This window comes from Bos indicus x Bos taurus, chromosome 1, assembly GCF_003369695.1.
Source record: "Bos indicus x Bos taurus breed Angus x Brahman F1 hybrid chromosome 1, Bos_hybrid_MaternalHap_v2.0, whole genome shotgun sequence".
Lineage (NCBI taxonomy): Eukaryota > Metazoa > Chordata > Mammalia > Artiodactyla > Bovidae > Bos > Bos indicus x Bos taurus.
In genome coordinates, this window is record NC_040076.1 from 6,866,909 (window position 1) to 7,010,467 (window position 143,559).

At 39.8% G+C, this 143,559-nt stretch overlaps 4 protein-coding genes and 1 long non-coding RNA gene across 18 annotated transcripts in view; 3 read left to right on the forward strand and 2 right to left on the reverse strand.

Moving 5' to 3' along the window:
* Window positions 1-20,974: 20,974 nt before the first annotated feature.
* On the reverse strand, window positions 20,975-30,896 carry LOC113892862. The gene is made up of 2 exons (XR_003511159.1): window positions 30,692-30,896; window positions 20,975-21,700 (listed from the first exon to the last, which is right to left on the reverse strand). It is a non-coding gene; the product is annotated as an uncharacterized LOC113892862 (long non-coding RNA).
* Window positions 30,882-44,674, forward strand: CCT8 (chaperonin containing TCP1 subunit 8). 3 transcript variants are annotated; one of them, XM_027541819.1, is made up of 16 exons: window positions 30,919-31,059; window positions 33,428-33,518; window positions 34,199-34,278; window positions 35,831-35,980; window positions 36,450-36,630; window positions 36,744-36,805; window positions 37,694-37,831; window positions 38,544-38,722; window positions 39,437-39,503; window positions 39,575-39,662; window positions 39,754-39,869; window positions 40,443-40,514; window positions 40,595-40,759; window positions 41,055-41,174; window positions 44,031-44,135; window positions 44,446-44,674. In XM_027541819.1, exons 1-15 carry the CDS (start codon window positions 31,000-31,002, stop codon window positions 44,121-44,123), a joined length of 1,662 nt encoding a protein of 553 aa, XP_027397620.1. In that variant the 5' UTR covers window positions 30,919-30,999; the 3' UTR covers window positions 44,124-44,135; window positions 44,446-44,674. The 3 variants fall into 3 exon arrangements, with proteins under 3 accessions (XP_027397706.1, XP_027397796.1, XP_027397620.1); XM_027541905.1 differs by lacking the exon at window positions 44,031-44,135 and having other exon boundaries at window positions 30,882-31,059; XM_027541995.1 differs by lacking the exons at window positions 40,443-40,514; window positions 40,595-40,759; window positions 41,055-41,174; window positions 44,031-44,135; window positions 44,446-44,674 and adding an exon at window positions 39,972-40,410 and having other exon boundaries at window positions 30,882-31,059; window positions 39,754-39,939.
* A 1,456-nt stretch (window positions 44,675-46,130) lies between these two features.
* USP16 (ubiquitin specific peptidase 16) lies at window positions 46,131-72,056 on the reverse strand. 9 transcript variants are annotated; one of them, XM_027541420.1, is made up of 20 exons: window positions 71,930-72,019; window positions 70,947-71,136; window positions 68,763-68,864; window positions 68,267-68,366; window positions 66,537-66,715; window positions 63,517-63,620; window positions 62,216-62,319; window positions 60,847-61,034; window positions 60,180-60,275; window positions 59,488-59,618; window positions 59,121-59,208; window positions 57,689-57,767; window positions 56,140-56,231; window positions 55,748-55,804; window positions 54,625-54,801; window positions 51,510-52,173; window positions 50,367-50,461; window positions 47,254-47,340; window positions 46,658-46,814; window positions 46,131-46,547 (listed from the first exon to the last, which is right to left on the reverse strand). In XM_027541420.1, the coding sequence occupies exons 6-20, from the start codon at window positions 63,573-63,575 to the stop codon at window positions 46,423-46,425; spliced, it is 2,199 nt and encodes a 732-aa protein (XP_027397221.1). In that variant the 5' UTR covers window positions 63,576-63,620; window positions 66,537-66,715; window positions 68,267-68,366; window positions 68,763-68,864; window positions 70,947-71,136; window positions 71,930-72,019; the 3' UTR covers window positions 46,131-46,422. The 9 variants fall into 9 exon arrangements, with proteins under 9 accessions (XP_027397221.1, XP_027396896.1, XP_027397398.1 ...); XM_027541095.1 differs by lacking the exon at window positions 68,267-68,366; XM_027541597.1 differs by lacking the exon at window positions 70,947-71,136 and having other exon boundaries at window positions 60,847-61,031; window positions 71,930-71,998.
* RWDD2B (RWD domain containing 2B) lies at window positions 71,977-88,585 on the forward strand. 2 transcript variants are annotated; one of them, XM_027542212.1, is made up of 6 exons: window positions 71,977-72,065; window positions 79,786-79,956; window positions 84,563-84,789; window positions 84,879-84,946; window positions 85,063-85,425; window positions 87,338-88,585. In XM_027542212.1, exons 3-6 carry the CDS (start codon window positions 84,583-84,585, stop codon window positions 87,570-87,572), a joined length of 873 nt encoding a protein of 290 aa, XP_027398013.1. In that variant the 5' UTR covers window positions 71,977-72,065; window positions 79,786-79,956; window positions 84,563-84,582; the 3' UTR covers window positions 87,573-88,585. The 2 variants fall into 2 exon arrangements, with proteins under 2 accessions (XP_027398013.1, XP_027397925.1); XM_027542124.1 differs by lacking the exon at window positions 71,977-72,065 and adding an exon at window positions 75,748-75,931.
* Window positions 88,586-100,570: 11,985 nt separating this feature from the next.
* The window catches only part of LTN1 (listerin E3 ubiquitin protein ligase 1), a 59,058-nt gene continuing 16,069 nt past the window's right edge, over window positions 100,571-143,559 (forward strand). Inside the window, exons 1-24 of one of the 3 annotated variants that reach the window (XM_027542424.1) lie at window positions 100,571-100,701; window positions 106,121-106,324; window positions 106,925-107,023; window positions 108,053-108,283; window positions 110,586-110,638; window positions 111,405-111,585; window positions 116,379-116,552; window positions 117,498-117,688; window positions 118,733-118,868; window positions 119,707-120,516; window positions 121,203-121,244; window positions 123,847-124,036; window positions 124,704-124,943; window positions 125,559-125,712; window positions 126,510-126,654; window positions 127,118-127,304; window positions 128,912-129,071; window positions 130,024-130,128; window positions 133,707-133,849; window positions 138,063-138,198; window positions 138,389-138,533; window positions 139,436-139,649; window positions 140,147-140,384; window positions 140,939-141,013. In XM_027542424.1, coding sequence (XP_027398225.1) covers window positions 100,660-100,701; window positions 106,121-106,324; window positions 106,925-107,023; window positions 108,053-108,283; window positions 110,586-110,638; window positions 111,405-111,585; window positions 116,379-116,552; window positions 117,498-117,688; window positions 118,733-118,868; window positions 119,707-120,516; window positions 121,203-121,244; window positions 123,847-124,036; window positions 124,704-124,943; window positions 125,559-125,712; window positions 126,510-126,654; window positions 127,118-127,304; window positions 128,912-129,071; window positions 130,024-130,128; window positions 133,707-133,849; window positions 138,063-138,198; window positions 138,389-138,533; window positions 139,436-139,649; window positions 140,147-140,384; window positions 140,939-141,013 — 4,295 coding nt within the window. In that variant the 5' untranslated portion in view covers window positions 100,571-100,659. Of the gene's footprint in view, window positions 100,702-106,120; window positions 106,325-106,924; window positions 107,024-108,052; window positions 108,284-110,585; window positions 110,639-110,685; window positions 110,806-111,404; window positions 111,586-115,854; window positions 116,178-116,378; window positions 116,553-117,497; window positions 117,689-118,732; window positions 118,869-119,706; window positions 120,517-121,202; window positions 121,245-123,846; window positions 124,037-124,703; window positions 124,944-125,558; window positions 125,713-126,509; window positions 126,655-127,117; window positions 127,305-128,911; window positions 129,072-130,023; window positions 130,129-133,706; window positions 133,850-138,062; window positions 138,199-138,388; window positions 138,534-139,435; window positions 139,650-140,146; window positions 140,385-140,938; window positions 141,014-143,559 lie in introns of those variants that run through there. The other 2 variants (XM_027542497.1, XM_027542582.1) reach the window with 2 other exon arrangements.

The following is a 143,559-nucleotide window of genomic DNA, read 5'->3' on the forward strand; positions in this document are numbered from 1 at the left end:
GCAACTCCATGGACTGCAGCACACCAGGCCTCCCTGTCCTTCACTATCTCCTGGAGTTTGCTCAAACTCCTGTGCACTGAGTCGGTGATGCCATCCAACCATCTCGTCCTCTGTCACCCACTTCTCCTCCTGCCTTCTATCTTTCCCAGCGTTAGGGTCTTTTCCAATGAGCTTGGCTCTTGGCATCCGGTGGCCAAAGTATTGGAACTTCATCTTCAGCATCGGTCCTTCCAATGAATATTCAGGGTTGATTTCTTTTAGGAATGGCTGGTTTGATCTCCTGACAGTCCAAGGGACTCTGAAGAGTCTTCTCCAGCACCACAGTGCATGTGTGCTAAGTAGCTTCAGTCATGTCGGACTCTGTCCATGGCATTCTCCAAGTAAGAATACTGGAGTGGGTTGCCATCCTCCAGGGGATCTTCCTGACCCAGGGTTTGAACCTGCATCTCCTGTGTCTCCTGTGTTGGCAGGTGGGTTCTTTGCCACTAGCGCCACCTGGGAAACCCAATCAGCAGTGGGATCCCACTGACTGGAGTGTGAGTTTGCTAAGTCGCTTCAGTCGTGTCCAACTCTTTGCGACCCTGTAGACTGTAGCCCGCCAGGCTCCAGAATACTGGAGTGGGTTGCCGTGCCCTCCGCCAGGGGATCTGAGATCTGGGTAGAAATCAAATGGCTACAGCTGAGCTGCTTCCCTTGGAAATGGTGCTTCTCACATGAGAAATCCTACCTGGGGCTCTCCAGGCCCCCATGTGTGTGGGACCCAGGGTCTAAGGAGAGCTGTTTATTCACAAAAATGATTGAATAACTGTTGAGTATATCTGATCAGGGGCAAACCTAGGCCCACGTGCCCCCAGAGGATGGCCCAGTGAGCTGCCAAGGCATGAAAGACTGCAGGAAGGGATTTCCTGCTGGTCCAGTGGTTAATAACCCACCTTGCAATGCAAGGGACGTGAGTTCCATCCCTAGTCAGGAAACTAAGATCCCACATACCTGCTCAGCAACTAAACCCATGTGCCACAGCTAGAGAATCTGGGGGCCGCAATGAAGAACCTGTGTGCTGCAGCTGAGACCTGTCCCACTCAAAGTAAATAAATATTGAAAAAAAAAAGACTGCAGGAAGGATACCATTTAGAAGACGGTAGAGACAGAAAGAGAACCTCCATCTCGGTTAATGAAGAGTACAAGCACTCGCTCTCTGGGGGTGATGCTTCCTGGACGGTTGTAATTAGAGATGGCCACACACGGATTCTGTCCTGTAGGCAGGTCAACAAATACGCAACCCTTTCCTGTGTGTGAGTGCAAATACTACCAGCCCAGGACAGTGTCAAGTTTCTAATCCAGACAAGCTCTCTCTTTGGGCAAAGGAGGTTCTCAAATTAGCCGTATGTGGGTAAGGCTGCCCGGCACAGCGTGGAGAACAGCAAAGCTCGCCTCCACGTGGAGGATTCACTTACGGTTCAATCAGCCCACCGCTGGAAATGCAATGACTGCTGTGCACTTCCCAGCTTACACGGGGTCGGGCAATGTGAATACATTTAAAGATGTGGAAGGGGTCTTTCTACTAGTTTAAGTGTAAACCACAACTCTGCTGGGAGGAGCCCTGGAGAATGTTTCTGAATGTTTCCTCTCAGAAGGAAATTTGAGGGGAAAAAAGGTTTTGTTTTGTTTTGTTTTAAAAGAAATTGAGATGTAATTGACATATGACATGTTAGTTTCAAGCATACAACATAATTTGCTATTTATATATGTTTTGAAATGGTTACCACAGGAAGTCTAGTTAACATCTATCACCATGCATAGTTACCATTGTTTGTGTGTGACGAGAACGTTTAAGATCCACTCTTTTAGGAACTTTCCAATTCAAATACACGACTCAGTATATGTTGTCCAGTTGCTATGCTGAACATCACATCCCAACATCGCATCCCAACATCGCATCCCAACATCGCATCCCAATATCGCATCCCCGGGGCGTATTTCTTTTGTCACTGGAAGTTTGTACCTTGGACTACCTTCACCCATTTCAGCCACCTTTCTCCTTCTGCCTCTGGCAACCACCAGTCTGTTCCCTGTATCTATGAACTCAGTTATTTTTTGGCTTGTTTTTCAGATTCCGCAGAAAAGTGAGATCAAACAGCATTTGTCTTTCTCAGACATTTCATTTAGCATAATGCACTCAGGGTCCATTCATGTTGTCAAAAATGGCAAAATTTCTTTTATTGTTGTTGTCACACTGCCAGGCATGTGGGATTTTACTTCGCTGACCAGGATCAAACCTGCACCCCTTGCAGTGGGAGCATGGAGTCTTAACCACTGGACCACCAGAGATGTCTCCAATCTTCCTTCATTTTGTGGCTGAATAATATTCCATTGTATGTATCAGTTTCTTTGTCCATTTACCTATCAGTGGGCACTTAGGTTATTTCCATGTCTTGACTATTGTAAATAATGCTGCAAAGAATGTGGGGGCATAGATATCTTTTTGAATTAGTGTTCTCTTTTCTTTCTAATAAATACTCAGAAGTGGAATTATCTGTTGTTTTTAAAGAATCATTCAACTTGATGCTGACACTCACCCTCTGAATAGCATGGCCTTGAAACATACAGAAACATTGGAAAAGACTCTGATGCTGGGAGGGATTGAGGGCAGGATGAGAAGGGGACGACAGAGGATGAGATGGCTGGATGGCATCACCGACTCGATGGCCGTAAGTTTGAGTGAACTCCGGGAGATGGTGATGGACAGGGAGGCCTGGCGTGCTGCGATTCATGGGGTTGCAACGAGGTGGACACGACTGAGCGACTAAACTGAACTGAAACATACAGAACCTGAGACTGGCTGGCAGGAAAATGTGCATCAAGAAGATTAAAAAAAAATGTATAAATGGCATTATGGCATGAGTTTGTGCTGATGGGAACTCTCAACATAAATTGGAGCCGCTGCATGGCCAGAGGGTTAGAAACCTGGGAAGGACGAGAACCTACGAATACAGAGGAATTTAGCAATGGGGCCTACGAGAAACGTGCAGAAATATCCTCTTTACCTTGATTTTATCTTGTGACCCCTCGATCTCAGGGTCACTTACTAGGAAAACAAGCAAGAGATGCCTTATGCAAGAGAAAAGAATCACGGAGCTGTTTTGAGTTAAAATCCAACCCAAGATATGACGTTCAAAACCACTGAAGCTCAGGAATCTCCATTGTTAAAGTTGTTGATGCAGACAACTTCCTGTGCATCCCAGTCTGCCATTCAGAGGATAAAAGGGAGGTGAGGTCTATTTCGTAGGAGAAAACAAAGAACCTTCTACTCTGACCAACTGCTATGTGGCAGTCTCTTCACAGAGATTCCCCCAGCAACAACAAAGATAATAAAAGTTTTAAGACTTATCTTTTGCTGCAGTCTACATACTCTGAACACAGTGATATGACAGAACATGCCGTCCAGTGCAGACACAGGGGTGGCATGGTTTCAGAGAGAAATTCCATGATTGACAGTGTGATAATTGTGGATCTATACTGAGATGTTGTTTTACTTTATTATGCTTCCCTACCATTTTTACTGGCTTTCTATGTGTGTGCTATTTTTACTCTCTCAAGCTCGTTTTGTATGCCTTCAAAAACTCTTGTATTTTAAACTATGACTCAATTTCCAAAAGGGCGTCTCTGGGTGGCTCAGTGATAGTCTATCTGCAATGCAGGAGACACAGAAGACACGGGTTCAATCCCTGAGTCGGGAAGATACCCTGGAGGAGGGCATGACAACCCACTCCAGTATTCTTGCTTGGAGAATCCCCTGGACAGAGGAGCCTGGCAGGGGAACCATAGGGTTGCAGAGTCAGACACAACTGAAGCGACGAAACACAACAAGCCCAAGAAAGTGGGGAGCCACTGCTTTAAAGTCTAAGATAATGTCAGAGAGGGAACACTTTCAGTATAAGCCACGTCAGAACTCACTCAGCTCTAATCTGATCAGGAGAGTGCTGTCCTCAACTAAGGATGCAAAGTCCAGATAAATAAACAGAGCAGATAAAGATACAGAGTCCCTCTTTTCCTCAAAAGCAAGAAGCCCAATAACAAATTTCCTTTAGGGTTTAACAATGTTTGGCAAGTCAGTCTCGTTGGAAGCGTGTGGACTTTGCTGTCTGATCATTCACTCATTTCTTCGACAGCTTTGCCACTTGCTAGGTAAACACAGTAGTTGTGGTGCTGGGGCTTAGTTACTCCAAAGCTTATGGGATCCTAGTTCCCTCGCCTGGGATTGAACCTGCATTCCCTGCATTGCAAGGTGGATTGTTAACCACTGGACCACCAGGGGAGTTCCTCCCTCATGTATTATTATGAAGATTAAAGAAAATAGTTCACTTAACAGCACAGAGTGGTGCAAATAGTAGGAATTCAATACATGTTTGATTTTCTTCTTTCTCATTCTTTTTTTTAAAGAAATTTAAATTTGATCTGTTTTTTAAAAATCACCCCAGCTGCCCCATGAAGACCATATATAAATGGAATGAATGGAAACGAGGTGAGTTCAGGAGGCTACTGCAACTGTACAAATGAGAGATAATAATGACTTGGACTCAGCAGAAAAGGAATGAAGAGGGTAGATCTGGGAGTGTGTTTTCAAGGTACAGTTGACAGAATTTACTCTGGGGCATGAGAAGAGAGAAAAATCCCTTTTAAAAATGTGTATTTAGTTTATTTCGTCCTGAAGAAAGGGAACCTGACCCTTCGATGGTGTCTCGATTAGCTTTGTCCAGTATAACTTTCAGCGATAATGGGAGTGTTCTGTATAGACGTTGTCCAATGTATTAGATAGTAGCTGCATGTGCCTATTAAGCACATGAAGTGTGAGCAGAGTGACTAGGAACTGAATTTTTAATTTTATTTAATATAACAATTTAAATTTGTGTATTAATAGTTACCATATTAGACAGTACAAATCTAGATAACAAACTCACCTAGATGTTTTTCCTCCATAATCCTTTCAAATTGTTGTTCAATTGATAAGTTATGTGTGACTCTGTGACTTCATAGACTGCAGTACGCCAGGCTTCCCTGTCCATCACCAGCTCCCAGAGTTTGCTCAAACTCATGTCCATTGAGTTGGTGATGCCATTCAATCATTTCATCCTCTGTTGTCCCCTTCTCCTCCTGCCCTCAATCTTTCCCAGAGTCAGGGTCTTTTGGCTGTAAAGTTGGCTCTTCCCATAAGGTAGCCAAAGAACTGGAGTTTCGGCTTCAGCACCAGTCCTTACAATGAAAATTCAGGGTTGATTTCCTTAGTTACACAGACATAATTTGAAGAAACTACAATTAGCTTTCACATACGTTTTTATGACTTTATCTAATCTTAACTGCTTGCCTAGTTTCTGATGACTGAGCTAAAAGCCTGAAGAAAAAAAAAATGATAAAGACTCTTCTGCTTCTACTAATCCCAATGTTATGGCATTAATTGGTAACTTGTTTTGACCAATTGTAAACATCATATAAATTATATCCTTGCATGTTTTAATTAAGTTGGAATATTGCTGTTCTGCCTAATTCATGTGAAATCAATTGTTGTGGTAACTTATATAGCATATGCTTGACCATAATGTCTATAAGAGAAATGATAAATTTCAAAAGGACTTAGAAAAAAAGACTATGACCTAAACACTGGTAATAAATCTGACTTTCTTCCAACCTAAGAACTGGAGGTGTCATCAAACCACAGGTATTTAGCAGACATCTCAAGGTCAACATAAGGGGAATTGCAGAGGTGATATTAAAATAAACTTTAATTTTGTTCTATCTCCTATGTTGTGTGTGATTGTAATATTTTCAATTTATTTGGAAATCTTTATATTTTCTTTTCTTCCTATCTTTTCTTTTCTCATTATCCTTACATGAGCTCCAAATAACAGCTGGTTACCACATAGTCTACATACGTCTCAACAATGTATTCAAAACTAAACCTTTCATCTAAGCTGTCTTTAGGGAAAAGATCAAGGTCTTATTGTGGCATGCATACTCCCTCCATATTCCGACCAGTTACTTGAAATAAATATCTTTTGGTTCTGTCTGTTCAACCTCCCTGTGCCCCCTTTTTTTCTGATAAGACCAACTCTTTTCTCATTTAGGTAATATCCCTTCCCCTACCTGTGAGTTTGGTGGGACAGCCAATCACCGTAACTCTCTGATCCCTCAGCTACAATCATAGGCTAGAATGGCATTAATACATGATGCAATCAGCATTCTCATCTGAGATTTTATACATATTCTAGAAGAAAGGAGACCTCATTTCCTTTGTAGTAGCTGCACTGGGATCTGTACATCCTGAGCTGTCTCTAATCATGCCCTTCCATTTCCCATCCATGTGAAGGATGTGCCTCTGAAATGGAGGAGAGTGAGACCAGAACACAGGGCTTCCCAGGTCACTCAGTGGTAAAGAATCCACCTGAGAAGAAGGAGATGAGGTTTGATCCCTGGGTGGGGAAGATCCCCTGGAAGAGGGCCCAGCAACCCATTCCAGAAGCAGACCTAATGATCTCATTTCACTCGCTTTGAGACCAGCTCCACTCACAGACTTCAGCCAGCCAACAATTTCCCTCGTATACTTCAGCTCTACAAGGTGGAAGCTTCCCTGGTGGCTCAGATGATAAAGAATCTGCCTGCAATGCAGGATATGTGGGTTCAGTCCCTGGGTTGGGAAGATCCCCTGGAGAAGGGAATGGCCACCCACTCTAGCATTCTTGCCTGGAGAATTCCATGGATAGAGGAATCTGTCCAGCTGCAGTCCATGGGGCTGCAGAGTTGGACATAACTGAGTGACTTTCACTTTTACTGAAAGGTGGGCTTCTACCCCCTGTAACCAAATGTGTCCTGAATATAGCACTTATCCAACCTCACAAGGAGCCACACTCTCCTTCTCTCTCCATGCTCCAGTCACACTCAAACGTTCTTTCTGGTTACTATTCTGTTTCACTGCTGGGCCTTTGGACTTTTCCTTCTGCCTGGAGCCCTGGCTTTCAAATCTCACCTTGAATATTACATTCTCACGGAGGTCCTCCCTGACTTTCAGATGAAGGGGATTCACCTGCTATGAGCTCCACCAGTAATTTGTGCTTCCTCTGTCATAACACTCACCCAACTTTACTATTATTTCCTCTCTGATGTTTGTTTTCACCACTGGACTCCAAGCTCTATGAGGTCAAGGACTATACCCTTTTTTCACTGATGTATTCCCCAGAACCTAGCATAATTTGGAACCGAGAGTAGGCATCTAATGCATAGTTGGTATGAACAAATAAGTGAATGGTGTTTTCTCTCATAGTTTCTCATTTGAAATCAACGACAAATCTTTAAGTGTTGTCAAACCATAGTATATATGCTGCTGCTGCTGCTAAGTCGCTTCAGTCGTGTCCGACTCTGTGCGACCCCATAGATGGCAGCCCACCAGGCTCCCCCGTCCCTGGGATTCTCCTGGTAAGAACACTGGAGTCGGTTGCCATTTCCTTCTCCAATGCATGAAAGTGAAAAGTCAAAGTGAAGGTTGAAGTTGCTTAGTCGTGTCTGACTCTTTAGTGACCCCTTGGACTGCAGCCCACCAGGCTCCTCCATTCATGGGATTTTCCAGGCAAGAGTACTGGAGTGGGGTGCCATTGCCTTCTCCATATGTATTGTATATATATATTAGATTCACCATTTCTTTGTTTGCCTAGTTTTATTGAAATACAATTGACATGCAATGTTGTATTAAAGTATACAACATGATGATTTGATGTATGTATGTGAAATGCTCACCACAGTTAGTTTAAACATCTATCACCTCACATGGTTACAAATTTGTTTTCTTACTTTAAGAATTTTTTAAGATACTTTTTAAAAAAATTACTTATTTTTAATTGGAAGATAATTGTTTGACAATATTGTGTTGGTTTCTGCCATGCAGCAACATGAATCACTCATAGGTATGCATGTGTCCCCTCCTTCTTGAACCTCCTTCCCACCCCGATCCACCCCTCTAGGTTGTCACAGAGCACTGGGTTTGAGCTCCCTGCATCACACCGCAAATTCCCACTGGCTGTCTATTTTACACACGGTAATGTCCATGTTTCAATGCTACTCTCCCAATTCACCCTACCCTCTCCTTCTGCCACTGTCTCCACAAGTCCCTTCACCATGTCTGCGTTTCCACTGCTGCCCTGTACGGAGGTTCATCAGTACCATCTTTCTATATTCCGTAAATGCATTAATATACAGTATTTGTTTTTCTCTTTCTGACTTTCTTCTCTCTGTGTAATAGGCTCCAGTTTCATCTACCTCATTAGAATGGACTCAAATGCATTCTTTTTTATGGCTGAGTAATATTCCCTTGTGTATATGTACCACAACTTCTTTATCCATTCATCTGTAGATGGACATCTAGGTTTCTTCCATGTCCTAGTCATTATACATACTGCTGCAATGAATATTGGGGTCCATGTGTCTTTTTTAATTATGAGTTCCTTGGGATATATGCCCAGTAGTGGGATTGCTGGGTCATATGGTGGTTTTAGTCCTAGTTTTTTAAAGAATATCCATACTGCTCTCCATATGGCTGTATCAATACATTAAAAATTTTTAAGATCTATTCTCTTAGAGACATTCAAATATATAATAGTGTCATTAACTATATTCATCATTCGCTATGTTACCTCCCAAGAACTGATTCTCTTAGAACTGAAGGTTTGTACCTTTTGACTGCTCCATCATTTCTTTGTAAAAATGCCCCCTGTCTAGAGATCCTCCTTCTTCAGAATCTGCATCCTTCTCTGAGAAGCCCAGGCCTGTGATTTTTGCCTGTGATGGGCTATGTACATTTTAACTGGGCGGAGTGTGGTGGGTGTTTTCATCCCCACCTCTTAACCCACAGAATCAAGCTGGTAGATGTGAGCTTCTCTAAGAACCCGCAGTTCAGAATGGCAATTACTAATCTGGAACTATGAGATTTCAACTCCTGATTCAGTTTACATCTCACCCTAAACAACTGCTTCCAACAACGTTTCTTTACTAAAAGTTATAAACTCCTCAGAGGCACCCTGGGTTGAGCACCACTGTGTCTTATAATTCATCTCATTTTTTCCATCTTAGAAACAGCTGACACCAGAGTGGTATCACTTTAACTGCTTTGTGGGTCTCTGTGTATTTATTCTAATTCTCTTAATGAATTGTTAGTTCCTTGAAACATTAGTCTTGCCACTTAAAATGTGATCCCTGGACCAGCAGAGTTGACATCATCTCAGAGTTTTGAAGAAATGAAGAATCTCCAGCTCCACCTCAGATCTAATGAATTAGAAACTGCATTTTAATAAGATCCCTGGGTAGGGCAAAGCCAACATACAGCCAAGGTTGAGAATCACTGCTCTGGAGTAATCACTGACACCTGATATTTTTCACCATCACATTTGTATTGACAGCACATAGGTTGAGGGGCGATTACAGGTATAGGAAAATTCTTACTACTACTCAATACTTACTGTCAAACAATCAGGTCTCAAGGAGGTCAATGAGGACAACGCATCAAACTGAGAGTGATAATCAAGGCTTTATTCACTTACACAATAGTGTATGTGTGTGTGTGCTCAGTCGTGTCTGCGTCTTTGCAGCCCTATGGACTCTATCCTCTGTCCCTGGAATTATCCAGGCAAGAATACTGGAGTGGGTCGTCATTCCCTTCTGCGGGGCATCTTCCCGACCCAGGAATCGAACTGGCGACTCCTGTGTTTCCTGCCTTTGCGGGAGGGTTCTTTACCACTGAGCCACCTGGGAAGCCCGTACAATAGTGCAAGGAAGAGGCAAAAAAGAAAGGCTCCAGTTCCCGCTCGTTCCGTTTTCCCTCACAAAAGAGCACACGTGAGCACTCGTGAGCAGACTTAGAGAACGAACTTATGGTTGCCAGAGGGTCAAGTATCGGGGCGAGCAGTGGGTGGGGTAAGGGGGTAGGAACGGTTAGGAAGTTTTGATCAACATGTACATGCTGCTGTATTTAAAATGGATAGCCAACAAGGCCCTACGGTGTAGCAGAGGGACTCTGCTCTATGTTATGTGGCAGCCTGGGTGGGAGGGGAGTTTAGGGGAAAATGGGTACATGTATACATATGGCTGAGTCACCTGCTGTGCACCTGAGGCTGTCACAAGGTTGTGAATCAGCTGTTATTGTTGTTTAGTCACTAAGTCACGTCTGACTCTTGCCACCCCATGGACTGTAGCCCGCCAGGCTCCTCTGTCCATGGGATTTCCCAGGCAAGAATACTGGAGTGGGTAGCCATTTCCTTCTCCAAGGGAAGGGGCTCTTCCCAATCCAGGGATCAAAACTGTGTCTCCTGCATTGACAGGCAGATTCTTTACCACTGAGCCACCAGGGAAGCCTGAATTGGCTATACTCCAATATAAAATAAAAAAAATTTTTTTTAAAAAGCAGCACAGGTCAGTCAGAGAAACCAATCCACAAGCAAAAGGAGCTGTAAACCAAAGGCTCCTCCCCCCTTTATGGACCCCATAGGCTGGGGAAACAGGGAAGGGAGAGGGTTAGAAATGGAGACATGAGTCAGGGGGAGAAGCATCTCAGCCGAGGCTCTCAGGAAAGAGGCATCAGCTTGGAAGCAACCAAGGAGCAAGACACAGCTTGGAAGGAGCTAAGTCTATGATCAGGCAGGGGTGGGGACCCCTGAGTCCTTACAGGCCACTCCCTCCGAAAAACCGCAATGTACCAAGTCTGGAGTGCACAGGGCTGCTTCCCTCCACGAGGCCCACCAGGCAAAGCTTTGTCATCGCTTCCAGTCACATAAAGACAGATCACATGAGGGATTTGGACCTGGAGCCGGACTCCTCCACTAGCTGGTACAAATTTTGTACCATGTTTTTTTAAAAATATTTATATATTTATTTGGCTGTATCGGGTCTTAGTTGTACTGTGTGGGATCTTTGTTGGGTCATGCAGGATCTTTCATGGCAACACATGGACGCTCCAGTTGTGGCCCAAGGACCCAGTATTGGGGCATGTGGGCTCGGTTGCCCCACCGCATGTGGGATCTTAATTCCTTGACCAGGGATCGAACCTGTGCCCCTAGGATTGCAAGGCAGATTCTTAACCACCAGGGAAGTCCCAGTTAGGTGCCATTTAACACCTAACAATTACATTTAACAAGTAAAAATACTAGCTTGCTCAGTAGGCTAAGCAAAGCAGGCTCTGAAATCAACTGATGCAGATGGATGGAATTGTCTCCGGCAGTGGTTCTCAGAGTGTGGTTCCTGGACCAGCAGCATCGTCATCACCTGGGACCATCTTAGAAATGCAAATTCTTGGGCCCCACCCTGGACCTTCTCAATCAGAAAATGTAGGGATGGAGTTAAAACACCAGAGCAATTGTGTTTTAACAAGCTTCCCTGGTGATACTGATGGATGCTAAAGTCTGAGAAGTAATGCCCTAAAGGAAGTTTTCTCAGACAGAAAAGTCTTGGATGGGAGTTACCCTGTGCATGGTAGGATGTTTGGATGAGTCTCAGGCCTCTGCCTACATTTCCACACCATCTCCCTCATGTGACACTCTAAGACATCTCCATGGACTTCCCTGGTGGTCCAGTGGCTAAGACTCCAAGCTCCCCGTGCAGAGGGCCGGGATTCAATTCCTGATCAGGGAACTAGATTCCATGTGCTGCAACTAAGAGTTCACATGCCGCAACTAAAGAGCCCTCCTGCCACAACTAAGACTCAATACAGACATATATAGAGATGAATGATTTTTTAATAAAATAAAAGAGCTCTAGACATTGCACAGCTTCTTTTGTGGCTCAGAGGGTAAAGAGTCTGCCTAAAATGCAGAAGACCCCGGTTCAATCCCTGGGTTGGGAAGATCCCCTGGGGAAGGAAATGGCAACCCATTCCAGTATTCTTGCCTGGAGAATTCCATGGATGGAGGAGCCTGGCAGACTATAGACCCCATGTCCATGGGTCGCAAAGAGTCAGACACAACTGTGCAAATTCACTTTCACTTTCAGACATTGCTAGACATCCTGAGATACAAACTTGCCCTCAGTTGAGAACCAGTGCTCTAGAGTGATAATTATGACTGAGACTGATCCAAGTCTATATCATGGCATAGAAACAATCACATCTATAACTATATATGCATTCATCTGTTCACAGATAAGTGATAATACATCATAAACTAAGGTTTGAATGAAAGTGAAAGAGGAGAGTGAAAAAGTTGGCTTAAAGCTCAACATTCAGAAAACTAAGATCATGGTATCCAGTCCCATCACTTCATGGCAAATAGATGGGGAAACAATGGAAACAGCGACAGACTTTATTTTTGGGGGGGCTCCAAAATCACTGCAGATGGTGACTGCAGCCATGAAATTAAAAAACCCTTGCTCCTTGGAAGAAAAGCTTTGACCAATCTGGCCAGCATATTAAAAAGCAGAGACATTATTTTGCCAATAAAGGTCCGTCTAGTCAAAGCTATGGGTTTTCCAGTAGTCATGTATGGATGTGAGAGTTGGACTATAAAGAAAGCTGAGTGCTGAAGAATTGATGGTTTTGAACTATAGTGCTGGAGAAGACTCTTGAGAGTTCCTTGGACTGCAAGGAGATCCAACCAGTATATTCTAAAGGAGATCAGTCCTGAATATTCATTGGAAGGACTGACATTGAAGCAGAAGCTCCAGTACTTTGGCCACCTGAAGCAAAGAACTGACTCACTGGAAAAGACCACAATGCTGGGAAAGATTGAAGGCGGGAGGAGAAGGGGACAACAGAGGACGAGATGGATGGATGGCATCACCGACTCAATGGACATGAGTTTGAGTAAGCTCCGGGCGTCGGTGATGGACAGGGAAGCCTGGCGTGCTGCAGTCCATGGGGTCACAAAGAGTTAGACATGACTAAGCAACTGAATTGAGCTGAAGATTTGCATAGTTTATGCTTTACAAAGCACATTCATATGTGTCATTTGCTCTTCACCTTAATCCTATGAGGAAGGTAACTATCGTCATTCTCATATACCTGGTATACCTGGTAAGGGAAATGAAATTCACAGAGATCACTCAGTGTGCTCAAGGTCACTGCTGCTAAGTGGCACAGCTGAAACTTAAACCCATATCCTCCCTTTTTATAGATAAAGAAAATTATCTTTTTAAGCAGGTGATGGAAGGGATGTGTCTAGCCTTGAACAGTATCATTGTTCTTGGAACAAATTCAAGATTAGCTAAAAAGTTATCATGGTAGGAATACTTCAACATTCTGTTTAATATGAAAAATGTGTCATACATCTAAGATTAGAAGAAGCCTATTTACAGATGTTGGCATGAGCTATTACTTGGAAATAAAAGCTATCTGGGCATTATCATGAGCCTTAGGCAAGATGTCGGGGAGATTTGTACTCAAATCAGAGAAGGAAAAAATAGCACGATTAACCAATTCAAGAACAGTCTTTGTCCTCTAGACCACAACCCCCTGACAGGAAAACGAAAGCAAATCAGAGGATGCTCAGAGCACCAGAGAGCTTTCGACCTGCCGTGACCCAGGTCCCCACAGTATGAAGTGCTGAATGGCTGGCATCAGGCTTCCAGGGGGCAGGGTGCAGAAAGCCTGCAACGCCCACAACTTCCAGAGAGAAGACGCAATCGTCCTGCAGAGGTGAGCTGGGGATTTCCACGGCACAGTAATAGACTTTGGCTTCTGAGGGAGCATCCCATCGCCAGCAGCCAGCTTGCTGACCTTTGGACGGTCCTCTGACATGGCCAAACTTGTCACAGAGCATAAAACTGAAGTGCTAAATAAAGACCAAGGCCAAATGAAAGTCACCATGAGAAAAATGACCTCAAACAAACCTTCTGATGTCAGTTCTGTTTCATCCTGACAAGAATTTGAAACCTCTTGCCTCCTTTTGAGAGAGGATGGATAGACTGGGGTCCAACTCTGGAGATATTTTAATCCGAGGAAAGAGCACTGGGCTTGGAGTCAGAAAGCCTGGGTTCCAGACCTGAATAGTCAAAGGAGAAATGACTCAGTCTCCCTCAGCCTCAGGTTTGGGTTCTTGAGTATGTGTATGTGTTTGTTCCCTATGAAACAGAAAACTGATTATAGGAACTCTAGGATTACTTCCATCTGTAGAATTCTACTCTTTACCAGCATCCTAACGTGTTAGTCACTCGGTCAAGTCTGGCTCTTTGCAACCCCATGGACTATAGCCCACCAGGCTCCTCTGTCCATGGAATTCTCCAGGCAAGAACACTGGAGCAGGTAGTTATTCCTTTCTCCAGGGGATCTTCCCGACCCAGGGATTGAACCCAGGTCTCCCACACTCCAGGCAGATTCTTTACCATCTGAGCCACATGGGAAGCCCTACCTACAACCTAAACTTGCAGTTAATATACTCACAACTTGGGAAATACCAAGCACAGAGTTAAAGAAGCTGGGAGCTGAAGTCCTGCAGACCCAGCGTGAAATCCCTTCTCTGCCATGTCCTGGCTGGTCACTTGGGATGACTCCCTAACCCTTCCTGTCCTTAGTCTCCTCATCTTTAAAATAGAAGTAATAATATTAATAATAGTAACTAACCCAAAGGGCTATTGTGACAATTAAATGAATCATCCAGATAAATAATTTGCACCAAGTCATTGGTATATGAGGGCCTCTCAGGTGACTCAGTGGTAAGGAATCCAATGCAGGAGAGGTGAGTTCAACCCCTGAGTCAGGAAGATCCCCGGGAGTAGAAAATGGCAACTCACTCCAGTATTCTTGCCTGGAAAATCCCATGGACAGAAGAGCCTGGTGGGCTACAGTCCATCAGGTCACAAAGAGTCGGACACAACTGAGTGACTGAGCATGCACAGCCTGGTTTATAGGTAATATACAATAGATGGTAGTTACGTATTTGAAAACAGACACTCAGAAAAATAAAACTGAAGGTTTTGAGTCAAATCTACACTTCCTATTGGAGCCACTTAAAAAATGACAGTCTAGGAAATATTATTTACTTTCTATTTAAAGATCTCAGAATGCGTAAATGACCATAACTCAAAGCAATGCAAGTCATTTGTCATGTTTCCTTCGTAGATGATTAGACATAAAGAGTCCCAGCAGACATAGCATCATTTTGTAATATACTATTTCCTACCAGTTTTGTCTGGGATGGGGAAATGATGAAAGAAACTGGAAAGGTATAGAGTTGGACTGTCCAATACTGTAACCATTGATCACATGTGACTATTGAGCAGTTGAAAGTGATAGGTCAAGTTGAATTGTGCCATAAGTGTAAAATACACACTGGGTTTAAAAGACTCAGTACCAAAAAATAATAAAAAAATGTCTTGTTAATATTTTCATACTGTGGTTTAGTCGCTAAGTCATGTCCGACTCTTGCGACCCCATGGACTGTAGCCTACCAGGCTCCTCCAACCATGGGATTTTCCAGGCAAGATTACTGGAGTGGGTTGCCATTTCCTTCTCCAGGGGATCTTCCCAACCCATGAACCAAACCTGGGTCTTCTGCATTCGAGGTGGATTCCTGCATTGCAGGAGGATTCTTTACTGACTGAACTACAAGGGAAGCCCCATTTTTATAATAGCTACACATTAAAATGATAAAAACTGGATTTTTGTTGTTGTCTAGTTGCTCAGTCATGTTTGAGTCTTTTGTGACCCCATGGTCATAAAGCTCGTTCTGTCCATGGGATTTCCCAGGCAAGAACACTGGAATAGTTTGCCATTTTCTTCTCCAGGGGATCAATCCAGGGATTGAACCCATCTCTTGCATTGGCAGGCAGATTCTTTACCTTTAAGCCACTAGGGAAGCCCTAAAACTCGATACATTGGAATAAATAAAATATATTTTAAAATTAATTTCACCTGTTTCATTTTACTTTTCTAATGTGACTATGGAAAACTTTTTAAATTATGCATGCAGATTGTATTATATCTCTTTTGGACAGTAATGGTATAGGAAGAAGGGAAGAATACACACACACAGGTTGAGGAAACAGGAAGCTCCCGGGATGCAGCAAATTGAAAAATCATCCGTTTACGAGAGAGGAACAGGCTTGATAATCCTAGCTCCACTGAAGAACAGAAACCATCAAGATTAGATTTTTCAATTAGCAAAAAAGCTGAGAGAGACTGCACTTCCTATGCGTTTTTATATATTCCATCTTGTAACACTGGGAAGAGGAAAGAAAAGAGAGGTTGTAGGTCCTTCACCTCTTTTCCCTGAAGGACAGTTTTTGGTCTTACAAAGCAATGCCTCGCTTTTCGGTTTCGTCCTTGTGGGAAAGACTTAAATTAGGGAAAGAGCACCCTCTGCTGGCTACTTAGTAACCTTTTAAGAAAAATAGGCACAGAGGAGTCTAAAAATAACAATGAATGAATGAGTTACATTTCACATTATTGCACTTACAACTTTCACCGTGGATTCAGTGAGGATGGAAATTAGGGCAAGGGAACAGGTTTAATAATGTGAAAGCTATTTTTAGGTCATGTCAATTCTTTCTTTTCTTCCCTCTGGCTTTTTCTTCCTTCCTTCCTTCCTTCCATTTTCCATCTTTTTTTCTTTCACCCTTTGAATAGCTCAGAAACACCCTTTTTATAAATCCTATGTGAAGACAGCACAAGGTGAGATTCAACTTAGAGATCTATGCTGTTTGTTTCAGTATGATTTCTTTATGAGGTTAACACTTCGTTCGTGTGTCTAAGACCAACCTAGCAGATGAGGTCAAGAACTTTTAAGACTACAAATGTTCATCAGCTAGAAACTTAATGGTGTCAAGTTCAGAACGATAAGCAGCTGTCGACTTAGGAATGGGTTAACTTCCCAGAGGCAGTTGATATGTTGGTTGTTTAGAATTGTTGATGTTAGACATCTTTTCTCATTTGTTCCTGGACCAGCTTGCAACTATACAAATATGCATTAACCTAAAATGGATCTGCGACAGACTATTAACAATACAATTATTTCTACTCTATCAAAATAATATGTAACAGTATTTTTATAGGAAAAGGCCCATAATACTTCCAACTTGGAATCTCAGGAGCCCACCTCATTTTCCCCAACGAGAATAAGCAGCCTTCCTCAACTTCTTCATTTAGGGAGAAGAGGTTCCTCTGGGATACCCAGGCCCAGTATTCCCAGCACCAGTATCTTGTTAGTTCTCTCTGTTGCAAAAAAAGAAAAAGGTAACTGACTCACTGGTACAGTCAGTCACATCCCAAGATTCCAAACTAAAGAAAAAGGAAACGAAGGAAAGTTCACGTCATAATGAGATCAGAGAAAGCAGGATCACAAAAGGTGGACTGGCCCTGCCTTCTTCAACACACACACACACAGGCACTTTCCCTGGGGTCACCAAAACTCCTTTCCTAAATTGATCAACTGTAACCTAAGATTGTCTGTAATGATAGTAGTAACTGGGCTTCAGTAGCCTCAAGAAATATAGCATTAGTGTTATGGAATACATTTCCTATTAGCATTTTTATTATTTGCAGCATAATTTATCTTAAAACCAATTTCATTCCTTTTAGACTATCAAATAAAACTAACGTGCTTAAATTAAACTTTGCAGGATGTGAAATAACTTAAGGAGAGCTTATGAGAAGAGCTTACAAGAACCTAGAAATTATATTTATCCCTCACACATAATTCAAAACATGATGAAAAATATAATGCAAGTCTGCAAACTTGTGTGCTTTTTGTGAAAAATGGATTACATATTTTAAAATAAACACTTGCAGGAGAGCATAATAAAAAGTGATAGTATTTATTTGATATTTATGCTTATGCTTAACTTTCTTAATCAAGCATATTTAGAACAGCCTGAGTTGTTTGTCTATTTAAACTTCACTTTTCATAGTTAAACTGCTGGAAAAAATAAAAGCATCTATCTTGATCAAAACTATTAGAACAAAATTGAAATATTTTTCCCACTTTGCTCTCTCCTGAGTGCATAATCTTGAAATTCAGCACTTTTTGAGAAATATGGGCAGTATTTAATGCATAGTGGTTCAATAAAGTGGTTCAATAGAGTGGTTCAATAAGTTAACAAATTAACTTAGTTAGCAGATTAAACACAACCGGAATCCCTCTCCTGGGCATCTCAGTTTAGTCTTCACCTCTTACCCCTACATGAGTCCAGGTTTTCTGTAAAGAGATCTCTTAATCAGTGTCTTAAAGCGGGGTGGTTTTAAAAAATTGGCTTTGGAATTAAGCCTGAATAGATACTGCACAAGACTTTAGAAGCTGTGTGGCATAAAACAGATAACTTAACCTCTTTGTGCTTCAGCTTCCTGATCCAAAATTTGGAGTTCATTCATTGATTGAATCCCTACCGTGTGCTAAACACTGTTCTAAGATCTGGAAATATAATAATAAAGAACATGTTTGGTCCAAATCCTCAGGAAGATTACATTACATGATGCTGAAACTGAAGCTCCAGTACTTTGGCCACCTGATGGGAAGAGCTGACTCATTGGAAAAGACCCTGATGCTGGGAAAGATTGAGGGCAGGAGGAGAAGGGGATGACAGAGGATAAGATGGTTGGATGGCATCACCAACTCAATGGACATGAGTTTGAGCAAGTTCCAGGAGTTGGTGATGGACAGGGAGGCCTGGCGTGCTGCATTCCATGGGGTTGCAAAGAGTCGGACACAACTGAGTGACTGAACAGCAACAATTTTCATATTACATTGCTGGAGACAGTTTTAATTAATTAACACAAACATATTCAGGGCATATTGGATGTCATGATAAAACAGTGTAATGTGAAAGAGGTATTAAGTAGATGCTTCAGATGGAGTTGTCAAAGAAACCTTTTCTGGGAGGTGAGATTTAATCTGGGAATGAATGACAAGAGGAGCCATCCATGCTGAGGTCTAGAAGAGCCATCCAGGCAGAGGGAACAGCTGGTGGAAAGGTGAGAATGAGCTTGCATGTTCCAAGAACAAAACAGAGCCCTGTGTGACTGTGGCAGAGTGAGTGAAAAGGAAGCAGGACAGGGACTTCCCTGGTGGTCCAGTGGTTAAGACTCTGTGCTGTCAAAGTAGGGGGTGTGTGTTTGATCCCTGGTTAGGGAACTAGGATCCCCCACGCTGCAAGGGAGGCCAAAAATTTGAATGAATGAATAAATAAATGATACATTCAAAAAGCAGAGCAGGACAAGCAGTAGATAGGAACTAGATCATGCTGAGCCTTCGAGGCCCCGTAATAGAGCTTCGTTTTTATTTTAAGTCCAATGTGAAGGCATTAGAGGCTTTCCATTAGGCTGGCTATGATGATTAAATGTGAAGGGCTCAGTACCAGGAAGACGTGGCCCAGAGTAAACACTCAGTAAGAGGTGACAACATCACCCTTAAACCCAGGTGTTTAATATTGAGAGGTCCAAAATGTTCCTTCTTATAAAATTCAGGGTCAAGATTATTGTAGAAAGAACGAGGCCCAACCAGGGGACAGGGCTCAATTGTCAATCACCATAAAGCCAAATTCTCATCACCGTGGGGCATGTTTTACTGTGATATCTTCCTTATCATCATTATCATCAACTAAACCAAAATCAAATCGTAGGCCAGCCCTGTCCACTATTCTTGATTTTTGCCATCTGCCTATGGCAAAGTGAATTTGAAAGGGCAATCCCAAGCACCATGATCACAAATGACAAAAACATTTCTTACTTTCTCCTGGCGCATCTTTGGGTAAGTGGATTTCCTATTTCCCACACCTGCTGAGACTCCCTCCACCTACTTCCCAAAGCAGGTGAGCAGCAAACACTGAGGTGGAAACATTGAGAAATGCATTTAGGTTGGAACTCACATGGGTGCATCAAGGATTTTTTTTTTTTTCCTGGCCACACTTGATCATCTGTGCGCTTCGTTTCTGGGAGAATGCCGTATAAAGCAATCCTTACTCCGAGGATCATTTCATTTACTAAATCATGGTTTATTTTTTCCTCTGGATATCACATGCTATTTTCGAGTCCATTTTCAAAAGGTCTTAAATGGCTTGGCTCAAAATTGGCTTTGTATTAAGGGAAAGAACCAGTGTCCCAGAGTTTCAATCAGCACCTCGGCAAATAGGCCACTGACCTGCCCCGAAGTGCTCGGAGGTTGCCAGTGGCAGTAACTGGCGCAGAGATTTCCAAGGTTCATTTCTCTCTGCTGCTCTTCTACATTTTCCCTACCCTATTTTTGATGAAACACAGGACCACAGTTGTCGGTCTTATGGGAAGAGGTTGGAGGAGGGCACAGTGTAATATCTGCCACCACATCCCATGTGACTACTGACGGTTCAGTTATCTGCACTGTCTAGTTGCCTTGCACTGAAAGAATTTAACTACCATAGTTGTCTTTCACATAGAGTGATAGAGAGTTATGATCCTGCATCACAGTTGTCACAACATTGCTTCAAACAACACACTAACCACGTCATTTGTTGTTGTTGTTATTCGGTATGGTGAGTTGTGTCCAACTCTTTGCAACCCCATGAACTGTAGCCTGCCATGCTCCTCTGTCCATGACATTTCCCAGGCAAGAATACCGGAGTGGGTTGCCATTTCCTCCTCCAGGGAATCTTCCCAACCCAGGGATCTAACCTGTGTCTCCTGCGTCTCCTTCATTGGCAGGCAAATTCTTCACCCCTGAGCCACGAGGGAAGCCTGACCATGTCATTAGCATGTAATTAATGGATGGAGGAGCCTGGTGGGCTACAGTCCAGGGGGTCCACAAAGGGTTAGGCATGACTAGCTACTGAGCATGCACACACACACACACACACACACACACACACAACGTTAAATACAATGGCCTTTCAGTCATATATAATATGAGAGGAATGAGGTTGTTTTTACAAACGAATTTTCCAGACAAGTGAAGCTCCATCAAGAACCAAAATCAGAAAATGTTCCAAAATTTGCCATTGTTTTTGACAGAACTTAAATGTATTTCATATACTCAATGACCACTTAAAGAAATGCAAGAATTGTTATTTTCTTTATTTATAGCCAATGATCACTTTAAAACACTGATATATGCAATGGCTTCACTAAATAGCCCCAATTATGTTTCTCTAGTTTTTCAAATTTCCTTTAAGTATGTCGTGTCCTTGTCTGTCTGGCTGTTATCTGTCACTTGGTCTGATTGTTCTTGGCTTGCGTTTGCCCACACCTGTTGGCATTTGATCTGTCTGAGAAACCACAAGATAAAGCTTCTAGGAATGAGCTGCATTATTTCACAATTCTCAGTCCAAAGGCCCCAAGCAAAGGCCTAAGAGTCATTCCAGATTTCAAGGAAGGAGAAAGTGCATAGGCTTGGAGACACATATTTTCCTTGCTACTTTTTTTTTTCCTTTTTCCTTTGTAATTTTTGCAAAGTATGAGAATCATCTTGAGTGACTGTGTGTTTTTACATGCTTCAAACCTTGCCTTGCATGTTCTGACACGTATTGCTTTCTAGCCTTTCTAAGTACATTTCCTTATTCATCTCAGGAAGTTAATTTCTAACTGTTGTTAAACTGTTTTCTTAAGTTGTCAAAGATCCCTGGATGATGTCGTAGGGGGACCAAAACAAAAATATATATATGTATATATATTGGAAGGGACTTTTGGTAGCCTGTCTCCTTCTTCTTCATCAAGATTCCTGAAGCAATTTAACTTTCATCTCAGCAGTGCAGCTTGGAATAGATTCAGAAGAGTGAATGTCTGTTAAGGAAGAGAAAACAGCCCCGTCAGATAGCAATGAGAAAATGTAGTTGCTCTACCCAACCATTTCATAAATAGACACATAGATCCTTCTTAATTTTATTCCCCTGAGACTAATGACTGATCCTAATGAAAATCCCAGTAGAAATCATTGTAACAAAAATAGCCAAAACATTAAGAATAGGACCAGTGAGAATGATGATGGCCGATAAGCATTTGAAATATCAAGCAACCTTGCTAATCCAGCCACAGAAATAAGTACTAGCTCATGTGCTAAATAACTAGACAAAATTGGGCCCTGTTTTACATGAATTAATGAATGTGTGTGTCTTAAGAAAATAATTCTACAATCATCCTTGATTCCCCCCATGTCATGTGGGACCTTAATTCTCTGAACATGTGGGACCTTAATTCTCTGAACAAGGATGGAACCTGCACCTTCCTAAATGGAAGCACGAAGTCTTAACCACTGGACCGCCAAGGAAGTCCCAGCCCTTCATTGTTTTCAATGGAATTAATGTATGGTTATGTAAGAAGGTCTCAAGCTTGTTTTACACTTTGGTTTTGTGTTACTTATAGTGTGGTAGTGTTTCTAGCAAAACTGTCAATTTCTCTATTTAAATTAGTAAGAAAAGAAACGAAGGAAGAAAGAAAGGGAAAAGGTCATTCTGCAATAAAGCCTCTAACTCCTTTAATCATCCCTAATGTATCTGTAAACCCATAAACTAGCACTTTAAAAAATACTCAGCTCATACCATAAAGGATTTGATGTGACTTATAAAAATAAATAACATTGATAAAGATTTTTTTTTAAGTTGAGATGGTCTGGGCAAAATAAGAAAGAAGAAAACAATAAAACCAACTAGTGAGTAGTCTACAGAAACGTCACACCATATAGTTGGTAGAGCTGTGCTACACACTGGCTCAAAGTTTCTAGTAATTTAACAGAGAAATGAAGAAGTTGTAGGACTCATTGGGATCATAAGATAAAAACAATGGTTGAATGATTAATTTTCCCCACAGGACATATAAAAAGGGCTTCCCAGGTGACTCAGTGGTAGAGAATCCACCTGCCAATGCAGGAACTGCAGGAGCCACAGGTTCAATCCCCGGATTGGAAAAATCCCCTGGAGGAGGAAATGGCAATCCACTCTAGTATTCTTGCCTGGAAAATCCCATGGACAGAGAAGCCTGGTGGGCTACAGTCCATACGGCCAAAAAAAGTCAGGCACGACTAAACACACAGGCATATAAAAAGGATACTGTGTAACGAAATGCTTGACATCCACAAAAACAGGCCCAGAATAAAGTTAAGAAGCCGTTACAACTGGCCGTTCCTTTACTATTCTTTATTCCTTTGCTACTCCATGATAACATTATGGGAAAAAACCTAACGAACTTTTTGGCCAACCCATATAAGATAATGGTATGATACCAAAAATGCATTTTGTCAGACTCAGTCCTCCAAAGAACTAGAATGTTGATTCTCTGGCTTGATCCCAGGGCAAAACTTATTACCTAAATGGAATTTCCCTCAAATGTTAATTTTTGCAACTGAGCTTTTGATAAGAACTTGACAAAAGATGGTTAAAAGTTATATTCTCAAACAAGAATCCAGGGTGAAGATAGTCTGTGTAGTAAAGTAAAAGCTGAGAAAGTTGAGGAACTAACCAAGGCAAACATCTCAATATCTTCAGGAAGCACCAATATTGTGCCTCCTTAAAAGTTCTGCATCTCTTCAAAATATAAATAAAGGGAAAAGTAAGACTCAAACTACTGCACAATTGCACTCATTTCACACGCTAGTAAAGTAACGCTCAAAATTCTCTAAGCCAGGTTTCAGCAATATGTGAACTGTGAACTTCCAGATGTTCAAGCTGGTTTTAGAAAAGGCAGAGGAACCAGAGATCAAATTGCCAACATCTGCTGGATCATCGAAAAAGCAAGAGAGTTCTGGAAAAACATCTATTTCTGCTTTATTGACTATGCCAAAGCGTTTGACTGTGTAGATCACAATAAACTGTGGAAAATTCTGAAAGAGATGGGAATACCAGACCACCTGACCTGCCTCTTGAGAAACCTATATACAAGTCAGGAAGCAACAGTTAGAACTGGACATGGAACAACAGACTGGTTCCAAATAGGAAAAGGAGTTCATCAAGGCTGTATATTGTCACCCTGCTTATTTAACTTCTATGCAGAGTACATCATGAGAAACACTGGGCTAGAAGAATCACAAGCTGGAATCAAGATTGCCGGGAGAAATATCAATAACCTCAGATATGCAGATGACACCATCCTTATGGCAGAAAGTGAAGAGGAACTCAAAAGCCTCTTGATGAAAGTGAAAGAGGGGAGTGAAAAAGTTGGCTTAAAGCTCAACATTCAGAAAACAAAGATCATGGCATCCGGTCCCATCACTTCATGGGAAATAGATGGGGAAACAGTGGAAATAGTGTCAGACTTTATTTTGGGGGCTCCAAAATCACTGCAGATGGTGATTGCAGCCATGAAATTAAAAGAGGCTTACTCCTTGGAAGGAAAGTTTTGACCAACCTGGATAGCATATTCAAAAGCAGAGACATTACTTTGCCAACAAAGGTCCGTTTAGTCAAGGCTATGGTTTTTCCAGCAGTCATGTATGGATGTGAGAGTTGGACTGTGAAGAAAGCTGAGCACCGAAGAATTGATGCTTTTGAACTGTGGTGTTGGAGAAGACTCTTGAGAGTCCCTTGGACTTCAAGGAGATCCAACCAGTCCATTCTAAGAGATTAGTCCTGGGTGTTCTTTGGAAGGAATGATGCTAAGGCTGAAACTCCAGTACTTTGGCCACCTCATGGGAAGAGTTGACTCATTGGAAAAGACTCTGATGCTGCGAGGGATTTGGAAGCAGGAGGAGAAGGGGACGACAGAGGATGAGATGGCTGGATGGCATCATCGACTTGATGGACATGAGTTTGGGTGAACTCTGGGAGTTGGTGGTGGACAGGGAGGCCTGGCATGCTATGATTCATGGGGTCGCAAAGAATCGGACAGAACTGAGCGACTGATCTAAACTGAACTAAGACACCAAAGTTCTACAGTGCAAAGAACTACCATGCTAATTTTCAGCCTGAATCTTTTCAATATAGATGTTAGCAGCCATTCACTGCAGCTCAAGGAAACAAAAAATATCAGTTGTGCACTAAAAGAAAATTTTAATTTAAGCAATGCTGCTTTCCAGTGAATCCTACACAGTAAATTGGTTCCTTTGGTACACTGACTGCACGCTTGTCCTCAATTTTCATGCTTCCTTCTGTCTACACCCTTTGAGGCTGCCCTCCTATACTGACCCTGGGCGTGGACCTACTTTGGCCAGTGTGATAGCAGCAGATTTGACAAGGCCCTTGCCCATTTCTGCTTGCTTTCTTGGAACTCTCATTTCCAAGAATACGAATCCAGGTAGCCTCTTGGAGAATAATAATTGTCTCAGTTTAGGACTCCTAAACTATCAGCCCTCAGCCCACCCACTATCACAAACACAGCAATTGCTTCCATCTGCATTCCATGTAGGAAACAGAAACCACTCTAGGTATCAGAAACAGAAAAGGTTTCATACAAGGAATCAGATGCTTCAGAAGTCCACCATGGACGAATGGAGAAGCAAATTCTCAGGTGGGCCTCCAGGAATAAATCCTAGGTGTCTCAGAACTGACCCACCTTGGGAGCTTATATTTCCTGTATGATCAGAAAGATTGGAATCAGGACTCACCACTGGACAGCCTGAGATCAAGAACACACCACTGCAGCTGTGATGCAAAGAGCAGGAAGCCAGGATAAGAAGCCTTCGCCATCACCACAGCTGCCCCTGCACGCAGAGTAACTAGTGGACCAGTAATGCCAAAACGGCATCGGCTCATGACTCTGCTTGCTGGAAGAGCAAAGCAGCATGAAAACAGACTCTGTCTCCCCACCACCTTGCAACCCTCACATAAGGTCTCTGACTGGTGGAGACTTATTTATGTCCTGAATCATAACTGCAAGTTGCTGTTGTTCAGTCACTCAGGCTTCCCTGTCCTTCACTATCTCCCAGAGTTTGCTCCAACTCATGTTCTTTGAGTTGGTGATGCCATCCAACCATCTCATCCTCTGGTGCCCCCTTCTCCACCTGCCCTCAATCTTTCCCAGCATCAGGGTCTTTTCCAGTGAGTCAGCTCTTCCCATCAGGTGGCCAAAGTGGAGTTTCAGCTTCAGCATCAGTCCTTCCAATGAATATTAAGGATTGATTTCCTTTAGGATGGACTGGTTGGATCTCCTCACAGTCCAAGAAACTCTCAAGAGTCTTCTCCAGCACCACAGTTCAAAAGCATCAATTCTTCAGTGCTCAGCCTTCTTTATGGTCCAACTCTCACATCTGTATATAACTGCAAGGAAACCTGGACATACAGTTTCAGCTCTCTGGTCTGAGAACCACACCAGCGTGCCAATCCTAGCAGAACTAAGGCAGTAACTTCTAATTTTACTAAGAGAGGGACTGATAAACATAGTTTTAGTTTATCAACAATCCATTCATAACAGCTGAAGGGGAACTTCTCTCTCATCTAAGAGATTTCATCAATCTCTAGAGATCTAAGGCCTCAGAATAGAATTTAAATACATTGTTTCACTCCATTTCACCTTTCTCATCCCTGTAACTGAACCAGTTCAATTATAAATAGTCATGGGACAACTAAGCCAACATTTACAGTGAGGGGGAAACGATCACTTTCATCCAGTCCACGACCTCCATTCTCAGAATGGTAATAACCAAGAAGTGATTAACTGTGTGTTGTGCTGCGTGTGCTGTGTGTCCAGCTCTTTGCAATCCCATGGACTATAACCCGCCAGGTTCCTCTATCCATGGAATTTTTCAGGCAAGAATACTGCAGTGGGTTGCCATTTTCTCCTCCAGGGGATCTTCCCAAACCAGGGATTGAACCCTTGTCTCTTGACTCTTCTGGATTGGCAGGTGGATTCTTTACCACTAGCGCCACCTGGGAAGCCTACAATTAAGTATACATCTCTTTTCACTTTGCGTGGATCCAGAAAGGCTTTAAGGGAGACGCTAACTATAGCCTAGCCTTGGACAAATTGACTGGACTAGTGATGAAACTCTGAATGTCAGGCACATGCAGTGCTCATTTTCACACAAAACAGCTGCAAAGCTTTCTTTATACTAAAGTCACAGATGATCCTAGTCCACTGGTCACCATTAAGTGCACCAGGAAGTCTTGTTTCAGCCTAGGCAGCCACAGAAGCTTGTAGTATCCTTGATGAGAATTCAGTCAAACCTGGGGTGGGAGGAGAGTTGTTAGACAGCAATATATTGAATGAACCAGACCCTTTTTTGGGGATGTTTAAGAATGAAACACACAGAGACTCATTCTGAAGGGGGTGGGAAAACTAAAAGACATAGAGAAAAGGATGCCAGCCAAAGCTAAGATGTAGAAAGAAGAAAAATCAGCTGAAAGAGATAAAGAGAATCAAATGCCAGCTTGGTGGAATGCATAGAAACAGCGATAAACTAAGATATGAGATTGGTAACTCAGAGATACCCTATCTGTATACATGAAAAGTCATCTGGCTCTTAGATATTTGTGCAATTTCTTACTTTTTTGTGATTCTTAATAACCACCCCAAGTGATCTCAGCATTTTGTTTCCTTGCAACCTCAGAGAGCCTAACTCATAGACCAGTACTCTCAGAATAGAGGGAAGTCACCTCTCCAGGTTTACCCCATGTGAAAAAGCAGCCTCTAAATGCAAATCAAGTTGGTGACAAATTTACCATTCAGCATGCCCCCATAAAAGTGGCTCCTGGTGACTTGAGGCTTAAGGAATGTCTTCATTTGTTCTTTAACAGACCAGATGTTTGAACAGTTCTTCCTACTATGGGATCCACAGAATAAATTCCTCAAATGACAGAAAGGTGGTCCAACACCTAAGCTGATAGGTGGTGATCTGATAAGGACAATACGTTCATCAACGCAAACCTCATCTGATTTACCAGCTAAAGTAATCAGGACAAACATGTTCCTATAAGCACAGAGAATGCTAGGGACCGAACTGTGTCTCCCTGGCCTTTGCAAGCTCCTGAGCAAACCCTCTTGATTACTTTGTGTTGTTTTCTGGTTTCACACCATGTAGAGATGACTAGAAACCTCATCTCCCAATTCTTGGTCTTCTCTTCATAAAAAGGAGCAGGATGTGATGGGCCTTCCCCACCCCACCCCGTGTCCTCAGCCTGACTTTTGTTTGTGGAAAACTTTAGTCAAAGCATAAGTTTAATCAGAGAAATGGGAACATGTGGAAACAGGGAAACAGTCAAAGGAGAACAAATAATAATAATATACTCATTAAGCATAGTCAAGGACCTTTAGTTCTTTCTCTAACACTGTAGAGAAAATTCTGAGCCATATCTTGTGAACTGTCTTATAGATTCTGAAACCCCTACCAGGTGGAGAAGTTAATTACCTGATGACCAGACTGTAGCCATGACATGGGCTGCCACAATTCCGAGAATTGGCCTCAACACAGTGGAAACCAACCCGCCCTAGAACTGAATATTAATTGTACCTAAAACCACCAAGATGACACTAGTCAGACCACTGCTGACCAACTTGAAGATGACTGTCAGAGCTGACTGTGATGTTTCTGCACATAGCCCTCTTCTTCTGTCTATAAAAGCTCTTGCCCCACCGGCTGCCAGCAAGGTGAGTCGGCCTTGGGATAGAGGTCCACCCTCCTGCCCAGCTGTCAGCATCTGAAATAAAGCAAACTTTCCTTTCCACCAACCTGGCCTGTTTATTGGCTTTTGAGCAGTGAGCAGCCAGACCCCACACCTTTCAGTAACACGCAGACACCCATTTAGCCATCCGATAAGTCTCTGCTTCATGCAATGTTCAGTGATATACGCTGGCAATACAGTGCCTACCTACCAGTTGGGAAAGACTGCAACAAATTTTGTCATAACCAGGATAAGTGCTATGAAGGAGAAGCACGGAAGCTGTGAGAATGACTCACAGAGAATGTCTTGGGAGTCATCAAAGGCTTTCTAACATAAGCGTTTGTTTACTGAAGTAGAACTAACTCAGCCAAAAGGGAGCAGGTGAGCATTCTAGGTAGAGCAGAGCAGAGCCTGAGACCTTGAAGCAGAGGAGGTAAAGCAGACAGGCTGAACTATTCAGGCTTCTGTGGCCAGAAGACAGAGAGGAAGGCCAACAGGGCAAAGATACAGGTGCCATAAGCAGGGACCAGGACCCAGCCCCCGAGCCATACTGAGTGTGTTTACTTTTTAGTCTGGGCGAGGAATATTTGGCTAATTATTTGGATCCAGTGGAAATTTTGCCCTTGAGCTTTTAATTTCACAATTATGAATACACCATCTACTCCAAGTAACACAAAATGAATTTTTATCTAAAAAGCATTCTTCTTAGCAATTAAATCAATTTAATTCTTGATCAATCACCATACAGAAGATTTTAAGTGATTTAATCCTTCCCATTTCCTTTTTAATTTACTAAAATTAATATCAATTTTCAAACTTTGTTATTGTTATTTTTATTATTATTTTTGGCAGTATTGCTAAGGAATGCAGGTTCTTAGTTCCCTAACAGGAATCAAACCCACGCCCCCTGCAGTCAAAGTGGAGTCTTAATCACTGGACTGACAGGGAAGTCACCAGATCAATGTTTTACTAAAACTTACCATGGAAATTTGATTCATCAATAGTTTTATCCTCGAATTATCTACCATGGTCTCTACCAAGACTTGATACCTTAATTATTATTAAAATTTTATTGTCATCTTTAATCTCTTTCAGTTTTGTTGTTGTTGCTGGTTATGTTTATAAGCAATGGTCTTTTTGAGTTAGATGAATTAGTTTTCATTTATTTATTGTCTAAACCGTAAGGAAATCTCCCGTTGTCCTTGGACCACCCCTTGAGGATCGCTGAATGTTTCCCAAAAGGTGGTTCACGTACAGTTTGTTTGAGATGGCTGGCAAAAATATTTTTTAATAATTACGCATTTAAGTGCTAATTAGAAAAAGTTATAGTACATGTAACACATTTGATTATTCCTTAAGACACACTAAATCTGTCCCGATTTAAGGAAAATAAACCATTTGCAAGTGTCTGACCAAGGAACAAAAGACAAGCCAAACGTTCTACTCAGTTGTCTATATTTTCTACTAGGAGAGTGGATTACTTTCACTGTGTGAAATTATTCTTTAAAGTATTCTGTCTTCATTCGGTCTTTTGAAATCAGTCATGTGCTGATGTGGGATGACACTGAGGTCAGGTTTTAAAGGACTGTGGGAAAGTAAAAGGGGTTTATAGTTCCAAGAAAAAGCAGGAAAGGGATTTTCCTGGTGTTCCAGTGGTTAAGACATCATGCTTCCACTGCAGGGGGGCCGGGGTTCCACTCCTGTTAGGGGAACCAAGATCTCACATGCCTGTGGGGCGGCCAAAAAACAGAAGAAAAAAAAAGGAGGAAAGGGGAATACAGTTGTCTAACAAAGTGCATTTTGCAATCTAATCTGGGTAGAAATCCTAGTTTTAACACTACTAGCGCTGTGATCTTGTACAAACTACCTTTTGTAAACTGCAAAAGGAAGTACTTAATAAAAGATTGACCACTAGCTAAGATACCAAACATAAAGGAAATAACGGGGCCTGGCACATATGAGCACTCAGTACGTAGTTTTCCTTTCAGATTTTCATTTATCACCTTCAAGTCCCCAGAGCTGCTACAGGGCCCAAGTCTGAGCGCAAGTTCAACCACAGATTTGGAGGATGAAGGCAGGTGCTCGGCCTCGGAAAAAAAGGGGTGCCCACCTGGCTGATATCGTGGGAAGCTCTGGAAGATTTACACGGAAGCTACTCTTGGAAGGAGTGGCAAAACTCAAGGACAAAACTGACAAAACTCAAAAGTCCCCAGCACAGAGCCTGTGAGTCTAAGCGAAGGGAACAAACCTCCGGCAGCGAGCCACATCCGCCAGGCAGCCTACACGTGCGTCGGCCGGAAGACAGAAGGCCCAGCCCGACCGAGCCGCCCCATTGATCGACCAGATCGAGAATCGTCAATTCAGTTCTGGCGGCGCGAACTGCTCCTTCTCGCGAGACTTCATAGACTAGGCCGCCGGGGGAAGAGGCGGGTCCGGCTGAAGAGAGAGGAGGAGCGTGAGCCGGCCGCACGCTACGTTCCCAGAAAGCTGTGCGCGCCTGTCGCTTCCTCCAGGATCTTCTGAGAGGGCGCGTGAACGGCTCCCTGCAGACTGGTCATGGCGCTCCACGTCCCCAAGGCCCCGGGCTTTGCCCAGATGCTCAAGGAGGGAGCGAAGGTAAGAAAAGGAGGAAGGGGGAGTGAGGTGGGAGAGCCCCGGCGGCCGCAGCCAAGAAGAGAAACCTACGAACGTGCCCGGCTTGCCCACCCGACATAGCGGTCGGAGGGAAAGAAGATTCCAGAAAGGGAGGTGTTCTCGGGAGAGCTCGGCCGCCGAGGGCCGCGGGCATTTCGGTTTTTTTTTTTTTTTTTACGAACCCAGCAGAGGGGACAAGCGGCCAGAAACGGCGAGTGGGCGACGAGGCCGCAGGCAGCGCGTTCTGTGCTTTGTAGCCGCACAGGGTGTGAAGGCCGCTCTTTGCATTTTTCCTCCGTCAGTAAAACGGGAGTGAGGAGATTCTCCTTTGTGAGGCGCGAAGTAGGTGAAATAACGTAGGTGAAGTTGCTTTGAGAACTGCGAAACGGCTCCAGGAGCGGGTGGTCCGGGGAGGAGAGGGACGAGGCAACTCTTGCAAAGGAGAAACGGCGGGCTCCCTTTTTAGTTCACAGAAATAGTGCATTGTAATAGGATAAACCTTAGTTACAATCCCAGTGGGTTCTGGTCTGAACTTAGCCAGCTTGAGGTAAAACTTAATTCTCTGGGTCTTACTTTCCTCATCTTTCAGTTGGGGAGATTGGACGGAAATAGTTGTAACCAACCAAGTAAGTGACACCCTGACTTAAGTAAAACTTTTGTTTTATGGCGAGAGCTTGAAAGTAATTTCAACAGCATGTTTTTTTAAAAAAATGTCTTAGACACACTACTGTAAGTGTCTTTTATGTTCAAATAGTTGTGTTCCCTTATTGTCCCCCAGACTTTCTGTGCTTAAAGGAGTGTAGATAGTGTGGTTCCATTTGTGATAACAGTTTGAGGGAGCTAGGTTTCTTGTTGGCAAGGATGTTTGGGGATAACGTGACTAGTAGGTAAGGAGGTTTACTGTAAGTATTGGTGAAAGAGCTTTGCTGAAAATGACATGAACTCACTTTTTTTAAAAGGCTGGAAAGTGTCCATATTTTTTTATTCTTCTGAGGCAGAAATAACTGACCAAATAAGCAAAAGGATAATTTCAAATAATGATAAAGGAAATTGAAAGTGCGCCTCTAAAAAAAAATTTAAAAGGGAAAGTTTGGGGTAGAACAATAAATAAGATGTTAAGGAAAGAACTCTCAGCTCTGTGCTTAGTGGCCAAGATTAAAGGCAGAAATGTTTCAGGCTAAAGGACCAATAAGGGACGAAACTCCGGATGAAGTGAGTTTGACTTGTTAAAACAGTAAGGAAAAAGATGAGACTGAAGCTTAGCAAGGGAGGGCAAGAATGGTAAGAGATGAAATTAGAAGAGTTGTTGGCAAGGATTAGAGGGTGTAGGACCTTGCAGCCTTTACAGGGGATTTACATTTTATCCTCAGAGTGAGGGGAAGTCATTGAACTGTTGGGTAGGATCTGATTTATGATCAGAGTGGCTGTTCCTCAGAGAATGGGAGTGAGGGAAAAAAGGAGAGTATAAGGCAGTTTTGTCTGTCTGCTATGATGGAAGTGTTTTGTATCAGCATTATCCAGTGTGGTATCCACTAGTCACATGTAGCTACTGGGCATTTGAACTGTGTCTAGTGCAGTTGTGGGACTGAGTTTTTAATTACTTAAATTTTAAATAACCACTTGTGGCAAATGCCTACTCTTGTCAGACAAAGCAGCTCTAAAAAAATGTTCACATGAACAGAGGCTCTTGAAATTTATCTGAGACTCACAAGTAAATCCCATGTCTAAAAGAAGTTCATTGTAAAACTTGAAAATTTGAATACTATGAGCAGTTCAGTTTTCAGTATATACATGTTGGAATTAATGTGTACAAACGAGCAGTTTGTTTCAGTTCAAATAAGAATTCAAAATCTGTATGCTTTAGTTCTAAAAATGTATAAGGCAAATACGTTAATTCCCTTTGAACATAGACCTGTTGACTCTACAGTGCTCAGGTTTTATCATATTCATACCACATTTCAGCTTTTAGAAAGAATTGGTAGACTCTGGAAAGGTATTTTTATCTGCAATGGTTCATATGCTTTCTCTAATCAGTCTTAGCACTCTTCTCTGCACTTTTCACTACACTTTAAAAAAATTAGGCTTTATGTTTCGATGTGTAAGTAGGTACCCATTGTCCCTAAAAATGTCATGCTTTATTCATTCAATTTGTGGACAAATCTATGGATCATAGATTATGATGGTATCTGTGGTATCATAGGAACACCAAACACCATGCTTTACATACATAAATTTTGCTTAATAATATCAACAGTCTTTTGAGACAGGTACTGTTATATTACTCCCATTGTAAAAATGAAGAAATTATTGAGATTCACTGTCCTGCCTAATCAGAAGTTTTCTTCTACAGCATTTTTCAGGATTAGAAGAGGCTGTGTACAGGAACATACAGGCTTGCAAGGAGCTGGCCCAAACAACTCGTACAGCATATGGACCAAATGGTAATTTCTAAATTCATGTTTTAAAAAATACAGGACTATAATAGAATTTCGTATAGTAGTTCTTTGAAACTTGTTTGAGGATATTATATGTAAATTGAGAGTTTTAGCCATAATACAGTATGGTGTTGAAAACTATTTCACAGTTCAGTAACTCCTGTACAGTTTTCCTAATCTTTAATCAGCAGTTCAGATCTTTTTAGGAAAGTTGGAATCAAAATGTTACTTTTTGTCCTATTGAGAGGATAGAAAAGTTATCGTGCTTTCACCTTTGAGGTGGTACCTGGTGTTCATTGTTACAGCTGTGGAACAGTCTCTTACGTAAAACGACAATTTAAGGGAGAAAAATTCTCTCTTGCTTCCCACCATCAACTGAATTAATTGATACAAATTTATGGAATAAGCAAAACAAATATACTTTCAAGTAAATAATTTTAGTCTTTGTACATTTCAATATAATTTAAATTGAACAAAAATATGAAATTGGCAGGAAAGAAATAATACAGCTGTGCAGGCAGGGGAAGCCATTGGGTTGTGGCTTTAAGAATAGGTAATATGTTTTGAGTTCTTACAAAGTTATTTCAGGGAATGGATAGCAAATTTGTGTTTCTTCACTGGATTTTCTTTGGTGTCTGGAGAAAGGTTTGAGTGATGATGGATTTCTTTTTCTAACTATTTTTGAGGAATGAACAAAATGGTTATCAACCACCTGGAGAAATTGTTTGTGACAAACGATGCAGCGACTATTTTAAGAGAGCTAGAAGTAAGTTATTTCTTTTAAAAACCCAAGAAATGTTTTGGTGATGTCAAAAATTCAGTGTATTCTAACATCGAATAACCTTTATTTCATTCACATTGGATAATAAGGGGTTTTTTTTAATTCCCAACTTGAAAATTCATTGTATAGATATTCCTAATTATAGAGAATCCTCTTTATGTTTAACATCTTTGCTCCTGTTAAAATCTCCTGTTATTTATGAAGAGGTTGGTTGTGATAAAATATACATATATATTTGCCGATAATATCAAATTGAATGTTGTCTTTAGAGCGTGACACTAAAGTGAATTATTCTATAATGTAGAAACTGCTGATATTTTAAGATGGGTTTGTTTTAATTGTGTTTGTGAAATTAAATCAGTTGGTGGAATTTTGTTCACCTACAGTTTTGATGGTACAGAGTCTGTAGAATAGATAACTGCCAGCGGGTTTATGAGGACAGTCTGGCGCTTGATCACACATGGAGAACCACTCCTCAGCCAGCTGCTAATTGAAGGATATGTTCAGTCTTAGGGAATTTTCCTTAAAGCACCAGGGTTAATTCTTTAGTCAGAACTCCATAGATAAGTTAACATTTCTCCAGCTTCTTAAATAATGACATGAGAGTGTCACTTGCTCGTTGTATCTGACTCTTTGCGACCCCATGGACTGTAGCCCACCAGGCTCCTCTGTCCATGGGATTCTTCAGGCGGGAATACTGGAGTGGGTTGCCATACCCTTCCCCAAGGGATCTTCCCAACCCAGGGATCGAACCTGGGTCTCCCACATGGCAGGCAGATTTCTTTACCATCTGAGTCACAAGGGAAGCGCAAATAATAATACAGTGTTAAAGTAATAATATTGAACAACCAGATTGACGAGATATTTGTAGAGGGACTTGTCATTATGAAGGTTAACATTGTACTCTGTGATGTTCTCAGGAGTCATATAAGTATGATGGGGATAGTGTCTTCATAATAAACCAGTGTCAGCTGTTTAGTTTTCTCAGTGCTGTCGGTTGTCACTCCTTGCTTATTTCTTTAAAAAGCTTCTTAAATTCTATGGAAGGACCACTTAAAATTTTGATACACTTTAAGAAATATTTTATATTTTTCTTTTTTTAGACCATAATTGATAACCCCTTTCAATGAGGATATACATAAATATTGAGACTTATCACCAAGCTAAATGACATCTACTTTAGCACCCCTGAAGCCTTTTTTTAAAAGTGCCTTAGGTTGGAATTACTTTTTAAATTTAGTGAACCTGTAATAGTGTTAGGAACCTCATGTATACAGTGTACATACTGAGTGACTGACCGTTGAAAGAAAGTGCCCTGTGAGGTTACCGTCATTTGCGGTGGTGCACTCGTGCTGACAGGTGTAAGGGGACCTGGACTGTCTTCTTGTGACCACACTATAGGTGAGATCAGAAGAGTTTCTTCACCCATAGGAGATTGGAGTCTGTTAGTTTAAGAAGAAATGGAACGGAAAAATTTCATGTTGCTTTAAGGGTCAAATGTTTAACTTACTGTTTAAATTCAAACCCCTTCTACCAGGTACAGCATCCTGCTGCAAAAATGATTGTAATGGCCTCTCATATGCAAGAGCAAGAGGTTGGAGATGGCACAAACTTTGTTCTGGTTTTTGCTGGAGCTCTTCTGGAATTAGCTGAAGAGCTTCTCAGACTTGGCCTGTCAGTTTCAGAGGTGACTGTCCATTTTATAACCTACCCCTGTTTCAAATTTGCTTGTGTATGTATACCTACTGTTTGAAACTTAAGTCAGTACTATGGGAATAGCTAGTACTGTGCACTTTTCTCTGTGTCAGGGTTTGTAGTACATGTGCTTCCCATGCAATGTCTCATTCTGTCCTTACAAGAACCCTGTGAGTGGGGCCTATTAAAAGTAATCCCAATTTGTTTCAGATAAGGAAAGTGAGCCTTAAGTTAGAAAAACCTTGCTCGAGTAGCTAATAATGGCAGTTGGGGTTCAAATGTGGGCTGCCACCAAAGCCTGCACTCTTAAATAGTAGGCTTTGCCATGAATGTTACCCTGGGAGTGTGCTTTGTCTTTTTCTATTGAAAATACTGTATCCATAGGGTTACCAAAATGAGATACTTTAAGACACGTCAAAATTATGTCCTTTGAGGAAGTATTTTTACTCTTTACATTTAAGGTCATAGAAGGTTATGAAATAGCCTGCAAAAAAGCTCATGAGATTCTTCCTGACTTGGTATGTTGCTCTGCAAAAAATCTACGGGATGTTGATGAAGTGTCGTCTCTACTTCATACCTCTGTAATGAGTAAACAATATGGTAATGAAGTGTTTCTGGCCAAGCTTATAGCTCAGGCATGTGGTGAGTATATATCAGTAAATGAAAAAATCCAAAATTAAAATGTCTTCATATGGCTAAGATATTTTCTCTGTTTTCCCAATATATCCTTTGATATGTCTTTCTTTTCTTAACAGTATCCATTTTTCCTGACTCCGGCCATTTCAATGTTGATAACATCAGAGTTTGTAAGATTCTGGTAAGTTTAGAAATGCATCAGTGTTATCTAGATAGGTCTTTTTTCCTCCCCCTACGCCTCCCCCAAAACTGTTAATCTAAATTTTACCTTGTAAGTTTTAGACACTTAAGACTTCCTGCCTTCATTTAAGATTTTGATATTGCTAGATTGTGATACTTTGAATTTAAAAGGATATCAACATATTCTTGTCATCACTTTTCCATAACTGTTGGAAGGTTTAGTGCATAAACAAAATACTAATATTTGTATTCTTCATATATGCTGATTTATAAAAATGAGCTTAGAAGGAAATTTTGAATGTGGTTCAAGTTTTTCTGTTGCTCTGTAATAAAATTCATACTTTTAATATCTAAAAGGTATATACTTGATAAAAATTGTGATACAGTAAAACCTGTAACTGTTGGTTTTACACATTGACATGTGATTGTTATCATAGTCAAATTTAACTTACATAAGTACATGTGCTAGCTGTGTGTGTGATATACATGCTGTGTTCTAACCATCCATGCACTGCCTCCCCTTCTCTGTTACCTGGTGTGCGTGTGAAATCAAAAACTTGGCGTTGATCCCTGTTCTGTCCGTGTCACTGACAGTCCAGCCTGGTATATTGGTGCTGAGTGAATGAATGGCTTAGAGCAGTTGTTCTTTGATTTTTCCCCAAGTATCCTGCAGGATCCCGGTCCGTAACTGTGGCTCATTGCCACAGTGATCCCTACAATGAACAGACTGCTGTGCTTTACTGTCCACCACTGTATCATCCCCAAGAGTCCCTGCCTTGCTGTAGTACATTATTTAGTAATGAATATATTTGGTACATGCAGAAGCAGTCAATTAGCCCTGATGTTATTTTCATGAAATCATTGATGATTTTGGTATCTAACTCCTCAGGGCTCTGGTGTGCATTCCTCTTCAGTACTGCATGGCATGGTTTTTAAGAAGGAGACTGAAGGTGATGTAACATCTGTCAAAGATGCAAAAATAGCAGTGTACTCTTGTCCTTTTGATGGCATGATAACAGAAACTAAGGTATGTAGATTTCAGAATCTTGAAGGTAAAAATTTGGGCTTCCTTTTCAGTAACGTTGAGGTGGAGTTTGCTCTTAATCCAGTGAATATGGCATTCACCAGATTAAATGTTCAATGAAAAAATGATATTTGTGGGCTGTTCATTGCAATTTTTTAAATAACGTTGAAATTCTGGAGTATCCTGAAACAAAAATAGGCTAACATAATTTGAAGTTAGTAACAGTTATAATTGGAAGTTTGTATTTGAAAATACATAGTAAGTCTGAAGTTTATAAGTCACTGTTGATTTCATCCCTGCAATTCTTGAGATGTTGAGCAGTTGGTGGCTTTTAAAATTATACAGGTTTGGGGTGGGATGGGCCTGGTCATTCTGTCCACATTTTAGAGGAAGTTTGAGAATCACAGTGTTGTTTCAGTACATTAGTTGACATCAGAAGACAGATGTCAGGACACCTGCTTGACCTCTCATAGTATAGTTTCTCTAATTTTTCCATGAAAAGTGCCTGTCAAAGAGCAAATATATTAGTGCTGAGTGTGGCAGAGGGAGAAGTTGTTGGTCTAGGAGCAAGCTGCATTTCTGTTAGTTTCGTACAGATTTTATATTCTGTTTCATAATATGTGCATGTTTAAATTGTTTCTTTAATGTTATTCTGTGACTTTGAACACCAAAGTGATGAAATGGTTTTAAAGAAAATCTTTGCTTATTTTGCTAGGGAACGGTGTTGATAAAGAGTGCTGAAGAACTGATGAATTTTAGTAAGGGAGAAGAAAATCTCATGGATGCGCAAGTCAAAGCTATTGCTGATACTGGTGCAAATGTTGTAGTAACAGGTGGCAGAGTGGCAGACATGGCTCTTCACTATGCAAACAAATACAATATCATGTTGGTGAGGTAAGAGAGGACTGCATCTGTTATTCCAGATTGTAAATGACTTTGGGTGGTGAAACAATGAACAAATAAATTCAGCACACCATAAAGACTGTTAAGCATGTTAAAAGGGGAGAGTATGAGGTATTAGATAACGTAGCAAGCGGACTTCACTTGGTCTAGGAGAATAGGAAATATCTCTGAGAAAACCTACCTTTAGACTGAGAGCTGAAAGACCAGTTAACAGATGTTAATTGAAGAGAGCAAGGGAAGAGTGTTCCAGGCAAGAGGAAGAGCTTGAGAGACCAGACACAAATCTGGTACACACTGTTAGCTAGAGTGTGGGGTTAGGAACAAACTTTGTTTATGGATTACACTGGACAACTTAACCATTCCCCTTTCTTAATATAATGGGCAGAGGAAATCACTGTTCTCTTTCTCACAGAACATTCAGTTGCCCAAAGTAAAGCAAAAGTTTTCTATGTGCCAGGGCTTCCTTTGTGTTTTACAACTACAAACCCTTGACATCCTAAGGAGACTTGAAAACTTTCTCAATTCTAGAATAATTCCATAAACGTAAGTGGCTGGATTGCACAGTGCAGTCCAAACCTGTTCTGAGCTTGAACCTTCAGGGAAGAAAGAAGGTGACTTGAGGCCCTATGAACAGTTTCCTGTTTAATCTCTTGTGTTTTACGATGGTATCTCCTTCTATTAAGGTGTTTGTTTTGTTTTTTAAAGGCTGAACTCAAAATGGGATCTCAGAAGATTATGCAAAACAGTTGGTGCTACAGCTCTTCCTAGATTGGTATGTATTTGGGGCACTATTAAAAGATAGTTGAACCTATTTAGATTATTACAAGAATCATTTTCTCACAGAATCCTCCTGTCCTTGAAGAAATGGGGCATTGTGACAGTGTTTACCTGTCAGAGGTGGGAGATACACAAGTGGTTGTGTTTAAGCATGGTGAGTAGTCATGGTAAAATGTACATATTTGATGTGTAGGGAGTTCATTTTCTTTTACTAATCTCCTAATATATATTTAATTTATTGACAGAAAAGGAAGATGGTGCCATTTCTACCATAGTGCTTCGAGGCTCTACAGACAACCTGATGGATGATATAGAGAGGGCAGTAGATGATGGTGTTAATACTTTCAAAGTTCTCACAAGGGTCAGTATTAGCATTCATCATAACTTAGTAATTTTAAGTCCTCAAAAACACAGTTGGCAGACTCCTAAACATCCTGAGAACTGTGTTGGCAGACTCCTAAACATCCTGAGAACTTCAAAATGAAAAACATGAGTGGCTTGTGTAAAGCACAGCACCTTTTTCCGTAAGACTCCATTTAAGTGTTTTGTTGCTGATGAATTTTCTAAAATGAAATATGAAAAGGAGCAGCTAATCAAGGCTTCCTTTTTTAACTGTCTAAAAGAGTTTATGGTGGTTTTTCTTCCACTGCACTTCAGCTTCTTATTCAGTAAATTATTGGTGCTGGACCTGTGAAAATGTAGTTAACTGCACAGTGTTGTTCCCATTCTTCACTTTGATTCTTCTTTTTCATATACCAGACCTTAACGGTGAGGTAAGATAGCTTATCCAGATCACTTCATTTTTTAATTGGAATTCAAGTTTTATAAAATTTGTAACTGAATCAGATTTAACCCTCTAAGTCTGGTGGAGTGCTGGAAGATTTAGGAAACTGGACATTGCTTCTTGGTGACTTTTTTAAACCGTATGTTATAGGATAAACGTCTTGTACCTGGAGGTGGAGCAACAGAAATTGAATTAGCCAAACAGATCACATCGTATGGAGAGGTACATGGCTTTCTGTGTGTAAACTGACTGTCTTGTTTTTGTTTGAATAAAATTGAGTAATGAGCACATTTTTGTTTTAGACGTGCCCTGGACTTGAACAGTATGCCATTAAGAAGTTTGCAGAGGCATTTGAAGCTATTCCCCGGGCACTGGCAGAAAACTCTGGAGTTAAGGCCAATGAAGTAATCTCTAAACTCTATGCAGTACATCAAGAAGGAAATAAAAACGTTGGATTAGATATTGAGGTATTTGGGAGAAAAAAAAGTGAACTTTATTTTGTGAATGTACAATGTAAAAATAGACGTTAAAAGGAAAATCAGAAAATGTTCTGATTTGTGAGCACAGGATTTTAACAACAGCTTTTTCAGTTTGTCTGATAGAGAATTTAGTTATCCTTCTGCTTTATTGTGTACATAGGGTAGTACTTTGCCTAGCTACTTATTCTAGTTTTATTTAAGTAGCCATGTTTCTGTTATTGAGTATAAGTATTTTCACGTAAACCTTTAGAATGAAAGCAAAAAAACAGTTCTGTGTTGACAGGCTGAAGTTCCTGCTGTAAAGGACATGTTGGAAGCTGGTGTTCTAGATACTTACCTGGGAAAATACTGGGCTATTAAACTGGCTACTAATGCTGCCGTCACTGTTCTCAGAGTGGATCAGGTGAGTCAGAAATGAAATATTGATCTTTAAAAATAATAATTTTTATGTAGTTCAAAGTATATTTTCATGGGACTAAAACATGAAAATATATTCTCTTTCTATTCAAAGTAAAGTAGTCCTCCTTCCCCCCCAAAAAGTTCTGATTTTCTGTTATAGTTATACATTGTATTGAAATTACTGATTGAGCTAATTTAAAATTATTTTTCCAATGAAAGACTCCTTTGCCACTTGGGAACTGAAATGGGTAAAATAAATCTCATTTAGATTCATAGTTTTCAAGTCTTTATCTTAAAACCCTCTTTAAGAGAGGAAGTTCCATATGGAATATGGAAGGGTCATAAAACCCTGAAGCAGACATTACAGACTACAGTATTCTCTCCTTTGTTTGCAGATTTGCTTTCTGTGGTTTCATTTTACCCACAAGTCATCTGTTATGCCAGACTACTATATGGAAAATTCTAGAAAAATGTAATTCATATATTTCAGATTGCATGCCATTATCAGTAGCATGATGAAATCTCATGCTCTCCCGCTCCAGGACATGAACTGTCCCTTCATCCAGCATATCCATGCTGTGTACACTGTCTCTTAGCCATTTCAATGATAAGATCAACATATTTTATTTCCTGGTCCCAAAGTTGGAGAAGGAAATGGCAACCTCCTCCAGTATTCTTGCCTGGAGAATCCCATGGGCAGAAGAGCCTGGTGGACTACAGTCCATGGGGTCGCAAAGAGTCAGACATGACTGAAGTGATTTAGCACACAGTCCCAAAGTAGAGGAGTAGTGATGCTGCCAACTTGAATACACTCTTATTGTACCTGATTGATAGACTTGTACAGGTGAGAAAAAGCAGAGTGTTGTTATATATATAGGGTTCTTACTGTGCTGTTTCAGGCGTCCACTCAGGTTCTTGGAAGGTCTGGACCACTATCTGTACTACCATCGAGGAAATGTGAAGATGACAGGGCCGGCCTGGTGGTTAAAAGCGTTCTTCTGTGACAGATGTTGTCTTGGGGGTTTTAAGGTCCTCAGGTGTTAAAATTATCATAGTATTTCTGCTAATATTTTTGAGGAATTAGGCAAAGAAGAAAAGTAGTGAAGACTATTTCGAATTGAGTTAAATCAGAAAACACAATTTTTCAAAAGTGTTTTCTAGTAAACTTAATGAAATCTATTTTTTTTCTAGAATTCTAGGAGTGATTATTAACCAATGAATAATTTTTAAATATTGAGTAGAAAATTGTAATTGCTAGAGCCATAGTGTAAATCCATTAAATGAAAATCATGCCAAATTAATCTTGGGAGAAGCAAATTTTAGGTAGAAATGGAAAGGAAAGAGAGTTTTACATAGAAATGGAAAGGAGATGGGACTTATTCTAAGCAAGGACCAGTTGGTTGTAATTATAGCAAAACAGATTTCACTTCGGTAAAGAACTCTTTGCTATGTGAGATGACCAGGAATGGAACTGGATATCCATGGACTGGATTTAGTAATTGTGTATTTTTACATCAGTGCATCATACAGTTTTTAGAAAAAAAATGGTTTTGGAGTTTGTAAGCAGAGATAATGGGGGCCCCAAGAAAAAGTAGAAGGGGACAGGAGAAGCTAAATAGACTGAAGCATGAGATAAGCAGAAAGTCTCACAGTAAAAGTTTCTTAAGGAATATTTTGCATGCCAGTTAGCCAAGCAAGACAGTAGTGTTAATAACAAGTGCCTTTCTCACACAGGTACTTATGATGTGGGGGTTTAACCTAGGAAGGCTGTGTTAAGTTTTACCCTAAGGGAGGATGTTCATTGTTTTTGCCGTTAGCACTCTACATACCTATCTTGAGGAACCCATCCAACTGTAATGAGCTTGTACTCTTCAGTATAGTTGTACCTAATTTTGCATAGTATGGATTTTAGAAAAGAACTTGAAAAGTTTTCAGCATTGGACAGTGTAGTAGGGCTAGATTAGTGTTTGTTCAGGTGTTTAATTCACTAGTTCTCAAATTGTTCCCTAATCCATAGTATCCTCATCACCTAACAACTTGTTAAAAATACACATTCCCAGATCCACTGAGTCAGAAACTCTGAAAAGAGGCCCATCAGTCTGTTTTCTTAATTGAAGTATACTTAGGTTCTAAAATTATACTACTTACTGCTTTTAATACAATCTGAATTTATCCCCAGTAGTTACAAGGGCTTCCCTTGTAGCTCAGTAGGTAAAGAATCTGCCTGTAGTGCAGAAGACCCAGGTTCAATCCCTGGGGGAAGATCCCCTGGAGAAGGAAATGGCAACCCACTCCAGTGTCCTTGCCTGGAAAATCTCATGGATAGAGGAGCCTGATGGGCTGCAGTCCATAGGGTTGCAAAGAGTTGGACACGACTGAGCGACTAACACTTAACTCACTGGTAAAATGTTATTGCAGGAATTTCAAGTTCTTCATGAAAGCAGCTTCTGAAAAGGGGTGGGGGACTCTATTGAAGGTGGTAGTGAAGATATGACTTGTGTTGCATGAGACTCAAGCTAAATTCATTTATATATCTCTCTCTCTCTCTCAGGGTTTTAGAAGTTCTACTCTGTGGAAAGCCAACTAACTTTAACTTCTCCCAAATTCATTTGAGCCTAAACCTGCAACCACCACCTTTTTTCTGCCCAAACATAAATCCTTTAAAAACGCTAGATGGTCATACTTATGAAATGGTGGGTTAGTGCATTCTAGATAAATGAGCCTTCTGGCGTGTAAGTTTATAGGCAGCTAGGTGCTAGGACTTTTGTTTATGAACACAATTCTTGTACTTATAGGGTACTAGGAAATACCATTGTTGAACTTTAATATGTATATATATTTTACCTATCAACCACTTTAGATTATAATGGCAAAACTGGCAGGTGGACCTAAAGCTCCTAAACCACAAGGAAATTGGGATAAAGATGGTTGGCAAGATGAATCTCATATATAAATAGCAAATCAGGTGCCAAACTGATTGATGACAGTGATGCATGCAAATGTTTCTCACATTCCGCACATTGGGTTGTTGAAATGCATGTCTTAGAAGGCCTCCCGCTAATGAATGTGAATTTTGTTGCTGTTAATGTCCACAAAACAGAAAGCTCACCTGCTGGATGATAACCAACATTACTCTAGTGTTCCATATGCGATGTAATAACAGATTGCTCATTGGTGATGATTGCTTAATAACAAAGCAGGCTCAGAAAAATATTCTTTCTCTTCATTCTAAAGCTTGAGTTTGTAAGTGTACTCGTGTGAATTTTGTTTTGCAGATCATCATGGCAAAACCAGCGGGTGGGCCCAAGCCTCCAAGTGGGAAGAAAGACTGGGATGAAGACCAAAATGACTAAATGGTTTCATTTTACTGTAGGTGAAGGTTGTATTTGTAGTAGTACTATAGGAATTGCCTGATGTTTTCATATTCTCCTTAAATTAAGAAGTGTTTTGTGTTTGTATCTTGCACCCTTAAATGGATGATGCAATAAACATATTACTATCGAAGCCTCTTTGTCTGAGGACCACTGTTCTTGGATCTTGATGACCTGTTTTGTCTCAAACTTGTTAATGAAAAACTGTGGCACTTAAGGGAAGTCACCCAAGTTATCAGGGGGTCTGTTTGCAGAATAAATCTGGCCTGCTCTTTGTCTTTTTACGTAAGTTTTATTGGAACACAGATGTGATCAGGTATTTACATCCTGTCTATGACTGCTTTCTACAAGGGAAAGGCAGAGTTGGAGACTTAAGACAGAGAGGAAGTGGCTTGCAAGGCCTCTGAGACATTTACTAATTATAGGAAGTGCTCTATAGGAAGTCTGTCAATCCCTGGACTAGATTTTTAGTATTTTTTCACAGCTCAGAAAATCCCTAAGACAGGTTAACTTGTTTCACTAGCGCTGAATGATGTGTTGAATGGATGACTTAAAATACATGTATTTTAGCAGCAGAGAACAAAAAAAAGATACTTAAAATGCAACTGAAAATATGCTTCTTGACATATAAACTAAGCAAGTCAATTTTTATACCATAGAGGTTTGAAAAAAGCAAAGAACACTGTAAAAAGTAAACTTACTTTACAGAACATGTGCTACTATGTGTTGGTTATATGAGGTCACTGAATAACACTTCTACACTGTTTCTGGCATTTCAAAGGAATTTAGATGCAGTATGGCTGACTGGGCCTTACAGAAACTCATCAAAAGAAATTCTAATAGAGAACCTTACAGGAAGTTTAGACAGTTTTGGTATTCTTAAGGCTTTTTGGGTTGTATGTGCCTTGGAAACTGGCTTGAGTTCAACCAACACCCCAGCGTATGCATACTGCTTGGCATCAGAAGAACGACATGTATGTTACTGCCAAATAAGAAAGCTGTGGTACATATACACAATGGAGTATTACTCAGCCATTAAAAAGAATACATTTGAATCAGTTCTAATGAGGTGGATGAAACTGGAGCCTATTATACAGAGTGAAGTAAGCCAGAAGGAAAAACACCAATACAGTATACTAACGCATATATATGGAATTTAGAAAGATGGTAACGATAACCCTGTGTACGAGACAGCAAAAGAGACACTGATGTATAGAACAGTCTTATGGACTCTGTGGGAGAGGGAGAGGGTGGGAAGATTTGGGAGAATGGCATTGAAACATGTGAAATGTCATGTATGAAACGAGATGCCAGTCCAGGTTCAATGCACGATGCTGGATGCTTGGGGCTGGTGCACTGGGACGACCCAGAGGGATGGTGTGGGGAGGGAGGAGGGAGGAGGGTTCAGGATGGGGAACACATGTATACTAATTAAATAATTTTCTATTAAAGAAAAAAACAAATACCCTATGGTTATAAAATTAATACTTTCATTTTAACTAACACACTTCAAGTTTTGTTAGCCAGTCTGGAACTTTTTTTAATGTTTTCTAGTAGTGTGTGTCAGTACAACTTACTGATAAAGCAAATTTTGGGGGTAATTAATTTTATTGATGTGTTGCAAACCACCACGCAGACATATTATTGAGCACTTAAGTAATTCAGAATCCTTTCCAGAAATTGGAAGCAGGGATAAAAACCACTGTGACAATACAAAACCACTAAATTTTTAGGTATTTTCCCTTCAGTATTTTAGTAAGTGTGATTTCTTCTGGCATGTATTTAATTTTAAGTGAACATGATTTACAGTTAGTCTTTACTTTTTTTATTACAGCAATTATAAAAGCCATAAACGTTTCCAGAGAAAGCACTTTGAAATTGTTACAGTATTCTCTCATAAAATAGGAGGTAAGCCTGTGAACTTAGTACTTTAGTTGTAGGCACAGCTTGCACGTGAGTGTCGCTGATGTGAAACCACTGCCCTTTGGTTGATTCCATTTCAAAATCTGTCAAAAAGGAAATGTAAAATTAAATAGAAATGGAAAAATTCAAGTTCAGCCTTTTTTGGTTTTGCCATAATATCTGCTGAATACTAGAATTCTGTAAAACCTTTTACCTTGTGGAATATCACCATGGAGAACAAGGTTAGAGAGATGAGTGTTTGCAGTTCTTGTCTTGGCGTAGGCAGTATAATGCCCTGACCTCATGGTACCACTGTGTTCGACGACTCCATATAAGGAATACAGTACCCGTGTATGTTCTTCAGCAACATTCTTTAAAATGTGAACAGAATTCAGAAAAGTTATTTCTGGGCAAGATAACTGTAAACTATGCCAAAGGTCTCTAACCTTTGAGAATGCAGAAATCATTGAGTCTGAACTGGAATTTTCTCCCTTTTCTCAGCCTACTCTGTGGTATCACATTTAAGATTTTATTAGAAAGCTGCCACTGCCCTTGCCCTACTGGAAGAACCATAAACCAGAGGCCACCTGCTATAATCAGTTTCCTGGCCAAATGGGGGTTTAAAAATATATTGAAGTAACAATCTATGTTGAAGATGATTGATCACAGACCTTCAAATTACAAAGGTACAAAGACTCAGTGTACTCAGCAGCTCTTAATCAACTTCATACTTATGTGAGTTGCTGTTGGAATATTTGGTAATAAGCTGATTCCCTCAAAGATTTCCCCAAAAAGGCAAGTTTCACCTACCTTACACTTAAGGGTACAAAAAGGAGCCAAATCTAAGATTTCTGGAAATTTTATGTGTTTGTTAACTTTGCGAAGGTTAAAACCAGCCTGAAAAAGAAGGAGAGTAGATTTAAGTTCTTTTCCCGGAAAAACTACATAAGAGAACTGTCGACCCACCACAATGCCCAGAACAATAACCCAGTCCCAGTTCAGCTGTCTCAGAAAACTCTAGTTCCCTCACTGCTAACTTCCAGTTGACTGGTTTTTGCTAAGTGTACCTACACACAGTCCAGACCCACACACAGTCCAGATTGAGTAAACTGTTCCTGTAAGAACATTCTCAATGTTTCTGCTTTAACCATCCAGAAAAGCCAAATTAGACAAGAGACTGAGTGCTTAAAACTCAGCAATAGCAGAATTCTGGGAAGCACACTCTCTCAGCCTCACTCTAACCAAGCCTGTCAAACTATTTGTAAAGATGCACCCAGGTAAGTCAAACTCACACCAAGCACAGGAGAGAAAATGCTCTGAAAATACTTAGGGAATCTAGAACTGAATTCACAACTGGTACTGCTCATGGTTCTTTCAGAAAAGATGGAGTCATCAAAAAGATGGAAATCCAAGGTACTAATGCCTTATTAAGGATCAGTAAAAATAAGATACTACACACATATTGCTAAATTTCCCAAGTGTGAGATATAACTAGTAAAGTGTCTTTTTTCGTTAAACCTGAAATTAAGGTTAGAGTAAGATGCGAATATAATAAAGGACACAGACGGTATGGACCTAAGAGAAGCAGAAGATATTAGGAAGAGGTGGCAAAACCACAAAAGAATGATATAAAAAAGATGCTTAATGACCCAGATAACCACGATGGTGTGATCACCCAGCCAGCCAGACATCCTAGAATGCAAAGTCAAGTGGGTCTTAGGAAGCATCACTAGGAACAAAGCTAGTGGAGGTGATGGAATTCCAATTGAACTATTTCAAATCCTAAAGGATGATGCTGTGAAAGTGCTGCACTCAACATGCCAGCAAATTTGCAAAAGTCAGCAGTGGCCATAGGACTGGAAAAGGTCAGTTTTCATTCCAATCCCAAAGAGAGGCAATGCCAAAGAATGCTCAAACTACCACACAACTGCACTCATCTCACACGCTAGTGGACTTCCCTGGTGGCTCAGACGGTAAAGTGTCTGCCTACAATGCATGAGACCTGATTTCAATCCCTGGGTCAGGAAGATCCTCTGGAGAAGGAAGTGGCAACCCACTCCAGTATTCTTGCCTGGAAAATCCCATGGATGGAGGAGCCTGATAGGCTACAGTCTGTGGGGTCACAAAAAGTGGCACACAACTGAGCGACTTCACTTTACTTTCACTTTCACACACTAGCAAAGTAATGCTCAAAATTATCCAAGCAAGGCTTCAGCAGTACATGAACTGAGAACTTCCAGATGTTCAAGCAGGATTTAGAAAAAACCTGAGAAGAACCCGAAAAGAACCCAAAATCAAACTGCCAACATCTGTTGGATCACAGAAAAAGCAAGGGAGTTCCAGAAAAACATCTGCTTTATTGACTACAACAAAGCCTTTGCGTGGATGACAACAAACTGGAAAATTCTTCAGGAGATGGGAATACCAGACCACCTTACCTCTCTCCTGAGAAATCTGTATGCAGGTCAAGAAGCAACTGGACATGGAACAATGGACTGGTTCAAAACTGGGAAAGGAGTACATCAAGACTGTATACTGTCACCCTGCTTACTTAACTTATATATACAGAGTATGTCATGTGAAATGCCAGGCTGGATGAAGCAGAAGCTGGAATCAAGATTGCTGGGAGAAATATCAATAACCTCAGAGGCAGATGACACCACCCTTATGGCAGAAAGTGAAAAAGAACTAAAGAGCCTCTTGATGAAAGTGAAAGGAGAGTGAAAAAGCTGGCTTAAAACTCAACATTCAGAAAAGTAAGATCATAGCATCCGGTCCCATCACTTCATGGCAAATAGATGGGCAAATAGTGGCAACAGTGGCTGACTTTATTTTGGGGGCTCCAAAAATCACTGCAGATGATGACTGGACTCATGAAATTAAAAGACAGTTGCTCCTTGGAAGAAAAGCTATGACCAACCTAAACAGCATATTAAAAAGCAGAAACATTACTTTGCCAACAAAGGTCCACATGGTCAAAGCTATGGTTTTTCCAGTGGTCATGTATGGATGTGAGAATTGGACCATAAAGAAAGCTGAGCGCCGAAGAATTGATGCTTTTGAACTGTGGTGTTGGAGAAGACTCTTGAAAGGCCCTTGGGCTGCAAGGAGATCCAACCAGTCCATCATAAAGAGATCAGACCTGAGTGTTCATTGGAAGGAGTGATGCTGAAGAGGAAATTCCAATACTTTGGCCACTTGATACAAAGAACTGACTCAATGGAAAAGACCCTGATGCTGGGAAAGATTGAAGGCAGGAGGAGAAGGGGATGACAGAGGATGAGATGGTTGGATGGCATCACCGACTCAATGGACATGAGTTTGGGCAAAGTCCGGGAGTTGGTGATGGACAGGGAGGCCTGGTGTGCTGCAGTCCATGGGGTCGCAAAGAGTCGGACACAACTGAGCGACTGAACTGAACTGATATCTAACAAGAGCAACATGTAGTAAGACTGAGGAGGGACTGTGCCTAAATTTCTCTTCCAACTTGACATTATCTTCATCAAACCCTTTTGTGTTACCCATATGTATACTGTTTTGGCTTCCCGGGTGGCTCAGTGGTAAACAATCCACCTGCTAATGTAGGAGTCAAGAGACTCAGTTTCAATCCCTGGGGTGGGAAGATGCCCTGGAGGAGGAAATGGCAACCCACTCCAGTATTCTTGCCAGAATAAGTCTATGGACAGAGGACCCTGATGGGCTACAGTCTACAGACCCCTGATGGGGTCACAAAAAGTCAGATAAGACTGAGCAATTGAGCATGCACACGTAAGTACTGTTTTACTTTCCTACCTCTTTGAAGTCAGAACTAAGAATAACAGAAAACAAAAACCACACACACACACTTAATGTGTAGAGACCATAACAAATAAAGCAGGTATTACATATCTGAAACAAAGTTTTTGTAAGAAAACAAGGGGTACCTGCTGAAATCTCTTGAAATGAAGAGTGAGAACTGGAGGAGCAAGAGAAATTAGCATCTGCTTCTTAGCATTGGTGTAAATATGCTTCCTTTCGCCTATACAAAGAACCAAATGTTAGCAGTGTGAGTATCATTTTAGACTTCTTTAGCATTCTTCACCTGCTATAAAATCATTTCAAAACATTTAAATCAAAGATTAGTGAGCTTTCTGGAAAGAACCAAATAGTAAATATTTTAGGTTTTTGGACTAAGAAGCAAAAATCAAGGATATTTTACATGTATTAATACATGAGAGAAAATTTCCACAACTTTTTACTATTATAAAGTAATTGAGTACAATTGCAGTCTACTGAAAAGAACAGACTTATTTTTGGAGAGGTAATTAATTGGAGTTCTAAGTTAATGTATTCTATCATAAAATCATTTTCCAATGTTCTATAAAAAATATTTTTAGCTCAGAGATCACAAAAAAAACAAGAGGTGAGCCAAGTTTAGAATACAAACCATAGTCCACTGACACCAGCACTAAAGCAAACAAATGCTATAAAATCAACACGATTCACTGTTTGTAAATAAATAAAAATAACATAGAAAGACTTGTCAAGTGTTTCAACAATTCAATTGAGAATCCTTAGGCATCTATGGTCCCTCCCTATCCTACCTACCCAATTATAAAAACAAAATAAAAAGGTGGGGGCTGGGATAGGAGAGGAATTACTAGTATCTTTCTGTCTGTCTCTGAAGCAGCCTGTAAAGAAGCACTGCGCCCCAGGACCGTGCACTGGGATGTCACCACACTCAAGAGTTCAGGTGTGTTTTCCTGGGCGCAGGGGCCTGAGAGCCATCACAATGAGGGGAAGCCGAGGACACACAGAAACAGCCCCAGGTGAGGGGGCTGTGAGATGCCTTAGCGGGACGCCTTCCTCACAGGGAGCGCCTGCTGGCAGAGTGCGGACTGCCCCACCCAACTGCTGGGACGCCAGTGAACTCTGCTTACCCACCCTTCTGTGAAAATGTTTACACAGGAAAGGGCTTAGTGACTCCATCCAAATCCTGACACAATTAAAACAGGAACAGTCTACTGATGCAGTGCAAACTGTTCCCCTGAACATTAACTTTACTTTCTGTGAAAGCATCTAAATACCTTTCATATTTGCCTTTGGTCCACTGTATTGTCTCCGCGTGCACACTTCACAAAGCAGTTTATTAGCATCCCGAAGTTTCTCGTTTCGAGTGAACTGATACAAACAATGTTGGACTGAACACTCATCGGTGTTGAAAGCCTCCCTATTTGCAAGCGTACAGAAAGCAGTCTCTGGATCTTCGTTTACAACCTCATATACCTTCGTCCCGGGAGTAGGATCGTCATCCAGAATCTCTATATTTATTTCGTCAGGTTGCAGAGCAGCATTCAAGTTAAGGTTCTCAAAACCACTGGAAATGTCCACTTCTCCATTGCTCCCTTCCTTCAGGTAGGCACCGTTTAAATTCCTAGGACATTCAGTGGCAGACGATGCCAAAACCTCCAGATCATTATCCACACTGACATTTTTCATAGCTGCTTCCTCTGTGGATTTTTGATTGTCAGTTATACTTTCTATCATTTTTTCATGGCCGTTCAAATCTTTCTGATTAACACAATATTCTTTAGGTGCAACTTCCTCTTGTGAGATATGGTTGGATTTAATATCTGCTTCTCTCTGAAGTGACATTTCAACTTCACATTCATTATCTTCAGGATGGTCAATGGCATAAACATCATTTAAATGAAGAACTTTCCCTTGAATTTTCTGTTGTCTTCGTTGGTTCTGTGTAAAAAGTACAAAACATTAAAAAAGAGAGGGAGATAAAAAGCATACATGTACCACATTAGATTTCTTATTTATCAATCAAAAATAAATAATAAGGAAGAGTTCACTCCCAGAAAAGTTCCTTTACTGTCAGAGATTAAATAATTATGAAGAAAAGTTCTTTGAAAGGAGGGGTAAACCATCACCAATATTCAAAAAACTGTCACACAGGGGCAAATAAAAATGGGCACGATTTAGACAGAGCAGTCTAGATCTAGACAGAGCAGCGAGGCTGCTGAACCCAAGCAGCCATGTGTGAAGGCGGGGGGCGAGTGACGACACATACATCATGAAGGGATGTATCCATGTGAGTTATAATTACACAATCAAGGCTTCACTTAAGAGAGAAAAAAAAAAAAACAAAACTGAAAACTCAAGGACAAGCAGAGGGATGGAGGATAAAATTCCAGGAAACAAACAGCCCCAAATCAGAGGAGAAGAAAGGAAACGACACGTACAGAGGACACTTAAATCACTACCCACTTAACCACCTTCTTTGCTGTTTGCTGCCTCTGTCCCAGCATGGGGGTGTGGGGTTGGTGCGGGTAGGGTTTCACTGAGATTCCTGTTACTGGAATGGCTGAAGACTCAAAGGGTTAGCACGTGAGCTGTCATAAAAGGACAGTCCCATGAGGCTAATTTGTAATACCAGAAAGTTAAAGGGCCACATCCAGGGCCCTGGACACAAACATTTTCTGAGACACTTCAGTTAAAAATAGTTACACATGAAAGAAAAATGAAGAAAGGAGATGAGCGAATACTTCAAAGGAACAGAAACACAAATGGCCCTTAAACATAAAAATATGCTTAACTTCACTTTCATATGTTGCTGGTGGGAACATAAATTGGTACAGCTTTTGTGGAGGGCAATTATTTTAGCAAAACTACAAATACAATCCCTCTTCTCAAAATATACCCTACAGATGACATATGTATAGGGTTATTCACAGAAGCACTGGCCATTATAGCAAAAGAGTATAGGTGTTTGTACATCTAAATCAATAAAGAAATGGTTAGATGAACTATAGCACATCTTTTAAGAGTACATCTTTTAAACTATATTTTGTAGAAGGCTGAGTGCTGAAGAATCGATGCTTTTGAACTGTGGTGTTGGAGAAGACTCTTGAGAGTCCCTTGGACTGCAAGATCAAACCAGTCAATCCTAAAGGAAATCAACCCTGAATTTTAACTGGAAGGACTGATGCTGATGATAAAGCTTCAATACTTTGGCTACCTGATGCAAACAGCCAATTCATTGGAAAAGACCCTGATGCTGGGAAAGATTGAAGGCGGGAGAAGGAGATGACAGAGGATGAGATGGTTGGATGGCATCACTGATTCAATGGACGTGAGTTTGAGTAAACTCCAGGAGATAGTGAAGGACAGGGAAGCCTAGCGTGCTGCAGTCCGTGGGGTTGCAAAGAGTTGGACATGATTGAGTGACTGAACAACATTTACTACTCAAACAGAATTCTACATAACTTTTTAAAAAGAAATTTATTGGCATATAGTAGCTTTATAATGTTGGGTTAGTTTTAATCCTACAGCAAAGTGAATCAGCTATACATACATCTCTTTTTTCTGGATTTCCTTCCTATTTAGGTCACCACAGAGCATCAAGTAGAGTTTCTTTATATGATTGTTAAAAAAAAAGAATCTTTGCGTCCTGAAACATGAAGAAATGTAAAGATCTCCAAGAATCTAATTAAGTAGAAAAAAAAAGGACCAGAACAGTGTGCATAATTTTTAAAACCAGGAAAACACAAGACCACATATTTGTACTTGATTGTATTTTCCCAAAACATCTCCAGCACAAATAAGACACTAATGAGAGTAATATTATATCATACAAGGAGGAAGACCTTTATTGTACACCTTTATATATTTTTAAATGTTAATGTATTAGAAACTTAAAAAATTCTTGAATAAATTTTTTTTAAATCATAACAAGTAATGCAGTTTTTTTATATATATTTTTTTTAATTTTTAATTTTATTTTATTTTTAAACTGCAGTTTTTTTTTAAAGCACAACATTTTCTTCACATATTCTCAAAGAAATTTCACTGCAGAGAATATCACATGAGCTAATTCTATAACTGCCAAATCGAGTAAAAGTGAAAGTCACGTCATGTCTGACTGTGATCCCATGGACTACAGCCTGCCAGGCTCCTCTGTCCATGGGATTCTCCAGGCCAGAATACTGGAGTGGGTTGCCATGCCCTCCTCCAAGGATCTTCCCAACCCAGGTCTCCCAAATTGCAGGCAGATTCTGAGACAACAGGGAAGCCTGTCAAATTAAAGTGCTGTACATAAAATAACAGACATGTCTACCACTGTCATTCAGACTTCAAACTGAATAGTCTAAAAGTTAAAATTAGACAAGGATGGTTTTCCTCCTAATTACCCACCTTGGCTTGCTTCTTGGCTTGCTTCTTTGCTTTTTTCTGCAAGTGCTTACTTGTTCCTGAAGGAATATCGTTTCTCTCCTTTAAGTAACTATCATTATCTTTTTCTTCCTCGCTATCTTTATCTTCATCTTCCATTGTCTTTTTCAGATTTTTATCATTTATACTTTTCTTACCACTCTTAAAATATGGAGAGAATATGGACCAAAAATCAAACTTTATTACTGCTTGTAAAGAGATTTCATGTTACCTAAACAGTTTTCTATTCCTAATTTACACCAGATTTATTTTTCATACTGTTTGGAAACATATCCAGGACAAAATTCATTCATCTGAGACACTAGAAAACAATCTTCACATACTGAGAAAACAAGCAAACAAACAAAATGGTAAAAAAAGGCAATTTAACATGTGAGTGTAATAGAAAGGAATACAGTGAGTTGTAATAGATACATGCTGTACCATGCTGTAATTACGTCTATTTCTAAATGCACTTTCTGTTGGTAAGTGATTTACAAGTTCAACTACAGGTATTCCTTTCTATTCTTTTCTTCTCATGCAAGCGACAGTTTTAAAGAAAAGAAAAAATAGAGTATGTTTGGTAAGACATAGTAAATTTGGTAATCACTTAGTGATTTAAAGGGACCCCCCAATTCATATTAAGTCGAATAATGATTTATTCAATACTCATAATGTTATTTTTTCCCCTACTATTACTTGATAAGAACTAAATTTATATGGCTTACTCTGTTAATATTTATGAACTTAAACTTTAAGGGATTTGTGGTTAGTCTTAAATAATGAAAATAATAATGACTTATATGAAGTAAATACCTCCCTATATATAAACTAACCAAGTTAGTCATCCATAAACAATTCAAAACATAGTCTTTAAAATGCACATATATACACACACATAAAAAATATATATATACACAAATACATATATTTATTCATTATCTTTTCAAATCTTTAAAACTCTTCTATCTCACATATATTAAGAAAACTTTTTCCATGCAAGGCCTAGTAAAGTACCAACTTGGAAACGGTAACAAGCCCTCCCTCACAAAATTTAGCTCAGGAAAGAAAACGATCTACTTACATAAAATAAACTCAATAATCTTACCTGATCATCTAAAACCGGTAGAGACAAATCAAGGAAAGATTCATGAACCAAGGAGACCTTAACCAACCAAAAAAGAAGATGAAAAAAGGAGGAAAAGATTCACTTTAAACATCATATAGTAAAATCTTGGGGAGGGGAGCTAAATTTTAAAATAAAGGCTTAAGAATATGAAAAACTACACAGTGTTGAGGAATTTGGGTTAGGTATAAGAAATTAAAATATTACACTAACTTCTTCCTGATTTAAGGAATGTTCATAGTTCTAGCAAAAAACTAAGCATACTTAGTTCAAAAAGAGTATCTTACAAAACTAACCAGATGTTTGTTTCCAAAAGAAACAACTCATGAACTCCATTAATATGCATAAATCCAGTCTGCACTGCATCTACTTACAGTTCTGCATTCATCACACATGATTGTACTCGTCAGCTCACCACCAAATATTCGGTCCACAAAACTTGGTACTGATTTTTTCTTTTCGTACTCTACAAGGGGAAAAAAGGCTATCAATTACCTGTACACAATTAATGAAGTAAGATGAAACTACTTACTTACCTATCTAACCCTGAAATTTTATTTTTAATTTCCTATTGACTTGTTTTTCTCTACTCATAATTACCATAATTTTATTTTATACTATAGTCAGCAGAATGTACTCCAGCATTCTAAGCAGGATACAATTTAACACATCTTGCACACACACAAAAAATTCTTATCTAGGGTCTAGTCAGTGCAAAATGAATTGTGCAAGTCAGTGAGACTTTCTGTGCATCAATATTTTAACTATCAAAAGTAAAATGAGCAGACTGGGCTACACAGGATAATAATTTAGCTCACTTCTAGCTCTAGTATTCTAACACTGCCAGCAAATTTGAGAGTAACTTGCTTTGTGAACTTCATTCAAAATCAAAACAAAAACAAAAAGCCCTTAGGAAAGTATTTCAGACAAAATCCTCCTTTTCTTTCTCTATGTCCCCAGAAACAACCTTGGTAAGCTTAGCATAAGATGATGGAATTTTACTACCTAGTCATCCAATTTTCTAACTACATGAAATGTATAAGCCTTGTTCAAACGACATGTGTCATTTATACAGAAACACATTTTATGACAGACAGTTGAGCAGGCTAGATTCTCTCCATTAATGGCCAGGCCAGCAACAAGGGCCCTGAGGCGGCAAACAGTTGCTCTGTGTAGATTCCAAGCTGTGCTTCACAATTCAGTAGTTGCTAGTCATTGGAGCCATTTAAACTGGTTAAAATCAAATGAAAATAAAAATTCAGCTCCTTTTGCACCGGTCACATTTCAAGGGCTCAACTGTCACATATGGCTACTGTATCAGACAGCAGAAATACTGAAGTAATCCATCATCAGACAGTTCTACTCAACAAACCTTTCCTAAATCATTAAATGTTACACAATGATAAGAATAAAGTCAGCTCCGTGATTAATAAACCAGCTGACAACTAGCAAAGACAAGTGTAAATCACTAAAAATTAAAGTCTAAGCTTTTGAGGCAGTTCTCTGGCAGTCCAGTGGTTAGGACTTGGACCCCTGGCTTTCACTGCTGAGACCTGGGTTCAGTTCCTGGTTGGAGAACTAAGATCCCTTGAGCCACGTGGCGGGGCCAAATAAATAAAGTCTAAGCTTTTAAAAAATAAAATTGGGATGTCATCTTATCATCTTAGCTCTATGTTTATAAATTTTACCATAATACAACATAAAAAGAATACACCTAGGTTAAATTCTCCTATTTACCTTTGGAGTACTGAATAATTTTCTTAAATCAACAGAGATAAAGAACAATATTTTTTTTAAATCAACAGAGATAAAGAACGATTATACACTAATAACTGTGGATTTGAAATACATGTGTCAGCAATCCTGTTTTAATGTACACAGGATTTCAACTATACTGTTTTAGTTCAAGAAGTCAGACATTACCTTTAACTTTATTTTTCAGTTCTTCATCCACTTTTTCAGTAGAATTATCAAATGCTTTAAGAATTCCTTTACTCACTCTCTAAAAGTAATAAAATAAATATATATACTATTAAATATAGTTATTTTCCTTAGAAATATGTAATCAAGTAAAGAAAATGATCAAACATTAGCACCCCAAAATTACCAAATAAAAATTGGTATTTTTAAAATCACATTTTCAAAATTAATTCCAGGAGCTAAAAAGAAATATACTTTAAAAAACAATAACTAACCCTTGAGCAAAGGTACTGTATTATCATTTCAAGATTTTAACCTACTCTAACCAAAGTTTCTCAGAACATGCCCACCTCCTTTGAAAAAGACCACTGAAATATCATGTTCTAGAAGCAGAGTGCACGTGTGCTCAGTTGCTAAGCTGTGTCCGACTCTTTGTGAATCCATGGATTACAGACTGCCAGACTCCTCTGTCCATGGGGTTTCCCATGCTAGAATACTTGTGCAAAATTCCCATGCAAAATTTTGTCATCTTCCAGACCCAGGGATCAAACCTGCATCTCTTGCCTCTCCTGCATTGGCAGGCGGATTCCTGAGCCACCTGAAATCCCAGAAGCAGAGAACACTGGCAGGCGGATTCCTGAGCCACCTGAAATCCCAGAAGCAAAGAACTATAGGGACAGACTCCAGTGCTCTAAGCCCAGCTCCATCACTACTGGGTGACCCTGAACCAGGCAATGAACTTCTAGATATCCTAGCTTCATAATCTATGGAGTGAGAAAAATGACAGTAGCATGTACCTCACAGAATGGCTGTAAGGACTGAGTAGGGTAATTCATAAAATACTGAGAACAGTGCTTAACAAAACATAAAAGCAAAATAAGTATCGTTATCGCTGTTATTATTATTACTAATTATATCTACACACACCCTCCCCAAAATTACTTTACATACTGGCAATTAACAAAAATTTTACAACGCAACAAATGCTCCCTGACTCTTACAAAATAAAAATACTTCCCAGAATAAAAAGAGTGTTAAATCACACTCAGAGTAAGAGTAAGGCTGCACTGCAACTGGGAATCGTCTGGGGAGGAATATTTTCCATACCTGTATCTCTCCTGACAGGCTACAATGTCAACCCTTAGAGAACAATAATGATGCAAACAGCGAGCAAAATAAAGCGTCATGAAAAGAATCATTTTTAATTCCCTTCATTCATTTAATAATTAAAATATACTAGCCAAAAAAAGAAAAGAAGAAAAATAAATAAATAAGCAAAGAAAATACACTGGTTGAAAGGCTGGTGAAGAAAAAAAATTTTAATATAATGGCCTCAACAACTAGTTTTCATTGCTCTAATAACCCTTAAAACATCAAATGACAGACAAGTTAATGAAGATGAGATTACAAAATACACTCATCAAAATGTGCTAACCTGATGTTCTTCTGCTCTCATTCCATCCAATAAATAGCGAAGCAGCTCCTGACTGTCCTGTTGCTGGTAGCCTTTAAATCGCACTGCTCTACAGGGAAGAAAGAAAAACTATGGTGAGTCCACTAAAATGAAACTATTTTTTATAAAATCTTAGGATCATATCCCAAATTTTGGCATGTTCCAGTTTCTCAAAATTTTTGTTTAGTCCAACAACACTCCTGGCAGATTTAATTTTCACACAAAGTACATGTTTTTTAAACCATGCTTTAATATTATCTACTGAATTCACTCTAATCCTATTAATTTTTCATATTATTTCCCAGCTTCTTACTGATGCACTGAAAGCACAATCAATATGGATACTCACTTTTTACAGACCTGAGAAAAGAGTTCTCTAGGTGTCACGATTCCCTTTTTGGTCTCTTGCATCTCGTTAAGAAACTGGCTCATGGCTAACGTAAGAGGGCCTGGTGGCTCAAGATTTATTTCTAAGGGTTCCTGAATATGGGAATAAAAATTACTTTCTTCAGTCAAATTTTAGAATTGTTTATCAAAATGTAACTCGTCAACCTATATTCCTATGTTCCTAATAGAGCTGTTCCAATTAAAAGTTCAAAATGTACATCAAAAGATGGAGAAACTTTTTAGTCCTAAACTATTTTGATAAAGAATTCAGTTTTACTGTTTTATCTTATCAGGAACTTACTGCCTAGGAACTGAAAGAGCTAAATCAAAATGTAAATAATAAAAATGGAGATGGTAAAACTCATTTCGCTACACAGCATATCAGTCACCGTAAAAGAAGTTCAAAATGATAATGCGTGCTCAGAGCTTCATACGCAGCATTCCCCAGAAGGAAGCCAAACACTCAGCACAGCAGAAGGGCTTTCAGGAGCAAACACATGTAAAGGCCCCTCATAAATATCCATTAGCCTGAAAATTTAACTTGGTAACTTAAAACAAACAAAAAAGGTGAAAACGAGCACCAGTTCTTAAAAATAATTTAAAATGCTGCTACTCAGAGAGGAAAAGAAAAAAACAAAATTTTAAAGTACATACTGTTAGTGCCAAATCAGGTGGTTCAATTTTTACAATTGTTCCGGACATTTTTACTTCTTTTAATAGTTCTCTAAGCACTGGTGTTTGTGACAAATTCTGGAATGCAGGATGGAAAAGAAAGGAAAAATTATTTACAGGCAAACCAATTCAGTCAAATACTTTTAAGTGTCTATTCTTCCAAAACAGAAAAACACCATCAACACTGCAACTTTTATTGTGTCTGTTACACACAAAGTAACATCATGCTCTTCCCCCACTCTAACTGCTTCATAAGTACTTCAGTCCTGAGTTTAGTCATCACGTCAGGTCCTTCTCACAACCACCTACTATGATAGCTACCCTAACCCTACCACCACCACCACCACCCCCACATGCAACCAGGAATTTATTTCTGTACTTGGTTCTCTTGTGTTTCTAACACCCAAGTGACAGTTCTATGAGGACACGGGCCATGGTTTGTTTTGAACCCCTTCGCATGCCAGTGCTTAGCACAGGGTTTTACTGTCATGCAAAGTAAACATTCCCTTGAATTTTCTTTGAAAACACAGAAGAAACTACGTCTGAGGGAAGAGCTCAATATCATCAGTAGCAAATATGCAAAAACATCCTAACGTTATGAGGAAAATACTAAGATCTTTTTAAAGGGGAGAAATATTAACATTGGCACCTGCATAACTGCATTGAAGAAACATGTATTTCCCAAATTACTGAGTCCTTTCACAGTTATTTGGGAAGTAGAATTCATGGAAGGATTTTCTCTCGCCATGTTTTCCTTTTTTTCTCTCTCTTGCTCATTTTTACTCTCCTTTTCTAGCTTTTTGTTTTCAAGTTCAATATTACCATTATCTTCTGCTGCTTAAAAAAAAAAAGAAGAAAAAGAAATGATTTAGCAAAATGTGCAAGACACCCAAACCAAATGCAAAGATATACTTGGGACCAGAATTTGTGAATTTTACTTAATAACATGATTTGCCACCTGTTTGATTTTAAATGTTTTATTACAAATAAATTACCATCAAAAGAGAAAAACCAATAAACCAAAAATATTCAGAACTGACATAAGCAAACCAAACAGTATTCAGTATAAATCCCCTTTTAACTGAACAAATGTTTGTTACAAATGAGCAATCTTACCCTGTGAAATCAGAGTATCAAGCAATCAAGCAAAGAACATGGACATAAAGTAAATTTTTAAATGAAGTCTGAGAGTGGAAAACTAACCCTGGAGACTTCCCTGGTGGTTCGTTGGTTAAGAGTCTGCACTCCCAATGCAGGGGCTTGGGTTCAATCCCTGGTCAGGAAACGAGATCCCATATGCCAGAACTACAAGTTCCAGCATCGTGCAACCAAGATCAAAGATGCCATATGCCGCAACTAAGACCTGGTGCAGCCAATTACATTAACTAAGAAAAACTAATCTTGAAGTTAGGAACAAACAATTCTGGCTCCACAAAAGATACCTCTGGGAATGTAAAAATCTAAAGGAGATTTTAAAGCAGATGATGAAAATCAACCCTATTAACTTAATAATGAATGAAAAAAACGAGAAGTATCTGGCCTTTTGAAGGAATCATAGGCACTTTACTTTCACATCATCCGAACAATGTAGCAGTTCAGTTCAGTTCAATCAGTCCAGTCCTACTCTTCACCACCCCATGAACTACAGCATGCCAGGCTTCCCTGTCCATCACCAACTTTCACATCATCCAAATGATGTAGAAAGAAAAATCCATTATAAAGCAGGTCTGCCTTAAGCCCTGTGCCAGGGTATAGGAGTGTGGCGTTACTGCTCATCACTAACCCAGACTCTTCATCACATATGACTATATTATTTCTCAGATTCCCTTCTAATTCTAACTCCTTATAATTATCTATGTTCTTACTGTTCTACATTGTTAACCAAAGACAGTTTCATAGTTTGAAATCAATCATTAATAATGGTATTCAGCTATATGCAATGATACAGTATGTGAAACTAAATACCCACAGATAATATATATCAACATTACAGTCTATATTAAGAAAAATGATTTTACCTGATTCTGGAGTTGTATTGCCAGCCTGCTTTCTAACATAATCAACCACCTGACCCAATCGGTTTGAATTACAATAATGGACTTCATCATCACATAGGTAACACCTGTGTCCCAACAGATCCCAGAGAAGAAAAGTGACAAACTGACAACCACCAAAGGAGGCTAATTTTAATAAAGGAGACCCAAAATGTGTGACCCTCAAACTACTCCAGTACAGAAACTGAAAATAAAAACGCTATGTTTTCTTGAAGAAGACTATACATATTAACTCTGCTGTACTGTTAGAGTTAGCCTGAATTACAGCTACATATAAGTACTGTGAAAATACTCCAAACATGTTATAGAAATGATTGTTTATAACATGAAAGTTTGTTCTAATCATATGTTAAATTACAGATCTACATTATCAAAATTAACAAATTTTACAACTGCCAAATGATGTTCAGTGAATGGACTTCCCAGGTGGCGCTAGTGGTAAAGAACCTGCCTGCCAACGCAGGAGACATGAGAGACCTGGGGATGATCTCCTGGAGGAGGGCAAGGCAACCCAGTCCAGTACTCCTGCCTGGAGAATCCCATGGGCAGAAGAGCCTGGTGGGCTACAGTCCACAGGGGCACAAAGAGTCAGACACGACTGAAGCGACAGCACATGTGCACGTTCAGTGAATAGTGCTATGTAAATGGTTTTTAAAGATGCAAAATTTTAATGATGTTAAAAGACAAAAAAATACCAGCCTAACATTTTCATGCAAATTCATTGCCAAAATTTATTATCTCAGTTTATCTGGAACTTGTTCTTAGTGTCCCAACTCTACCATATGCTTTGTAATATCACGAGAGAAAAACAAAGGGTAAAAATTCCTATGTCTTCTACATACTATAATTGTTGTGTTCGTACAATACTAAGCAAAAGCTTCTCACAACATCACTCTCTAGCCTTCTGAAAGTGATGCGTGCGTATGAGCTCAGTAGCTCAGTTGTGTTGCTCTTTGTGGCCCCATGGACTGCAGCCTGCCAGGCTCCTCTGTCCGTGGGATTTTCCAGGCCAGCATGCTGGAATGGGTTGCCAACTCCTTCTCCAGGGGATTTTCCCAACCCAAGGATCAAACCCAAGTCTCCTGTATCTCCTGGCTTGCAGGCAGATTCTTTACCACTGAGCCAATGGGGAAGCCTGAAAGTGATGGTATGTAGACAAATACTAAAAAATTTAAACTTTCTTGCTCTTTAAAACAGTTCCAACACCTCCATTCCCCAACATTTCAAATAATTTCCAGCAAATGGGCACAGGAGTTGAAACTCACCATACACTCCAGTTGTCCAAACTAAGAACCAGGCAATGAGGTTCTGATCTTGGTTTCATGTAGTGCTTCAAAGCATGTTGCTCCTGAGAATTTCTGCCACAGCCCTAGAGAATCATAATCATAAAACTCAAAGCCACAAAAACTCACCAGGAGAGAATTCACAGTCTACAATGAATAAGGAAGTGGATCAAGAAATCCTGCCATTCTTAACAATTTTAAAATTAAAACTTTAGACTCTGGCAGAGTCCAGACTTCGTTAGAACTTAAATACGAAGAGGCACCTGAGGACATTTCAGGAAGAAGGTACTTAGAAAACCACACACTAGAAGTACTCTTTTGCTCCAGCTTGTCCTTTCCAGTCCTAGCTAAACCATGCTAATGCAATCATTCACTAGTTCTAGTTTAGACTCCTTAACATCTTCATAAATATTTTCCTAACTTCAACCTTCCTTCACATACTTATTTTTTCAGTTTAATAGTCCTAAAATAAAGCTCTGTTCATATACTCAAGTCAAAAGTGATGAACTGCTCTCAGCAAACCTACTCAACAAACCTGATACCTTTGGACCCCAATCCACCTTTCCAGGGTTAGCGCCCATATTCTCCTATTTGAGTACCATTTACTCGCTAAAACCACCTCGCTTCCACAATACACTTTTGTTCACATTATTCCATCTGTCTTGAAATTCTTTACCATTACTGCCGTGGATCAAATCCCACTTGGTCTTCAGGATCTTGCTCAGAGGCCACTTCCTCTTAGAAGCCTATGCCCAGCTTCCCAGATGAGAAAACACTGTTCCTCCTATAGACAAACTCCCACAAAATATGGTGTACGTTCCTGAGGGCATGCCTTATTTTCTACCTTACAGTGAAGCTGTATCCTTTCTTCCCTTTCACACCCCTTCTGCAGGAGTGTAAATCCTGAAGGCATGAAAAACTGAATGAATCTATTACCAAAGACTAGCAAAATGAGGGAGGTCAATAAGCATTAACTGAACAAGTTAAGCGGGAGACTTCCACCTACATCTGCATAGGCGTATTCACAGGAGAACATGACCAGATTGTTCACCTGCAGCTGATGAGCCACAGCTAAGAAGCACAGCTTCACTGTGTATCTATGTGAACCAGCCTTCAACTCTCCGACAACACTACCATAAGTGGTCCTGTCTCTACTGCAGCTACTAAAAAATATTACTTTGGGGGTGAAATATCCATCAATGGCTTCTACGCTTTAACTATGATACCAAACCTACTGATTAATTTATCCCATTCAACATTTAGTTCTAAAATAAATGAACTGCAATTTGGTATTGATTTTGAAAATTCTAATACCAACTGAGGCTATCTGAAACAAACGTGAGATATCTAATAACTGAGAATCCTGTGCTAACACTGTAAAGCATAACTATTAGGATGAAAGTTAACAGTTAATACTGATACTGTCTTACCCCAAGGAACTAAAAAACTAGCAAAATAAATAAAATTTATAATAGGAAATGCATTATGGAAAATTTGTAGTAGTAAAATATATTCATGCTCATCATAAGTATCTAACAGGTTAAATGACAACTTTTCAAATACAAATAAATAAAAATGCTAACATAAAATTTTGTAACTGTCTGGCCACAGTGAGATCTTACCTATCAGAATGGTAAAATAAAAAACTGTGACAATACTAAATGCTGGCAAGGATGGAGAGAGTGGATCACTCAAACACTACTGGGAGGAATATAAAATAGGACAGCCATTCTGGAAAAGCCTGGAAGTATCTTAAAAACTAAACATTTAATTATCATATTACCCAGCAATTGCACTCTTAGACATTTTCCCCAGAGAAATGAAATCTTAAATTCACACAAAAATGTGTACACAAATGTTCATAGCAGCTTTACTCATGATCACCAAAAACTGAGATCAGCCCAGATGTCCTTCAATGGGTGAACAAACCGTGGTACACCCTACCATGGAATACCACTTAGCAATAAAAAAGAAGCAACCATTGAGACACAGGACTTGGGAAAACCTTCACAAGTAAAAAAAGTCAGTCCCAACACGTTGTGTATCACATGATCCCACTTATGCAACATTTTTGAAACGACAAAATTTTAGGAATAGGGAACAGACTAGAAGTTGTGAGGGGCTGGGAGGAAGGGTAGCAGTCCAGAGGTGGGCATGAGTGGGCATGATTTTTAAAAGGCAACATAACACTCCATGTGATGTCGGAACTTTTCAATGCCTTGACTGTGGTGGTGGATACAAATCTCCACAGGTGCCGAACCAAACAGCACTTAATACATACACAACACACGTACACCCCCACACAAACTAAGAGCAATAACACTGGGGAGACCTGATTAAGACTGTTGGATTGTATCTGTGTTAATATCCTGGTTGTGATACTACACTGTAGTTTTAGAAAACGTTACCACCGCTCAGTCCAGTTTCCTAACAGGTAAACTTACCACCACCAAGGGTGATTAAGAGGCCCTCCTGACCTTTAGTATCATGATGATACCTGTGAGCGGTTCTGCCACCCAGATACCACCAGACCCAAGGTATTCATTCCCCAGAGGCCAGAAATGTGGCCTGGGGACAGATCACTGCTCTGTCTGTCCATCCCCAAGAATTATCCTCAGTGGAACGAAGCTGCCTTCCTCACCATCAGTTCCATTCCCCAGAAGCAACCAACATCCAATGACTGGTCTAGGCACAAGGACAGAAGCTTGGCCCTGTGCCGCAGTTCAGGACCTCTCTGAAGACCAGACTCCACTGTGGGTTCAGCTGAAGCCCTGAAGCACTGCCTCCACCTAAGCTTGCTTCTCTCCCTGTTTTCCTAGTACAGTACCCGAGAATACTCCCCAATAAACCCCCCACACCCGAGTCTCAGAACCTATTCCCCAGGGAACACAAACTACGCCAACACACATTCTGGTCACCCATACCGTGCTTTTAGGTACTATCTTCTAAAATAAGTTCAGAGAGTTTAATACAATCCCGAATCGATCAGAATCTAAGCATACCTGATGGCCACATTTAAGACACAGCCAAACTGAAGGATTTTCTTCTGTTTCTTCTTCAGATTTATCTTTTACTTTATTGTCCGTCTTACAATCTTGGCAAATATTCCATTCCACATTCACTAAAGCTTTTTTCAAATTACCTTGTTCCAATCCTTTTCTAATGTGTCTGCACACAGGTTCTATTAAAACAAATAACAAATATGAGGTAGAATATGACTTTCTTCAGTTAATCTCAAAACTTACACCTGATTTGAACTTCAAAAATGAATTTACTCTATAAACTAATTGTTAGATAACCTAAAAACTTAAATTTTTGTCTGATATTTGATCATGAGATGATTATGTAAGAAAGATCTTATACAAGCTTTGAAGTTCTAGGTATAACCACCACCACCCTAAATTCACTTCAATTTATTAATTGTATCTATTATCCTCTTTATTTTATAAGGTTGCAGAGAAGGTCCCTCATTCAGTCAACAATACAACTGCTGCATGTCTGGCACTGTAATAGACAATACAACCGAAAACATGACCAACTCACAGCTCTTTCTTTGAGCAGCTCACATTCTCGCAGAAGCAAATAAATGAAGGCACAAGAATCTCTAGATATGCTCTATACATATGCTTGGGTGATTAGTTGCTCAATCACGTCCAACTCTTTGCGACCCCATGAACTGTAGTCCGCCAGGCTCCTCTGTCCATGGGATTCTCCAGGCAAGAATACTGGAGTAGGTTGCCATTTCCTTCTCCAGGGGATCTTCCCGACCCAGGGATTGAACACCCATCTCCTATGTCTCCTGCATTTGCAGGTGAATTCTTTACCACTGCACCACCTAGGGAGCAGTGCTACAGACATACTACAGCAGCACAAGAGAAGGCTAAAGTCAACGGAAGTTCACAGAAGAGGTAATGACTGTACAATCTTGGGAGATATGTATAGTTATAAAAATTTCTCATACTGATTAAGCAGGTACTATGAGCATGACACTGTGCTAAGTGTTCACACACATTATCTCATTTACTCTACACAACCACCACGAAAAGCAGACTGTACTACCCCCAATGATAGATGAGAAACCTCAAAGTTAGTGCCCAAGGTCACAGAACTACTGAGTGGCTGTACTAGAATTTGGATTTAAGTGTTTTTAATTTCAAGCTCATAGTTTAAACTATGATTTAATGGAGTAAACAATCTGAAAAGGCCTTGTGCTTAGTTGCTCAGTCGTGTCTAACTCTTTGCGACCCTAGTGACGGTAGCCCATTAGGCTCCTCTGTCCATTGGATTCTCCAGGCAAGAATACTGGAGCGCGTTACCATTTCCTCTTCCAGGGGATCTTCCTGACCCAGAAAAGGCCACATCCCATTAACAAAGGGATGGACGTATAAAATGTAGAAGTGCATGCTCTCTTCTCAGAATGGCAGTCACAAGTGAAATAATGAGCAGCAGGACCTGAGACTGAAAACCCCAGTGGGGCCAGATCGGTAACAGGCTATGCAAGCCACTCTAAAGGGCTTCAGTTCTTTCAGGGCTCCTGGAGGTTTAGAAACTCATCAAGTGGTACAATTAGCTTTATGTCCAATGAATATGCACCAAGAGAATACAAATGCAAATGAGATCATGTGAAAAACTACTAAAGCCCAGTAAGTTGTCAAAAACAACACAAACTGAAAAAAGAAAATATTCTTTTTCAACTAGCAAATCAGCAAAGATTTTTACAAATGATACCAACCTGTGTCAATAAAGGTTCAGAGAAATGTGTACTCTGTTACGCTGCTAGGGGGCCTCTACGTTAGTAATACATCTCTGAATGGCAATAGATCCAAAAGAATCTAGAAAATATTTATACCTCTTAATTCAGCAATTCTAATTATAGGATCTGTACCAAGAAGATAACCAGATGTGCACAGTTTGAGCTACAAAAATATTTAGTATCACACCATTCATAACACTGAAAAGTTGAAGATTACCTACATTTATAACAGTGGAGGATTACCCAAATAAATCATGAAATACGCACCCATAGTCTTTTATATCAATGGAATAAATATCACGCCATTAAAAATGTTGTGCAGACTATTAAATTACATGTCTATACAAACATTAAGTTAGAATGCAAATTACAAAATAACATAATCAAAACACATTGATCCCATTTTTACATATTAAAATAGATGTCCATTTAGGGATACAAACATTACTTTAAAAATTTAATTGGTGAAATATACCTAAAGATTCAGAAGAATCATCAATTGGAACAGTTTTTCCCTTTGTCCGTTTCTTTCCCATGTTGGCACTTTAGGGGTTACTTACTGACACAAAACAACAATCTAGAAAACAAGATAAAGTTAGCTTGACCAAAAAAAAAAAGTTTTACAGTTCTCTAGGATACAGTAATGTAACTAAACCGTATCATTTTGTGTATCTATCATACTTTATAAGCTACAAAGACCATTCACATGTATCATTGTTTTCAATAAGAACCCCCGGAAGTAGAGTATTACCTCTGTTTTTCATAGGTTAGGAAACTGATTCTTAGTAATGTTAAGAGGTTTTCAATAAATGTAAAGGTCTGGAAAGAATTAGTATCTTCTTACACAGATCCTGATGTCTTAACACTTTACACTATTAGGAACTTAACTTCTCACACCATAAATGTGGAATGGCGGTAGCACTTTGAAACTCTAATTTCCCTTTCTTCAAAGCTATCTAAGAAAGTTCTTGCAGGCAATGCAATTAGATTTGTAATTTCTCAAAGAAAATTAAAATAATTCTGAAAACAATCTCCTAGAGGGAGTCAGAAAATGTGCAAAATAGTTTCAAAGCCAAATAACATAGTATGATACACTGTTCTGCATCTTCCCACACCAGAACTTCCTATGGATGTTAACTGAAAACTGACTACATCTGTATTCTTGACCATTTACATTATCATATTCTTGACAAAATCAGTTTGAAATATGACAAATCTGAAGTGAAGTGAAGTCACTCAGTCGAGTCCAACTCTTTGCAACCCCATGGACTGTAGCCTGCCAGGCTCCTCCATCCATGGGATTTTTCCAGGCAAGAATGACAAATCTAGCTCATTATCAAATCACCTCTTCAGTCAACAATTAAAAATCAGAAAACATGAAAAATACTGAAAGTACATACAAGTCTACCTAATAATGATGTTGAAAAGTTATAGTTTACATACATTAGAATAACTTAGTGTCAAAATGACTTAAATGACTATAATAATTATTTTACCTGGGATGCTTGTGAAAATTCTGATTGCATAAGTGGAAAGTAGGACGTGGGACATATATTTTTAAAACACTTCCCAATTATTTCTGAAAGGTAGCTGTCATCTTGCTCTGGCTTACAGTCTTAAAAATATTCCTCCTTTAGTTCTTAATGTGAGGGTAATTCAAGGTAATCCCACAAGGTTTGTAAGAAAAATGAGTGCTAAATCATTAACTGTTACCCTTTTCAAAGATAAAACATTAACAAAGTTTCATGTTTACAAAACCAATGTATGTATTAACAGAACAAAACTATATGGTTATATACAAAATGAGGGTGTATTCTGATTTGGAAGGGGGGAGGAACAGCACCCAAGTTCTTGCCTCACTCCAATCCAACTCCCTCTAATCTGTGCTGCATTCTAGTACAGACATTATCTTCCAATGATGCCATTTTCATCAAATCACTCTCCTGATTCAAAGTACTTGACAGTTTTTCAACCCACTCTCCTGTGCCGTGCACTCGTGGTCCCTTATAAATTTTCCTCAACACCCTGGTAACCCTGACTCTCATTATGTCTCAGAAAAGAGCCACTAATCTTTAGTCATACAGTGCTTCGGATTTTCAAAGCCTTTACATAAATATTATCTCATTTGATTTTCACAAAAGCCTTTAAATGGAGCATTGTGCTAAAGAAGTAAACTCAAAACGATGAAAGATCACAGGGTGGCAGAAATGGAACTTAAATCATAGATCTTTTGGTTCCAAAGCAGAATCCTACGGACTCTTCTGTACCCTCCACTCCAAAACACCTTGCCTTCCACCTCTAAGCCTTTACTCTCTAGCTGGGAGTTCGCTCCATCTATCCAAATCTTCCCAATTCCTCCAAGATGTTCATTTCAATGGAGCCTTAGGCAACCAGTTGACTTTAAATAAACCACTCAACTCTGCTTTCCCAGCGTTCAGTGTGTGCTATTCATCTTGTACCCTGATCAGATACCTAAGTGAGATGCTTCTTAAATCTTTTCCCTGGACATATGTCATTTCTCTACCTGGAATCTAAAGTTCTAAGAGCAAGAAAGTGTTTTAGGCCTTACTTCTGAATCACCTACAGCATTTAGAATAGTGTTAACATATAGCAGATCCAGAAATACTTCTTGCATTTAAACAGAAAAAGAGAATAGTACCTGTGGCATTAAGGATGATTATAAGGTGCAAAGGTAGGTATACAAGAATGAAGCACACAAATTCCGGTGAGAAAGAAAAAGGTAAAGAATGAAGAAATCTGCAGCAGTGAAGACAGCACTAGCAAATCTGGTTTTGGACCTGCTAGTCGCTCAGACGCCAAAGGAAAACTTGAAAGACGAACTGTAATTGCTGCAGGCAGAGGACAGTAGAGGGACTGCTTCAATGATGTGGGGAAAAAAAGAGCTCCCAATAAATTTCTGACAACTATAAAGGGCATCTAATGAGTTGTGAAAACAGTACTGCATCATCATCTATAAAACATCCACAAATCTCCTCAATTTTTCAGGCGAGTCTTCAGATGAGCGTTACCTTCTGGGCCAAATTACTCTTTGCAGGGCTCCACGCAAAACATAAATCATAGCTGGTCTTGCCGGCTCTCCTACTAACCCAGTTCCCTTCCCTCTCCGCCCTTCAAGTATTTCCCACCCCTGCCTGGGATCCATTAAACATGCATGAGTTTGGAAAACTTCTGTCAGCGGGGCTAAAACAGGGCTTTCAAGTTTCGCGAAGAGTTGTCCTACCCTGGGAGCACTGAATCGTATAGACGACAGCTCCTGCCTGTCCTAATAACCAACAAGCGGACGCGGTGGCAAACTCAGCGCCAACTCGTAAGAAGAGTCCCCGGCCGCGCGAAGTCCGCCAGACCTCCCCTTCCCTTCCAACTGCTCCGCACCCACGGGGGGAACCTCGGGGTCCACTGGGTCGAGGAGGGCGCCAGCACCGACAACTCATTGGTCAGCTCCTGGAACTGACAGGACGTGAGGCCAATGAGAACGCGGTACTGGGCCGAGGCCAGGTAACGTGCTTAAAGACAGAGGGGCCTTCGAGGAGAGAACGAGGTCGGGGCAGGAAAATTAGGGCTCCCGGGCGCGCAGGAAGTCATGCGAGTGGTGACTGCGAAGGCAGTGGGAGCGGAACTCACCCACGGCGACAGCGCCCATTGCTGCATCCCCTAATGGGCCCTCGGGCCGGGCAGCCTGCTCCGTCTTCCTCCCCGGTGACGAATTGAGAGCGACGGAGCAGAAGCCAGCGTGACCCCTGGAAAGCAACAACTTCCGGTACGCGGCATTATGGGAAGCGGCTGTGCCCCTGGGGCCCGGCGGTACTGACGCTAGTTAATCGGCGCCTGCGCGGGACTCGCGCCGGAAGTGTGAACGCGGTGGCTTGTGACTGACTTGGCTGTCGATTTTTGTTTTTTTTCCCCCGCTTCCGGTAATTAGGTGCATGTGCGCTCAGTCTTGTGGACTCTTTGCGACTCCGTGGACTGCAGTTCACCAGGTTCCTTTCGTCCATGGAATTTTCCAGGCAAGAATACCGAAGTGGTTGCCATTTCCTACTCAAGGGATCTTCCCAATCAAGGGATCAAACCCGTGTCTGTCTCTTGTGTCTCCGGCATTGGCAGGCGGGTTCTTTACCACTGGCCCCACTGTGGTCATTGAGTTATTTAAATAGTTCTAAAGTATGGGTCGGAGAAGGCAATGGCACCCCACTCCAGTACTCTTGTCTGGAAAATCCCATGGACCGAGGAGCCTGGTAGGCTGCAGTCCATGGGGTCGCTAGGAGTCGGACACGACTGAGCGACTTCACTTTCACTTTTCACTTTGATGCATTGGAGAAGGAAATGGCAACCCACTCCAGTGTTCTTGCCTGGAGAATCCCAGGGACGGGGGCGCCTGATGGGCTGCCGTCTGTGGGGTCGCACAGAGTCGGACACGACTGAAGCGACTTAGCAGCAGTAGCAGCAAAGTATGGGTACCTGGGCGTGGTCAGACATTTGTAGTCTCCTGGATGATTACCTTACTTAAACACGTCACATTTGAAGGGGGACGTTTAAATCTTACTCATTTTCTCGAATTCTGACCAGCCGACTTCTAAAGTTAAGTATATAGTCTTGAACTAACCTTGCTGACAAGGTAAAATTTACAAATATTTACTGTTTATGCGTTAGAAATAGGTTAAGTGCCAAGCCCTCTGTAAAGTGAAATAAACATAGGCTTTCGTCGCCTTGGAGTTTAGTCCTATGCAGAAGACACAATAATCGCTAGGGGAAAAGATGCAGGTCCCAATAGAAAAGCAGGCAAAGGATATAAACAAGTAATTCACAATAAAAACATGATACAAATAAATAGTCATCGTTATTAGTAATCTGATAAAAGTAGGTTAAGAAAGTGGCACCCTAACCTATCGAATTGGCCAGAGTAATGATGGTTAAATTTGGGGGGTAAATGGCTCTCCTGCTCTATACTGCTTACATAATTTTTTAAGTTTTCATCATTTAGCACAAAGGCCTTGTTTTTTTTCCCTCTTTTCTAAAATGGCCTTAGGGCCATTGTACCACACCTAGAATGCCATTCACTTTTGATCTTTTAATTCTGTTCACACTTTAAAAGTCACTTTAACATAAAGAAATTGGCTGAAAAACATAGGTAACATGGCTACCTTATCACTCACATCACCTTATTTTACTTCTCTACCCAGCATTTATCACCATCTGGTATTTTTATTTCATAGTTACCTATGTATTTACCCCCTACCCCACCTCCCTGACCTTATGTGTGTGTGTTACTCAGTCTTGACTGACTCTTTGCGACCCCATGGACTGTAGCCCGCCAGCCTCCTCTGTCTGTGGAATTTCCAGGCAAGAATATTGGAGTAGGGTGCCATATCCTTCTCCTCTGCCCCCATAAATACCCAGAAACAAGCAGACCTAAGCTCTTTGAAATGGGGGCACCTTTGTCTTGTTCTATATCTCGTGGCTATATCTTTAGAACCTAGAAGTGTTTGGAACATAATGCTTAATACTTACTGAAGAAATTCAGTCATGAGAAATGCTGGTATTTGACTATTCACAGCAGCCTTACTCATAATAGCCAAAAAACTGCAAACGGCCCATGTCTCCATCAAAAGAGGAATGGAAGAACTGAGGTATAGCCACTGAGTGGATACAACTAAGGAATAAAAAGAAATTACTGATTCACACAAGAACATGGATACATACAACGAAGCCTTACACAAAAGTACCTACTGGATAATTCCATCTCTATTAAGTTCTGCGGCTGCTGCTAAGTCACTTTAGTCGTGTCCAACTCCAAGCGACCCCGTTGGACTGCAGCGCACGAGGCTTTTTCCAGGCAAGAGTACTGAAGTGGGGTGCCATTGTCTTCTCCGTATTAAGTTCTAGAACAGGCAAAACTAATTATGGTGTGGGGGGGTGGGGGAGACTAACAGTTGCCTGTTGGGTTCCTTGCGGACTGACTGGGAAGGAACCTGAAAGAATTTTCTGGGGTGCTGTAATGTTCTACATCTTAATAGGATTTGAGTTACCAAGGTGTGTGAATTTTTCAAAACTCAGCAAATATACATTTAAGATATACATTTCCTTTTTACTTAAAAAAACCTACATAGTTGAAATCCTAATGTTATGCATGCTTAAGTACTTAGAAGTAGACTAATGTCTGCAGTTTACTTTGAAATGCATTAAAAGAGATGGGATGGATGAATTAGATCTATGACAAAGCTAGTTAGGCATTGTTGAGGTCAGTTTCTTAACCTTAGCACTACCAGCATTTTAGACCAGCAAATTTTTTGTAGGGGGTATACCCTGGTGCACCCTGGTAAGTTGAGCAGTATCCCTGGATTCTACCCATTAGGTGGCCAAAGCACACACGCTTCCAGTTGTTACAACTCAAAACGTCTTCAGACATTCCAAAAATCCTTTGGGGAGCAAAATCAACTTCCTCCTTCTCCTTTCTTTGTGAATTGCTTCACTGTGAAATTCTCTCAACTTTGCTGTAATGCTTGAAATGTTCCATAAAAGTTGGAGAAAGATTATTTATTGACACTGAAAAATGCTCACAAAACACCATGTAGAAGATGCAGCTATGAAGACCTTTAAACACATTTTTGTAACAAGAAAAAAAAAAAATTTAGCAATGATAGTACCTAATATCAATACCAGCTTGTGCTGTACTGGGCTTAGTCGCTGTCGTGTCCGACTCTGCGACCTTATGGACTGTAGCCCGCCAACCATCTCTGTCTGTGTGGTCTCTCCAGGCAAGAATACTGGAGCTAGTTGCCAAGCCCTCCTCCAGGGGATCTTCCCATCCCAGGGATCAAACTCAGGTCTCCAGTATTGCAGGCAAATTCTTTGCCGTTTGAGCCACCAGGGAAGACCCAATATCAGGCGATAAATCTTATTTATGAGATTTCTACAATGAATGTGTAACATAGAGGAAAAGGTACATTGCGTATATTTAGTTGGTTAAGAAAAACATCTTTTAATTACTCTCGTGTTGGGGAGTCAGCTTAAAACTGTCCTTGATTCGCGGAGATAAATTTCTGTGTTGGCACAGGGTCCTTTCTAGAGTCGCCACGGCCACCATCCACGCTCACCTGTCCCTACTGCCTAGCTACTCAGCGTCGTTCAGGGGCCAGCAGGACCGCTACTACCTGGGAAGATCTTAGGAATGCAAAACGTGGGACTCCAAGGCTACCTTGCGAATCCCATCTGCGTTATACCAAGATCCCCGAAGGACTCCGCCGCAAGTTCGAATTTGAGGAGCGTTACTTCAATGGACCATATCCTGACCCAGGAAACTTGCCGGCCATGCTTCTCACTGACAGTGGCAGCAGCTGGGAAACGCGAATAAAGAACAAAAACTATCCGGCTGACAGAAACGAAGCCAGGCCCAGGGATCCCGGTTTTCTCAGCTCCGACTTCCGGGACGCGCGGGCTTGAGAACGCGCATGCGGCCGTCCGGGAGGGAGGTGTCTCACTCTCCTCAGGCGGCCGGACCAAGGCTGTTTGTCGGATTCCGGTTCGCTAGCCCTGGGATCCTTGAGGGTGTCTCCGAATAAGAATCGAGACGTTTGTGCAGCCAGGAAACTCGGGGTTACAGCACTGGTTACAGGTCCATGGCTCGAGGTGAGTCTTCTGTCCACCGGTGGCACCTGCGGACCGGGAGTTCCTAGGCTGCGGCGGCCCAGTCCGTCGCTGGGCAACTCGGCGACTTGGTGGCCCCGACTTCCCATCAACTTCTCACCGCTCATTGGTTAGAACTAGCTCCGCGTTTCCTGGCCCCGCCCACCCTCGTCTCCTCTCCACCGAGCCCCACCGCCCCCAACCCCGAGTAACCCCCATTCCCATCCCGCCCCCCTCCCCGCTCCTCCCCCCCCCCCCACGCCAAACACAAACACACCACACACATCCTGAACATGGTCTGTCGTTAGGGTGGGGGCCAGGGGAAACTTTCTAAGTAAGTTAATAGTCAAAATAAAAAGAAAAAAACTGCAAGGGAAAAAGGAAGCTCGTGTCATTCTACGTTCTTACAGTGATATTCACTAAAACCTTGAGTCAGAAAATCCTGTTCAAGGTGTTTCTGGTACTGAAACCTCGTCTACGAAAATAACTGGACAAATCACTTATTTGTGACATCACTCCGGTAGCCGTCCACCCATGCGTCGCTGAGACCCAGACCTCTAAACTCAATGAGGCCTGTTCCCGAATTAACTCACTCCCTCACTGACTAAACAAACGTGCTTTTAGAGAAATGCTCAGTAGTCCCTAAATTACATCTTCAGCCAGATCTCTTATAAACACCGTAGTTGTTCATCTAGCTGCCTGCTGGACGTCTGTACTTACTAGGTGACTTGATAGACATTTCATTACCTAGTCTGTCTAAGACCAAGCCTCAGATTTACACCATCTTCCCCATCCAAGTAAATGGTAGGTCCATTCTTCCAGTTTTCTCTAAGCCTCGGAGTTATTCTTACATATCACATATAATTCATCAATGATCCTGTTGGGTCTACTCTTAATACATGTCTACAACACGAACAGTTGCTCACCACTTCCACGATACCCTAATCCAAGCCACCATCATCTCTCCTATCATTGTAGTGCCTACCTGCTAACTCTGCTTCCATCCTTCTTCCCAGCAGTGAGTGTGGGCCTTTAATAAGTCAGACCCCTTCAATGTCCTTCCATATCAGTCAGGATAAAACCCCAAATCCTGGGACTTCCTTGGTGATCAAATGCTGCAAGATCCCCAGTGCTGCAATTAAGACCTGGCACAGCCGAATAAATAATAGATATATATTTTAAAAAAATCCTAAACCCTAGCCATTCCCTGAGTTCCAACATGACTGCCCCTGATTTCCTCTCTAACGTTTTGTCCTAAAACCCTGCCCCTGGCTCACTGCTCCAGCCACCTCATGTAGCATCATCCTGCTTCCTGGACTATGGACATGCTGTTCCTTTTGCCTGGAAGACTTTTTGCTCATTTCAACACATGGCTTTCTCCTTCAGTGCCTTCAGGTCTCGTTCCCCCACAGTCACCTTAGCAAAAAGGCTGTCCCTGGCCAGCCTGTGTGTAATTGAACCACTCCCAGCAACTTGCACCTTCTCTTATTTATCTTCTTCATAACAGTTATTCACTGGACATATATGTGGGGTGCGGGGGAGCGATGTATGTGGTGCTTCCCCAGTGCCTCAGTGCTAAAGGATCAACCTGCAGTGCAGGAGCTGCAGGAGACATGTTTTCCATCCCTGGGTCAGGAAGATCCCCAGGAAGAGAGCATGGCAATGTGTGTGTGTGTGTTCTGTTATCATAGTCTGCTCCCACTAGGTTAAATCTCTGACAGCAGAGATTTTTTTGTTGTTGTTACTTTATTTATTTATTTATTTATTTTCTGGCCCGCGGGCCGCGCGCAGCCCTCCTCGGGCAGCCGGGGGCGGGGGATGGGGGGCCGGCCGGCCGGAGCCCAAGGCCACCCTAGCCCCCCGTGGGTTCTGGGCCAGGCGGCGGGCTTCTGTTGTTGTTACTTTAGTCCATCATCGCAGTCTTAGTGCTTGACATACAATAGGTGCTCAAGAAATATTTGTTGATTGAATATAAAAATAGCAAGCTCTTTATGGCACTTCCTCTGTTGCCAGGCATCATTTTAAGTACTTCCCACACATCCTCACTTAATAACTTACAGCAGCCCTGTCATTCCCATTCTGGAGATGGGAAGAGTAAGGCACAGAAAATTAAGCCACCTGCCTCAGGTCACACAGTTGGTAAGTGGCAGAGCCAGGAGTTGCATCTTGGCAGTCTGGCAACAGAGTATACTTAACCACTGTGATAAATCAAAAGTAAATTTACCTCCTCTAATAACCATCTAACGAGTTGTTTCCTAGTTCCCCAACTCCAACAGGACTAGAAAAGATAAGGAATTCTAATAATCCAGGGATTTTAAATATTTCTGAAGATATATATATATATTCTGAAGATATATGTGTGTGTGTATTCCCTGGAGAAGGGAATGGCAACCCACTCCACTATTCTTGCATGGAAAATTCCATGGACAAAGGAGCCTGGTGGGCCACAGTCCATGGGGTCACAAAGAGTCAGACATGACTGAGCGACTAAGTGCACACAGACACACACACACACACACACCTACATATATATCTTTTGGCCTTACCACATGGTACGAGCAGAGAAAGCAATGGCACCCCACTCCAGTACTCTTGCCTGGAAAATCCCATGGACAGAGGAGCCTGGTGGGCTGCAGTCCATGGGGTCACGAAGAGTCAGACACGACTGAACGACTTCACTTTCACTTTTCACTTTCATGCATTTGAGAAGGAAATGGCAACCCACTACAGTGTTCTTGCCTGGAGAATCCCAGGGACAGCAGAGCTGGGTGGGCTGCCATCCATGGGGTTGCACAGAGTTGGACACAACTGAAGCGACTTAGCAGCAGCAGCAGCATGGTACAAGGGGATCTTAGTTCCCTGACCAGGGATCAAACGTACACCCCCTGCAGTGGAAACACAGAGTCTTAACCACTAGACCACCAGGGGAGGTCCCAAGGTATGGCCAGATTTAAAGGAACTCTGACTTTCTCTAGGCTGAAAGCTCTACTGAAGCTAAAGAAGTGAAGGGCTGCTTGCAGGAGTTTGGTCATAGGTCATTGTCAGAATCCCACCAAAGCAGGGAAAGAATAATGAAGAAATACCCTGGCCTCTTTCTCCTCTCATCCTCCCACTTCCACCCAGAGCATTGGCCAACCACAAGAAATGCAGAAGACTTGGGTGCTATAGGCTGTGGAGATTAGCTGTCCAGAGTCCAGGGAAGGGTAAAGAAGGACCAAGGATGGGTTTAGAGGACAAACAGTAAGTAGCATAAGGGAAAATATTCCAAATGATGACTCCCTGAATTATACCTGGGCAGTTGGACTTGGGAAGAAGGGACAGGTTCAGGTTCTTGCTGTTTTTCTTGTGCTTTCTTGCCCTGCACACCTTTCTTCCCTTACCACATTATGCCTCCTCCTCCCTTGTCTAAGTCTTGCTGCTGCTACTGCTAAGTCACTTCAGTCATGTCCAACTCTGTGCGACCCCATGGACGGCAGCCCACTAGGCTCCCCCGTCCCTGGGATTCTCCAGGCAAGAACACTGGAGTGGGTTGCCATTTCTTTCTCCAATGCATGAAAGTGAAAAGTGAAAGTGAAGTCGATCAGTCGTGTCCGACTCTTAGCAACCTCATGGACTGCAGCCTACCAGGCTCCTCTACCCATGGGATTTTCCAGGCAAGAGTACTGGAGTGGGGTGCCATTGCCTTCTCCGTGTCTAAGTCTTACCCTTCCTTTAAGACTCAACTCAAATTGTGCCACTTTCCTCAAATCTTTTTTTGATGACCCATTTTATTGATCATGTCCTCATTTTAATCCTTGTGATAATACTGGTCACTGAACACTTGGCCTTTTTACCTTCACTGTTCTATATTTTATTAGATATAAGTCCTGATCTTCAAACTAAATAGTTCCAGGAAGGAAGGAAGGATGAAGCTCTACAGATAATAGCTGCCCAATCAACCTTTACCAAAGATGAAAAGGAAGTCCATGAAGATACCATCAACTGAAATAATGGTGTTTGATTCCCCAGAGTAAATTCTTGTTGAGAAGGTAAGCCGTGTTTCCTCTGCATCAGTGGGTTTCAGGTTGCCATTCAGAAGCATAACTCTTATTCCTTTCTAGTGAATTTAGAGGTACTACATGCTAATCATGAACTTCAAGCAATATAGAAGCATACAAATTAAAAGGTGAAAATCCTTCTCTTCTTCTGTCAACCCACATTAGCCAACTGTTAATTGTTTTGTGAATTCTCTTTGTGATTTTTTTTTCATGTATGTGTGATGGTATAAGAAGGAACAGTAATATTATTTATTGATTAAGATTATTTATATTGTTCTACAATCTATTTTCATTTATTTTTTTATTTTTACAATATACTATTTTAAGTAACCATACATCATGAACATCAATGTCAATATCCATTTTTTTAAGTTATTTCATAATATTCTACTGTTTGGATGTACAGGGTGTACAGGCATATCTCATTTTATTGCACTTTACAGATAGTGTGTTTTTTTGTTCTTTACAAATTGAAGGTTTGTTGCAACTCTTGAGCACGTCTCCTGGTGGTATTTTTCCCACAGCATCTGCTCCCTTTATGTCTCGCTCTCACATTTTGGTAATTCTCACAATATTTAAAACTTTTCATTATTACTATATTGGTTATAGTGATCTGTGACCAGTGATCTTTGATGTCATTATTACAAAAAGATTATCATTAAGGTACGTACATTGTTTTTTTTTTAGACATAATTCTATTGCATACGTAACAGAATACAGTGTAGTATAAACATGACTTTTATATGCACTGAGAAATCAAAATATTTGTGTCATTTACTTTATTGTGATACTCACTTTATTATGGTGTTCTAGAATTAAACCTGCAGTATCTCCAAGGTATGCCTATGTATTTACTTAACTACTGTACTGTTGCTGAATAATTAAGCCATTTCTGAAATTTTTTCTTATTATTAACAGTGACCATCCTTAGAAACACATTTTTATGTGTTGGTTTTTCTTTAGGTCAGCTTCATAAGATTGGCATTTTTAGATCAGCATTCCTTATAACAACATTTCCTCCTTTTTCTTTTTTTTTTTAATGCCAACTTGATAAATTAAAAATATTGTGTTAGAGGGACTTCCACTTTTAAGGATATTTTTCCTAGTCTTCCCCCAAAGAATCGTTTTATATATATATATATATATATATATATATATATATATATATATATAAAACACAAAAATATTTTGAAAGGTGGAGAGAGGGTGGCAGATCATCGAAGGACCTCAGGACCCAAGAAAGGACATGATGATCACTCCTTTGGATATTTTTTTTTTGCCTCAAATATCCCAGACTTGACACGGAAGAAGCAGCAACCCACTATAGTCTGCTGGTGTCATATTTTACCAGTGTCAGTAAAATACAGAAATCTTGTCACTTTTAATTCAATGATATAATAATCTTAAATTTTTCTTCTACATACATTTAGAACAACAGTCTTATAATCTGTGATTCAGCCATCAGATATGTAGTGCCAATATTAATAAACCCTGAAAGAGGGTCTAAAGTCTAGACTCTAGAGTTTCAACAAATTCATGTTTTCTATGGCATACACAGAGCAGCTTTCCAAAGTAGCTGGTGTTAACAGTTCTGAGCCCTTCTGAAGTTCTGCAGTTCCCTTCCCCACCCAACTAAGCAGTTAATAAAGGGAAGAAAGCTGAAATCTAAGTTAGCTGTGATTCATTCACCCCTTTTCCATCTTCCTGTATTTTGTTGACAGCTTTTATCTGTCATTTCCTGTCCCTTTATATTTAAGAATCTATTCCTTTACTCTAATTTTAATGGAGGGAAAAGAGAGAAAGAGAAACAAATACATGTGCTTAGCCTCCATGTTTTATTAGATGGCCCTGCACTTTCTTGTGGAGAAGAAAATGGCAAGCCACTCCAGTGTTCTTGCCTGGAGAATCCCAGGGACGGGGGAGCCTGGTGGGCTGCCGTCTATGGGGTCACATAGAGTCGGACACGACTGAAGTGACTTAAGCGCAGCAGCAGCACTTTCTTGCAAATGAAAATCAAGTTATTAAATTCTAAAAAATGTTTTAAAATCCTATTTTGGTTAGCATCTTGTAATCTTTATAACCTTGGAGGGGGGAAGAATCTTTTCCAACAAAGATTCAAAGTCCAGAAGCTGTAAAAGGAAAGGCTGGTGAGTCTGCCTCCTTAAAAATAAAAACTAATGAATGGCTCACACAGATATAGAATACCATATAAAGACTTTATGCCAAGAATTTTTTTTAAAGCAGGGGACTGTGTGAAAATTTTAAACTTCCATGTAGCAACTTTCTGGAAGGCAACTTGACAATATTCTAAATATTGTCTAAAACTTTTAAATGCCTAAAACTTTTAAAATGCTGTACCAATCAGCCACCTCTGCAAACTTGTGTATATATTATTCACAGCTCACCAAACTGTGTGTGTTTGTGTGGGTGTGTGTATACATAAAATTCCATTACAGAAGTGTTCGTAATAGCAAAACTGTGGGAAAAAACCCAGTGGCCATCAGTAGATAAGGAATGCAATAAATTATGACATATCTATCTGATTCACTATGATAGTCAACCACCAGAAAGAATGAGATAGATCAATCTATGTGCTGACAGTGAATAGATCTCCAAAATATATTTGGTGGGGAGAGAGTTAGGAAGTAAGGACAAAAGATTAGTAAATATCACCCCTTGTAGATACATTTTAATTATATATTTCATTGTCTACCTTTATTTACACATTATACCACCATGTGTCTTCCATATATGTATATGTGTAATGCCTAAAATGTTCTGAAACGCCAAAATCTCTGCCTTGGATAGGGGACTTAGCTAGGGGAAGCAGTCACCAGCAGCAAACTGTGTCTTCACTTTTTAACCTTTCTCCATCATTTGAATTTTATAATCTTGTAATTTTTTTGCTGTTGTTGACATGTGTTACTTGAGCTGTGGGATAATTAGCCTTTATTTTCTGTTTTTCACATTCTTCTATTTTTAAAAAACTAATGAATATTAAGAGAAAAAAATGACCACACATCTAACTTTCTTCCTTATTCTTTTAATTCTGAGTTTCCAAGGTAACCAATCAGAGCCTCTCTCCTGGTTATATCATGGATATGACTTTTGACTACACAATTAGTTTCAGTTCAGTTCAGTTCAGTTCAGTCACTCAGTCGTGTCTGACTCTTTGTGACCCCATGAATCGCAGCACGCCAGGCCTCCCTGTCCATCACCAACTCCCGGAGTTCACTCAGATTCACGTCCATCAAGTCAATGATGCCATCCAGCCATCTCATCCTCTGTCGTCCCCTTCTCCTCTTGCCCCCAATCCCTCCCAGCATCAGAGTCTTTTCCAATGAGTCAACTCCTCGCATGAGGTGGCCAAAGTACTGGAGTTTCAGCTTTAGCATCATTCCTTCCAAAGAAATCCCAGGGCTGATCTCCTTCAGAATGGACTGGTTGGATCTCCTTGCAGTCCAAGGGACTCGCAAGAGTCCTCTCCAACACCACAGTTCAAAAGCATCAATTCTTCAGCGCTCAGCCTTCTTCACAGTCCAACTCTCACATCCATACATGACCACTGGAAAAACCATAGCCTTGACTAGACAGACTAGACCAAAGTAATGTCTCTGCTTTTCAATATGCTATCTAGGTTGGTCATAACTTTCCTTCCAAGGAGTAAGCGTCTTTTAATTTCATGGCTGCAGTCACCATCTGCAGTGATTTTGGAGCCCCAAAAAAATAAAGTCTGACACTGGTTTCCACTGTTTCCCCATCTATTTGCCATGAAGTGATGGGACCGGATACCATGATCTTCGTTTTCTGAATGTTGAGCTTTAAGCCAGCTTTTTCACTCTCCACTTTCACTTTCATCAAGAGGCTTTTTAGTTCCTCTTCGCTTTCTGCCATAAGGGTGGTATCATCTGCATATCTGAGGTTATTGATATTTCTCCCGGCAATCTTGATTCCAGCTTGTGCTTCTTCCAGCCCAGCGTTTCTCATGATGTACTCTGCATAGAAGTTAAATAAGCAGGGTGACAATATATGGCCTTGACGTACTCCTTTTCCTATTTGGAACCAGTCTGTTGTTCCATGTTTACTTCCATGTAATTGCTCGTTGTGGTATCTCAAGATGCCACATCAACTATCTACATACAGAGAAATTTGGTGCCTGGGTTTCTTTGGAGTTTTATCACTGTCATTGGGTTGTCCTATAGTTTGGATCCTTGGAGGTGGTTCAGTCACTCAGTCACATCCAACTTTTTGCCACCTCATGGACTGTAGCCCACCAGGCTCCTCTATCCATGGGATTTCCCAGGCAAGAATACTGGAGTAGATTGCTATTCCTTTCTCCAGGGGATCTTCCTGACCCAAGGATCAAATCTGGGTCTCCCACATTGCAGGCAGATTCTTCACCCACTGAGCTACCAGGGAAACCCCTTTTTGATCCTTAGTATATTACATCTGAAAGTAACACAGAAGGTATTCTGATTAAATGTCATATTTTATTAAGAAATCAGATTTTCAGTAAGTACCCATATTCAGTATGTACCGATGTTGAGTTCTTCCAAGACTGTATTTATAAATGTCTCTTTTATCCTTACCTTCTTAGAAACTTACAGGTACCCCGAAATGACTGAGATTGAACAGGCAGAGGCCCAACTCTCTGAGTTAGACCTGCTGGCCAGTATGTTCCCTGGTGAGAACGAGCTCATCGTGAATGACCAGCTGGCTTTAGCAGAACTGAAAGAATGCATTGAAAAGAGGACCATGGAAGGACGATCTTCAAAAGTTTACTTTACAATCAGTATGAACCTGGACGTATCTGAGGAAGCAATGGTAATTCAGTGTTACTTTTGGAAGCACTGAAATATGTCTCAACTTAAAACAGCACTTAGGGCAATTTTTCTCTCTGTTTTTTTAATCAGGTGATGTTTTCTCTGGCCTGTATTCTTCCTTTTAAATACCCTGCAGTTCTGCCTGAAATTACTGTCAGGTACGTTACAGACCCTGGCCAACTTTAGAGGAAAAACTAATCTGAGAACAAAAGCACTTCTCAAGTTTGTTCTGAGAAAATTGATTTAATGTTTAATCCCATATCTTTTCCATCAGGTCAGAATTATTAAGTAGATCCGAGCAGGCTCGGCTGAATACGGATCTGACCGCATACCTACAAAAGAACTGTCTCGGAGATGTCTGTATCCTGAATGCCACAGAGTGGGTTCGAGAACATGCCTCTGGCTACATCAGCAAAGACGTCACCCCATCCCCTGCTCCAGGAAGTATAGTCCAGCCAGGCGACCACGTTCTCACAAGGCTCTGGATCTACAGCCATCACATCTACAACAAATACAAAAGAAAGAGTATTCTCGAGTGGGCAAAGGAGCTTTCCCTGTCTGGGTTTAGCATGCCTGGGAAACCTGGTGTTGTTTGTGTGGAAGGCCCACAGAGTGCCTGTGAAGAATTCTGGTCAAGGTTGGCTATCACAGCCTTTTTTGTTGTTGTTGCGCTGGGTCTTCGTTGCTATGTGCGGGCTTTCTCTCCTCTTACAGCGAGTGGGCACTCCTCTCGAGTTGCAGTCTGCTGTCTTGTAGCAGAGCCCAGGCTTTAGACACACGGGCTCAGGAGTTGTGACTTGCTGGCTCTAGGGCGCCAGGCAGGGGCTTCAGGAGTTGTGGTTTGCAGGCCCTAAAGCATGCAGGCTTCTGGAGTTGTGCCTCATGGGCTTAGTGGCTTCACAGTACGTGGAATCTCACTGGACCAGCAATCAAACCCATGTCTCCTGCACTGGCAGGTGGATTCTTCTCCACTGTATCACCAGAGAAGTCCAAGGTTTTCACAACTTCTGTATGCCTTGTCAGTTATTACAGTATGCAACATGATACTCAGTTCAGTTTAGTTCAGTCGCTCAGTCATGTCTGACTCTTTGTGACCCATGGACTGCAGCATGCCAGGCGTCTCTGTCCATCACCAACTCCTGGAGTCTACTCAAACTCACGTTTATAGAGTTGGTGATGCCATCCAGCCCTCTCATCCTCTGTCGTCCCCTTCTCCTCCTTCCTTCAATCTTTCCCAGCATCAGGGTCTTTTTTCAATGAGTCAGTTCTTTGCATCTGTTGGCCAAAGTATTGGAGCTTCAGCTTCAGCATCCATCCTTCCAATGAACACCCAGGACTGATCTCCTTTAGAATGGACTGGTTGGATCTCCTTGCAGTCCAAGGAACTCTCAAGAGTCTTCTCCAACACTGCAGTTCAAAAGCATCAATTTTTCAGCACTCAGCTTTCTTTATAGTCCAACTCTCACATCCATACATGACTACTAGAAAAACCATAGCTTTGACTAGATAGACCTTTGTTGGCAAAGTAACATCTCTGCTTTTTAATATGCTATCTAGGTTGGTCATAGCTTTCCTTCCAAAGAGTAAGTGTCTCTTAATTTCATGGCTGCAGTCACCATCTGCAGTGATTTTGGAGCCCAGGAAAAAAATCTGTCACTGTGTCATGTATCACATGATACTAGAGATGTGGAAATCTGTGTGTCCCTGAAGTCATAACAGGATTTAGTCTAAAACAGCACTCACATTTGGTCAGCGTACTCCCCTCACCTGACACATGGCACAGAGAAGATGTTCTGTAGGTAGACATTAAATCCCGCCCCTGTCCACAACACTGTCTACTGTCCCCTCCATTCCTATGGATCTGATTCTTCTCTCATCTTAGCGATGCTGTAACTTGTGTGTACCCTGTGGAACAAGATTTCTAATCTTATTTCTCTGAAAGTGAGAAATGAAAAGTATTGGTCGCTCAGTCATGTCCGACTCTTAGCAACCCCATGGGCTGTAGCCTGCCAGGCTTCTGCGTCCATGGAATTCTCCAGGCAAGAATACTGGAGTGGGTTGCCATTCCCTTCTCCAGGGGATCTTCCTGACCCAGGAACTGAATCCGGGTCTCCTGCATTGCAGCAAAATCTTTACTGTCTGAGCCACCAGGGAACCTTATTTCTCTACTGATACCCTAAATGACAAGCCCCTTCAAGAGGTTGAGATTCAGGAATTCATACATTTGTAAAATGCTGATACTAGGCAGTGATAATAGCAGTAAATGAGTTTGGGGATGGGATATGGAGGAAATGGCAACCCACTCCTGTATTCTTGCCTGGAAAAGCCCTTGGACAGAGGAGCCTGGCGGGCTTACAGTCCATAGCATTGCAAAACAGACATGACTGATCACACATTACTGGAATCATATTAGATTAAAATAAAATCCATGTGAGATGAAAGGACATTTCTTTACTTCTAGGAAAAGGCATTGATAAATGTATTTTATAACTTCTACTTTCAGGGCTTTACACATCTTCAAAATTTCTACTCTGAAAATTTCTTTTCAGGCTCAGAAAATTAAACTGGAAGAGAATTTTAATTCGCCATCGAGAAGACATTCCTTTTGATGGTACAAGTGAGGACATGGAGAGACAAAGAAAATTTTCAGTTTTTGAAGAAAAAGTATTCAGTGTCAATGGAGCCAGAGGAAACCACATGGACTTTGGTCAGCTGTATCAGTTTTTGAATGCCAGCGAATGTGGGAATGTTTTCCAGATGTTGTTTGGTGTGGAAGGACAGTGAGCAGGGGAGTGGCTGAAAGCGTTTTGCCACTGTTGGTCTTTTGATTTTCCCTCTCTTTTGCTTGAAAGATTAATTTGACTTTAGTCCCACTCTAGAATGTTAGGGAGGAAAAAAAGGAAAAGCAGTGTAGCAGAAACGCATCTGTTAAAAAAATATGTCATGATTAGAACTGAGTTTTAAGTTATAATCTTAAACTTGTTGATAGACATTTCTTGACTTAAAAGCTACCTATTTTGAAAGAGAAGTTAATTATATTTAATTATAACATTGGTGGTCCCACTTGCCACCATTCCCAACCCCTTTCCCCTGTATCTGTTTCCACTAAAGACCCTGGAAAAGCTATAAATGCTCACTGTCTCAGACTCTCTTCCAGCGAGGGTGGCTGGGGGACACAGCTTTGACCATGGAACCTCTGGGAAAACTTTTGCTTCCCTGATTAAAGTGATAGATACAACTAGGGCACCTCTTCCCTCTCTTCTGTCACAAGCACCAAAATGATCACTGGAGCTGCAATAGTCCTTTCAGCCATGAAGGAAGGAGGGGTGAAGAGAGCCACAGAGACGCCAATCCTCAAGCAGCTGAACCACTGATCCAACACTAGCACCTGCCTATCTCTAGACAGTTTATTAGGAAATAAAACCAGTTTTATTTGTATTTCTGTGCCTGTTACTAGCAGCTGAAAGTGAGTTTGCCAGTTAGATTTTTTTCAGAGCATTAGTTTTGCATGTACCCCAGCCATTTGGTACAAAGACAGGGGGAATTTTTCTTAAACAGAGTTTGCAGTTCATCTCTATTTCTGTATGCTCACGCTCTGCCCCTGCTCCTTGGCTTACCTCACAGAAGGCTTTTAAGACTTTTTAATAGGTCTCAAGTGTGCATGGAATTGGTAATTTAGAGCATTTGTTTTTGGCAAATTGGATTTTGACATTTTTTTCATTCTGCAAGTGGCTTTCTGTAAATCTGCTTTCAGCAAATTGACCCACTCAAATAAACACACAACCTGGTTTTCGAGACCCTGCATAAACCAGTTTCAAAAGTGATGATTAAATATTTACTAGTTGCTAGCACTCAGGTTGATCCTTGAAGAGTCAGACTCGGATAGAGGAACGGGTGGGGGTGGGGGGCACAATACATTGTTTATCTTAGTAAAACAGTCGGAGGCAACTTATGTGGCCATCACTAAGCCAATCAATAAGTACATTATGCTACATATTACCCAATGCTAGGTAGAAAACAAAAGGGATAAAGTACAACTATGAGGAAACGTGGATAGATCTTGGATATACACACAGGGAAGAATCCAAATGTATGCATGAATGTAAGTCTTAGGTGCCGTCTCAGGTTCCCTCCCTGCTGCCCACCTCCCCGCTGCCCTGTCAGCAGCCCTGGAAATGCCAGGCCCTCCTCCGCTGCCACCACATAGCTGGATGGGCCAGCTGTACCTTAGTTTCTGACTTCGCCAGCCACCTCCCGATTTGGATGCAGTACCCCACCAAGCGTGATACTGACATGGCAACAGACCACCAAGGGGGCCTGGTGACACCCATGTTACTTTCAGCAGGGCCAAACTGCTAAAACTTCTTTAATCTTTGTATATTATTTTAATGAAAAACACATTGTATATAAATCTATATATATATATAATATATATACATATATGTATATAAATCTATATATAAATCTATAGATCTCAAGTGTAATATAAAAACATAGACTACAATAATGTAGCTTTATAAGCTTTCTTCACAGACAACTGTCAAATTTAGACACTGAACTATTAACACAGTGGCCAAGAGAAGTACAGAGTTTTCAACCTCATAAGTAAGAAATTTTCTCTGAAAATGAATTGAAGTATTAGTCATCAATAAAGAAAACAGCAAGTTAGATAGTCTGCCTACATTATATTATGTAAAAGACACAGTAAAAACTTAAGAAACTAGAGTTAAATGTAATAGGCAATATAGCTTTTTTAGACTTTTACCAATGATTACAGGCTTCCCTGGTGGCTCAGTGGTAAAGAACCTGCCTGCCAATGCCAAGACAGAGGTGTGATCCCTGGGTTGGAAGGATTCCCTGGAGAAAGAGATGGCAACCCACTCCAGTGTTCTTGCCTGGGAAGTCTCATGGACAGAGGAGCCTGGCAGGATACAGTCCACGGGGTCACAAGAGTCAGACATGACTTAGTGACTAATCAACCAAACCAATGTACTATGTATAAACATCCTTAAACGCAATGGCACCCCACTCCAGTACTCTTGCCTGGAAAATCCCATGGACAGAGGGGCCTGGTGGGCTGCAGTCCATGGGGTCGCTAGGAGTTGGACACGACTGAGCGACTTCACTTTCACTTTTCACTTTGATGCATTGGAGAAGTAAATGGCAACCCACTCCAGTGTTCTTGCCTGGAGAATCCCAGGGACGGGGGAGCCTGGTGGGCTGCCGTCTCTGGGGTCGCACAGAGTTGGACACGACTGAAGCGACTTAGCAGTAGCAGCAGCAAACGTAAAATTATTCAGTATGATTGCATGATGTTTATTCCATAATGAGAGTTTGTCAATGTATTAATCTGAAAAATATCTTGAACTGAAATCATCTATAAATAATAAATCTTTAAAACAAAGTCTTAGTCTCAAGTTCTGTTTAACATAATGGATAGACTCTATAGAAAGCAACAGTGTTGGCAGGAAACATTGGCTACAGAGTGCATTAAAAAAAAAACAAACTGTTATCTTCTGTCCAACAGAACTGATGATTACTTTTGGCACCTATATAAAACTAACAAGCACAGATTTCTTTTTTAAAGAAAGTGTATATCAGGGAAGCCCAACAATGTATCATTTGTGAAATTCCACTAAAGCTACCAGGCAGCCAAGAGTTAATAGAACATAAGAAGAACTGATGCAATGCCAAAGAATGCTCAAACTACCGCACAATTGCACTCGTCTCACACACCAGTAAAGTAATGCTCAAAATTCTCCAAGCCAGGCCTCAGCAATATGTGAACTGTGAACTTGCAGATGTTCAAGCTGATTTTAGAAAAGGCAGAGGAACCAGAGATCAAATTGCCAACATCCGCTGGATCATAAAAAAGCAAGAATTCCAGAAAAACATCTATTTCTGCTTTATTGACTATGCCAAAGCCTTTGTGTGAATCAAAACTGTGGAAAATTCTGAAAGAGATGGGAATATCAGAACACCTGACCTGCCTCTTGAGAAATCTGTATGCAGATCAGGAAGCAACAGTTAGAACTGGACATGGAACAACAGAATGGTTCCAATTAGGAAAAGGAGTATGTCAAGGCTGTATATTGTCACCCTGCTTATTTGACTTCTGTGCAGAGTACATCATGAGAAACGCTGGGCTGGAAGAAGCACAAGCTGGAATCAAGATTGCTGGGAGAAACATCAGTAACCTCAGATATGCAGATGACACCACCCTTATGGTAGAAAGTGAAGAAGAACTAAAGAGCCTCTTGATGAAAGTGAAAGAGGAGAGTGAGAAAGTTGGCTTAAAATTCAACATGCAGAAACCTAAGATCATGGCATCCAGTCCTGTCACTTCATGGCAAATAGATGGGGAAACAGTGGAAACAGTGTCAGACTTTATTTTTCTGGGCTCTAAAATCACTGCAGATGGTGACTCCAGCCATGAAATTAAAAGACGCTTACTCCTTGGAAGGAAAGTTATGACCAACCTAGGCAGCATATTAAAAAGCAGAGACATTACTTTGCCAACAAAGGTCCATCTAGTCAAGGCTATGGTTTTTCCAGTGGTCATGTATGGATGTGAGAGTTGGACTATAAAGAAAGTTGAGTGCCAAAGAATTGATGCTTTTGAACTGTGGTGTTGGAGAAGACTCTTAAGAGTCCTTTGGACTGCAAGGAAATCCAACCAGTCCATCCTAAAGAAGATCAGTCCCAAATATTCAGTCGAAGGACTGATGCTGAAGCTGAAATTCCAATACTTTGGCCACCTGATGGGAAGAGCTGACTCATTTGAAAAGACCGTGATGCTGGGAAAGATTGAAGGTGGGAGAAGGGAACAACAGAGAATGAGATGGTTGGCTGGCATCAACGACTCAATGGACATGAGTCGGACACAACTGAGGGACTGAACTGAACTGAAGGACAGGTACATTACTTGCCAGTCCTCTGTTCCCCCAAACAATAATTACAACTACTTTAAAAAAGAAAGTGAAGTCGCTTAGTCGTGTCCAACTTGTTGCAACCCCATGGACTGTAGCCTTTCAGGCTCCTCCGTCCATGGGATTTTCCAGGCAAGAATACTGGAGTGGGTTGCCAGTTCCTTCTCCAGGTGATCTTCCCGACCCAGGGATTGAACCCGGCTCTACCCGCTTTATAGGCAAACGTTTTACCGCCTGAGCCACCAGGGAAGATCCAAGCCCACAAAAATTTTGCAAAGGAGCACCAGGCGCCTTCCCCTTTAGCACCATCCGACAATCTGACCCCACCGCGTCGTAGAAGGGATGTACGCCTTCAAGTCCTCTGCCTCTGCCATCTCTACGAAATGTCAAAGGCAGACATCTGCTCTTTGGAGGAGCAGAACCCGGGGAGGGAAGACTCGGGCTCAGCGGCGTAAAGCAGGTGACTGGCTACCTATGGACACCAGGGTCCCGAGATGCTCCCAAGTGAACCTGGACGAGTTCACGCGCTTCGCTCACACGCTCGCAGCGTTCAGTCACCGGACCTCGGCATGTGCAGCTGGGAGGCCCCTACGGTGACTTCATGCATGCGCCCCGGAAGCACACTCCCTCTTAGGGGCAAAGGCGTATTGAGGCTGTCTGGCAGGGGGCGCTGGTTTCTGATCTGTCGGCAGGGTGCTGACCCTGGCTCCTGTCCTGCCTGTGGGCTCGTCCTTCAGGCGGGCATCCTCCAACCCTGCCAGCGGCTTCTCTGGTGTTGTGATGCGCTTTGTTTTCTTTTTAATATTTATCTTACGGGAGGGGAAAAAAAGGCATCGATCCACATTCTCTTGGGATTGCCCAGGTGTTGCTAACAGCTGGAATAATTGGAGGCATGATGCTCCAGGGACCTGAATGGTGTCTTCGAGGACCAGGGTGGATCTTAATCAAGGAATTACTGAAATGGAGGCTTAATTATTTTTTTAATATTAAAAATATTTTTATTTCGTTTTAAACTAATACTCTATTGTTTGAAATAAATCAAAGTCGTTTCAGAGAAATTTAAATGACCCGAGTGCTCAACAATATGTCTTGCTATATTTTGAAGTTAGAATTAATGATTCTTTAAATAACACGAAATTTAACCCAAACTAAAATATGATAGAAAAAAGTAATTTATTTAGAAAAAAAATTCTTGTTTATTGACCTAAACTTCGTTTTATAGTTCTTTTTTAAAAATTTATCAAAATATAATTGATTTACAATGTGTTAACTTCTCTATTACAATAAAGTGATACAATTATACAAATATATACTTTCTTAGAAAAAGTAAATTTTGATAGACCATCACTTTTGTTCTTAAAATATTTTCAGACTATCTATTTTCAAATAGTCCCTGAAGAATCATTTGCTTTGGATGATTAAATATACAAGTTTTGCTCATGCAATATGGAGACTTAATTTTTTTCCCCTGGGGTGTTTGGCATTTTGAGTTTTGTAAACTTGTTTTCTTTTCTCCCCACACCCCCAAAATATATGCAATAAATCTGTGCAGTACCTTTTTACTGGAAATGTGACCATTGTATAAAATGTACAAATAACTGGATATAAAACTCACCCAAACCTCGTGCCCTGCTGCTGCTGCTCAGTTGCTTCAGTCGTGTCCGACTCTGTGCGACCCCAGAGAAGGCAGCCCACCAGGCTCCCCCATCCCTGGGATTCTCCAGGCAAGAACACTGGAGTGGGTTGCCGTTTCCTTCTCCAATTCATGAAAGTGAAAAGTGAAAGTGAAGTCGCTCAGTCGTGCCCGACTCTTCGAGTCCCCATGGACTGCAGCCCACCAGGCTCCTCCATCCATGGGATTTTCCAGGCAAGAGTACTGGAGTAGGGTGCCATCGCCTTCTCCGAACCTTGTGCCCAGGAAGAAAAATTTTTGTTTTTTTAGTATATTATTTTTCTGTATGTGGTCTTTGTTTTTTTACACAAGTCATAGTGTCCGTGTTGCTTTGTTATCTGCCTTCTTTGATAAAACAATAGGTTGTAAACATTTCCATGAAATTAAATATTTTCAAGACTATCTTGTATTCAGTTGTCTGAGTGTACTGTAATTGATTTCAGCAGTTCACTGGTTTGGTGTCGTTTCAAAAACAAAGCTGCTCTGAGCATCCATTATTCTTTTCAAGTTAGATTTCAAGAAGTGGAATTTCACTCTGAAATTCTGGATTTGTCTTGCTAATTGTACTTGTGAAACGTTGAGAAATGAAAATTGCAAAGACATAAAATTTCCTTTGCCCTAGATTTTTACCAACACTGGTTATTATCATTTTGCCAACTTAATAGATGGAAAAAAAATCTATATTGTTTTATGTTATCATTTCACCTAAAGCCAGACATCCTGGAATGTGAAGTCAAGTGGGGCTTAGAAAGCATCACTACGAACAAAGCTAGTGGAGGTGATGGAATTCCAGTTGAGCTATTTCAAATCCTGAAAGATGATGCTGTGAAAGTGCTGCACTCAATATGCCAGCAAATTTGGAAAACTCAGCAGTGGCCACAGGACTGGAAAAGGTCAGTTTTCATTCCAATCCCAAAGAAAGGCAATGCCAAAGAATGCCCAAACTACCACACAATTGCACTCATCTCACACGCTAGTAAAGCAGTGCTCACAATTCTCCAAGCCAGGCTTCAGCAATATGTGAACTATGAACTTCCAGATGTTCAAGCTGGTTTTAGAAAAGGCAGAGGAACCACAGATCAAATTGCCAACATCCGCTGGATCATCAAAAAAGCAGGAGAGTTCCAGAAAAACATCTATTTCTGCTTTATTGACTATGCCAAAGCCTTTGACTGTGTGGATCACAATAAACTGTGGAAAATTCTGAAAGAGATGGGAATACCAGACCACCTGACTGGCCTCTTGAGAAACCTATATGCAGGTCAGGAATCAACAGTTAGAACTGGACATGGAACAACAGACTGGTTCCAAATAGGAAAAGGAGTACATCAAGGCTGTATATTGTCACCCTCCTTATTTAACTTAAATGCAGAATACATCACGAGAAACTCTGGGCTGGAAGAAGCACAAGCTGGAATCAAGATTTCCAGGAGAAATATCAATAACCTCAGATATGGAGATAACACCACCCTTATGGCAGAAAGTGAAGAGGAACTCAAAAGCCTCTTGATGAAAAGTGGAGAGTGAAAAAGTTGGCTTAAAGCTCAACATTCAGAAAATGAAGATCATGGCATCTGTCCCATCACTTTGTGGGAAATAGATGGGGAAACAGTGGAAACAGTGTCAGACTTTATTTTTTGGGGCTCCAAAATCACTGCAGATGGTGACTGCAGCCATGAAATTAAAAGACGCTTACTCCTTGGAAGAAAATGACCAACCTAGATAGCATATTGAAAAGCAGAGACATTACTTTGCCAACAAAGGTCCGTCTAGTCAAGGCTATGGTTTTTCCAGTGGTCATGTATGGATGTGAGAGTTGGACTGTGAAGAAGGCTGAGCGCTGAAGAATTGATGCTTTTGAACTGTGGTGTTGGAGAGGACTCTTGAGAGTCCCTTGGACTGCAAGGAGATCCAACCAGTCCATTCTGAAGGAGATCAGCCCTGGGAATTCTTTGGAAGGAATGATGCTAAAGCTGAAACTCCAGTACTTTGGCCACCTCATGCGAGGAGTTGACTCATTGGAAAAGACTCTGATGGGGGGAGGGATTGGGGGCAGGAGGAGAAGGGGACGACAGAGGATGAGATGGCTGGATGGCATTACTGACACGATGGATGTGAGTCTGAATAAACTCCGGGAGTTGGTGATAGACAGGGAGGCCTGGCGTGCTGCGATTCATGGGGTCGCAGAGTCAGACACGACTGAGCGACTGAACTGAACTGAACTGATTTGACTTTTGATCTGGGTCAGGAAGATCACCTGGAGAAGGGCATGGTAACTCACTCCAGTATTTTTTTTTTTTTTTTAGTTTTTTAAAAAATTACTTACTTTTAAATTTAAGGATAATTGCCTTACAGAATTTTGTTGTTTTCTGTCAAACATCAACATGATTCAGTAATAGGTATACATATGTCCCCAGGTAATGTACATATGTTCTTGCCTGGAGAATCCCATGGACAGAGGAGCCTGGCAGACTGTAGCCCATAGGGTCGCAGAGTCAGACACGAAGGAAGTGAACTTAGCACTTCACCTCATTTGACTTTTAGTGTGAGTTAATAACTTTTTATATGTGTACTGGTCAGTTATATTTCTTTTGCTGTCAATTGCCTGTTTATGCCTTACTTAATTTTTATTTAAATGGGCAGCCTTAAAATATTTTTTGTAAGAATTTTAAAAATAGAACTATTTTAACCTGTTATTTCTTTCTCTTTCAGATTTTTTTTTTTACATGTGGACCATTTTTTTCAAGTCTTTATTGAATTCGCTATAATATTGCTTCTGTTTTATGCTTTGGTTTTTTGGCCTAGAAGTATCTTAGCTCCCCAACCAGGGATTGAACTCACAGCCTCTGTGTTGGGAGGCCAAGTCTTAAGCCTGGACCACCAGGGAGATCCCTGTAAGAACTTTTTTAATTGTAAGCCTATTAACAACTAGTTAATGTTACAGATATTCCCCAAGTTTGTCTATTTGTTTTTTTCTGACATAGAAAAAAACTTTCCAATTAATGTTAACTTAAATGTTATCATTCATTTTCTTTATGGTCTTCTGTCTTTGGTGCATTGACTGGGAAGAATACTTCCCTACTCCAGGATAATTTGAAAATGTGTCTATAGAACCTCATAATTTTTTGTTCGTTTTAAAAAATCTTATTGTGAATTAGATATGTAACATCCACACTATTTATTTTCCTATGAATGTTTACCTTATAGAAAAAGGTAAAAAGAAGTAAAAAATGAAGTCATAGTCTTACCAACTCCTTTAAGAGAACTTTGCCAACAAGCAAAACTTTACCATTCTATTACATAAGTGTGGGTGAAAGCCTCTTGTGTACTTTTGCTGATTACAATCCTAGTTCTTGGCAGTATTAACCCCAGCATAAAGAATTTATCATTCCCATATATCTCTTTGTACTTTTATAATGTATGTGTTCCTATGCCATATCCTATGGCTTCATTTAAAAAAAAATTATTTATTTAGCTCCATCACGTCTCAGCTGCAGCATGTGAATCTAGTTCCCTGACCAGGGATCAAACCTGGGCCCCCTGCATTGGGAGCTCGAAATCATAGCCACTGGGCCCCCAGGGAAGTCCCTATGGCTTTATGTTTAACATTCTGCTGCTGCTGCTGCTAAGTCGCTTCAGTCGTGTCTGACTCTGTGGGACCCCATAGACGGCAGCCCAACAGGCTCCCCCATCCCTGGGATTCTCCAGGCAAGAACACAGGAGTGGGTTGCCATTTCCTTCTCCAATGCATGAAAGTGAAAAGTGAAGGTGAAGTTGCTCAGTCATGTCCGACTCTTAGCGACCCCATGGACTGCAGCCTACCAGGCTCCTCATCCATGGGATTTTCCAGGCAAGAGTACTGGAGTGGGGTGCCATTGCCTTCTCTGTTTCACATTCAGTCATCATCAATTCATTTTAGAGTGCTGCATGAAGTAGGTGATGAATCTGCCTACAATGCAAGAGACCTGGGTTTGATTCCTGGGTTGGGAAGATCCCCTGTTGAAGGGAACAGCAACCCACTCCAGTATTCTTGCCTGGAGAATCTCATGGACAGAGGAGACTGGCAGGCTACATAACAGTCCATGGAGTCGCAAATAGGACTGAACAACTAACACTTTCATGAAGTAGGTACTCAAATTATTTCTTCAAAAGGTAAGCAGTTGTTTCAGTTATTTTTTTTTTTTTTTGAATAATCTATATTCTTCAGACATAGGACATGCCACTTTCATCAGAGCCTGAGTGTGAGTTCGATTTGCTATTCTATTTCAGTTTAGTCCTAACAACACCATTAGGATTGTATTGGCAATATCTTGAGTTTTGAAGTTTATTAGGACAAACCGTTATTATGCCTGCTTTCCAAAGTATCTTTCCTTATTCTTTCATATGAGCTTTTGAGATAGTTTCGAGATATCTGAAAACAAAAATCTCACTGAGAATGCTGTTGGGAGTATACAGGTTTCAAACTTAGCTTTTGAGAGTTGACATCTCCGCTACTGTAATTTCCCATCCTCTTTCTAGTTATGAGCCTAAGTTTTTGTAGCCTTTTTCCCCTAGGTACTGCATCTACATTGTTTTAATTTTTATGCATTTTGGATTAAACCATTATTTTTAATTAGGTCTTTTACTTTAAAACTTGTTTATTATTTGATAATGTCAAAATAGATGTTATAATCTGACACGACAAACTTTTGTTATTTACAAAAAATATCCTTTTAAGTCTTTTATTCTTCCAAGTAAACTTTTAAATCATATTTCCAAAGTTCATTAATTCTTTGGATTACATTAGTTATGGATATTTTGATTGGAATTGACATAATATTTGGAGAAGGCAATGGCGACCCACTCCAGTATTCTTGCTTGGAGAATCTCATGGACTGGGGAGCCTGGGCAACTACAGTCCATGGGGTCGCAAAGAGTTGGACATGATTGAAATGATTGACCATGACATAATATTACCTCTTTTGGTAGGGACTGTTTAGAGAACTCTTTTTTAAAAGGGTCTTATCTTAAAAAGATTAAGTAATGCTGAAAAAGACGAGCACTGGAAACTGTTACATAATGGAAACTATTTTCAAACGCTCAAATCAATAATAAAATGGTGCTTTAGGAAAATCAAACAGAGACCTGTCCTGTGTGGGTTGGAATGGTTTGAAGGTCCACATCAAGAGGTATGGATCCTTGTTATGAAATGTGGATAGTGTCAAGGAAATAGAAATAAAATCATTAGTTATTTTGAAGTAAGAATAAGTAGAATTTAGTAAACAGGCATAGCTAATCACTCTGGTCCTTTTTAAATTTTAACAAGACCTGGGAACATTGTTAAAAATGCAAAATCTCATTTAATAGCCCCAAAGTGGGCCTGACAGTCTTCATTTCTAAAAACATCCAGATGAGATGGTGATAATTGCATTTCGAAAGGTCTAACATTTTCAAAATGGAAAATTTTCATTGGAAAAGACCCTGATGCTGGAAAGATTGAAGGCGGAAGGGGATGACAGAGGATGAGATGGTTGGATGGCATCACCGACTTGATGGACATGAGTTTGAGCAAGTTCTGGGAGTTGGTGATGGACAGGGAAGCTTGGTGTGCTGCAGTCCATGGGGTCTCAAAATCGGACACAACTGAGCGACTGAACTGAACGGAACATTTTCCCATCTTGCTTCAGCCACTACCATGTCATTCTATTGCTACCCTTGTATGCAAATACCTCCCGTTTGGCTCCTTCTGCTGGTGAAAAGTTGCTTAGTCATGTCCAACTCTTTGCAACCCCAGGGACTATTCAGTCCATGAAATTCTCCAGGTCAGAATACTGGAATGGGTAGCCATTACCTTCTCCAGGGGACCTTCCCAACCCAAGGATCGAACCCAGGTCTCCCGCATTACAGGCAGATTCTTTACCAGCTGAACCACGAGGGAAGCCCTCATTTTACTTATAAGTGAGCAGTTACGGAGGATCAAGGGCTCAGACTCTCCTCTAGCAGCTTCCTTTGCTTAAGCAAAAGGGGAAAAGGGAAGGAACACATCCTTACAGAGTGGAGGTCACCAGAGTGAACTCCGCCACTGTGATGTGAGGCCACTTGGAAATACAAGTAAGCCCGAGTGGCTCTCAGCCCTGCGTTGCTTGGGACAGGGCGCAGGTAGTTAACATCTAGGAGCAGAGTCAGAAAAACTGCATTCGAGTCCTGTCTACACTGTGCATTGGCAGCAGGAGCCAGGGCAAGAGGCTTTACTCTGCTGACCCTTGCTCCGTTTATAAACATGGATGGGAACGTGCCTAACTCAAAGGACGCTGGAAAGATTAAATGAGACGTTTGCAAATGTCCTAAAACTGTACACACACGGCACTCAGCAGGCCTTCAATAAATGGTACCTAGCTTTAGTGTTAGTTCAGTTCAGTTCAGTCGCTCAGTCGTGTTCGACTCTTTGTGACCCCATGGCCTCCCTGTCCATCACCAACTCCCAGAATTTACTCAAACTCAGGTCCATCCAGTCAGTGATGTCATCCAACCATCTCATCCTCTGTCGTCCCCTTCTCCTCCCGTCTTCAATCTTTCCCAGCATCAGGTTCTTTTCAAATGTGCCAGCTCTTCGCATCAGGTGGCCAAAGGATTGGAGCTTCAGCTTCTACATCAGTACTTCCAATGAACACCCAGGACTGATCTCCTTTAGGATGGACTGGCTGGATCTCCTTGTAGTCCAAGGGACTCTCAAGAGTCTTCTCCAAACACCACAGTTCAAAAGCATCAATTCTTCAGCGCTCAGCTTTCTTTATGGTCCAACTCTCACATCCATACATGACTACTGGTATGAAACACGTGTTTTCAAGTTCTAAATAAGCAGGAAGCTGGTGGGGATAAGAGAAAGCAAAATTAAATGCAGAACTGGCTAGAATCAGAGGAGTTGGGGACATGCAGGAATTTTAGAAATTCTCCTACCGCTAAGGAGGGAACAAATCTTGTCTTAGCAAAGCGAGAAAAGCAGCATTTGGACCCTTGGGTCTCCGAGGCGTGGCTTCCTACTGAGCAGGAATTACGTCACTCAGATGGGCGTGGCTCCAAGTGTGACGTATCTCGCAGCGGATGGTCCCGGAAGCGGCTGGAGGTGGCGGGGGGTGGAGTGGGGCGGGAGATGGGCGGGGTGGGTGGCGGAAGGGGCGGGCCGGGGGAGGTTGTTCCTGTGAGTCCTTTTCCGGTGCCAGGGGCCGGAAGTTGTGGCCCGGCTGTGTCAACCCGGGGGCTGCGGGCTGGGAGTGCGGCTGAGACCGCGACCATGGGCGGGAAGAACAAGCAGAGGACCAAGGGGAATCTGAGGGTGAGTGCAGGGTGACCCAGTCGGCGCGGGAATCCTCTCATCGCCGCGGCTGGCTCTGTCTACCCGGCGCGTGGCCGGAGGTTGTGTGGAGCGCGACTGTGGAGTGGCATGTGTTTGCGTGTCCAGTGTGACCTCTCTGTTGTGTGTGCGTCCCTGCGGGCGGGGTGGGATATCTCTGAGCAGAATGGGGATGTTAAGCAGAGAGGAAAGATGTTACCGTGCCCAGCTGTCCCTAGCTGAGCACACTTCCTAGCCACCCCCCACTCCCCCCCCGTTTTCATTAAGAATTGGTTCAGTGTCAGCTTCCCCTGGAAAGTTACCTGGCCAGGGTAGCAGGGGGTAGCATCGTGAACAAGGGAGTGGAGTGGGAGATAGTTAAGGTGAGCCTGGAGTGCACGGAGTCTCGGATCAAGTCGCTTCTTCGCTCAAAAATCTGCTGTGGCTCCCCACATCCATCAGGGTATAGGCAAAGCTCTTACGATGATATATATACGGGATATGGGGTCTGCTCCGGCCCCTTTCCATCTCCGACCCCATCTTCAGCTTCCTTGTCTCTCACTCCATCAGGCCACACTGATCTCTTCCAGAACCTTGACCTTGCATGGCAGGCTCCCGATGCTCTTTGCCCGAGACAGCTTAGTGAGGTCTCCCATGATCACCCTATTTTCAGCTGTAGCCTTCCTCTCCACCCCCACCCCCTCCACCGCTCCCTGTTCTCTTTTCCTGCTTTATTTTATCCCATTGCATATCTGACTTCTCACATACTATTTGTTGATTGTCCTGCTTCATTTACTGTCTTGCTTGGTTAGAATATTAGTATAGGACATAAGTATTTTATGCAGGTAGGTGTTTTTATCTGCTGCTATTTATTATCTTTGGAACCTAGAACAAGGACTGGCATATAGCAGAAGTTCACTAAATACTTGTTTAAACTCCAGAGTGGACTAAAGATACAAGACTGAGAATGTCATAATGGTGTATTTTTTATAAAGATATTTTTTATGGTACTTTAGGTTTTTAATGGCGCAGCCTAATTTCATGAAGATGCTTCTTTCTGATCCAGTTCTAGTGATTTCAGTACCACGGTTTCTTTAGCAGCAGTCAGTCTTCTTTCGTGGTTAATAATATCAACAATAATAACAGTAACTAGCCTGTGTCAGTACTCTTATATACTTTACTTGCATTCTCATTTAATTTTAATTTTTTATTTAAATTTTTTTCTCAATGTTTAGTTTTGAAGTATTCCAAATATAAGGAAAAGTTGCAAGAATATTGGAGCAACAACTCATAAATTCTTTACCTAGAAATACCAATTGGTAGGGCTTCCCAGGTGGCACTGGTGGTAAAGAACCGGCCTGCCAATGCAGGAGCCACAAGAGATACGGGTTCGATTTCTGGGTAGGGAAGATCCCCTGGAGGAGGGCATGGCAACCTACTCCATTATTCTGGCCTGTAATCCCATGAACAGAGGAGCCTGGTGGACTGCAGTCCATAGGGTTGCAGAGTCGGACACAGCTGAAGCAGCTTAAGACACACACATGAACCAGTTGGTAATCTGGTCATGTTTGCTTTCTCTTTCTAAATATATGTATTTTGCCTAACCATATGATAAATAGGGGCAGAAATCATGACCCTTAATTCCTATACTTCAGCGTGTACATTCTAAAAACAGCAACATTCTTCTTCATAGCCATGAGAAATTATCACATGCAGAAAATTTAATTTCAATATAATAGTATTATCTAATAATATACAATAATATATTCACGTTTATGTAGTCATCTCAGTATTGTTCTCTATAACTTTTATTTTAGATACAACACTTTTAAAAACATTGGAGATCCATTGAAGGATCATTCATTCCATTTAGATCTAGGCATTTTCTTAGTGCCTTTTTTTGGTTTGTTTTTTTGGAGGAGCATTCTTTCATAGCCTGAACAGTTTGGCAGAATGTAGGCAATTGACTTGTTTAACTTAGATTTGTCTAATTGTTCCTCATAATTAGATTCAGGTTAAACAGTTTTTGACAGAAATACTTCCTTGGTGATGTGTCTTTCTTAGTGCCTCTCACACTATGGAGACACATGGTGCCTGCCTATCCCATTATGGGTGGTGTATGTTTAGTCACTTGATTAAGCTGATGTTCATTGTATAGGTTTCTCTTTCCACTGACTATCAAATAATCTGTGGAATGGTAGTTTGAGATTAGGACTAACCTCTTACAGAATTTCACTTAATGGTTTTGAGCATCCTGTGGTGATTCTTGCTGAAATCAATTATTATTATGGTAGTTTGAAAACTTTATGTTTAATCGTGAAGTGAAGTCGCTCAGTCGTGTCCAACTCTTAGCAACCCCATGGACTGCAGCCTACCAGGCTCCTCTGTCCATGGTCACCCTAAGTAATGATTTAGTTACTGTTACCTCATTTTAAGCCACATTCCCTGGTGGCTCAGAAGATAAAGAGTCTGCCTGCAATTCAGATGACCTGGGTTTGATCCCTAAGTCGGGAAGATCCCCTGGAGAAGGAAATGGCAACCCACTCCAGTATGCTTGGCTGGAAAATCCCATGGATGGAGGAACCTGGCAGGCTACAGTCCATCGGGTCGCAAAGAGTTGAGTCAAAGCTAATAGTTTTTCTAGTAGTCATGTATGGATGTGAGAGTTGGACCATAAAGAAAGCTGAGCACCGAAGAATTGATGCTTTTGAACTGTGGTGTTGGAGAAGACTCTTGAGAGACCCTTAGTCTGCAAGGAGATCAAACCAGTCAATCCTCAAGGAAATCAGTCCTGAATATTTATTGGAAGGACTGATGGTGAAGCTGAAGCTCCTATACTTTGGCCACCTGATGTGAAGAACTGACTCACTGGAAAGATTGAAGGGAGGAGGAGAAGGGGAAAACAGAGCATGAGATGGATGGCATCACCGACTTGATGGACATGAGTTTGAGCAAGCTCCAGGAGTTGGTGATGAACAGGAAAGCCTGGCATGCTGCAGTCCTTGGGGCCGCAAAGAGTAGGACACGACTGGGCGAGTAAACTGGATAACTGATTCCCTTTGCTGTATACCTGAAAATAGCAAAACATTGTAAATCAACTATACTCCAATAAAAAAGAATTTTTTTTTAAGATTGCTGTTAAGAAAAAAAAAAGATCAAATTGTGAAAAGGCATGACATATGCAGGGACCTTTTTATTGAATTTGGGACCGGAACACACATGGTGGGAACAGAATTAAGAGAGGGGAGGAGGGAAGTGGGACGAGGGAAGGAAAGAGTGGCAAGAAGGTGACTGGAGAGGTTGAGTCCAGGTGGTGAAAATCTTGAAAGTCATCTTGAATTTGGTCTTTAAACAGTAGACTCCGGGTTGCCACCTCAAATGCCTCTAGAAGCCGGCACAAAAGAATGAAGTAGGTGTGGTATAAGAAAATTAACTGCCAGAAATAGAATCCAAGTTCTTAATTTTTGAACTGTGGGTACAAGTAGCTAATCGACAATGGAGAAAGTAATGAGAAACAGTAACTACATTTTAAATTCAAAGTAGACCTTGAAAAAGATATAATTAGTTAAGAATAGTTTGTTATTTTTGAAACTAGAAATCTGATACCTTTTCTTCTGCACTGTCAGTTCTGATCTTCAGGTCAGTTCAGCCTTGACTCCTTCAGCTTTTTATACTATTTCATTATTGTGTTTCACAATGAAACTTCACTCATGAGATAATAGAGAAAATTCCAGTGTCTTAGTGTCATCACTGTTGGTTTTCAGAATTGTACTTCACTGACCTCCTTTGTAGGTCTTTTAAAAAATTAATTACTTGTGTTTTCTTTTTTGGCTGTGCTGGGTCTTCGCTGCTACACATGGGCTTTTCCCAGTTCTCCCGGGTGGACTTCCCACCGCAGTGTCAGTTGCAGCGCTCAGGCTTGCTTGCCTTGCAGGATGTGGGCTTTTGCTGGAGCAGGGCTTGAACGCGTGTGCCCTGCACTGGCAGGTGGATGCTTAAGTCCTTCTCTGTAGCTCTGTATTCATGTATCAGTATTGAGAAAGGTGGACTGAACAATGTTAGTTCATTTTAATAAAGTCTCAAAATAGAGAACCTTTTTTGAAATTAGTCTTAAATGCTTCTGTTTTGGGGGAAAAATTGAAAAAAAAAGCTTCTGTTTTTGGGGAAAATTCCATCATTTTCATTTCTGGTCACTCATTTCAGTTCAGAAAGTAGTCCAGATGATAATTTCTTGATAAATGAGTTTCCCAAACACAGTTTTTCTGGGTATCAGCAAACTAAATCACATATTTGTATTTTCAGCCATTCTTACAGAGAAATAAACAGATGAGTTTAGATGGGTTGTGATGTCATCCTGGACATTGAACTGAGGCATTTTCTTATTAGAGGACAGTGAATATATTATTTTCTTTCAACAGTTTAGATGTTTTCTGTATCTGTCACAAAGAATCCTACTGGAAGCTACCATGTTATGTAGCTTCCAACAAACCACTGACTATCACTCAGAATGAAAGAATGTATCTTATATCCTGACCATTGTATTTATTTTTATGTCCATAACTAATGTAGTTTGTAACCATTTTAGCCCATTAGGCTAGGCTTTGGTATGTGGAAATGAGTGTGTCTGCCCACAGGGAACTCCTGGTCTAGAAGTTGCTGTCATTAGACTTGTCCTGTGATAGTGGCTTAGTAATTTCTTGAATGAGTGAATGAATGAAAAGATATAATCCAATTATGAGTTAATTTTGCATCACTACACAGCACACATATATGTGTATACATACTATTTATAAAAAAATGTGAAATAAAAAATTTCACAAAACAGTACTTATTCTTACCACATGTGATGTGTTCTGATTTTTAAAATTTTGTTCTATTTCTTTAAAATGACCTACGGGCTGTTAAGTTGATTTCGGGAACCTCTAATAACTTGTGTATGTGTGCATGCTCAGTCACTTTAGTGTTTCCGACTCTTTACAACCCTATGGACTGTAGCCCACCAGACTCCTCTGCCCATGGGATTCTTCAGACAAGAATACTGGAGTGGGTTGCTATGCCCTCCTCCAGGGGATCTTCCCAATCCAGGGATCAAACTCATGTCTGCCCATGTCTCCTGCATTGCAGGCGGATCCTTTACCCACTGAGCCATCTGGGAAGCCCCTAATGGCTTGTAGTCATAACTTAAAAAACATTGTTCTGATGTTTAGGAAACCGGGAAATAGCTCCTAGGATCATTAAGTACTTGTGACAGAAGTATTCATCTTTGGGGGACATTACAATAGAGGCATAGGCTAGGGGGAAAATGTCCTCAAATGATTTTGCTTCCTTGTGGGAATTGTCAGGGAATTATTCTAAAGAACTCAAAGTTAAATTTTGAACTCTTCCTGAACTCTGACTGTTTTTCTCCCTACTCTCTTACCAGCCTTCAAACAGTGGCCGAGCTGCAGAACTCCTTGCCAAGGAACAGGGAACAGTGCCTGGATTTATTGGTTTTGGAACATTTCACAGTGACCTAGGCTATGTTCCTGCTATTCAAGGAGCTGAAGAAATAGACAGTCTTGTGGATTCTGATTTCCGAATGGTGCTGCGGAAACTTTCTAAGAAAGATGTCACAACAAAACTAAAAGCAAGTTTTGTTTTCATTAAAATGATCAAGAAAATCTTTTTGTTAAGATGGCATTGGTTTTTTTTTTTTTTTTCCCCTGGTCAAATTGCACAACCAGAGATCTAACCTGTGACCCCTGTATTGGAAGCGGGGAGTCCTAACCATTGAACCGCCAGGGAATTCCCATCATTAGCATATGTTATATAAAGAACAGCGAAATCATTTACCACTAATAAATACTTCTACAATTGTACTTTTTTTCTGACACATTTTATACTTGTCTTCTGGATTATAAGTTAGTTTCTTGTTCTGCACTTAGAATCACTTTGAAATTCTGGCTTTACGTTTTCTCCTGTTAGATAATGTAATTTTGACCCTATAATTGTAAATGGGTTTTTTTGTTTGTATATGTTTTATATTTTTTAAAAAGAGGAAAAAAAAATGAAGTTTCTCCCATAGTAATCTGTGATGTAAGTCTTAAGATTAGTATTATATAGCACAAACAAAGTATTCTCATGTTACATAAAATATTTCTGCAATTTTAAAAACCAGAAATATAATCAGTAGTTAATATTATGGCTGTCAATTCATTGGCTAATGATTTTAATAATTTACTTTTAGGCTATGCAGGAATTTGGAACCATGTGTACAGAAAGAGACACAGAAATTGTAAAAGGAGTTCTTCCATACTGGCCAAGAATTTTCTGCAAAATTTCACTTGTAAGTATTCAGACTTTCCTATTTTATTTCTGTTGTGTTGATGTTTTTGTTTGAAGTTATGAGGACTGTCAAATTTATATGATTCATTTTTGCTGAGGGTTATGGATTGTTATGTCAGTATGGTTAAACAGATTATGTAGGTTGTGCAAAGGAATATGTGTTTTCGGAAAGTAGGTCGTTGCTATACAATTACCTGGATACTTTTGAAAATGTAAGTCATGTCCAAATCTTTGAGACCCCATGGACTATACAGTCCATGGAATTCTCCAGGCCAGAATACTAGAGTGGGTAGCCTTTCCCTTCTCCAGGGGATCTTCCCAACCTAGGGGTCGAGCCCAGGTCTCCTGCATTCCAGGCGGATTCTTTACCAACTGAGCCACAAGGGGAGCCCAAGAATACTGGAGTGGGTAGCCTAACCCTGCTCCAGCAGATCTTCCCAACCCCGGCATCAAACTGGGGTATCCTGCATTGCAGGTGGATTCTTTACCAACTGAGCTATCAGGGAAGCCCCCCTAGACACTTTTAAGTCATAGTAAATTTTGACAGGGCTTCCCTGGTGGCTCAGCAGTAAAGAATCCGCCTGCTAATGAAGGAGACTCAGGTTGGATCTCTGGGTCTGAAAGATCCCCTGGAGAATGGCAACCTTCTCCAGTATACATGCTTGGGAAATCCCAAGGACAGGAGAGTAGTGGGCTGCTGCAGTCCACAGGGTTCAAAAGAGTTGGAGGCAACTTAGTGACTAAACAGCAACACATTTTGACAATGTAATCTCTTTGTATACTTGCTCCGAAGAATGAGAATGAATTACTTCATTATCCCGGGAGTAGCCTTGACTCCATCTTGAATATAGTTCTTTTTATCTCATTGGGAAAAAGGAAGAATTAATCAGTTTTTCTATATAATTATGGATTTCCCTTTAGCTCTGCACATAGCTGAATTCTTACTAATGGTCTTCATAGCATACCCAGAAATGTCTGTATTTGTTTTTATGGGTTAGAACTGTTTTAAACCTTACTGTGTTTTCAATAGGATCATGACCGCCGGGTTCGAGAAGCCACACAGCAAGCTTTTGAAAAACTTATCCTTAAAGTAAAGAAACACTTGGCTCCTTATTTAAAAAGTTTAATGGGTTATTGGCTGATGGCTCAGTGTGATACTTACACACCAGCTGCCTCTGCAGCAAAAGATGCCTTTGAAGCAGCTTTCCCTCCGAGCAAGCAACCTGAAGCCATAGCATTTTGTAAGGATGAAATCACAAGTGTAAGTCCTAGGAACCATTCCATATCTATTTTTCAAAGTATTTAAGGGTTATGAGGCATATTACAAAGGTACCTCTTTCACCTAGCATTGTGAAGGAATGAGAAATGAAAACATTTTCAGTGGAATATTGCCTTTTTTAAATGGTGTATAACAAAATTGACCATTTTGGCTTTTTAAACTTAATTAACTTTTCAGATTGGACCATTCTTATATTATTTAGGTTTTTCATACTTTATTTTAATATCTAACTTACCATGTATAAAAAACTTGAGGTATGTGCTTTGTAAATATATAAACTAAAAAAAGAATCCATCTAAAAACTAAATCTAAATTTTTTTCTCCCATATTTTCAAATCAATACATGTATACAGATATATTTAATCCTGATAATCCTTTGTATTAATATACTACAGTTTATTTAACATCTTTCACGTTAGTATACATTTGGGGTTTTTTCCCCAGTTTTTTATGGTAACGAACACTGCTTCAGTGAACATTTTCGAATAGATCTCTTCATACCGTGTAGGGATGGGAGTTACCAGAACTTCTAGTAATTCAATATGTTGGGTCAAAGGATGAGAACATTTAAAATTTTTATAGATATGGATAAACTGCCCTTCAAAAGGCCATCCAAATTTATACTCCCATTAACAGGTATACATTTCTCCAACACTTGGCCAACACCTTTACCAAATTGATAATGGCTATAGCTTTTGTGACTTCCAGTTCGTGTGTAATACTGTCCCTTTTTTCATTTTTTCCCTCATTTGCCATTACTAATATATGAACTAGAAAAAGTAAATTCCAGACTTGTTAGTTTTATAGCAAGAAGTAAGAATGAGCTGTGAGTCCATTGAGGGGAGATGAGGTTTAAAAAAAAATCATGCTTTCGTTCATTCCCCTATTTAGTACTCTTGTTTAGCACCCTGTGTATAATCCTACTTAAACATCCCCCCTCTCCTTACCTCCCTCCCTCCTTCCCTTCCTGCCTTCGTTAAATTAATCAGCCTTTCTGTGGTTCCCATTACCCTTACAAATTGAAATTGCTTCTCTTGGCCTACAGGATTCTGCATGATCTCTTATTACATGTCTGATCTCTTCACCCAGCATATCTCTACACAGGCACACATATGCATTCTAGTTCCTTATGTAAATTATTGGTTCTTCCATTGTTTATTTTTCTGGGGTACCAAAGTTCTTTTTTTAGGATGAGGGTTTGTAGCTTTAATCATATTCTCAAAGGGAGTTCTCTGACCCAACTGTAAGTTAGGAATCATTGGTTTATTTAAAATATCAGGCATAAATGTTATGAGTGAAGTGTCATGAGTTTGGACACTTAAGAGTTTTAGAAAATGGGTTTTGAGACAGTTAATTTGGCTCTTCATGGTTGTTTTTTTTCCTTCTTGGCTTTGTTATGATTGGATAACTGCTCATTGAATATGTGGATTAGCTCCTGTATTCTTCCACCTTTAGTTGGTTGTGTCACAGCTGTACAGATATTAGTTTGAACTTTTCTGAGTTCAGAATCAGTGTATTAGAGAGGAGTAAGACAGATGAGATTAAAATGTCATAGTGTCTGGCAGAGGTCATGGGCTCTGGCTTACACCATTGGGCCCTGCCCCTCTCTGCCATTAGCTGGGGTGTTTGGCCCGAGCAAGTGTCTGTGCCTCCATTTCCTCATCTGTTAAAGTAGGAATTCACTGGTACTTCTCTGAGTTGCTGTGAGGATTCATTTAGTTAATGTGTGGGATACAAGGTGGGTGCAAAAGCTCAGTAAATTTAGCTGGCTATTGTTATTGCTGATAAAACTGATACTGGAGCAGTGAACTTGCCTGTACTCCACCCCAGAAATAAGCACCCTTCCTCTGCATTTCAAATGGAACCTTAGGCCTTCCTCTGTGACGGAGCAGGACACGATGTGTGTTCTTCCCTGGGAGGAGGGAGGTGCTCACAAAAGCGGGGCAAGGGAAGCAGAGCCTGATTCTGTCCCAGACCTGCTCATCAGGCATCCTTTCACTTCACTGCTCCATGCAGAGAGGAATGAAAATGCAAGAGGACAAGAGTATTTAGGGAGAAAGTCCTCTTGGCAGAAACTAGAGATGTTTGAAAGAAGTACCCTATCCTTCACCCTAATAGCTGCCAACCTTGGAAATTAGTAAGGGGAAAAAATTGGTGAAATTCAGACCTTTTAGTTTTGCTTCTTTTGTGAGGAAGAGGATTAAGAACTTTTATGTAAGATGTGGTTTATACTCTTGTCTCTTCACCATCGACAGTTCAATAAGATCTCAATCCCCCTCTGTAGGTGCTACAGGATCATCTTATCAAAGAAACACCTGATACCCTCAGTGACCCACAGTAAGTTGTATTGTGTCTGTGTGACTCAGGTTAAGTGAAACTCTGTTGCACTCATAGGTAACAAGAGGATAATTTCAATGTGAAGTTGAAAAAAGGGATTCTTTAAAAAAAAGAAAAAGGATTCGGAATGTAGAGATGAAGATACTTAATGCAGTACTATTTGCCAGGTGCAATTTTAAGTGTTTTTACTTGCAAGTTGTCCCTCTATTTAATTTGAATTATCTGGGAGCTCACATGTTTGGTTCTTTTACGAAGAGATGTTTTTAGATTTTTTTTTTTTTTTCCACATCTGCCTTTTGACATTTTAAGGTCTTCCTTAAAAGGAATCATTTTAAGGTCTGGATGAAAATAACTGAAGAACTGTGAATAGTTCTATTGAAAGGATACTAAGATGTTCCATTTACTTTTTACTCTTGTGTTCTAATCAAGCTATTAAAGAGTCTGTAAGGGAAAGCAACCTTAGATACAGTATTATTTAATCTCCAGAAACATCCAGTTAACTTCTGCTGAGAGTGATATATACATATACACTTATATCAGGCCACTCCTTTTCATCTACTTTAACCTGGTATTATTCAAAAAATATGTGATTAAAATTGTATGTGTATTTGTATTTTGTGTGGGGGTTTGACACAGGGAGAATGAATATAGAAATAAAGTAACTTTGGTAGATATTCAGTGATAAAACATTTAAAATAGAAGTGCTGCATACGTAGCTTGTCTTATCCTCAATCCTTATGTATATTTATTTTCTTTTTACATTAAGAACTGTTCCAGAGGAAGAGAGAGACGCTAAATTCTATCGAGTCGTAACTTGTTCCTTATTGGCATTAAAGAAATTGCTTTGCCTGTTACCTGATAATGAGCTTGACTCTCTGGAGGAGAAATTTAAGTCTCTTTTATCACAGAATAAGTTTTGGAAGTATGGAAAACATAGTATACCTCAGGTATCTTAAACTTTTGGTTTTAAGACATTTCTCTGATTCCTTTTTCTCCCCTGATCTTGTTAGTTTTTATTTATGCTTATTGTTTATGTTTAAAACTCTGCAAACACATTTTTGTGCTGGGACTGAATCGCCTCTCTTACTAAAAATGTTAATTGTATTTTCATTTTTTTACTTAGTTATTTGGACCTCAGATACAGAGTTGAATCATCATTTTCCTCTGTTCATGGCACCTTAAAACTTTTATGTGTGTGTGTAAGGCTTTTTCATTTAATGTATTTGTTTTTTCCTTTTTGTCTTTCTCCATTTTCCGCCTCTACCAGCTGACCATTTAACTGTTATTAATCTGTGTGCTTTTGCTTGGGTAGTTGTCTCATTGTTTATGATAATTACATTCTGTGAAGTGCGCAAACCCTGAATACTGAAGTATGGGTCTTAGGGTTCCTGTGAGTCTCTGGTCACAACAGTTTTGGTAATTGTTCAGTACATTACCTTATATTTGTCTGTTTAAAGACACCTTAATTAATATATATTGTTAGTTTGCTAACTTTGAACTCCCACACAGCATTCATGCCTGAATGAAGTTTATCTAATCTTCTTTGTTAGGCATGTCCCAACCTATGTGTTTTTAATTCACATAAACGATTTCTGTGTTATATTTCATCTCGTTTATTGCTTTTTACTTAGTAATTTTTTTTAAAGTATTGAACTGTTTCACATTCCTGTATGTGTATAGTTGGTCCGTGGCTTCTCACTGATGGGTAGTACTCAGAAGTTTGCATTTGTTCCATTTCACACCTGTTCACTTCCCCAGTGATAGACACCCTGGTTGCCTCGGACTCCGTGCTCCCACAAATAAGGCAGCAGTTAGCATCTTCATTCATGTATCCCCGGATCTGTGAGAATTTCTTTTTCTGAAATCCTCTTAATTTTTGAATTGCTGAGTCAGAGAGTATGTGCATACTTAATTTTGTGAAGTAGCACCAGAGTGCTCACCTAATGGGCTGCATTGCTCTAGGCTCAACCAGCAATACGTGATGAATACTATTAATATGTATCTTATATTGTAGCCAGGGCTAGGCATCATTCAACTTCTTATTTCTTTTATCAGTCTCAGATGAAGCTGTCTTTAATTACTCTGCTGACTGGTGACTTACCATCTCTTCATAAGCTTTTGAAATATTTGTGGTTCTTCTGTAAACGTTTTTTGTTTACATTTGTTAAATATTTGTGTTTGTTCCTATCTTTCTCCCCTTTTTTCTACTGTAATTCTCTTTTTCTTATTCTACAGGAGTTCCTTGTATATTTTCAGTATTGGTCCTTTTGTCACTTTCAGGCATTGTAAATTATCTCCCATTCTGTTACCTTTCATGTTTCCTCTTTTATTTAAAAATACTAATTTCGATGTAATCAAAACCACTGGTTTTGCCTTATGAAGTCCTTTCTCACTTTAAAAACTTTTTTTTAAATATTTATTTATTACTTTGTATTTGGCTGGGGGTTTTTTGACCATGCCACACAGCTTGTTGGATTTTAGTCCCCCCGACCAGGGATTGAACCTGAGCCCTTGGCACTGAGCACTTGGTTCCTAACCACTGTACCACAGGGAGTTCCCTCTATCTGGCTTCTTTTGCTCAGCATAATGTTTTGAAGATTCTTTGTTGTTGTTTGTATCAGTATTTCAAAGTAGTTGTACTGTTTCCACTCTAATCAGCAGTGTATGAGGTTTTTAGTTCTATCTCCTTACTTTGATATTGTCCATTATTTTAAGTCATTCTCTCAGATGTGGGATCGGGGATCAGCAACTTACAGCTCATGGATCAAAATCTGGTACAGCTGACCTGTTTTTGTGAATCATTTTTGTATTGTTTGTGGCTGCTTTATGCTACCATGGCAGAGCAAAGTAGTAACAGAGACCACATGGTTTGCTCAGTTTTAAATGTTTCTTTTCTAGCTCTTTAAAGAAAATGTTTGCTGACCTCTGGAGTAGAGACTTTTCATTGTGGTTTTAATTTGCCCCTCAGGGCTAATGATATTGAACATCTTTTAATGTGCTTATTGGCCATTGTATTTTTTTTTTTTTTTTTGGCCATATCATGTGGCAGGTGGGAAAGCAGAATCTTAGTTCTATAACCAGAGATCAAACCCAGGCCCCTGCGGTGAAAGTGCTGTGTCCTTACCACTGGACTGCCAGGGAATTCCCGCCCCCACCTTTTTTTTTTTTTTGAGGTGTCTCTTTAACCCTTTTGCTCATTTTAAATTTAATATGTTGTATCTTTTATACCTAAAATTTCTACTTGATTTTTGTATGTTCTGTTTCTTTGATGAAATTTTATACTTTTTAAAGTGCAGTTTTAGGTTCACAGCAAACTTGAGGGAAAAGTGCAGATATTTCAAATATACCTCCTGACCCTCACATACATAGTTTCCCCCGTTATCAACATCCCCTTACCAGAGTGAAACCTTTGTTTTTTTTTTTCCCACAACTGATGAACCTATTATCCAGAATCTATAATTTACATTAAGGTTCATGTTGATGCTGTGTGTTCTGTAGGTTTGGACAGATGTATAATGACATTTATCTCGTGTTTTTCCGTTCATTGTTAGAGTTTCCTTTACCTTGCTGAGTATAGTTATAATAGCTGCTTTAAAGTCCCTGTCTGATAATAACATCGGGATCATCTTGGGATTGACATCAGTTAATTATCTTATGCTTTGAGATGGGATCACATTTTCTGGGCTTTTGTATGTTGAGTGATGTTAGATTTATCTTGGATATAAATATTCAGATTATAGCCTTGAATATTATGTTTTGGAGACTGGATTATTTTACATTGCTCCAAAGGGTGTTGATACATTTGTGTTAGTGGGCAATCAACTTGGTCAGACTCAACAGCAAACTCATGCCTGCACTGGGCGTGGTTCAAGCGTCAGCTGTAGATTCAGGCTGTTTAAACACAGAATGAGGGGGTTGTCTTCTCTCTGCAGTTCCCTGCCACTCTCTTGGCGTCTTGTTTGCCCTGGGCTCCTTTTCCTAGTTCCTTCAGTTCCTCCACCCAGAAGGATTCAGGCAGCTGTGCCTCTGTGCTGGTGACTGTACCACCTTCAGGGCAAAGCTGAACAAAATGGGAACTCAGTATGTGTGGACTGCTTCCTCCAAGTCATGTCACCTCCTCTAAAATGTGTATTTCAGTCTCCGGAGACCTCAGATAGTTTTTGGGTCTGGTTCAGTCTGTAGTTGTTCTTTGCAGGAAGATCAACGTATCAATTTCACTATTCCACTTTTGCCTATTTGTAGGTTGGGTTTTTGGTCTTTATTTTTGAGTTATGAATGTGCTTTATTTATCCTGTATGCAAGTATTATGTCAGATAAAACATCATGAATGTTTTCTTCTGGTATATAGCTTGCCTTTTCACTTTTTTCATGGTTTTTGTAGAGTAGATGATTTTGAAGTCCTTTTATCAATTTTTTTTCTTTTACACTTCATACTTTTGATGTCTTATCTAAGAAATCTTTGTCTACTTGAAAGTTACAAAGATTTTTTAATATTTTATTCTAGAAGTTTTATAGTTTAGGTCCATTTAGAGTTAATTTTTATATAGGCATAAAGGTGAGAGTCAAATTTATTTTTGTGTATAGGTATCTATTTGTTGAAAGACTAGTAACTCCCTGCTTCCCCCTACCCTAGCCCTGACTTCTTTGTCAAAACTAAATTGAACATATGTGTGGGATTTTAATTTTGGGCTCTTCTCCGATTACATCTTATGCCTGTCTTTATACCAGTACCATACTCTTATTATTGTTTTATGGTAAGTCTTGAAACCCTCCAACTTTGCTCTTCTTTTTCAGAATTCTTTAGGCTATATAAGGTCCTTGGGATCCTGGAATAATATTTTATAATATGCTGCATACTGAATGTGGTTTTTGTTACTATTGTGAATTTTTTTTTAATTCCACATTCTTTTTTGTTTCTACTGTTGTATAGGAATGCTGTGCTTTTGTTAATTTTGTATCCAGCAACTCTTGCCTTTAAATTCTTTTTCTAAATATTTTTATAGCCTGTTATTTTGCTATGATTATAGATAGTAACTTGGGTTACTTTCCAGTTCTTGCCCCCACCCCCTTTTTTCCTCTGTATTTGTTATGTTCTCAGTACTGTGTTGAATAGAAGTGGTGGTGGCATGATGCTCTTAAACTATGAATTGTGCTCTTATTTATTTGTGTATTTACTTTTAGTTTAGAAATTGTACTTGGTTCTTTTCCAGATCTGCTGTGCTTTTTCTAAGATCCTTTTCCCTTCAAATTTCTTTAAACTTTTGTTTCTTTAAATGTAACAAAGGTTGTTGATATGAAGTTTATAACTGACAGATAATTCTAAACTTTAAAGTCTCAGGTCTCTGTATTATCTTTTGTTTCTGCTCATAGTGGCTCATAGTATCTTATTTTTTGTTTGGCTGTATTCAACTTTGTGCTGACTAGTATATTCATAGGATATGAGTCCCCAGATGAAGGCTTCTGAGACTGGAGAAGATTTCTATTTGCTTGAGCCAATGAAGAAGAAAGTTGAATTCTTTGTGCCTTCACTTTTGGCTTGGTAAATCCTAATGTCTTTTCAGCCATGTGGTGTCCTTAAGTTTTTTTTTTAATGTTAAGATTCTTAAAAAGTTTTTTCTAACCCTTTTAGTTTTATATATGGAAGGTTAGTATAAATAACCTACCTGCCTTGGCCATAAATAAAAAAATTTTTTGTCATACCTTTACTAGACTTTAAGTCAGCTTCCACTTTTTCTTTCAGATCCGCTCAGCCTATTTTGAGTTGGTTTCTGCTTTGTGCCAGCGTATTCCACAGTTGATGAAAGATGAAGCATCCAAAGTGAGCCCATCTGTTCTTCTTAGCATCGATGACAGTGACCCCATTGTATGCCCAGCTCTCTGGGAAGCTGTACTTTATACACTTACAACTGTGGAGGTAAGTAAGAGAGGTACGTTTAGTATATCTGGGAATACTTGTCTTCTTAACTGTATTTTTTTTTCATATAGTTATTTGGCTGCGCTGGGTCTTGGTTGCAGCATGCAGGATCTTTGACCTTTGTTGTGCACGCAGGATCTTCAGCTGCAGCATGTGAGGTCTTTTAGTTGGGATCTTGAGTTGAGGCACGTGAACTCTTAGTTGCCTCTAAGGGATCTAGTCCCCTGACCAGGGAGGGGACCCTGGGTCCTTGGCATCGGGAGATGGAGCCTTAGCCACTGGACCACCGGGGAAGTTCCTTTAATTGTGTTTTAGAAGCCTTACATACCATGCAAGAGAGCCTATCAGGTTATAATTTTTAAAACTTGCTAGAAAAATGCTTTCTTGGACATCAAATACTTTAATCCAAAACTTGGTATAAATCTTGACTATAAAATGAAATAGAGTTTTTATTTTACTTTTAGTTTAGTCAATATCAATTCTTATACGGTTTAACGACGTCAACATATCTGAATCTTACATTTAAGACTCTAGGAGATAGTGAAGGACGGGGCAGCCTGTTGTGCGACAGTCCATGGGGTCGCAAGAGTTGGACACAACTTAGAGATTAAACAACAACAATTGCTGTCACTTTTAGAAAGCAGCTTTTTTTTTCCTTACCTTGTTTAGAAAGCAGCTTTTTTAGGAATCTTTCAAGTTAAATAATTATTTTTGATCCATATTGTTCTGGAAGCATGTTGGATACCTCATTATCATATATAATAAATTTCTTTTTGTTTTTTGTTAAATTTCTTATAATTTCAAATTTTTAGTTTGTAGTGACAGATTTTATTTACCCCCTTTAGGTAAAATACTTGAATTTTATTTTTGAGAGTCTCTCTGTCTTTTCTCTCTGTTTATGATATCTAATTACTATTATAACCTTTTTTTTTTTAATTTGGTAAGGACTGTTGGCTTCATGTAAATGCAAAAAAAAGTGTGTTTCCCAAGCTGTCAGCTGTGGTTCGTGAAGGAGGTCGGGGTCTGGCTACTGTCATATATCCTTATCTTCTGCCCTTCATCAGCAAACTCCCTCAGTCCATTACAGATCCAAAGTTGGATTTCTTCAAGAATTTTCTCACCTCCCTAGTTGCAGGGTAAGAAATTTAAGTTTTGTGTGTGTGTCTGTTTTTTTTAAATAATTGTATTTATGTAGTTAGTTTTGGCTGTGCTGGGTCTTCATTGCTGCTCGGGTTTTTCTCTAGTTGTGGGGGCTACTCTCTAGTCGTGGTGCATGGGTTTCCTATTGCAGTGGCTTTGCTCCTTGCGGAGCGTGGGTCTCGGGAGCACCAGCTTCAGCAGTTGTAGCACGTAGGCTCAGTAGTTGTGGCGTACAAGCTAATGGCTCTGCGACATGTGGGATCTTCCCGGATCAGGGATCGAACTTGTGTCTCCTGCATTGACAGGTAGATTCTTTACCACTGAGCCACCAGGGAAGCCCAAGGAATTTAAATTCTTGACCTTTAAAGCCAAATAGATTTTTTTTTCTTATTTTTATAAATGGATAGAATGACGTAGTTATTGTCATACTTAAATTTTCTCAAACTGTTTGCTGTTCATTAAACACTTCTAAAGTTTTCAGACAGTTACAGTTGGGATTCTTTTTTGTGATGCTTTCAAGTCTTCAGTGATAGACTATAGCAGAAAGTGAGGTAAAGTATTGTAAGACCCTTTAGGTGGAATAGGCTCTTTGTCAATGACCCGTTTTTTTGTATATTGGTAAATACAAATGCCCAAATGCAGAAAATCAACCGGTGACGGGTTTTCCATTAACTTAAATATAATAGCTCTTTAAACTCACACTTAAAATGTCATTTCAGTGTATTTATTGAAATTAGTAAAAGATACCCAGTTTTATTCATGATTAAACTTTTTTTTCCACAATACTACTATCTTTATTTGGTTAAGTCTTCTCTTTGAAATTTGCAGGTGGGTTGGTTCATGAATAGAAAATATGCTTTTTTTCAGTTCAAGTTTATATTCTACTTGGGCTATATTTTGGTTGGCCTTAGTTTTTCATTTAAGAATTTTATTTTTTAGAAATTTTAGAAATTGTTTTCCATGTCTTTAGTTTGGTGTTTTTGGATTGCTTATTTTCTTTTTCATGAAAGAATAAGCCACACGTATTTATTATTTCTTAGGCTATCAACAGAAAAAACCAAAACCAGCTTTTCAGAGTGCTCAGCAGTGATATCTGCTTTTTTTGAATGCTTACGTTTTATAATGCAACAAAACTTAGGGGAGGAAGAGATAGAAGAGATGCTCGTCAATGATCAGGTATTTATATTGTGAAACTCATCAGTGCCTTTGCACACTATGTGTAAAGAATCAAACTCATTGTGTGTGTTTCTGTCATTTTTTTAATTAGCCTTCCTTGTAAAGATTTCATTTTTATGATTTGCAAATTTTTATACAGTAATGTGTATCACTGACCAGATAAATAAAAATTTCTGTATAGTTACTAGCATAATACCATCATGTCTAAGGGCTAGTTTTATTCTCTGGTTGTGCAAACCCTGTTTTAGAGAGTTGAAATGCAAAACAATTTAGAAGATTTGATTTTCAGTCTTTTGTGTTTTAAGTTATATAATAATCATCTTGTTCCTTCAAAAATATATAGTACATCTATCCTTTTGTGAATAATTGTGCTTAGCTTTTAGGACTAGTGATAAGAGCGGGTTCTGGAATAAGGTTCCTTAAGGCAGGAAATTGATTACTGTTCTAGTTGATCTCAAATATTTAATTCTCCTTACCTTTGTAATTTAAGAGAAAGCATTCTGAATTCTGTGGGTCCTATATTTCTTTCATATTGGTTTAGAAAAAAGCAAAAAACTTGAGTAAATTCAGAAGATACAAAGAAAACTGTATTACTTGTTGATGACTAATAATCTTGGTCAGTTATATTATAAAAAATAATTCACAGGAGAAACAGTGAAATCATTAGGCTCTTTGATGTGAAAATTATTTTCCAGTTCAACTTAACTCTTGTCAGAGTTTGGGGGGAAAATCATGTTTTTCAGTTATTAAATAAGAAAATTTATAATGCTTTACAAATAAGGTTCACATTTTATTTCTCCTGAAAAGTGAACTTTTATATTTCTGCCCTCTCTTTCAGTTGATTCCTTTTATTGATGCAGTTCTCAAAGACCCAAAGTTGCAAGATGGGCAGCTATTTAACCATTTGGCAGAAACTTTAAGTTCCTGGGAAGCCAGAGCCGATTTGGAAAAAGATGATAAAACAGCTCGCAACTTGGAGAAAGTGCTGCTGAATTTCTGGGAAAAACTATCAGAGATCTGTGTTGAGAAAATCAATGAGCCAGAAGCCGATGTTAAGTCAGTTTTGGGTGTTTCTAACCTATTGCAGGTCCTTCAAAAGCCGAAGAGCTCCTTGAAATTGAATAAAAAAAAAGTTGGTAAGGTTAGATTTGCTGATGAGATGCCTGAAAATAATAAGGAGAATGAGAAATGTGTCTCCTCAGAGGGAGAGAACAGTGAAGGCTCTGAGTTAATGGCTGAACCTTCTGTCTCTCCGAGTTGCTCCGACCTTATATCCCCGCTGAGGAAAAAACCTTTGGAAGACTTAGTCTGTAAACTGGCAGAGATGAGCATTAATTACGTCAATGAACAAAAGTCGGAGCAACATCTCAGGTTTCTTTCCACCCTGCTCAACTCGTTCTCGTCAACCCAAGTGTTTAAAGTGCTGCTAGGTGATGAAAAACAGAGCACTGTCAAAGGCAAGCCTCTTGAAATAGCCAAACTTGTACAAAAAAATCCCGCGGTACAATTTCTATACCAGAAAATAACAGGTTGGCTAAATGAAGATCAAAGGAAGGATGCCGGTTTCTTGGTGGACATTCTGTACAGTGCCCTCTGTTGCTGTGATAGTAATGTGGAAAGAAAAGCTATTCTGGATGATCTTATTGAGGTATTACTGCTCTGTACCTTAAAAAAAAATAATTCTATTTATTTATTTTTGGCTGCGCTGGGTCTTCATTGCTGCGCGGACTTCTCTCTAGTTGCGGCGAGTGGGGGCTACTCTCTGGTGGCGCGCGGGCTTCTCACTGCAGCGGCTTCTCTTGAGGAGCACAGGCTCTAGGCACTCGGGCCTCAGTAGCTGCGGCTCACGGGCCCAACAGTTGTGGCTCCCAGGCTCTAGAGCACAGGCTCAGTAGTTGTGGTGCAAGGGCTTCGTTGCTCCACGGCGTGTGGAATCCTCCTAGATGGGAGGGAACCCTTGTCTCCTGCTTTGGCAGGTGGATTCTTTACCACCGAGTCACCTGGGAAGCCCTGTTCTCTTTAAAAACTGTAGTGGTTTACACTGGCGCACTGATAACGTGTGAGTAGAATGAGACCCGGATGGGGGTTATTTAGAATCGTTTCTTGACTATGAATGTCAGTTTGCGGACAGTATACTCTTGATTGGGATTACGAAGTATGTGAGACAGGATGATAAAAACTTGGTAATGAAAGGGTAGGTTCTTGGAGTCTTTAAAGTCGGACTAGCTAAAAAGCATTTTAGTTTTGTAGTGATTCCACACTCAACTTTACTTGTAAAAAGTTTTACCAGTTACTGTTTGTTCTAGCAGATTGTTTCTCTTTTTCTTCTTTTAGGTAGAGCTGAAATGGAACTCTATTCTTCAGATCATTGAAAAGGTACCTTAGAAATACTCTCCTTTTTCTGTATTTATAGGTGTAGGGGGGGAAAAAAAAAAAAAAACTACAGCCATATTCATGTACTAGTATGTGATCAGGTGTCTCTGTTAAAGAACTTGCTTATTATTGTAACTTTCTTCTCATATTTTGGGAAGACTTAACGGTGTTCACCTTTCTATAGAATTATTTTTCTGGTTAGGAATATTAGGGAAGAATGAACAGATTCCTGAAAATCTAATGTTTCTTCCCTAGTGGGTAACAAAGGAAGAGTTAAATGCTTTATCTTTTATCTTAGTTTATATTTTAAGCTAAGGTTTTCTCTGTTACCCTAGTTATTTTTTCGTCTGTAGAGATGGATTGAGTGTTTCTAGCTTTAAGTAGAACGCACCAATAAATTTTGTTTTGCCCTAGAGTACTATACAGGCAAACTAAAGTCTTCCCACTTTTATTTAATTGCCATTTGACTAAGGAAGAAAATGAGTGATGAGAATAATAAAAAGAAGTCAAGGAACATAACAATTTAGAAAATTTTCTAAATGACTTAAGTATTCTTTCCTAATGAAGTTGTAAATTATATGATGTAACAGTTTCCAACCAAAGAAATATTATGACGAGTTACCTAAAAGTTTTCCTTTTTTAAAAGCATTTTTACATTATTTTAAAAATTTACATACATAACTCTAGTTTATGAAAATTTTTCTTTTTTCCTGTCTTTTAAAGTTACGGTAAAAAAACACATAAACTGTATCATCTTTAACCATTTCTAAGTACAGTTTAGTAGTGTTAGAAGTGTTGTGTTAATATTAAGTGAATATTAGAAGTGTTAAGTGTTAATATTTACGTTATTGTGCAACTAATCTCTAGTACTTTTTCACCTTGCAACATTGAAACTCTATACCCATTAAGCAAAAACTCCCCATTTCCTCCAACAGTTTATTTTGTACAAAATAAACACTGAGTGTTGATTTACTCTTTTTCAATGAGAAATCTAATTTATTAGGCACACCATTTGAATTACTTTATCCATTATCTCTTTCCCTATAGGTAGGCGACATGAAAAACCAAATTATGATAAAGCTTCTGGATAAGTCTAAAATCAGAGCAAAAGTAGTTAATAATTTGATAAGAGAAGATTGATACATCTGTTTCCAACTTAGGGAGGTACCTGCCACATAGTTCAGATGTCTCTGTTTGGAAGGCTTGGGCAGGGTTTGGGAGTTCATAGCCAGTGTTAGCCTCTGTACTTCCATGCCTGACTAGCTTCCCTATCCTCTGGTCAGATTCTTTCTGTGAAAGTGTTAAAACATTGAGAAGTTGGACTTCATGTCTTGATAACCTGAGAGACTTTTTATTCAGGATTTTACTTTCTGGATTCTATAGAATTCTATAGATTGGTTTTATTTGGTAAGCTATCTTAGGAAAGCCAATATTAATACCCATCTAAATTCTAGTTTTTCTTATGTTTTTATGCAATCTCATACGTTATGAGCAGAATCCTAAAGCCAGCTTCTTTAAAAACAAACCTGAATTTTGTAACTGGAAAGGACCTTAGAGATTTTCTAAGTTAATGTTTATTTTTTAAATTAAGAAATAGGTCCGGCTTTAAATTAAGAAATAGGTCCGGCTTTAAATTAAGAAATAGGTCAAGAGCTTTGTATAAGGTCATAAAGCCAGAATAGTGATAAAGCTTGGGCTAAAATAAAAGCTCTTGTTACCTACAATATTTTAAATAAGGAGATAAAATAATTTTTCAGACACTACCCAATCTGCATTTGGATTTTTTTTTTCCAGATTGCTTTGAAATGAACCAGGTTGCAAATTCCTTTCTTCTCAGCCCTTATACCAAAAGAAGCTCTGGGAACATGGATCACCATGCTTTTGGGGGTGGATTTACAGTTTTTTTCCTTGCCTTCCTCACCCCCTGAAAATAAACCAGTTGCTGTCAGATATCTGGCCTCAGTAACTATTTCATAAAATTTGGGCAAATAATAAGTCCCATTGTTCATATTGAAGTAATTTGCCGCTATTATATGTTAATTATTCTTTAATTTTAACAAAATTAATGAACAACAGTTTAATATTTGTAAAGCATTTTAAAATCTGTCTTTAAAGTTCATCCATTCACTATTCGTTGAACATATCTACAGTGTTGATAGCAGGTATCAAAGAAGTTTAAGACAGTCTCTGCTCTCAAGGAACTTACAGTTTCATTGGAAACAAGACATACACACATGAAACATTATTTGCTCTAGAAATTCAGAGAAAAGCAATGATGAGTATGGGCTGTTATGGGAGACTTCACAAAGCAGGTGGGATTTATACTGAATATAGTAATGGATGTAATTTTGATAAATAAAAGAGAGAGGGAATATTTATGGTTGAGAAGCTAGCATGAACAAAGCATGGAAGTGTACATAAGCGAGACTTAGTGGGGAGTAGGGAAGATACCAGCTTTGTTAAGCACTTGAGGAGGAGGAGTGGGGGATAAAGTTGGGGCCATGCTGATGAAGGGAGGTACTAAGTTGCAGGTAATATTTTGGGCAGGTACACTTTGTTTTTTTAATCTTTATCCTAATCTTTGGTACAATTTTTATGGTTTTAGGCATGCTCTAGTTCAGATAATCATGCTTTAGTAACACCTTGGCTCAAAGGAGATATCCTTGGAGAGAAATTGGTAACCTTGGCAGAGCATCTTTGTAACAAAGACTTGGAATCCACAGTATCTTCTGAACCTTACTTCTCAGAAAGATGGACTCTTTTAAGCATGGTGTTATCCCAACATGTTAAAAACGGTAGGTAAAGTATGGCTTGTTTTTTCAGTAGGAAGGGAGTCATTCTTTTTCACCTTTTTTGGGGGATTCCATGTTTTTAGTTAGCATAGTATTAGTTGAGAACAGCAGGATTTAGTTCATTCAGATACCTTAATCTTGTAAACACCCTGTTGTTGTTCAGTCGCTCAGTTGTGCCCGGCTCTTTGCACCCTGTGGACTGCAGCACGCCAGGCTTCCCTGTCCTTCCCCATCTGCAGGAGTTTGCTCAAGCTCATGTCCGTTGAGTCAGGGATGCCATCCAACCATCTGTCCTCTGACGTCCCTTTCTCCTTTGTAACATGATTTGAGATGTTTAATGCTTTTACTTTTATATTTTAAAGGGATTTGAATTTAACTGTTCACTCTAATTTTGTCTTTTTGCCTTAATTTAAAACTTTTATGTGAAGGCTTTTATGTGTGATGGAACAGATTGATTTATTGATGTACTTTTATTCTATCTAATACATAAACACCTTGTTTTTTAAAACAACGATGTGTTTTTTAAAAAACACATGGAAAGACAAGGTGGAATGTTAACCCAAAGTAAAGTATTAAAATACACCGATTGAAAAATGAAAAACGAAAGTTGAAAAAAAGAAAATTCACTGTTCATATTATTTATTTTGTCTGTCTGAATTTTTTTCTCTAGATTACTTGATTGGAGAAGTTTATGTTGAAAGAATTATTGTTAAACTTCATGAAACTTTATCCAAAGCAAAGAAATTGTCAGAAGCTGAAAATAATGACTCATCAGTGTCTTTTATCTGTGATGTGGCCTATAACTATTTCAGCTCAGCGAAAGGATGCTTGCTAATGCCATCATCTGAAGATTTATTATTAACTCTCTTTCAGTTATGTGCTGAGAGCAAAGAAAAAACACATTTGCCAGGTAATAGCCTACTGCTCAAATGTTTTGTTGGGATTCTCCGGCTCTGACCTTCATAGTGTAAGTGCCCAGGCTTTATTAATTGAATAATAATGTGTTTGCGAGTTGAAAGCATTTCAAGTAAAGGGCTACAAATCTTAAAACATTTTGAGCTTTAGAAACCCAAGTTTCTAAACCAAGATGAATGTAGACCTTTTCTCTCAAGTTCTGACTTGATGTTGAGGGAACCGTTTAGAAGCAGCTGTGATAGATGAATTAGTCCTTAGCCCTTCACTCAGTATCTCTGGCAAGTTTTAAATTTCTTGATGCCTCAGTTTCCATATTCATAAAGGGATATATTAATATCTCATTCTCTTCATAGTTAGAAACATTCAATCTTGGTATATATTAAAATGAAATTGAGGTTCTTACCGTTTTTACATTTGTATGGCATGAACTAGCTTGTATCATCACATATTTATGACATAGTTATTTTGTTTTGACAAGCAAATAATAGTTTTATGCTTTCTTAATGGTACCTTAAAAATCTCAGATCTGCAGTGAGTGCTTTAAAGCATTTTGTATTGCTTATAGTTAGTTTAGAGGGACAACAAATTACTGTTGACATCTTGATTTTAGACTTTATCATCAGTAAACTGAAAAATACTTGGCTCTCTGGTGTGAATTTATTGGTTCATCGAACTGGTGACACATTTAAACAGAGCACCTTCCTACGTTTATCTGCTCTGTGGCTGAAGAACCAAGTTCAGTCTTCAACTTTGGATGTCACAAGGTAACCTTTTTTTGATGCTCATTTGCAGAATATCTCTTTAATAACTGATCATTGTCCTTAAATAAGTTTTCATCATTAGTGTGAGTGCCTTTGAAAAATGACTTGTTACATAAGAAACCTATAGGATTCTAAGAGAAGATCCAAATAGGTTTTTCCAAAAGGATTTGTTTTAATGAACATCCTTTTGAACTCAAGTAATTGAAGAATGATTTGTTTTCGCTTACCTGCTGAACTCCTGGCTTATGGTCACTGATGTGATAGCTTTCTGTTCTGGGCTTGCACTGGTGTGGACTGTGACTCTGTAACTTCTCATGGCCACCACAGACACTGATTGTCCTTCATTGTTGGTTTCTTGGGGGGGGTCTGATAGACACTGTTGTAAGTAATTGAAATTGCAGGTGTTTTTCACATCTCGTACTTAAATCCACAAATATATAAAAAAATGAAAATTAAGAGAACACGTCCAGAGCTGCCATGGTTGGGTTAAATCTTTCTCTGAGTATCATGCTCTTTTCATGAAATGAAATATCTGTATTTCAGAAATACCTGACCTGAAATAGGTCTCCTGCATTCTGAAATAGAAACAGCACTTAATTTCAAATTATGAATGTTGGATGAAATCCCCTATTCGATTGTGTGTCATTCACGAGAGGAGGGTGGAGGTGTCACTTACCTTTATTTTTATTTGTCTTTTTGCTCAGGTAAACTGTTATCTGATAGGGTATTTAATGTTTACCCGGGTGTTCAGATTGGTTGTAGCATAACTACAGCAGTTAAGTTCCTTGCTTTATTTTCAGTCTTCAGGTGCTTTTGTCTGCTGTTGATGATTTGCTAAATGCGCTTCTAGAGAGTAAAGATGCTAATCTCCTAGGAACTTATATTGGAAGCGTAATGCCAGACAACAGTGAATGGGAAAAAATGAGACAGTCTCTTCCCGTACAGGTATGTTTGATATTGGAGAGTGCTTATATCATTCCTGAAGTTTGTATTTCATGCAGGCTTAAATATTTTAATTTTATTCTGGGAAAGAGAAAATGTAAATGAAATGTGTATCTTACTTTCCCTTTCTGCCTTTGAATGCTCATATATTGGATATTTGATCTTTACAAGACAGCAGTTGACACGACAGTTGACAGCGAATAGGATATAGTTCTGTCCTGAAGGTACCCTAAAATACACATGTTGATAATTTCTGCTAGTAGAAACTGAATTTCTAGGCTTCTGTGCTTTTACTAGTAAACTAGCAATAGCTTCCTTTTTGAAATTATTCTAAGAACATTTTGAAGATAGTCTACTAACTTCATCGTTGTTCCCTGCCTTAATTGTGTAGGTAGTAAATAATTTAGACTGTTGAATGATTTTGTATATAATTTAAGGTTTTTTTTTTTTTTTTTTTTTTTTACAGTGGTTGCATAGGCCTCTTTTAGAAGGAAGATTGAGTTTGAATTATGAGGGTTTCAAAACAGATTTTAAAGAGCAAGATACAAAGAAACTTCCCAGCCATTTGTGTACTTCAGCATTATTGAGTAAAATGATAGTAGTTGCACTGAAAAAGGAAACAGTCCTAGAAAATAATGAACTTGACAAAATAAGTAAGTATATATGAACATTCAGATAAATACATGTAAGTCTTGAATAAGTTAAAATTAATTAAAATCTTGAATTTAATTAAAATTAATTAAAATTTTGAAATAATTTTGATTATACTTTAAATTTTTAAAGAATGAAAAATCTTCAGCTCCTTTTAATTATTTTAGTGATGAGAAATTGAGGCCTTTCAAGAGATGAATGTTAAATTGCAAATCAGATAGACTCATACCAAAAAATCTTGCTATAGTCTTGTTATCAGTAGAGCAGAATTTGGTGGCTCAGTCGGTACAGAATCTGCCTGCAATATGGGAGACCCAGGTTTGATCTGTGGGTGGGGAAGATCCCCTAGAGAAGGAAATGGCAACTCACTCCAGTATTCTTCCTGGAAAATCCCATGGACAGAGGAGCCTGGCAGGCTGCAGCCCATGGGGTTGCAAAGAGTCGGACATGACTAGCGAGTAAACCACCACCACAGTTACTTTAGCTGGCATGACATCAATAAAAGCAGACCCTGTAGCACATAACCCTGAGGAAAATGGTTAAACAAGTCTTGTGTTTCATCAGGGATTCTGAATTTTCAGTTAATTTTTTTTCAGTTAATTTTTGGATCAGTCCTTTTGTATACGGCTATAATTTTTTCCCCAGCAAGTGGTCATTCAGATGTTGAATTTCAAAAGGATTTGGAAAATCCCCCCCATTCTAGGAAATGGTATAGCATTGTAGGTAGCCTTGTGACCTGTACAAAATAATTTGAAAGGTGGAGGACTTGAATAATTCCTGTGTCAGGCTTGGTTGTAAGCCCTCAGTGGAGTATGGTTGCTAGCAGAAGAGAATATATGCCTATGAAAAAAAGCTGGAAACACCTTTTACGGTGAGCCAGCTCCACCTGCAGTTAAGGTCAAGGAGCTTAGCCTGCTGTTTACTCAGTGAATTTGTCCAAAAACAACACTGGGAATTAGGGTAATAATTTTTGTTGTTTTTCTTAATCTGGAGCTTTCAAGGGACGGGGTTAGATTTTGAACCAGGTTTCAAGTCTCTCGACTCCAAAATCCATACCTGGAGAGTTGTGACTGATTGTGTATTAAGAACCTGTGGTATGGCCAGATTTCGTGAGACTCAGCCATTCTCGCAGCAGTCCCCTGAGGTAGATTTATCGTATCCTGGTTGATAACAGTGTATGCAGCTCTTCTGAATCCAGACTGGCCTGTCACCGAGGCCCTTCCCTGTGTGCTGTGTCATGCTCTCTTCCTTAACACATTGACTTGAACTTCTCAGGTCTTGGGTCCTGTAGTTGTTTATCCTGGATGCAGCTTCTTACCATTTGTGGCAAAAACAGTAGGGAGATTCTTGTAGCATCTCTGATAACTTCGGTTCCTGTCACTTTCTTAACTCGCCAGAAAAGGGACCAAGTAAGGTTTGGGAGAGGAGTGGTATTTTGTATCCGATACGGTCAGTTTTCATTATAATTGTATATCAAGGAGCTGGAAATCAGTTCATGGATGTTTTAGAATTGGTGGGCACAGCGGTGTTAGAGAACAGGAGACAAGTGAGGGGAACTGGAAGTGCCGTTCACAAAGTGCACCCGATAATGTGCTGTCCATTCTGTTAGTTGCAGAACTGCTCTATTCATTGCAGTGGTATGAAGAATTAGACAATCCACCTATTTTCCTAACTGGATTTTGTGAAATGCTTCAGAAAATGAATATCACGTATGATAACTTACGTGGACTTGGTAATACTTCCGGCCTTCTGCAGCTGTTATTTGACAGGTGGGAACCTCTTTTCAATTTCTATTTCATGAGTATTTTGCTAGTTTATGGTTTTGTGTGTGTAAAATGTAAGCCCACTTCATGCTAATCTTTGAATCAGAGGGTTGTTGTAAATTAATCCCAGTTGTTAATGATAAATACTTCATGGGTACTAAGTACTTGATTTCTTCCTCTGGGAGATATTTGTACTTTGCCTGTGTTATTAAATCCATGAATATGATGCAAGGGGCAGATGACAGTGAAAGAGAGTCCTGTAGAAGTTGTTTTAATTTGTCATATGTGACCCATCCTTCCACTTAAAATTTCCAAGGTAAAATTTAGCCTTTTATCTTGTATGTTATTTCCTGCAGGTTTGGCTTAATATCATAACCACAAAACCCTTGCCCCTCGATGAGGAAATAGGTATGAAGAATTGTAGAGGTTATAGTGGTCTGATGTTTAGTTGGTTGAAATTATCCTGTTGAACTGCTTTCTCCTGAAGAGTTTTACATTTGCCTGTAGTATTTTTCGTATGCTTTGCAGTATCAGAGGCCTCAGACTGAACAGGTCTTCCTCTCCAGTCCCCCTACCCTTACTTGACTCGCAGAACTTTCCTCAGTGGATGTTAATGCCCTCCTTGGTTCCTCAGCTTCAGCAATCCTTGGTCTCCTCTGGGTCTTCTCTGTCCTCTTTCCGGCTGCAGCTTCTGATGCTCCAGCTTAATCCTTAAGGTCCTTTCCCCTTTTGGGATGAAGGGGCTTTGGGATTGCCTTGGTGAGAGCTCAGTAAAGGAGTTTCAGAAGCCTAAGTTGCCAGTCCTTTTGGTAACGGCAGTTATTTACGTGCAAAAGTACTGTGTGAATTGATACCCTGACAAGGTGTTTTATTTAGTTCTGTAAAAGGACTCCAGGCAAGCAACTGTGTCAAAACATTAAGTATACTTTCAAAACAGAATGTTTGTTTTCTTTTTTAGATCCAGGAAAAACGGCACCCTTTGGTCTCTTATTATTGCTAAGTTGATCCTTTCCCGAAGTGTTTCATCTGATGAAGTAAAACAGCATTATAGGAGAAAAGAAGGGTATTTTTATTTTAAATACTTTTACTTTGAAATTTATTATGATTGGTCACTCTGCCAACCCTTGACTAACAAACAGTGTGTAATGAATCAGGAAAACAAATTTTAGGACATGAGGAAATTAAATGAAAAAATATGAGACTTAAAGAGTATAAAACAGTTCCAATCATTTTAGGTTGAGGACCCATACTTTTTTAATAGGTGTTTTTAACCTTAAAACATTTTGTTGAAGAATTTAATATGTGCTTTAAATAATTAGCATTTGATAGCTTATTCTCTTTTACTCAGAAATCTATCGGGTAGAATCTTTTCCCCTCTCTCTAACATCCTTCTATCCCTTTATTTAGCTAAAGGGAAGTGATAAGGAAAGTTACTTACTCTTCAAAAGAACGATCATCCCACTGAAGTGAATTCTAAAAAGACAATAAATATATTCCTAAGGCAAAGAAATAGTGAGGTTGGACATACTAGAGATTTACTAGAGTTGATTATATTAGAGAAGTTGAGCATTCAGATTAAACACTTACCTGAAATTTACCAAGAGGCATTTTGAATTTACAGATTTATCAAAAAGAATTTGGAAACTATATATATGTTTATACATGTGTGTGTGTGTGTATGTATATATATACATATACGTGTGTGTGTGTGTGTATATATATATATATATATATGTTCTGGCACAGTAAAATTGTAAGCTAAATTTTGATTTTTAAGTCTTAACTTTTTGAAATTTACTGTTTTGAGTTCAGTTAATGTGGATTATAGGTTTACATGCAATTATAAGAAACACAAAGAGATTCTGTGTACCTTTCACTTAGTTTCTTCCAAATGGTGCCATTTTGAATAACTTTCATGCAATTTCACAACCAAGAAATGACATTGATGTAGTTCATTGACTGGGTTAACTTGCACCCATGTGTGTGCTCTGTAGATCAGAGCACACACGTGTTACCACCACATTCCAAGACACAGAATAGTTGTATCATAAAGATCCCTTGTGGTACCCTTTCTTGCCACAGCCACCTGCCCTCCTGCCATTCTCTTCCTCTCTGGCAACCAGTAATCTATTCTTTCTATAATTTTTACCATTTTAGGAATGTTATATAAATGGAGTCATACAGCATATGATCTTTTGATATTCAGCATAATTAAAAATTTTTCCTGTTTACATGAGTCATAGGGAATTAACTAAAGAACTGCCGGAACTAATTACAAGTGAGATGGATATATACTTGACATACAAAAGTCAGTATCTTTCTTATTCACCAGTTATAATCAATTTAAAAATGCCATAGGAAAAAAGAGATTCTTTTTACATTGACAACAAAACTGTAAATATTTAGAAATAAATTTAATGAAAAATTACAATTGTAAAACTTAAATAAAGATCACAAAACAAAGTGGGAAGATAAATTGTAAAAATTGTTGTATCTAATTTCAGTGTAATGTTAGTCAAAATTTCAGCAGCAATTTTTGAAAAACTTCACAAAGTCTTCTAAACATGGTATGCATTTAAAGGAAAAAATGCTCAAGAATAGCTAGGAAATTTATGAAAGAGAAAAGTGAAAAGGACTTGCCCTACCAACGCAGTGATTAAGCAGTATGAAATTGGTGAATAAATGTATCCTTGGATCAAAGTATGGAGTCCAAAAACCAATGCATGCATAAATGAAAATTTAGTTTTTGATACAGGTGGTCTTTCAGATGAATGAGATAGGAAAATTGGACCTATGTTTGAAAAAAAAAGTGAGACCCACTCCCTTACATTATACATTAAAGTAAGGTCCAGATGAAAATTAAATCTTATAAAAGTTTTTGGGAAAATAAGAAACTGTATAGCCTTGGCACAGGGAAGATCTTAAGCATAGCACAAATCCAGAATCCATAGAAGAAATAGTAGGTACCTGACTTTGTAAAACAAAAACCTTTGTGTCCATCAACAGATGAATGGATAAACAAAAATGTATGCGTTATAATGAAGTATTATTCTGCCTTAAAAAGGAAGGAAATTTTGACATACTGAAATGTGGGTGAACCTTGAGGACATTATGCTAAGTGAAATAAAGCAGTCACGAAAAGACAAATACTGTGTGATTCCACTTATATGAGGTATTTAGGCATATTCATAGAGACGGAAAGTCAAATGGTGGTTGTCAGGGACTGAATGGAAGGAAGATGGGGAGTTCTTATTTAATGGACAGAGTTTCAGTTTGTAAAATGAAAAAGTTCTGGAGGTTGGTTGCACAACAGTGTGAATGAACTTAACATCACTGAACTATAGACTTAAAAGTAGTTAATCTGGGGGACTTCCCTGATGGTCCAGTGGTTAAGACTCCATGCTTCCAATGCAGGAGGCATGTGTTCTACCCCTGGTCAGGGAACTGATCCCTCATGCTGCACAGCATGACCAAAAAAAAATTTTTTTTTAATTAAAATAGTATGGTAAATTTTACATAATTTTACATATTTTGCCACAGTTAAAAAAGAAAATTTCTGTATGATAAAAATACAGTATAAAGGATAGGTGGAAAAATAAAGGAAAATACTTGTTAATTAAAAAGAATTAATGTTCATAATATAAATAGCTTCTAGTAATTAGTCAAACTGAAGAATGTGTCAAGGACTTGAACAGGTAATTCGTAGATGAAATAGTCAAAGGTAATTCATTTATGAAATGTGGAATAGGAAAGGATTTGCTTTGTTAATAATGACAAATACAAAGGAGTATATAGTTTATCTACCTTATTGCCAGGAATTAAAAAGGATTATTAGGTGTGCAGCAGAAAAGTCAAACTTGTACATTTTTGGTGAAAATGTGAATTTATTCTTCTTTGAAGAAAAACTTGAGATTATCAAAATATAATACATGCAGATCCTTTGATTTTGAAGTTCTGCTTCCAGGAATCTAGCCTAAAGAGGTGTTTGTACATATACATAATAGTACTTGTTCAAGGACAGTTATTATAGTGTTATTTGTAAGAGCAAAAATTTGATGGAAAAATCCTAAATGTTCACTAATAGAAAAATAGTTAAATTATGATTGTATGAAATATTTTGGTTTTGTTTTTTATTTAGATATGTAGTTTTAAAATAGAATACTTTGTACCTATATGTTCTGCTGTAAAGTGGTCTAGAAAGTATATAAGTATCAGGTAATATAAAATTTAGATACATAAAACCCAAGTATATATATGCATATATATGAGTATCATTTCATATGAGCAATATGTAACTGGTCCTCTTTAAATTGAATCAGTTGGCTCTTAATGACAGCATAAGCATGTACTGTGTGTATAATTTTTAAAAATCATCTTTGGGGAAAGATATATATACTTATTTTTTGAAAATCAGAAACATGAAAAAGAGAAGCAGAAAAAAATAATTGTCCACAGTTTCATCAAACAGAATCAGCAAGTGTCAACCTCTTTCATAGTTTCTTTTATTCTTTTTCTACTCAGTTATTTTATATAGTGGAAATTTTAGTCTTTTTAAATTGTATGAATAAGAGGAATTTTCTGAAATAACTAAATATTTAGGATAAATATAATTCACACCTTTTTTTCCCCCTCTTTAAACAGTTTTTTTCCACTAACAGAAGGCAATATGCATACTATTCAAAGTCTCTGTCCATTTTTGTCAAAAGAAGACAAGAAAGAATTCATTGCTCAGTGTATACCTGCCCTTTTGGCCTGGACCAAGGAAGATGTTTGCCATATTAATGGTTAGTTACTTGGTAATAAATATTTCATTAATTTAATTATTGCTTGAGATGAAAGAAGTGTTTCTTAACATCTAAATCCAAATCTGACAGAGATAAATTATAGCTTATTTTTTTCCTAGTTAATATTCTTGCTACATAACAAGTTGACTCAATAGGGTAAGTGTCGTTCATTGGAGAGTGACTGTTACTTTGCAGTATCGAAATGCTGCAGCCTAAGGGAAGGTGTGTAACCACAGGTACCCTCTAATCATTTCTGTACCCTGTGTAGCTCTTCTTAGCTATACGTCATTTCCCCCTAGTCAACCGATGAGTCAACTTACAAAAGCAAAAGAGGAAACAGCTTTTGTTGTGTTTTAAACTTTTCGGACATTCTGTACTCTTGTTAGTTCCTTTACTTGCTAATTTAACAAGCACTTATTGAGCCCTGACTATGTGGCAGTCTCTTTTGTAGAGAAGAAGATAGATGTAAAGTTATATGATAACTGATATAGCAAAAATTTATCTTATGTGCAGAAGTGCAGAAAAGGATTTTCCACTTTGCTTTGAGATAGCAGTGGCTATTTCACAAAAAGAAATATTTTAGTAGTGGTAAAAGGTACTTTTCCTTAGAGTTAGAGAAAGACATTCCAGGTTCACAGAAACTAGAAGAGTGCAGGTAGCTTCATTTTGGTTGGATTTAAGGTAGAAAGTTGGGACAAAGAGTATTAGGGTGCACAAGAATATGGATCTTGAGAATGGTAGGGCACAGATCATAAAGGCCTCATTTTGTCAGTTAAGGAGTTTGGACTTTAAGCGATAGGAGGTAAGGAACTGTTGGCCCAAATTAGGTAGGAAAGTAGTCAGACTGTCATATTCACATTAGAAAGATTATCTTGACAGCTGTGTGAAGAGTGGATATGGGAGAAGAGAGAAATTAGGGGTAGAAGACTATATAGATAGAGAGCCATTCGAATAATCAAAATGAGAGAAAAGAGCTCTTGAGTCAAGGCACAGATGGAAGAGTGGAGATGGAATTGAGAGAGATAGGAAGTAGACTTGTTGGGGTTCTGTGGTTATGTTTCTGGATTGCGCAGATGGGAGTACCTTGAGGCCTTATAGGAAACCCTGCCAGGAGACTTCAGGGCTGGACACAGAGTGGCGAAGGAGTGTACAGGGAGCTGATATTAAGGTTTGGACGCATGAGATTACGATTAAGGTGGCTATGGAATAAGTACTCAAATGGGGATTGTCAGTAAGCAGTAGGCTGTTGGCTAGATGGAAATACTGCTTTCAGAGTCCATGCCAGGTAGGTGGTAGTATAATCTGTAAATGAAGATGAGCTTGTTGGGGAGAGTGAAGCGTGAAAAGAATATCAAGGGAACACCAGTATGTAGATTTAAGGGGTATGTAGGTAAAGGGACACTTGAGAATAAGGACTGAAGGTTAAAAAAAAAGGAAGCAAGAGTTTAGGTAATATTCATCACCTGTTAAATGCCACAGCCCAGATGAAATTAGAGACTGAAATGTGGAATGAACAGTGGTGAAAAAGTAGGGCCAGATAGTCTGTTCTTAAGGGTTTGGTAGAAAGGGACATACGGGGCTTCCCTGGTGGCTCAGTGGTAAAGAATCCGCCTGCCAATGCAGGAGACACGGGTTCAATCCCTGATCCCGGAAGATCCCACATGCTGCGGAGCAACTAAGGCCATGCGCCACAGCTGTTGAGCCTGTGGTCTCGAGCCGGGAGCTGCAACTGCTGAAGCTTGCGTGCCCTAGAGCCCCTGCTCCACAACAAGAGGAGCCAACCCACTGAGAAGCCCACACACAGCAATTAGAAGCCTTCAGTCGCCGCAACTAGAGAAAAGCCTGTGCCAAATGAAGACCCAGCACAGCCACAAATAAAATATGGGGAAAAAAAAAAAAAAGGAGGGGAAGTGGAAAGAAGTGAAAGCTGGACATGAATACAGAGTCAAAGGGGGAGAGGGAGGAATAGAAGACAGAATAATGTATGGTAGTTCCCACTGAGAAGAAGAGAGAGGAGGGCGTGTAGGATTGGATCGAGAGCAGTTAGAAAAAAATCACCATGACAGAAACAGATTTAGAGAGCAAACTTATGGCTACCAGGGGGAAAGGTGGGGAGGAAGAGAGTTTGGGGCTGACATAAACACACCACTGTATGTAAAATGGATAACCATCAAGGACCTACTGTATAGCACAGGGGACTCTGCTCAGTATTACGTAGCAACCTAGAAAGGAAAAGGATGTGAAAAAGAATAGACGTATGTAACATGTATAACTAAAGCACTTTGCTGTACACCCGAGACTCACACAACGTTGTTAATCAACTGTAGTCCAATGGGACATAAAATAAAGGGAAAAAAGAAGATATCAACCATGTATAAGTGGAGCTTAGGTAAGGAGAGCTGTTGGGCAGATGCAGATGTAGATACAGAGAGTGTAGAAGGGGTTGGGAACTTCATGGCATCGTGTCTCTTTAGGTTGTCTGATGAGTGGCAATGGGATTGTGTTTTTTAAGAAAGGTAGTAAAAGTTTGAGATAGTGGAAGAAGAATATGCCATTAGCAAACACAGTGAAACAATTGCCTTGATAGTATGATATCAAAATAAATTTTTGTGGCATTAAGCTTTACTGTTGAGTTCACTTGCATAGTTAAATCGTGGGCTTGGAATGGGATTTGCAGGAAAGGGATGCAGTTGAACGGATTGTTCATGGAAGAGAGGATTACCTAATGGGAGAGCAGGTGGTATCTGCAGCACAGGTTACAGCTGAAAGGTGGCTGAAGACAGGCCTGTGTTCACACAGGTCACAAGGTACCCAGCTGTGCGGAGGCCCAGGAAGAGGAGTGTTTTTTAAGGTTTTACAATCGGTTTTTCTCTTCTAGCCCAAGTGATGAAGCAGAATTAGCTAACGAATACTTTTCAGTTATTAGAACATGAGTTGTTTCTGATTAAACTTGAAGCCTCTTCTATTGATATTTTGTAAGGAAGATTTAAAAAAAATTCTTCCTCTGCCTTTAAAGGAAGACTAAATTGTTACTGATTAATTAATTTTTGCTTTCTTTGTTGGTTCTCTTTTGCCTACAGGATAAAAACCTAAGTCCTTAGTTTGGCCTGTAAGATGTTTTAAAATCTTATTGCAACCAGTTTCTCCAGTTTCACCTCTTTTGCTTCCACTCTGGACCCTGACCATGCTAAATTGTCATGAATTTTGATCAGTCCATACTTTCTTACAGCTTTGTGCCTTAGCACTCCGTGGAGCATCCCTTTTCTAGTCTTGCAGACTTTCATCTTTTGATAAATCCCCGTTCACACACCAACTTTGGGAAGCCTTTTCTAACTTAGTGTAGTTTCCTGCTCTGGGTTCTCAGTTTTTGTCCATATTATTCTAATTTGTTTTTAAGTCTGCCAGTACTGCTGAATAAGACCCTTCAGGGACTGGATTTTGTCCAGCTTTCTCCCTAGTATCTGTCTAGCAGTGTACCTTGTATGCATTCATTTATTCGTTCTTTATTTAGTCAGTCAAAATAAATGTATCTCGGGCACTGTGGTAGGGGGCCATATACAGCGATGAGTAAAACTGACAAGGTTCCTGCTTTCATGGAGCTTACTTCCTGATGAGATAATAACAAACATTAGTGCTGTAAAGGCAACAAACAAGTGATACTAGAGGAATGAGGAGGGGCGTACTTTATGTACTTGGGAATTTCAGAGTGGAGGCAGTATTTAAGCTGAGAATTGAAGAATAAGGAGGAATCAGGGAGTCTAAAGAGTAGGGAACCCACAGGAGCTTTCCCAACAAAGATGCTTACTGAGTGAACGTATGAATTATAAAACAGTATGCTCTATTTTCCAACTTTATTTAACTTTGTACTCTAGCTAGAGATTTGTCTGTTTTTTGAGAGGTGGGTATGCTGAATATGTCCTATCCGTAAGGAAACAAAGAAAATAATGGCATAGGCTAGTTTAATGCATAGTGTCATTCACTTGCTTCCCTCTGCCTGCCCTGCCACACTTTCTTCTCTGTGCTGGGTGCTGAGTATGTTGGCAGGTCCCTGCCTATAGAGTTTATAGGCTCATTTGTTGACTCTTTCTTATAAGCCCTAATTTTAGAATCATCACCCTGGACACTTTTGAAGAAAGTTTTTAACCTATCTCAGCATAGGCTTTCTTTTTTTATAGTAGCAATACAATTTAAAAATGTTTTAATTTTGCTGTAGGAGGTTTTGGACATCTTGCCATTTTCAATTCTTGTCTGCAGACCAAAAGCATAGATGATGGAGAGCTATTACATGGTCTATTAAAAATTCTGATAACATGGAAAAAAGATCACGAAGATATTTTTCTTTTCAGTTGGTAGGTAATACTTTATATTTTTCCCTCTGTGTATGATGTGATCTCAGATTATGTATCTTACAGTCACTGTTTCATAGAGTAATAGGATGGTAGGCATTTAAGTCAGTCTGTTATAAGTATATAAGATTTAAATTTTTCTCATTGAATGTCTGTATAATTCATCAATGTTTTATTTTTGTCTTTATCACAGTAATCTGTCAGAAGTAAGTCCAGAGATACTGGCTGTAAATATAGAAATAATCCGTTTCCTTTCCCTGTTTCTGAAATACTGCTCATCTCCTTTGGCAGAGAGCGAATGGGACTTCATCATGTGTTCCATGTTGGCTTGGTTGGAGGTAAATTAACCTTCTGCATCATCACTGATGTTGGGTTTTTGTGCATATCTGTGTGCCAGAAGTATTTTCTCATCCTCTTTAAGTAATGATTGTAGTTAGCTCCTTTGCAAACATTTGAACTCTTTATAGATATATTCCTTGCCGACTGCTGCTTGACAGATCAGTAAAATGATTGAGGTTTAATGTTTGCTGATATCATTCAGCAGCCATTCTGCTAACTGCTTTTAAAATGGTCTCTCCGTTAGCTCGTTTTAATGTAATATTTGTAGCATAGTCCTTTAAGGTTTTATCTTTTCATGACAAGGTTTTTGGTCTTTTGCTTCTATTCTTACAATGTGCTGTTTCATTATTGCCAGACTAGTGCAGTAAAGATTAAACAAATTCAGAGGGAATTAGAGTTCTTTTTATGACCCCAAGCAACCAGCTGTGTAATACCTCTGGGTATTAGGTAGCAAGTCATGCAGCAAGTCAGTCAGTGCTGAATTGGTCTGAAGCTCTACTCTGCCTGCTGTTTACTGTGTGGCTTAGGGTATTAAAGCTTACCTAATTGAGCCTCAGTTCCCTCATTTTAAAATAACTTAATAATGCCCAATTAATAGGGCTCCTGAGAAGATTATAAATGTGCTTTTAATGTATTTAACTTGGTAAATGGTAATTGATATTATTTTCCTTCATGGTTGCAGAAATAAAAAAGAACAGTTCACAATAAGTGGGTTAATTCTAATTCCTAACAGTTAATTCTGAAAATAAGTTATTTTGATATATAAATGTCTCCTGAGACTATACATTCAAACTGTTTCTTATTTTCAAATTTAGAGAAATGAAAGGGACTTCTCTTTATTGCCTTGACTTGTAGTATTCTACAGGAGGTCTGCTTACCTATTTAATTTTTGTTTCCTCAGACAACAAATGAGAATCAGGCACTGTATTCTGTTCCACTTGTACAACTGTTTGCCTATGTCAGCTGTGATTTGGCCTGTGAACTCAGCGCGTTTTTTGATTCTACAACTCTGGTCACCACTGGCAGCCTTCCTGTAAATCTGATCAGTGAATGGAAAGAATTTTTTTCTCCTGGCATCCACAGTTTGCTTTTACCTCTTTTGGTGACTGCTACAGGCAAGTGAAAAAGGGAGTAGTAGTGAGAGTCATTGAAAGTAACTTGTTTTGAAAAATTAAAAAACAAAACAAAACACAAAACACCACAAAATCAACTTTGGATGTTTAGGTCACACAACACAAAATAGTGAAAGAGCCAGAGAGAAAGTTTAGCATCTCAGAATCATCGTATATTCTTCTGCTTTACAGACAAGAATTGAAACATCACAAGATACCTAAAGACCACTGAAAATTGGAATCATACTAATTCAGAGAATATGAATAAATTATTTTAACTCAAACTTCTTTTTTTTTTAAAGGATAAGATAATAGAAGTCATTAAATAGTTGAGATTATCTGAAATATATATTCAGTTCATGCTTCTAGTTTGGACTGCTTTAATGTTTGTCAAGTTTTTATTTCATTTTCTTAAATAACATTTGGTTGTCTGTGAATCGGTCAAGTTGTATTACTCACTTTGTTTGGGGTATGACTCTTTTTTTCCTTTTTGTCATCAGGAGAAAACAGAGATACATCTGAAACATCATTTCAGAATGCAATGCTGAAGCCCATGTGTGAAACATTAACTTATATCCCAAAGGATCAGCTATTGAGTCAGAAACTCCCTGCAAGATTGATTGCTGGTCAGAAAACAAACTTGCCAGAATACCTCCAGACTTTGTTAAATACATTAGCCCCATTACTCCTTTATAGAGCTCGGCCTGTGCAAATTGCTGTCTATCATATGCTATACAAGTAAGAATTCTTTCAGTTGAATCAGTATTGTGGTGGTTTTTTAAAAAATGAAATATAGTTTTGGCCTTCCCTGATAGCTAAGTTGGTAAAGAATCTGCCTGCAATGCTGGAGACTTGGGTTCAATCCCTGGGTTGGGAAGATCTCCTGGAGAAGGGAAAGACTGGGCACTCCAGTATTCTAGCCTGGGGAATTCCATGGACTGTATAGTCCATATGGTCACAAAGAATTGGACAAGACTGAGTGACTTTCACTTTCACATATGTAGTTTTAATTTTTGGTCATTAAAAAAAAGTCAAAAAGAAAGAAGTTACCAAAAATTAAAAAAAAAAAGTCAAAGTAAAAACAGCAACAATGTAAGCTTGACTAAATGTTTCAGTAACAGGAATGGTCATGGTTCTCCATGCACAGTTTATATAGTCCTGGCCATAGTGGATTATTTCAGAATAAGCTCAGTAAAAGGATATACTCACTACAAAATCAGTATTGGACTTTCTATTGCTAAGCATGACTTAACAGTGAACCATTTCATGTAACTTAATATTCTGACTTTCAGATTGATGCCTGAATTCCCACAATATGATCAAGATAATCTAAAGTCATATGGAGATGAAGAAGAAGAACCAGCCTTGTAAGTTATTTTTAATACAAGTCTTCCTCAATTTACAGGGTTACATCCTATTTGTAAGTTGAATACATGTTGAGTCAAAGATACATTTGATACACATAACCTGCTGAATATCAGTTTATCCTAGCCTACTGAAGCGTGTTCAGAACGTTTCCATCAGCCTACAGTTGGGCAAAGTCATCCAACTCAAAGTCTGTTTTATGATAAAGTGTTCAGTTCAGTTCAGTTCAGTCACTCAGTCATGTCCGACTCTTTGCGACCCCAAGAATCACAGCACGCCAGGCCTCCCTGTCCATCACCAACTCCCGGAGTTCACTCAGACTCACGTCCATCGAGTCAGTGATGCCATCCAGCCATCTCATCCTCTGTCGTCCCCTTCTCCTCCTGCCCCCAATCCCTCCCAGCATCAGAGTCTTTTCCAATGAGTCAACTCTTCGCATGAGGTGGCCAAAGTACTGGAGTTTCAGCTTTAGCATCATTCCTTCCAAAGAAATCCCAGGGCTGATCTTCAGAATAGACTGGTTGGATCTCCTTGCAGTCCAAGGGACTCTCAAGAGTCTTCTCCAACACCAGAGTTCAAAAGCATCAATTCTTGGTGCTCAGCTTTCCTCACAGTCCAACTCTCACATCCATACATGACCACAGGAAAATCCATAGCCTTGACTAGACGGACCTTTGTTGCAAAGTAATGTCTCTGCTTTTGAATATGCTATCTAGGTTGGTCATAACTTTCCTTCCAAGGAGTAAGCATCTTTTAATTTCATGGCTGCAGTCACCATCTGCAGTGATTTTGGAGCCCAGAAAAATAAAGTCTGACACTGTTTCCACTATTTCCCCATCTATTTCCCATGAAGTGATGGGACCGGATGCCATGATCTTCGTTTTCTGAATGTTGAGCTTTAAGCCAACTTTTTCACTCTCTACTTTCACTTTCATCAAGAGGCTTTTGAGTTCCTCTTCACTTTCTGCCATAAGGGTGGTGTCATCTGCATATCTGAGGTTATTGATATTTCTCCCGGCAATCTTGATTCCAGCTTGTGCTTCTTCCAGCACAGCGTTTCTCACGATGTACTCTGCATATAAGTTAAATAAGCAGGGTGACAATATACAGCCTTGATGTACTCCCTTTCCTATTTGGAACCAGTCTGTTGTTCCATGTCCTGTTCTAACTGCTGCTTCCTGACCTGCATATAGGTTTCTCAAGAGGCAGGTCAGGTGTTCTGGTATTCCCATTTCTTTCAGAATTTTCCACAGTTTATTATGATCCACACAGTCAAAGGGTTTGGCATAGTCACTAAAGCAGAAATAGATGTTTTTCTGGAACTCTCTTGCTTTTTCGATGATCTAGTGGATGTTGGCAATTTGATCTCTGGTTCCTCTGCCTTTTCTAAAACCAGCTTGAACATCAGGAAGTTCACGGTTCACATATTGCTGAAGACTGGCTTGGAGAACTTTGAGCATTACTTTACTAGCGTGTGAGATGAGTGCAATTGTGTGGTAGTTTGAGCATTCTTTGGCATTGCCTTTCTTTGGGATTGGAATGAAAACTGACCTTTTCCAGTCCTGTGGCCACTGCTTAGTTTTCCAAATTTGCTGGCATATTGAGTGCAGCACTTTCACAGCATCATCTTTCAGCTCAACTGGAATCCCATCACCTCCACTAGCTTTGTTTGTGGTAATGCTTTCTAAGGCCCACTTGACTTCAGATTCCAGGATGTCTGGCTCTAGGTGAGTCAGTGATCACACCATCATGGTTATCTGGGTTGTGAAGATCTTTTTTGTATAGTTCTGTGTATTCTTGCCATCTCTTCTTAATATCTTCTACTTCTGTTAGGTCCATACCATTTCTTTCCTTTATTGTGCCCATCTTTGCATGAAATGTTCCCTTGGTATCTCTAATTTTCTTGAAGAGATCCCTAGTCTTTCCCATTCTGTTGTTTTCCTCTATTTCTTTGCATTGATCGCTGAGGAAGGCTTTCTTATCTCTTCTTGCTATTCTTTGGAACTCTGCGTTCAGATGCTTATATCTTTCCTTTTCTCCTTTGCTTTTCGCTTCTCTTCTTTTTACAGCTATTTGTATTGATAAAGTGTTAGCTATCTCCTGTAATTTATTGAGTACTGTACCAAATGTGAAAAGCAGAATGGTTGTCTGGGTAAGAGTGGTTGTGAGTGGCTTGGTTGTTAACCCTTTGTGATTGCGTGGCCGCCTGGGAGCTGCAGTTCACCAGCACTGCCCAGCGTTGTAAGAGAGGACCGTTCTGCGTTATAGCCAGTCTGGGGAAAGGTCACAATGTGTAGTATAGTTTCTACTGAACACTCATTGCTTTGACACTGTTGTAGTGTTGAAAAATTAAAAGTCAAACCATCATAAGTTGGGATTGCTTCATTAAATTGTCATAATCCATCATGATGATTTTAGAAGACTGAGGCAATGCAAAAGCTCTAAGTTTAGTGAATACATTCATTCCACAAATCTTGTACATTTATCTGTAAGATATAAATGAATTTTAGAGCTCACTTGAAGAGAAAGTTACTCTCTCTTCTAATTG

Bases quoted from the DNA above. Each gene is read 5' to 3' on its own strand.
- USP16 (XM_027541095.1), bottom strand. From the start codon at position 68,823: ATGGGAAAGAAACGGACAAAGGGAAAAACTGTTCCAATTGATGATTCT. The intron at 56,232-57,688 runs GTAATGTCTGAC...TTCCCCTTGTAG, and splicing joins ACTGAAAAATAAAGTTAAAG to AGTACGAAAAGAAAAAATCA. The intron at 50,462-51,509 runs GTATTTAGATGC...TTCTTTGTATAG, and splicing joins ACCAAAGGCAAATATGAAAG to GCGAAAGGAAGCATATTTAC.
- CCT8 (XM_027541819.1), top strand. From the start codon at position 31,000: ATGGCGCTCCACGTCCCCAAGGCCCCGGGCTTTGCCCAGATGCTCAAG. The intron at 34,279-35,830 runs GTAAGTTATTTC...CCCTTCTACCAG, and splicing joins CTATTTTAAGAGAGCTAGAA to GTACAGCATCCTGCTGCAAA. The intron at 36,631-36,743 runs GTGAGTATATAT...TTTTCTTAACAG, and splicing joins GCTTATAGCTCAGGCATGTG to TATCCATTTTTCCTGACTCC.
- RWDD2B (XM_027542212.1), top strand. From the start codon at position 84,583: ATGACTGAGATTGAACAGGCAGAGGCCCAACTCTCTGAGTTAGACCTG. The intron at 84,790-84,878 runs GTAATTCAGTGT...TTTTTTAATCAG, and splicing joins ACGTATCTGAGGAAGCAATG to GTGATGTTTTCTCTGGCCTG. The intron at 84,947-85,062 runs GTACGTTACAGA...CTTTTCCATCAG, and splicing joins CTGCCTGAAATTACTGTCAG to GTCAGAATTATTAAGTAGAT.